The 121,896-nt window shown below is 40.8% G+C and overlaps 1 protein-coding gene, 1 long non-coding RNA gene and 2 other non-coding genes across 5 annotated transcripts; all 4 read right to left on the bottom strand.

Moving 5' to 3' along the window:
* Positions 1-3,153: 3,153 nt before the first annotated feature.
* LOC113174062 lies at positions 3,154-7,144 on the bottom strand. Its single transcript, XR_003299869.1, has 6 exons — positions 7,068-7,144; positions 6,740-6,794; positions 5,601-5,662; positions 4,941-5,008; positions 4,352-4,411; positions 3,154-3,674 (listed from the first exon to the last, which is right to left on the bottom strand). It is a non-coding gene; the product is annotated as an uncharacterized LOC113174062 (long non-coding RNA).
* On the bottom strand, positions 5,078-5,190 carry LOC113147662. The gene has a single exon (XR_003297381.1). It is a non-coding gene; the product is annotated as a small nucleolar RNA SNORD67 (small nucleolar RNA).
* Positions 6,556-6,669, bottom strand: LOC113147660. Its single transcript, XR_003297380.1, has one exon. It is a non-coding gene; the product is annotated as a small nucleolar RNA SNORD67 (small nucleolar RNA).
* A 1,309-nt stretch (positions 7,145-8,453) lies between the features above and the next one.
* Positions 8,454-95,217, bottom strand: lrp4 (low density lipoprotein receptor-related protein 4). Of its 2 annotated transcripts, none has more exons than XM_026378252.1 (38): positions 94,905-95,217; positions 55,408-55,554; positions 41,568-41,684; positions 36,889-37,002; positions 36,654-36,770; positions 35,832-35,960; positions 32,345-32,464; positions 31,991-32,116; positions 30,774-30,899; positions 29,972-30,106; positions 29,296-29,421; positions 28,589-28,819; positions 27,710-27,866; positions 27,206-27,423; positions 23,087-23,263; positions 20,758-20,883; positions 19,870-20,078; positions 19,543-19,624; positions 19,337-19,442; positions 19,052-19,253; positions 18,635-18,824; positions 18,213-18,344; positions 17,670-17,810; positions 17,488-17,574; positions 17,232-17,403; positions 16,843-17,005; positions 16,215-16,440; positions 15,793-16,096; positions 15,121-15,339; positions 14,816-14,950; positions 14,443-14,551; positions 13,946-14,138; positions 13,407-13,520; positions 13,081-13,192; positions 12,569-12,630; positions 11,939-12,026; positions 11,685-11,826; positions 8,454-10,669 (listed from the first exon to the last, which is right to left on the bottom strand). In XM_026378252.1, exons 1-38 carry the CDS (start codon positions 94,963-94,965, stop codon positions 10,331-10,333), a joined length of 5,754 nt encoding a protein of 1,917 aa, XP_026234037.1. In that variant the 5' UTR covers positions 94,966-95,217; the 3' UTR covers positions 8,454-10,330. The 2 variants fall into 2 exon arrangements, with proteins under 2 accessions (XP_026234037.1, XP_026234038.1); XM_026378253.1 differs by having other exon boundaries at positions 13,946-14,090.
* Between the last annotated feature and the right edge of the window lie 26,679 nt (positions 95,218-121,896).

Below are 121,896 nucleotides of genomic sequence, written 5' to 3'. Positions count from 1 at the left end.
ATTCAATATACATATTGCCACAGAGCATGTACGGTTATTGTTGATGTGCTTCACCTCCACTGAAAATCTGTGCTTTTGGATAACAGGAAAAAGTGGTATTGATACAATGAGACACAGTATAAACCCTGTGTTGGCACGTTGTACTGTAAGAACATACAGCTGCCAATCATTGAAAATAACTTATCCCACCAGTCAAAGCAAAATGAATCATATCCACTCTCTGATGTGCAACTGGAATCCAAACTCACCAGTTGCACAGTAACAAGTTGTTTACAGAGTAAATGTGCAAATGTTTTAGGATCTTACTCGGATGTTCCTCAACACGATCGGAGAGGAGTGAGATCACGATGACAAAAAGCTCACACAGCAAGAGTAAAATAAAAGAAGTCCTAGGAACAGATGTGTGTGGTCCCTGATGTCCATATGATGAGTCAGTGTGGGATTACATGAAGAGAGACAAAACACAGAGACAGACGAAATCCACAGAACTGTGAAACGTTCTCCGGGGTACCTCCAGCCACCTCCCTGCCAGGAACACGAGTCACTGGGAGAGTTGATGCTTTTTAACATGTCAGTTGTCACAAGAATAGTTTTAGTAAAGATCAAGCTCTTGATCAGTTGCGTCAGACAGTGCCTGATTTGTGTGTTTTTGGGGGCATAACTGAATCATTTTGAGCCATTAAAAGTTTGCATCTTGTGCCAAAGCACTTGAAACCTGAGCTGTGCTGAACTAATAAAATTGTACTTGTTGCAAGTTTGTAAATTGGGCCTACATGCACCTAATTTGGAGGTTTAATAGTTTTGAGTGCAACTGTAGTTGTATAGAAAGTGAATTTTTAGTTGCCATTAGTGCACACTCCTGCACACTGTATGTCTTCATTAACAGGGACTGTGACTGTACAATAAATCACTGACACTTAGCAGCCTTTTACCATGATAGCTCTCTGCACTCCTGTCTGTCACAGCACTGAGTCACTTTTCAGTGGGTACAGAGAGAGAAACAGGGAGGACGCACAAGAGACACGAACGACATGTCCTATTTAAATCCTTTGTGGCCATGTTTGAAGTAAATGGTAGTATACTGCAAGAGGTCGACTACAAACTTTAGGTAGATGGTGGCAGCATCAATCAAGATATGGTTACACTGCTGCTGGGTGTTTCTTCCTTTTTTGGTGAGGAGAGACCAGAGAGTTGCATGAGAAGGCTGCAGATGTAAATCTATTGTGTAAAGTCTATGCCATTTTATTTTGTCACTATGAACATGGTTTAGAACTCAAATGAAGCAATCAGTGTGTTGAGTGGAGCACTCTCTGGAAGGCCCTGCATGGTCACTGACTGATTTGGGAAGCATCTTGTAAAGGTAGTTTACCATTTCTGACCCTTTATTGGTTGTACGGATGCACGGCATATATTTATTTTCATATTCAGTTTTGTGTTGGTGGGGGCACAAGACCATGGACATGTATCCAGTTTCTATCTCAGGATCATTAAACCCCTTCTTTATACTGTCCTCCCTCCACTTCTTTCACTTTTCTTTTTAGTTGTCTGATAAATCACCCGTTTAATTCCTCGTAACATCTGAACATGCTCTGGTTTCAGCTTTGTGAACTGAAGTACTTGTTAATATCATAGTTTTAGCTGTATCCATATTTTTACTTTGATACTATCAATTTGTAGTATAATATAACATCACACCAGAGTCCAAATTTGTCTCAGTCGAGTAGCATCACGACCTACATAACGACCACCAGGCCGATGCTCTCTGGTTGAGTGCAGTTCTACTACAGTCTGGTTCAGTCTGACAGGTAAAGGGCATTATCCAGCTCAGTGACACAGCATGACAGCCCACCTCATGTTGACAGGCTCAACTTAGTAAAACACCTGGGCTGATGTTAGCTGGGGTTCGAATGCTAAAATTAGCCCGTTTCTCCACAACCTCCAAATGTATTGAGAGTGGTTCACTAAAAATAAGATTAGGTTTAACAATTATTGATAAAAAATACTCAATTTGTCTCTTGCTCTTTGTTAATTCAACTTCATAACTCTCATGAAAGTATCATCCAGCCCTCTTGACATTATTCCAATTAAGCTCTTATTTGAAGTCTACGTAGGGAGCCATTTGCTCCTTATACTGAACAAATCGCTTTATTAAAATAGAACATAGGAGACAAGTAGATAAAGAACATGCAAACTAAACCTTTTAGCTCAACCTATTATATTACAATAGCTGCAAAACAAAGAGGTTTGAGTCATACATAATGACCTCAAAAGACATGTTTAAGCATTAAAAATACACATATAGGAATATTATAGACAAATCGGATTAAAAATAAGACTTTAGTTTAGGAATTTCAGAATCAATCTTTGAACTTGCCAATCAGACAAAAAGTTTTCCCTGCATGACTTATGATCAGGCACTTGTGGAATAAATCCAGTGAAAGATGTGCTTACAACACACCTGACAGTGTCACTGCATTCATCTGTCCACACGCTGGAGAACACTGATGTTCAGCTGCCATCTGGTGGTTACAGGACGCAGTTATTTCAAACACCACTGAACTGGTTTGTGATCAGTGGTTCATCCAGGAAGAGCAGACTGGATTCCAGAGGGATTCAAGTATCCTCCCAGCATTTAGTGCCCACATGCTGAAGCTGCAGAAATGTGGAACAATCCTTTGTTGGATGTTAACAGGTCCATCTACAGCGAATAGTTCATCAAATAGCTTTGTGCCTCATGTATTTATTACACAAAGGGACACACACACACACACACACAAAAAAATAAATTAAAAAAAAGTCACTTAACAGTATAATCCTAACCCTAAACCAATTATATGCACAAATGTTTAAAAACAAACTATTTGCCACTAGATCAAAGTGGGAACTATAACAGCTGGAGGATTAGTAAGACAAGTTTAATTAAAATGGCAAAAGCACAATCAGTGGTTTAGTTCACTGAATAATGTCAGAATTAGTATATCAAGCTTCAGTAAATAGTTTTACATTTATAATTTAGTACAGTAGATCAGTATGTGAAGGTCTGTGGTCAAGTAATGAATTATGAACCAAGTACTGAATGGTTCTGTGTAGCTGGATCAGCTGTTCTTTACCAGCAGGCTCATCATGGTTCACACTGAAAATAAGTTGCCCATCTTTACTTGTGACCATCAGAAGAAAATTGTTTATTGCCAGGTACATTAAAAGGACACTACAGCACTAAGAATTTGTCTTGACAGGTGTAGACACAGAATCAAATAATTACCTAAAGTGTTATTAAAAAAAAAAAAAAAAATAAGTGACAAGGTAAAAATACTGTAGTGCAAGAGACCATGGTGCAAAATAAACATGCTATATATAAATATCAGATAAGTGAATACATTAAACTAAAAATAGCAGAGGTTATGTACAGAAGAGTGTTTACAGGAGGTAGAAAATGAAATGTCTAAAAATAAGCCTTTGTGAGGGAGCCGATGTTCTGGTCCCACTCGAGCTCCTGGGTGATGGTGGTTCCCAGGATGCGACAGAAGTAAGCAACACACTTCTGTAAGCCGACTCGTCTCCATCAGAGATGATGCCGATGAGGGCGGTGTCATCTGCGACCTTCATGGCAGATTTTATGCCACATTTCTCAGCTTCAGGTTTAACCAAAAGCACACGCCATCAAGCCACAGACCCTGACAAAAACATGCAGATATTTATGAGCTGTGGCCTCTGATGATGCAAAGCAATCACAAAAAATGTAATCCCTTCAGAGGAATCCACAGACACAGTCAACCCATCACCGCCTCGTCAAAACAGACTCAGTGAAAGCAATTACTGTGATGAATGACTGCTCTGATTTAAAGGATTACCGAACAGTTGGATGCCAGGAGAAGCACTGTCAGGAATATGACTAAGTTTGTGCATATTTACTACAGAATGGGTCGTGTTTTCTGTGATAATAGCAAAGTCTAAACTTAACTGAAGATAAATGCAGCAAAGTTAGAATACGTGGCTCAGCAGCAGTAAACTCACAATACAGTTAAAGAGGTCTTCCCATCAACATTCATGCTGCTACAACACTCATGTTGTTCCTTATTTCTACCACGAGTTCTGCTCAAAAATGTCATCATGCTGCTTAATAAAGCAGAAAAAACGACTGGTCTTTTTCAGATCATCATTAAGAACAAATTGAGCAATTTTTCAGTACTGAAAATTACTTTCAGTTAAAAATTTGTTTCAGTCTAATCTTTAAACCAGATGATTTTTCATTTTAAAAATGATAAGTGACTTCTTCAGGCAATAATAACTAATCCAAACATCCAACCAGTAACAATATTTCTCTTCTCACATTTGCATTATCTAATACTACCTTGTTTTTAGAGTCCCAACTCAGCTTTTCCTCTGACTGCACTGGTGGATGTGAAGCTACCTGCAGGGACAAAAAAGTGAAAGGACAGGGGAATTTAAAAACAGTTTATCAAGTTCAGAGGCAAAAGGAAGGCAAAAATGCTGTTGTAAGCAGTTTTCCCCACAACTGCAAGAACTCAGCTTTCAAACGGGTCACTAACCACAGCTTTAAGACCAAGTATTCTCTGGGTCATTAGTGATCAAGAGGACAACTGTTGTCTAATGGAAGCTGTTGAATGATCAATAAGTACCAAGTTATATATGGGCTGAACAGACAGAGCCTGCACTGCCTCAGTGAAAACACTGTATATTACCAAGATAGCACTGATCATCTCTCATCAAGAACATTGCTGATATTGTGCCAAGTTGTCATTTTAATCACAACAGAAACAGTTCAGACTCACTGGAAAACACTCCTGAAAACCCATGGGGTTACCAGCTTTAAACAGAAAAATATTTTACAAAGAGAACCGATTATGCCTCCCATTATCCATTAGAAGAAAAAATAAAATTAAAAAAAAAAAAAAAAAAAAAACAACACACACACTTACCAGGAGGGAAACACTGACATCTTCACAATTACTTTATATTGACCATGTCCTTGAACGCCATCTTCAAGCTGAAGAACAGAACAAAGTTATAGATCAGGTAATGACAAGAAAACTCAGGGAGTGGGGAGGTTGGAGGAAGTGACTCAGATGGCCCCTGTGCACATTGGGTGTCACCACAGGTAGTCAGGACAGGTCTGCTTTGCCACTGCAATCAGCAGCCTGACTAATAGTGCAACTCATCACCGTCACATCCCTGTGTTTTTCTAAAACTAGAGTATAGTAGAGGCTATGATTTGCAGTGATTAAGGCATTTCAATTTATGTATTCTTGAATCCAAGTGACCATATTCCCCTTTGTTTTTAAAACGATTATTTTGCAAATCAGGCCAATGAACTAAAAGCAGCAACTGTTGAGACCGACAGACAAAAATCATTGTTCTTTGCAAGCTACTGCTGCAGAATTTGATGGACATCCAGTTGAGGAAACACCAAAAAGCACATGTCACTAATACAACACAAACCTAACCTCACCAGTCCATGACTAACCATCAGTAGCTGATGTTAAGTTCCAGACAAACATGGATCCCATCCCAGGACATCAAAAGTACCATGTGAGAATAATTACATTTTGGAAATGTGTACACAATTCTTCTGCACTTACATTTCATAGTGCATCCAGAAACAAATGAAGGAACTAGCCTTCAAGCCAGTGCGCTGAGGATCCTGGTAGGAGACAGGGAGAGAAGCTCATGTAAAATCTTTACCACATCCTCTTTTGCTTACAGTGGCGCTTGAATGTTTGTAAACCCTTTAGAATTTCTGCATAATGTGACTTAATAGGATTTTCACACATCACAAGTCTTAAAACTAAAAGTCAACCAAAGACAGAAAATTATCAGATCTTTGCAGCACAAGTATGCAAACCTCTAGGATTAATAGATCATTTCAGAGGGAAATGCTTCAGTAATGGGATGGCAACTGGGTGTGAATCTGGGAGTCCCTGTCTTCACTATGAAAGTCTCCTTGACAACACAGGTCGATAAAAGTGCATCATGGCTCAAACAAAGAGGGTGTTTAGAAGGCTGTAAATGTTACAAAAAAAATTGTACTGCTAGACAGATCGTGTACAATTGCAGAGCTTGTTGTCAATGGTTACCGCAGAAGAGATGTATTGTTTTGGAGTGGCCAAATCTAAATCCTGACTCTAATCTAATGCAAGTGTTGTGGAGGCTGATGGAGACAGTTCATGTAGAAATCCAACAAACATCCCTGGGTTAAAACCATAAGGGTCAAGGCCTAAATTCATCAATGCAGCAGGGCTAAACAGTTACCAAGAATATTTACCTCAAGTAATTGTTGTAAAAAGGGGTTAAATTAATGAAAGCAAGGGTTAACATACTTTTAAAATGGAATAATTTCCCACAATAAATAAATCAAGGAGTAATTCAAGTGTCATTTTCTTGCCTTATGTGTGTTTATTAACTAGGTTTAGGACTTCTCTGCATTTGAAGTCCCATTTACACGGACACACAAATCAAGGCAGAGTGATAATTAAATTGGTCCATCATTAAAGATAGTTTAGTAGTGTTAAGCTAACAGTTATGGTAGGGGAAAGAGCTGAGTCAGATGGCCCCTGTGCACACTGTGTGTCCCCAGGTTGGGTCGGATTGGGGAGATGATGCCACTGCAGCAAACACCCCAAATGATCAGTGCAACTCATCACTCTCTGACCCTTCACCCCCACGACTTTAACATGTAACGCTGGCTTCACACGTGTTCGCCTGCTTAATGTTAGCTTACCTTGTGCTGAGACCTCTGCTCGACACGTGGCTTCGCCCGCTTCCATCGTCTGCCACTGTTGTAAATAAGGGTGTATAGTGTCGCGTCAATATCACAAATAGAGGTTAAAGAGAGCTTCCTTCAACTTTTACTTTAACAGTTGTTAATGTTACAGTAACGATGGTTAAAGCTAAAGACCGACACCAAGTTAGCATGGCTGTTAGCACGTTAGCGATTAGCATTAGCTACCGTTTCTCATAACGGCCACACTGTCCTTCCCGTGACCCAGTGGCCGACAAAACAAACGTATATTTTAAAATAGATACAGACACACAAAGCAAATATTTACCTTAATCAACATCCTGACTGTGATTTCTGTAACAGCTTCACAACACTGAGCCCGCGTCTTCTCCTCTTAAATAGAACAAACGAGATCACTGATTGGTTCAAACACCGGGACGTAGGTCGGCGTTCATTGGACAGTTTTTTTCATGTTGACGCACCGATGATGACGACACGTAAACCTGTCACGTGGTTAAAATCCCCGACGTTCTTTGGTCGACGGTGTAGAAAGATTTTATATATTAAAATAAAGATTAAGAATAAATAAATTATCTCAATATATCATAAAGATTAAAGATTACTAAATATAATTAAAAGTAAATGTTAGTAAATATAATAATATTACATTTACCCATTTAGCAGATCCTTTTATCCTTTTTATCCAAAAGCTACTTACAAGTGAGGCACACACACACACACACACACACACACACACACACACACACACACACACACACACACACACACACACACACACACACACACACACACACACACACACACACACACACACACACACACACACGAGTTTCGTTGAAATGCAAATGCAATTTTATATTAAAAGATAGCAAAGGGATAATTCACTATATCACACAACACAGCTTGTTAGTACTGCCATGGAAATACATATACAGTCTTTTCATATTTACACATCAAGTGGCAACCAAACAGAACTCATAAATACCTCTTTTTGTTAACTTTACAACAGTTATATGCAACCAGTATTTCAAAAGATAAAGGAGAACTATTAAATAACTGGCATCTTCCCTATCATTTACAAAGCATGGAAACACAGTGGTTAAAATAATACAGCAAAACAACAACAACAACAACAACAAAATGTTCTTCTCCAGTGAGTAAAATTAATACAAGTCTAAAAATTGTCATAAAATCCCTTTGTACAAAAGACTATACAACTTAATTAATGCAATATCTTCAACAGAAATGTTTGTTTATATCCGCATGATAAAATCTGTACAGTTTTAGCATTCCTGCAGCAAAGTTGGAGGGACTGTGAGCCAGGATGATGGGTTACGGTTTCGCTGTGATGCTCTGTAGGCCTGCTGTCAACAAACTGTTCGAGGCCACAGTTATCTAGCTGCCAAGACCCTCTTTCATTGGCCTCAGTGCTTTGTCTAGCAGCAAATCAGCAAGTTGCTGAGCTTGTAGCAGATACTTCAAAATACATGGTTCTATGAAGTCTAACTGATATATTTGTCAATATAACAATATAGTATTTCATTGTACCATATTTCAACAACAGACAATGGCAGTCTAAAGTTAAAGCAATGTATAATATCTTGTATAAAATTCATTTTTCAGTAAGTTGTCAGTGACATATTTCTAAGCTATAACCCTCACCCTCTGATGGGGTCAGACATGCACAGTGTTCCTAAGTTATCCATTTGTTATACTGTACCTGTGGTAGATACTCCAAGTGCACCTTTGCATTTCCAAATTAGAGTTGATGCATCAAACTACAAAAATAACAAATGTTCTCATTTACCTCTGGCAGTGTTCGGCCACACAGATACTTTAGGTTGTGCGTGTATGTACCAAGTTTTTTGATATATGTGCCTCTGAAAGTTGCCACTACCTCAATATGTGAGCCAATAAGAAACTATGGTTATGTTCCAGTACTAAAATATTCTGATTGAAAATCATGGAAATTCATAGTGAAGCTAATGTCTTAAGATCTAATCCACAAGCATAAGACCATTGTGAGTCAAAGTGGAGAACTACGAGAATGAACAAGGAGGCCGAGATTACAGCTAAAACATTACCGACACTAGTGGAGCATGTAGGTGGATGCTATGGAAAAGGGAACACTGGTGACAACGACGTATTCAACACACACTTCTGAAGAAATGTGCTTTTGTAGCAATAAAAATGAATTGTAAAATCAAAAATTAAAGAGCTTCAAATGGTAATAGTAAGTGCTGTAGACAATCATTTTAAACACACTGACAGTAAACCCCAGGAACAGGTTTCACATTTTTTGACCAAAGACCAATGAAAGCAAAACTCAATGAAGTTGCATTGACAAAGTTCCAAGTAAACCCCAGAGACATATATCAACACTTAGGTGAATAAAACCACATCTATCTGCAGGGCTGGATAACAGTAGTGGCAAGTGAGAAGATATGTTGTTTTTGTGATTTGAGTGACCAAACTCATGTAAAAAGAATACCATGTACATTTTAAACCTCTGAGAAAAATAAATATACAGCTGAAGGAGGAAAATGAAGAAAATGTTTGGCACTTAGGCTGTTACTTCATTGCGGCTTCCTCTGCTATGCCCACAGATCAGCAATGGATGAAACACATACGCACATACACACACACAAGCGCACACACACGCACACACACACACACACACACACACACAGATAGCGAGAGAGCTTCTTTTAGGTTACTTTTGCAAAGGGTGAATGGACTTCTGCAACCACCTGAGAGTACCAGCTACAGTTAAGTCCTTGCTTTACCCATTGGAAGCTGTAAAATAGGAATTCAGAAGCAGGTCTCCCACCAGTGAGGGCAAGTCAGTACAGTCAGACAAAACTAATAATCCATAATAAAGATTCAATTCTATTGACTTGTAAATGCAATATGAAGCATGGAGACTCTGTGAAGCTCCACCCTTTGGCACTGTCATAAATACAACTCTTGAATACCCCAGTCCTGCAGCACAAAGTTCACGACAAGACCGTCCTCTGAAAGTCAGCAAATCCACTCTACAAGTACAAAGTGTTCATAAATAGAGTTCATAAAGACATGAGTGGCATTAGAGCGAGCATCGTGGTTATATTGTCCAGGGAGTACGACACTGTAGCTTTGTCCAAAAAAAAAAAAAAAAAAAGATGAAGTTGTACACAGAGAAGCGTCACACTGAAGGTCTGTCTTCTTTAAAAGGCTCCAGATAGCACTTGTGTCTCTCTGTTGAGCTTCTCCCTAGACTCCTTCGCTCTAATTTTCCAGCATGCTCATTAGTTTATTATGTTGCCTAAAAGAAGTAGCACTGAGGCTACTGTTGGAGGACTGTACTGAATGTGTGTGTACAAGTAGGACGGAGTCCTATTTTTAGAGGTCTAGACATGTTTATAGTAGCTTTGTTGTGTCTAACCAGGTTCATACATGTATGTACTGCTATTCTACGTATACACCTGTTAACTGTGCCTGTACCTATTTATCTTTGTGTGTTTGTACCAGCCTGTGTGTGTGTGTTAAGTTCTGGAGGGTGGGATTAAGCACAGAGGACAGGGGGCCTTGTCACACTTCGCTCTCGGTGGAGGGCTTTCGCATGGAGGCCCAGCCTGTGTCAGGCAGGCTGTGCTGGGCGTGACGCTGTGGGGTGATGGCTGAAGGTGTCAGGGTGGTTATGGAAGAGCACTCGGATGCCTCCTCCTGAAGGAGCTGCTCCGTCTCGCCATCGTCTAGTGAGGCACTGCTAGCCTGCAGAGACACAGTGTCTGTACGCATGCAGGTGTGCAGGCCACCTCGGGACGGTTTGATCTGTTTTAGGTCGTCCCAGTAAAGCTCCTCATTGGACAGAAGACACACACCCTCCACAATGCGGATCTTCTCCTTGTAGCCTCCATCCACGCCACCCTGGACAATAAGACACAATTAGTTTAGTCAGAGTGAAGTTTAAAGGGAAAATCCACCCTTAGTCTGTTAAAAATCTTTTTAAAGGATAATACATTAGTGACGTAACACTGGTTTAGCAAACATCGTTAAAATAATAAAAGTTCAACCTGTTAAAGGTGGATTTCCCTTTAAGAATTAATCAGCAACAAACTGCACTACACTCAAGGACAAAATGTAAACCCATGCACAGCAACTTGGTTCCTTTTAGTTCCTCCTGAAATTAGGTTTAGAAGGTCTGAATGAACAAAAACACCAGGTTGCCATTCAATCTAATCTGGAGAGTGGGATTCTTTAAGGCATTTTATTTTTTCTAAAGCAAATAGAGCCATGGTATAGTGCAAAACCATCCCATGTTTAAGGGAAATGTAGATTTGAATTTAAGAAATGTTAAGGTATATCCCAATTCTGACCGCGCACAAATTGCCTGTATTTTTAAATAATTGTAAGGTAACAGTAGTTGTGAATTTGAGATGAATATAATGACCTAAAAGCACCCTTAACAAAGTCTACCTTTAGATTTCTTTTCTGTTAACATGTCAGTTTCACAAAAAAAAAACACAGAGAGAAAAGTTATTTATGGAAAGCAAGTAGCATGCCTTAAAAAAGAGGAAGAAATGAAGAAGAACAAACAAACAGCAGAGGTTAAGATAGAGAAAACAGAAGTGGAAAGGAAACAACTCCTCCATGCTGTGTGCAACTACCTCTCCAGGGAACAAGTGGGTCAAAAGATAAAAGGGGAGAGGGAGTTGTAGGGATGAGAGAGCTGCAGTGAGGGAGATAGAGGCAGATAAGATGAGTGCTGGTGTCTGTAACCTGCTGGTGTCATGTTACAATAGTTGAATACAATCAGTATGATGATAGACAAAAATTAAAGTCTTTTGTCTACTTACACGTACACAATCTGTGATTATTCTATTACATACAGATTCACATACAAAAAATCGTGTGTTGTTGTCACCTCAGTGTCTGCAGTTACCTCTTTCTTATATCGAAGCTGGTTGTATATTGGAGGTTTCTGAGAGGCCTCAATCTTGACCTCTTGTGTGGACGTCCTGTATGAGGGGTTACTGTAGGTCAGGTTGCTCACTCCTGGGTCAGCAAACTTCGACTTTTTATGCCTGTTGATCAAAATCAGGATGAAAACAGCGTGTGTGTCTTTCATTTTTAACTTTTTACTGTGCGCTCTGTTTAAAGCCAGGGAAGAAGCAAAAGGGCAAACAGCAAACTGACCTGTATATAATCAAAGCAGCAATGAGGATCAGAATAGCCAGGATGGTCAGAACTCCACCAATCACATAGCTGATATGAAGTCCTTCTCCTGCAACGAACGGCACAGATCTTAAAGACGGGTATGTTTACAGAGAAAATCCAGTTACTTTGCTTCTAGTAACATGATATACTATTATGGAAAATTATCCAAGTGTTCACTTCTGAATTCTTGTGCCTGGTAATATATTTCAGACATGGCAGAAAAAAAGTGTCCCTGTTGCTTGATGTGAATGATATTTATAAGCTGAAACTATGGAAATCATTGAATTTCATTCATGTTGTAACTGTGGAATTAAAAGAAAATAAACTAGAAGCAGTGAGAAGTGACTTGCCCCAAAAGTACTGTAGAAAATGCAATTGTTAGTTTAGCTAGCGAGATAGAACCAAAGTGCTACAAGCAATGTGTGGGCCAAGTATCCCTGTCCTCTTATTGTACTCAAAATACACGGAATAATAATACATTCCTTTTGCTTCTCTCCTTTTACCATGAGGGAGATGATTAATGTGAATTTCTTAAAGGTGACCTGAACGTCTCTGAATGGTTTCATTCAACAGGCAGTGTGCAAACTGAGTTTCATTGTGTATACTGACCATGAGGAGCCTTCACAACGTTGTTTGAGCAGCCTTCTACATTTAGGTTCTTGTCAGTGCAGCTGTAAAAATGAGATGGAAACAGCTTGAGAAAATAACTAAACAAAAAACTTTGAAGAATTTGACTTGTTTTTTTTTTGTTTTTGTTTTACTTCAGGAAAACACTAGAAGAATTTCTATGTTTATGTAGAATTAAAGCAGTCAACAAGAAAAAAACTCTCCAAAATCCTAGACGCTTGAAAGCAAGTGACTCTTTTCTCATTACTGCCATTTCTTATGAAGTAGCTCTTCTCAAGTAAACCTTCAAAGGTGCCATTTGAAACCATTTTCAAAAAAATAGTTGGTGGTGCAGGATATTTTAAAGCATTGAAACTAACAAGGCTACAACTGTGTTTTTCATAAATGTAATGTGAGAGTATCCTGAGATATGTTAAACATGACTATTACAGTAAGTAAATAAACTCATCACTTATTAATAACACTTATAACCACTGAAACAGACAAAGACGTACTTGACCAGTAAGGGCCCCCTGTCTGGAGTATCTGTTGGAGCTTTGGGGATCTTGTTGGGTACAGGTGTGCTACTCGTTCCTCTGGCAGGAGAGGTGGGGACGTAACCTGAAACTGAAACAACAATGTACATCACAATCTGTGACCAGTACTTTTGTTTTGTTTGGTAATTCACATATGTTGTCATGGTCATTTACAGATTGTCATGAGTTAACTGGTCAGATATATGGGATTTAAACTAAATCATACAAACATGTTGGCCAAAGTGTTTTCGGTTGGACATGCCAACACGTGTTTCTTAAGAGTCAGGTACACAGCAGTTACTTACTGGTAGAGCAGGGTCGCTCATCTGGTTCATCGGGGCATGCACACACAAAACTGTTGGTCTTCGCGAAGCAGAGATGAGTGCAGCCGCCGTTATTTACCCCGCAGAGGTTGGTCCCTAAATTAGAGAAAAAGGAACATTCACAATTCACACAGAGGGATTTCATTTTCCTCCTTTGAGTTAGGTCAGGAACTTTATTGTCTCCACTGTGAAAAAGGATCTTTGGTTTTACAAATTCAAATGCTAATTTCAACAAGGAGACAACGAAACAGAAACATCCACAGTATCATTAAGCAAATCTGTGTGCAGTTTTCAAAAGTTATACATTCTCATTATGTACATGTTTGAACTCACTCAAACAGACCTATAACATAACCACATAGCACTGCCTGGCTCATACTAAATATTTTAGAAAGGGAAAAAAAAACAACTCCACTTGTTCACATGAGCTGATATAGGATATAGTTATCAACTGTAAGATACAATTAAGTCTTTAGTGTCTCCCATGTGAGCTGGAGGCATCAGAAGAAAAGCCTCCTTACCTGTCTGTCTGTGAGGTGACACCACTATTATGTCCATGAGGCCCTCCACGTTTGCCAGCACGGTTTCCTTGTTACGGCCACCGTGTTTGTCCACCCGCTGGATGGACTTAGTCTGCCAGTCCGTCCAGTAAATCCAGCGGTCTTGCTGCGAGAGTCGGGAGAAAGGAGTTAGAGGGGAGGACACCGGCTTCAACTGGGGAAACGTGGGAGAAGAAGAGAGGGGAGGAAAAACACAGACAAGGAGCAGGGGAATGGGAGAAAGAAAGGGAAGAGAAAGGGGAGGGAGAGAGGAGGAAGAAAAATGAGGGTCAGAGTGGAAGAGAAGCAGAAGAAATGGTTAAGTTGAATGGATTCAGTATGAGGACAGAGAAATGAATAGTGAGAACCACACGGTGAGCCCATGAGTGAAAAAGAGCAGGTGAGTGGAGGGAGTGGCCACGAGGAAGGGTCAGCCCAGTGACTGGCAGTGACGAGGGGTGGGGAAGGGTGGGGGTTACCTGTGTGAGGGCGAATGGGTGGGACACTGGGCTGACAAGGACCTGACGGAATTTCCCATTTAAGTCTGAACTCTCGATCCTATCCAAGTGGGCATCGACCCAGTAAATCCTGGAGAAAAAAAAATACACACTTTATGAACACACTTTATGAACACACTGTGCATGCTGTAAAGACAACGTGAGGCTGCGATGCCCGATACACACAAGAAAACTGTCCCTTTATATAATCTTCAGGATTCTCTTCGTGTCTTGTTGATATTGTGATGATCATAATTACCCACAGGAATTATTAGGTTATAATTAGCATCCTAAGATCAAATCCAATTTCCAAGCCACACAGACAGCCTCCCCACAGATATGTTCTCTCTCTGACCTTCTCGTGTCGTAGTCCAGTGTGAGACCATTGGGCCACCCCAGGTCAGTGTTGATCAGGACCTTCCGGTCAGAGCCATCCAGGTGAGATCTCTCAATCTTTGCAATGTGACCCCAGTCAGTCCAGAAGAGGAACCTGCAGAGACAAGGCTGAATTAGTGAGGAGCTCTTCTAAGGAAAAAACTAACTGAGAATACACCTCTGTAACTCATGATGGAGTTTGCCTTCTCACTGCTAATAGAGAAATATCTGTGAATGTGAATCTAATGGTTTGATTCCAGTATGAAGAGCACTCCCTGCTCTTACCCTTTGCTTGGGAACACTGCGATGGCTCTGGGTTCATCCAAGCTGTTGTTAACTAGTACTTTGCGGCTTGTTCCATCCAGGCGGGCCACCTCAATGGTGTTACGCCCAGTGTCAGTCCAGTACATGTTTCTGGCCACCCAGTCCACAGCTAGCCCATCTGTGGTCTTCAGGCCCTGACTGATCACAGTCTCCATGCCACTGCCATCTAGGTTTGCACGTCTAAGTGAAATTTTAACATTTTATGAAGTAGGGTTACTTGTTTAGAGCAAATAAAATAATACTTAAAAGAACAGTCATTGTAATGCTGGTAAATACTGTGTCTTAATGTCATCTAATGTTTCAGCATAATGATTACTTTCTCATACTTTCTGAATGTCTTTTCTTACCCCTAGCATTAACAACTGTTTTCAATGTCACTATCTTATGCCTTATTCTTTTTGTCTTTACACAATTCAGTAACCAAAGTGACATTTATTAATGTGAGCAAGGCAAGAACACAGATGTCATCCACAAACTAATTCTTTCCTTTAACTACTGTATTGTAAAAGTATCTCTACAGACAGACAAACAACTTTAATTAAAATACATACTCATCATACTGCAACAGGTTGTAATTATGTAAAACTTAAAAAGCAAGAGCGAGTTGGCTGCAGACATTGTTTAGGTTTTTACCTTATAACATCCAGGGTGACATCGGTGTAGTAAAGTTTTCCGTCCACACTGTCATAATCAAGTGAAATGACGTTGTGCAGCTCGGGTACGGGTACGTGCATGTCTGTGTGGTCGTTGGTATCCAGGGAGATTCTGCGCACACTGACACGGTTGGAGAAGAGCAGATATGTCTCTGGGGAGTCATCACAAGACCTGCCGTCTCCTTTGAGCAAGATGCCAGTAGGACAGGCGCAGGACGTGCCATTGGGACGAGACAAGCACAGGTGGGTGCAACCTCCATTCCTCTTACCACACTTATTAAAACCTGAAGAGACCAGAGACAAAGACGCACACACAATAAAACAGATGTTCCATAAACATTGGATCCTACATTTCCCATAATGCAACATTGATATCTTTCACAGTTCTACACTTAGACTCACCTAGTGGCCTCTCCCTGTCCACAGCCTGGATATCCATCAGACCTGGCAGGTTGGCCCGCACCGTGATGGTGTTGGCCCCGGTGTTCTTGTCGGCACGCTGGATGCTGCGGCTCTGCCAGTCAGTCCAGTAGATATGAGAACCCAACAAAGTTAAACCATATGGGTGCTGGACTGGAGTGACGAGTGTGCGGCGATTCTGCCCGTTCAAGTCAGACGCCTCAATACGCTGGAGAGGACCAGACAGATGAGAGGAATTACCACCAACAGCACCCTGGTGGCTTTCATCTTAACAAATGTACACTTTTTGATCAATAAGAATCAAGTCATTAATTTTATAAACTTTAAAATCCCTAGCTTTAGTTACCTCCTCTAAGAGTGACTCTAAGAGCATCTTTGTAGATAATCTTGTAACGTTTTTGGACTCTAAAGCACTAAATATAGGTATAGATTATTATTCCTTTTAGATCAAGCAGTTTCCTCTATTCATAGTGGATTGCAATGAGTGTGTTGAGTAGCATACCGCAGTCTTACAAGACCTTATAAACACAGACCAGGGATTTTGTGCTATTAAACTATACGATTACTTATGTTCAAACTGGTATGAGTGTTATGAGGAGCCACTACTGACCTCAGTATGAGCGTCAGCCCACAGCAACTGGGAGCCAGCCATGTCAATGGCCAGGCCATTGGGCCAACCTAGGTTGTTACTGATGAGAACTACACGGTCCGAGCCATCCATTGCTGAGCGCTCCAGCTTGGCGTGCTCCCCCCAGTCTGTCCAATACATATAACTGGAGAGGCAGAGAGAGAAGGAAAGTGAGACAGGACATGCTGGATCATGAGACGTGATCTAGTTTCTATAAGAAACAGAAGTCGAGACGCTGTCGAACCAGTAATGAATGTTGACCAGGACAGAAAATAAAATATTGTTAGTCTAAGATTTATTTTATCTGAACCAGACTAATCAAAGAGTTGATTAGGAAAAAAAAAGAAGCAATCACGTGCTAGATGCCTCACCCCATCTCATTGTAAAGAGCAATAGCTCGGGGGCTGTCCAGGTTCTGCCACACAAGTACTTTCCTCATGGAGCCATCCAGATTGGAAACCTCAATGCGGTTGGTTCCTGTGTCTGTCCAGTAAATCTTCCTGCCAACAGCATCCACTGCTAGACCATCGGTGGTCATCAACCCTACGACGAGAGACACAGAGACCATAATTGAGTCACGATACTACAACTGGATCGAGTTCAACACCACTGAGCCATCGTCCTCACCAGTAGATATGATGTCTTCATGTGCTGTTCCGTTGATGTTGGCTCTGCTGATTTTCTTCAGTGTACTGTCAGACCAATAAACCTTTCCTGCAGGACATACCACAGACACATGTAAAGGCAATTTCTGCAACACATATCCTTCTGAATGAAGCATTCTTAAAACAACGAGAAGACATAGGAACCTTCTTTGGGGTCAACTCCGATGGCAATAGTGTTTTTCATGGAGTTATTGACGGCCAGAACCACATCAGCAAAGTAGGGAATATCCAGAGAAACCATCCTGATGTCTGTCCTCCGTGCAAAGATCAGAAAGCTGCTCATTCCTGTACACACACATACACACACACCATCCATCGACACACATCACAGCCCTTTGAGATCAGAATACAAAGCGGGCTGACATGCTTTTATCTTCTTGCTGGCAAAGGTTTCTGACATTAACCCTTTGAACATTATGCTGTTTTTGCTCCTTTTATCTGGTGGCGCATAAAGGATATTTTTCAAGGCTTTTGTTACTACTATTGTACTGCTAATCCCATCATGCCTTTTGTAATGAAGACTTATAAGTATAAGTATAATGTTGCCATGGATGTCAACACCTTACAGTAGGATTCACCAGAGGCCTTTCTGGTTTTCTTTATATATCAGAGAAACATAGTGGAAACTGCTGTGTGATGACACCTCCATTTGAATTTTCTAGAATTGCAGACAGAGGTTGTCCGTACCAGGAGTGCAGGTCTTTCCATCGGTCTGGAGGTTGATCCCAGTGGGACAGGCACAGCTGGAGCCTTTGGGAGCAGGAGCCAAGAGACAGAGGTGGCTGCAGCCTCCATTATTCACATCACAGGGGTTATGCACTACAGAAGGAGACACATAAACAGAGTCCATTAATCCACCATCATTGTTTCTAGGTCAGTTTAGCGGCAAGTAACTGATGGCACAAATTGAGACAAACAAAACAGAAGTGGACAATGTTGCAGATAAGGACACTGAAAAAAGAATCAGAGCTCTGAGAAATGTAGATTTAAGTCTTTACCTTAACTTTTTCATCAACGTTTAATTAATTTCAGATGCAGTACTGAGACAAAACAATGAAAATTGTACATGTATGCACTAGACTTGACCTAGCATGTGAATGCACACAGACCTATCTCACGGTGTCTGTGAAACATGTGGATGTCCATGAGGTTCTCCAGGTTTTCAGCCAGAGTGTGTCGTCCCAAGCCGGTGAGCTTGTCAGCACTCTGGATGCTCTTGGACTGCCAGTCTGTCCAGTATAGCTTGTCCTCGTGTACAGTTAGACCAAAGGGGTGAGGCAACTGGCTGCCAATCAAAACCTGTGTAGAAAAAATAGAAACAGTGGTCTGATGAGACTTCTAAACCAAAACTAGAAAGCAAAGCTAGAAACAGACAACTGATCAAATTGTTATGAATATAATACCATACCAATATGTTAAAATTCATAAGTAAATATAAAATGTACTACTATAGGTAAAACCTTCTCAAATCAGCATGAAAACTTTGTGAGGAAGTGAAGTCCTGATCTCTTTAAACCAGCCTTTACCTGGCGGTCAGATCCATCAAAGTTGCCGAATTCAATAGTCTTCATGCCAGCGTCAGCCCAGTACAGGCGTTTGGTCTCGTAATCAATGGCGAGCCCATTGGGCCATGTCAGATTAGAAGAGATGATGACGATGCGACTTGAAGCATCCATTCCTGCACGCTCAATCTTTGGGTTGGCACCCCAGTCGGTCCAGTACATGAAACTATGGAGAAATAATTAAATGAATGATAGGCGCCATGGAAGGTTTGAGTTTGTATATTACAGTACATTTTTTAATCACCTTACCCTCCAACTGGGTCGACAACTATGTCCCTGGGCCGGTCCAGGTTCTCCCAGATCAGGACAGTCCGCATGCTTCCATCAGCATTTGAGACTTCAATACGATCCGTACCTGAGAAAAGACAACACAACTGGTTGATATTTTTGCCATCCAAGTGATTGTACAGAATACATCAGAAATATGTAAAATGAAGGGAAATGAGGCTGTTCACCAGCATCAGTCCAGTAGAGCTTGCTGGTCACCCAGTCAATCGCCAAACCTGCTGGGCTCTCCAGACTGGTGTCCACCACCACCTGGAAAAACAGGTTTAACAAAGATCTGAATTCCTCCAATCTGCCAATGAGTTTGTTGAATCTAAAGTAGAAAAAGGACCTATCCTCTACAAAGTATGCATTGCTGTTGCACTTTCAAATTAGCTTCAGTAGATGGCGGTAGTGCATAAGTCCTGTCTTTTGATGCTGCTGCCCTCTGCTAAGATTACGACAGATGAGAAATGATGTTTCAGACAGACTTCAGTCAGGTTGTAGACGTCACTGACCTCCTGCTTGGTACCATTCCATAGTGCCCTGTTTATAGAATCAGTAGTAACATCCGTCCAGTAGACGTAACCGTCTTTGGCATCCCAGTCCAGTGCCACGGCATTGCGCACATCAGCCAGAGGGATGACATCATCTGACATGTCCTCTGTATCGAAGCTGATTCGTCGGATGTCCGTCCTTCGGGCAAAAAGCAGGAACTTGTCAAGACCTGATTAAAGACCAAAGGTCTTCTGTCAGTCTTCTAGGTTTAACAGTGGGGTCAACAATGAACACAGCAAAAACAACACGGCTACACAGACATCCTGCAGCCCTTAAAGGGCAAATCCAACTGATCAGATTTACCATTTCAAGCAGCACAACTGTCACAGCATAGTGAAAAAGCTACAAAAAAAAAAAAAAAAACTTAAGGAAAAGTCTTGTAATCCTCTGCATAATCCTCTAACAGCTTCTTGACTACAAGGCTCCTCATGAAGATTAAATGCACGTTACAAGATTATCTTTTCTCATTTACCTTCTAAACACTAACTGACTATTAAATTGTGTAAAACCTTGCAGCTATCTTTTAAACTACTGCTGAGGATTTGCCTTTAAACTCATGAGCCACAGAAAGAATAAAGTTGCTCTGGCAGACCAAAGATGTTTGTTGATAACCACAATCATCCTATTCCAGATTACAATTAATTGCAGGTTATTAAAAATAAATAAAGTTCCATCACCAGGGCACAAACCAGTTGTTAGACTCTCGTAGTAACTACTACACATGGATTGTAATTGTATATATGAGAGCATGTATTTCAATGTAATCTATAGTTCTATATAATCACTTTTGTATCTATTACTGTTACATACTGTTAATACATATGTAACATACATACAGTTAAACTCACCATTAGCGCAGTTGTAGTGATCCACCTTCTTGAAACCTGTAGGACAGGCACAAGTGTACGTCTTGTTGCTGGGAAGACACAGGTGGCTGCATCCTCCGTTGTTGGTGCCACAGCGGTTCCTGCCACCTACAGGAGACAGAGAGGGGTTCAGTAGGATGCTATTTTATTTATTTATTCATGCTTTGCTTCTAATCAGGAGCCCTGGCTGCATGTCATCTCGTCTCTCCCCCCATGTTTCCTATATGCCTCTCTACTGTGTGCTCTAAAAAATGCCTAAACAAATACTTTGGAGATGTCCCTATTTAAAACATGTGGTGTTGTTTGCATGGTTTTAACCATCATTCATATTTTCATGATCACATTTTACTTCAATTTTAATGTCTCTGAGATACAAGGAAAAACCAAAGAAATCCTCCTCTGATGGCAGCTTCATTTTTAGCATGCAGACATCAGTGGTATTGATTTTCTCTTGGCAAGAAAGCAATAAGGATGATTCCCAAAATGTCAGTAACAGTACAGCATATACAGTGTGCATTTCATTTGGGAAATTCACTCCAGATCTGAATGCTGTTTGCTTTGTTGAACTGATTCTGCATTGAAATCTCAGAAAATGAACTTTCATGAATGAAGTAGAAGTGCCAGAGATCCCACTGCCAACACAGAAGCAGTTTACACTTCACATTCAAGTGTTACAGTATTTTATCAGCATGACAAACACAACCTTAAATTGGACAGAACTCAAGTTCAACATGGTTTGTTACCAAAGAACACAACTCTTTGCTACCATGCTGATAAAACTCCACAAGTGGTTGTTTCAATGCAGGATCGAGCACTAGTGCAACAAATCTTTTTATCATTTCTGGATTTGCCATCATGTGAAAAAGGTTTCATCGTCTGTGTACAATTACACCATAAAAGAAGGTTTGTGTTCTCTTTGTCTGTCCCCAATCAGCTCATCTTTCACCCTATAATGGCACGTTTTTGATGTTTTGTTGTTTAGGACTTTATTCCCTTGACTTGCCTTCAGCGTTTGGTTTAAAACTTGGACTTGGTCTTCAAAAACGACTATTGTTCTTACACAGAGTTGACTTAAAAAAAAAACAAAATAAAACAACACCACATCCTAGAGAGGTTTGAAGGGATGTGGGTAAATAAATAACTGCCTAAGCCACATGAATATATATACATATACATATACACACACATACGCACCCACACTACCACTCAAACGTTTAGATCTCTTATGTTATTATTTTCCAAGGAAACACACATGGGCATTCCAGCTGTCCATTTGATAGCCTTCCCTCCTTAGGGTCCCACTCTGTACCCAGACCATCACACTGCCTCCATCATGCTTGACTGAAGGTATTAAGCACTGTTCTAGCATCTTTTCATTTGTTCTGCATCTCACAAATGCTGAAATGATGTTTGATCTGAAGACCTTAAACTAGGACTCATTTGTAGAAACCTACTTTCAGTCTTCCAGGAAATTGGCAATTTTGCCATGAAGTCCAGCATCCTCAAGCCTCCTCCTCACTGTTGATGCTGACACTGGTGTTTGAAGTGTACTATTTAGTGCAGCTGCCAGTTGAAGACCTGTGAGGCGTCTTTGTCTTAAACTACAAATTCTGAGACATTTGTCTTCTGGCTCAGTTGTGCATCACGGCCTCACACTCCTTTTATCTGTCCCTGTTGGAGCCAGTTTGTGCTGCTCTCTATAGGCAGTAGTTAACAGCATGATAGGTTTTTCTCGCAATTTCTAGCATTGGGTAGATTTCCTTTCTACAGACAATAATAGACTGATGGGTCTCTAATCAAGTTTTTTTCTTCCTGGCTCCTGGGTACGCATTTGTTCAGATACTAAACTAACCTAACGAATACCATTCTCCCTTGTTTGCCTCATTAGTAAAACTGTTCTCAGCTGAGCAACACAATTGTAAACAAGTTTTCTCATAATCAATTAGCCTTAAAAAATGATTAACTTGCCTTACTAGGAGATTGATGCAGACGACTGACAATTGCTAATAATAGGCCTCTAATCAAAAATGTAGATCATTCTGTAAAGATCTTATGAATAGTTTGAATTGGTTGTGAAATGGATAAAATTGTTAACCCTAACCCATAAAAATGTGTTTTTCTTTGAAAACCAAGAAAATTGTGATCCCAAACTTTTGAGCAGTAGTGTGTATATATGTGCACTATGTTCATGTAGTTCATGGTATGTGATTGTCCAAACTTTTTGATAACATTCAATTATTAGTGACTTCAACAAAACAGGCAAAGTGTAGTTTTGCTCAGCGTTGAATTTTTGGTCCAACTCTTTACCGACCTGAGGGTTGCCTCTGAGGGTGCAGGGTGTGGATGTCCATAGGGAAGTGCAGCTTGTTGCGGATGATCTCCTGGTTCTTGCCGGTAAATTTGTTGGCGCTGTTGATGCTCTTGGTGTGCCAGTCAGTCCAGTACAGGCTGTCCTCAAACACTGTGATGGCAAATGGGTGGGGCAGGCCTAAAGACATCAAAAAGTTTAGAATGGGAGATTGTAACTGAGTCCTGGACCAGCTCAGAGACATTTTTTTAATAGAAGAAACCTCTCTGAGTGAAATTGATGGTCAAATTAAGAAAACACAGCACATTAAGTCTGAAAAAAATACTAATTTTGTGTGGTTCATGTGCAGATTTGAAGCCTCTTTCCAAACACAAAAATCATAAAAGAACAAATGCTGCTTGGTTTGTTCCACCAGCACTCTCCAAACATCCTCCCATTCAGTGCTGCGGGCTTGGCTGATGTCATATCGTCCTTGTTTAAAGCTGCTTTCAATTACTCTGCCTCTCATCGGCCTGTAGCTATTTTAGTTGTGGCCATAGCGCTCCTTCAGTTTGCTTGAGTTATGCGAGTTTTCCGTCCAGAATCTAAATGCAAGTTCAACCCGCAAACCAGGTCAGACTGATACTGAAAGCATTCGTCAAAGCACTTCTTAGTCTACAACAAAACTTTATTGACTTTGTAGATTTAAAGAATTTTAATGGGATTGGAGATTGAGTTGATGTGCTCGAACTCAAAACCAGTCCCATAACTTTAGGTTTAAATGCAGAGGTTTAGGGTCTGCTGACAGTTTAAACCATCTATAAGACATTTCTTTTTGTTTAACAAAACAAAAAACTAAATATTTTGGATCTTTAATTGGATGGTGTCTCTTTTCTATATCTTGCAATTATCACAAAAGGAACAATCTAACTTTGCTTAGGTAAATAAGTATCAGGGCCTTTAAAAGAATTCAAAGAGTTCAAAGCCAATATCAGTCAACTCATGTCCTAAATGCTAACATGTGTAACAGGGAACATCTGATCAGGGTGACTCCTCCACACTCGTCCAAATTAACAATTTCATTCTCTCCGTTCCTTAATCGTCCTGAAGAGAAGTAGCTCCACAAGCAGTTGGATCAGAGTGCTGAATGGATGGAAAAAGTGATTTCTGCTGCTACGCAGAGCACTGGTGGCGGCGGTAGTGGTGCGGTGAGCACGCTGGCGCAGGCCTTTTAAAAACAGCAGTACTCATTTAATGACAGTGTTTTACAGCACAGCGTAAATGTCAAGTGGTAAATGGCTAAAACTGGAGACAGACTAGAATGATAATGAGCCACCGGGATCAGAGAAATTGTGTGTGCGCACTTGACTGGAAGCTCAATAAGAGAGAAGTTCTAATCATTTTAATCCACTGATTTGTTTGTGGCCAAGAAACTATTAGTTTAATGGCTCTGTGGTCTGGGTGAAAAAAACAAAACCTGCATTCACTCTGCCTCAAAAAATAGTTCCTAATACTCAAATCTCTGCTACAAATTAGGATTGGATTGTATCTTTATTAGAGGAGTATCAGTATCACAAAATGTTGGAAATAAGCAGACACTGTGATGAAATTAAATTGTTTCTCCACCAGAGAGCACTGACTCAACTAAAAAATGTCCCGCTCAGTCTAATTTTAGATGACATAGGAAACACTTCACAACCTGGCCGTTTAGCTTGTATGTAGTTTTATTGTATGTTGTTTATATTGAGCATGTATCAAGTACTACAGAGACGGCAGAAACAAAACACCCATATGGTTCCTGACAACCCGAATGTGTACATTTATGTGAGTTATCATTGAATCATTACTTAACTTTTTTTTTTGCAATATTTCATATTTCTACAGTTTTCTATGTATTTGAACCTTGCAGACTACAAACATGAATGAATGATTTTTCATGTTCTCATGTTTCTTAAGCATAATATATTTTTAGAATTCAAAACAAAATGGGTGAATTTCCAATGAAAAATCAGTCAACCAAGAAATGAAATGGTGCCTCTACAATTTTCCTTATCCCCGGCCTCAGACAGGTCCAGGTGTGTGAGGTGATACTGGCTGACTGTATGTTTTTTGATCTTATCCTACCATGAGGGAGACAACAGTACGCCCTCTTCCCCACCCTCTGAAACATCAACAGCTAGACAGGCGCCTGGTTTTGATACGGTCACCTTCTTCCTTTTCGTCTTCACAGCCCCATCCCCCAACCCAAGCTCATTCTTTCTGGGACAGCTGGTGAAGCAGCTGCAGGCAGACAGGGCATCAAACGTCCCACCCAGCTATCACAGAAATGTCCTCTTTAACCTGCATGGGGCACCTTCCGGTCGTTTCACACCTCAACTATCTACGAGTCATCAGCAACACAGCATTCCATCCTGCTGGACAGGACACTGCTTTGATTACAGTTTGACAACTTTAAATTAAGGAAAGTTTAGTGGTCCCCTGCTTTATGTTGTTTACTAAAAGATGCAGTGATTGTGGCTGATACAGTTTTGGATAGAGGTGACCATTTTTAAGTATGTTTAAAAAAAAAAGATCCAGGAAGCACTCTGTACTGAGCACAGTGCTGCTCTCCAGAGGATGAGCACATTATATTTTTATGATTCCACTGCTTAGTTCACTTATTTTTGTAAAGGCCATACATTTGAACACTAAGCTGTTGTCCACAAGGGGGCATTGTTTCATCGGTCTAATGTCAGAACAGCCTGGAGGACATCTAGTGTATCATCATGCAGCAGACAGCTCTTTGTGAATGAGGTGTCACTGCAGTATATGACATTAGTCCTTAGGCAGATGTACTGGCTATCATCATCCTATATGCACACACATACACACACACAGGTGCACGCCAAATCACACTACACCTCCTCTCCTCCTGTCGCACACCTGTAGGGCACACAGGTGTTCTGAATGGATAGCAGCATTATCCATGACACGCACCTGCCATCCAGCTGGAGTGACAGTGCACCTGTGCACCTCTTTCTCTCTGTCGCTCTCTCTCTCTCACACACACAGACACACACACAAAAAGATCTATAGGTATAGAGACACACACTTGTTAACATTCCTGGGGACAGAGGCTTAGAATGTAACCATGAAAATACACACGTCCCATTTGTCCTGTGTGTTGTCTGAGCAAACAGAGGCTGTGCAGGAAGGACAGGACCAATTACAGCCTTTTTATCCTGAGAGCACACATCATTAAGGAGAGCTCACAGCGCTCATGGTGCACACTCGCACACAAATGCACATGCTCGACAAACACTTCCTCTGTTCTCTCTCTTTTCACATTCTTAAACACTCTTGGTCACTACCGATATGCCTCTGTACTCTGTTTCTACTTGATCAGACAATAAAAAAAATCCTAATTTGGGTGTCACTCTGTCAGCTGAAACTTGCTCACACTGATCTTTGATTCTATTACTCTTACTCCCTTTTACTGCATTACTTCCTTTTTGACCACTGTAAACTCGCTGCTTGGCCTTTAAATTAAATCTTAATTCAGTCTTTACCAGACTGTACAGATTTTGACAGAACAGTCTCCTGTATTTCAGTGTAGGAAGGAAAAATATAAATAGAGACATGCACAGCTTTAATTCTTTCATTTATAGACTCTAGGTTTGTGTGTGCATTTAAGTCTTAGGCACATGAATGTGGTTTTTAAAGCAAATAGGGCACTGATTAGGACCATATGTTATAATGATGTTGCCTAAGTCTGCTGCGTCCTACATGTATCCAATTATGTATGTGTTTCTTTGTGTGTGTCTAAAAATGGGAACATCTTTTTTATGGTTGTGTGGATCATTTTTGATTTATACTGGTTGAGGGTCAAGACCTTGTTTTCACAGTTAAGGTTAGAATTAGTGTTATGGTAAGTCTTGAGATTAGCCATTTAGCTGTGATTGCTAAGGTATAGATAACGTACCTGTGTGGGGGGTGGGGGGTTAAATCTATTAAGGGAGTTAAGCTTCAACTTTCTTTAGCTTTTATTGCTGAAATTACCTAAAAACTGCAAAGTCTTTATGTTTATTGATTGATTTTATGTTTAACTCCATGAACTGATTCTCAATACAGAGAAAAGACAGATAGCAGTGGATAACCGTCTACCTTGGCTAATGACAGCCTTGCGGTTTCGTCCATCCAGGTCAGCCCTCTCAATGACATGGTGCTTGGCATCCACCCAGTACATGCGGCGTCCAGCATAGTCAATAGTGAGGCCATTGGGCCAGAACAAGTGTGTGTCTGCGATGACCCGCCTGTTGGAGCCGTCCATGTTGGCATACTCAATGCGAGGCGTGTTGCCCCAGTCTGTCCAGTAGATCTTACTGAGGAAGAAAATCAGACGGTCACGGTTAGCTTCTCTAGGGCGAGATCTAAAACTGGAGAGGAAACTGAAGAGGAAAAACATTTAGCTGCTGCCAGTTTTATGAAATACTTGTTCCACAGATACAGTACTTGCCTATGGGCACTGCTGTGCTGCCAAACCTTAATCCCTGCCCTGCTGCTACATTACAACTGGGACACATCCAGAGGAAGTATGTATACATAAGTATGTGTAAAACCATAGTAGTGAACTAAACTGATTGTGCATGTGAGTGTTTGGACTCATACCCTTCTATGGGGTGCAGTGCAATGGCTCGGGGTTTCTCCATGTTCTGCCACAGCAGCACTTTGCGATGCGTCCCGTTCAGGTTGGCCACCTCGATACGGGACGTCCCGGAGTCCGTCCAGTACAACTTATCATGGATCCAGTCTATGGCCAATCCACCTAAAGAAAGGAAAAAAGTATCTAAATATGAACCTGTTTTAGAATGTGTTATAATAATTTTGCTTTCTTATTGTTTTCCACACTAATCATTTTTTGCTGGTATTTAAAAAATATATATATTTTCTTATCCTTTGAGACTATTGAGAGAAAAGGTTTTATCTATTTTCCTTTTCTGACTGTCAGGAGCAGACATTGACAGTTTGACACTATCAACCACTTTTCATCAAGAAATATTAATGCACAACTCCCCCTAAATTAAAAAAAACATATTCTCTTTATGTACTACTAAACCTGATACATGTGGTCTAGTGAGTGCTAGGGGTGCCAAGTTAACCATTTCCCTCTGCTTCCTGTATTCTTGCTAAGCTAGTTTAGCCAAGACACAACCCCAGCTCTATGCTAAGCACACAGGAATATGATGATATTTATCTTCAGCTTGTAACTTTTAGAGATCAATAAGCAGTGTCTGAAACTACTTGTTTCATTCTCCTCATTACTGGGGTTGTGATAGCAAGAGAGAAACAAAAAGAAAATAAGCTAAGAAAACACTTTTCAGTTTGATGTCATAGTGCTGTGCTCCTATATGAACAAAGTGATGGATGAAGTGAGTGACAGCAGAAGACATCTGGACAGAAACCAGCAGCTTTTAATATATTGGATAAATGATAAATGAGCCTTTTGTCCTACATCTGAACCTGCATGTTACTGGCTGCAGTACCAACCTGGGCTCTCCAGACCAGTGGAGACAACCTCCTCTACATTAGAGCCATTGAGGTTGGCCTTCATGATGCGGTCCAGTGTCACATCTGACCAGAAGACCAGCTCGTGGCTATGGTGAAAGTCCAGTGCAATGGCATTCTCCAGGTTGTTGAGCAGCAGGGTGTACTCTGAGCGATGTGGCAAAACCTGGCGAATGTCAATACGATTGGCAAACAACAGCACCGGCTCTGGACCTAAAGTAGGAGGGAAAGACAGACAGGGATGGAGACAATGTGAATTAAAGTGGAAACGAAAACAGCGGGAAGCCAAACCTGAAGTCAAAGTTGGAAAGTAAAGAGGAAAGCGACAAAAAAAAGGTTCCGTTTGGACAAATGGTCACTTTCAATAAGAGCGAGCATTAATCTCAGTGGAGGTGAAGGTCGGGTCCTGGCTGACAGTCTTGACCTGGGATTCCAGCAGATTGATGGGCTGCTGTACCAGGCCTGTTGCACCTTCATTGCACGTCTAAATCTAGTCCAGACCATAAGCCACACTCATTCTGAGTGCAAGACCCCAAAACAGAGGAATGGATCCAGTTACTGTACTGCAGAGGCAAGTATAAACACTACACAACCATGTTTTTGTTGGAGGTCAAACCCTGGCAACTTTCTGTGGCCTTCTGAGGAAGAAACTGTGTTTCAGAGCTGAAACACATCGGATTGATTTTTACCTAGAGCTTTGCAGCTGCGCTTGTCAGGCCGGAGCTCATAGCCTTGAACACACCAGCACTGGAACCCCCCTTCGGTGTTGGTACAACCCTGGCTGCAATAGCCTTCTTCAGCACACTCGTCCACATCTGGAACAGACCACAGGAGAAGAAGACAAGAAGAGACAAAGATGTTGGTGTCAAATCCTGAAGGATTAACAGTCAATTCAAGATACAAAGTATGCCGAGATGGCTGGAGGGTGAAAACCTTATTCACCCCACATGTTACACACCTTAAATATGGAATTCTTTGATTCTTTGATCTTGCAACTACAAACAAGAATCCAAATAGATTTGATTGCCTCCATTAATCTCAACAATACAGCAGAAATTTGATCCATCGGATTCAATTTAAACTAACCTAACTTTAATTAGGGTCCATTAACTAAATGTGGCTCATTCATGTTGCCTAAATTCCAGTAGTGAACATTTGAAATAAGTGAACACATAATTTTTCAAGTGGAAGGAGTAAGTCGCAGCACATAGTAATGTCATATTTAGAAAGTCAATGAAGCTATCATATATAACACAAGGTAACTGAGCAACGGGCCAATTGTCACACTCTCTAGAGGTCATGAATAGTAACACCCAAAGCCTGCTCACTCACACTATGCACACACAGAGACACACACACACACACCTTGGCAGGTTTTGCTGTCGTCCATCAGTCTGTATCCAGTGTGACAGGTGCACTGGACCAGTCCTCTGACCATCTGACACTTCTGGGCACAGCCTCCGTTATTCTGGTTACAGTTGCCCTTGCTGGAGCGTGGACCTGCACATCGCATGGAAACGTGACAGAAACATAAACACACCATTCTGACTTGAGTATAAATGTAACCACACACTGTAAAAGTATCTGACTCATCTGGTGTTGAGCCTCCAAATATTCTTGGCCCTCAAACAGCGAGGTCCTAAGAATGGTAATGTGGGTCAGTCTAGTACAGGCTAAGAAATCTAAGACCTAAATCTCACATTGACCAACACTTGGGGTGTAGTAGCTTCCATTTTCTGTGGATTGTCATGGCCTAAAAGAATATGAACCCTCATATTTGTGGTGACTTCCTAACTTATCCATTCAAGATTTAAATGCCACTATTTCTACAAACATTTTACAAAACAGTTTAAGTATAATGTGTATGAGTGTAATGACGTTTTCAGTAAACATACATAACAATCTAATGTAAAAACAATCCTTTTCCATAAACATAACAAATTAATAGCAATGTAACAGATCTAAAAAAAAATTGCGTGTAAATAATGTACACATGAATAAATTTGATAAGAAACGTCATTATATTGAACCTCTTTAAAAAGATATAACGTCAAATCATCAGCAAGTTTCTCAAGCTGTGTCAAATCTGAAATTAAGGAGAAATAAATAACCAAATGCCGTTCTTTGACTATGAAGTCTTCTTTTCAATGTAAGCATATGAACTCACGGCAGTCGTGGTGTGGGTGTTCATCAGTCCCGTCTCCACAGTCGTTGACCTCATTACACACTTTCCTGTGGCCGATGCAGCGTCCATTCCCACACTGGAACTGATCAGGAGCACATGGAGGACTCTCTGCAGAGATTCATAATAACATATCCTGTGTGACTAAGATCTGCCAATCAGTAGGGATTTTTCTACAGTGTATTTGCTGCAGGATCTACTCCTCTAGTTACCCTTAGTTCTTGTCCAGATCCTCCTGGACAATGTTGTCGTGTTCAAGTGGCATAAATATTCCTTCTATGGTCAACTGAGCTCAAACTATTTCTTTGTTTGATAAATGAGTACTATATTTTTATATTTATACTAATAATGTATAATTTATTTTAGACCCTGTACATGTTCAAAGCCCTAACTTAACCCTTTATACAATCATACAGACAATGGTAAGAACTGGTCCATAATCCTGCATCAACATTCACATCCTCTTTTGTCCCACACACAGACACTATGATGATAACAACCACTCTGTGTCTCCAACTCTGCCCTTTACTTAACAAAATGCTGTTACTCCTACATGATGTGGTATGAAAAAGTAGTTTTAGCTTTAATCATACGGCCAACATTTATTAAGAGAGCTAAAGTGTTTTATTTTGGATTTCCATTAACCTCTCTTACAACAGTGGACCCAACACTGTAGTGTCCAACACTACATATGACTGTAGATTAGCAGCTTGTGTAAAAGTCTCTTGGAGATCTCAGTGTATGCAGAGTCCTCTAACAGCTGAGGCTAAACTACAGGGAAACATACAAATAATCCAAAAGACATCCTGTTTCGATGCCATAAAAGCCATAAAAACAACTTTTAAAAATTGAATGTATTATTAATTAATAATGTAGTGCTGCAGAAGGAAATCTTTGAACTTATCTAAGAGGAAAAATTAAGTGGTTTGTGCAGAATTATCTGTAATTTCTTTGTCATCAACGCTCAGTATTCAGATGAAGTCGTCACCTTTCCTCTGCATCTATGCACCAATTTACAGGTTCATTTCTACTGTTTGTCCACAGGTTGGTGGAATCTTTCCATCAATGAAGGAAAAGCTCAGTAAATACTTTGAACGAACAAAAAGTGAGTTTGTCAGCAGAGGGCTGTTCTGAGCTGTTGTCATGACTACAACTGAAGCATGCGTTATATTTAGCTTCTGAAAACAAGATAACAGTCTTACCAGTTTTCTCACAGCCCTCTTCATCGCTGTGATCCGAGCAGTCTTCCTCACCATCGCATCTCCATGACAACCGGACGCAGCGTCCAGTTCCACAGCGGAACTGATCGGCCGTGCACATGGACGTGGCTAAACGGACATCGCAGAAACAAACATCTTGTTTTTTTTATCCTTTTCACAGGATAACAGACATATTCTGAGTGCCTGCTGTGTTTTACCATCACAAGCATGAAATCAGATAAAAGACTGAAACTGACAAAAATCAGCAAGGATTAAAAAAGTAAAAGTGCTGCAGGTGCATATTTTTAGATATACACAACAAAATGTTGAGTAATTCTCTTGGGGACAGCAACTCACTGCAGTTCTTCTCGTCTGATTGGTCGTCACAGTCAAACTCGCCGTCACACCTCCAGCTGGCGTTGATGCACATCCCACTGCTGCACATGAACTCAACTGATCTGCACGGCTGATGGGAAGCTAAACACCAACAGGCACACAGTTACATTAGAAAAACAACATCTTGGGTAAAAAGAATTAAAATAAAAATCTTTATAATTTAAATGTTAGTTAGTTCATCAACAGTTTTCAACCTGGCCAATCAAAAAGATGTCACAAAGTTACTTTTTTGGTTCAAAGCCGTCTAAAAGTAAAGCTATCGTATCTCCTATGATTGTTTTCCTGCAGAATTCAGAATGAGTTTAAGACTCGGTTGGTTGGTCTGTGCCTTCACAGTGGAGCTTCCATGATTGGTCACGCCAGAGGGCACCCACAGTGAGATACCAAGAAAGGTTTAAAAGAGAACTTCAAAGAATCCCCTCTACAAAACAAATACTATTTACTACTTTTTTAAGCTTGAAGACTTTGCAACTATGTGCTTCTTCAATCAGCACAGATACCATTCCATACTGAAGAGGACTGCCAGGGCAACGACAGTCTGGGTATAACTTCAATTAGAAGGACGATAATGACCACAAGCATGCTTCACAGTTGTGGAAGAAGTGTCCGGAGAAGACAGTAACTACTGGAATACTCTTTACGATAACTTGACCAGCTCAATCCTCACTAGATCTGAACCACATTAAGCTGCTGTGGGAGAAATGGGACAGAAGAATTTGGGAGCACTGCCCAACCAGCACAGCAGACCTCTGAGAAGAGCTGCAGAAGGCCTGGAAGAAATCCCACCTGACTGGTAAGTACAATGCCACAGATTTGTCAGGTACTTTTGTGATGAGAGCTATTAGACTATTACTCTGATCAAATATGCTTATGTTTTGTGATCCACTTACAACCATTTGATGGAATAAAACCAACAAAAGATGGTGTAGGAAAGAAAGTTTGTAAGGCTTTCCGGTTACTTCTAATTCAGGACTCAAAGTGAATAACACTGCACAACTCTCAGCGTGCTGTCCTCTTATGAATGATTTCCATAAGAGAAATACAAACATACACTGCTTCATGCCAGTAATATTTCTTTCTCTTTCAACAATATTTTGTTGGGCTTATTTTGGCTGCTCTGTGATCACAACAGATCATAGCTGCCCCATCTTTAAATCTCCCACCACATCTCTACATGTGATCGGATCAAAGTGAAGCTCAAACTGGCAGCAGATGAGGATGGAGGTGGTCGAGAAGATTAAAGTGGAATCAAACATAAGCATGTTAAATCCTGAGTGTGTGTGTATTCCTTTGACATGTTTCTCCTGACAGCACAAGCCGGCACCCATTGAAGCTGAAGTGGGCGTGAGATAAGGGGAAAACGAATGACAAGTGAGGGAATGCAGGGGAGGAAAGGCCAGAAAAAAAAAAATTGTGAGATGTTGCAGTGCTTCAAGCATCTCTGTACAGGCTTATCAGCTGGGCGAGGGAAGAGAGAGGTGATCAAAACAGCAGGTGGCTCTCCCACAGAGACAGAGTCTTAAAGGGCACAAGAACCAACAAGCACACACACATTCATCTCCACCTTATCTCTCTCTCTCTCTCACACACACACTTTCTTTACTTTTCACTCTCCCTCTTTCTCTTTCAAAACACACCAACTACTTTCTTTCATTTACTCAGTAATGCAGGTGAATGCACTGCTCACAAGTAATGTGCTTCTGGAGGTGTGTGTGTGCATGTGTGAGTCTATGTCTGTGTGTGCGTGTACATAGAGGGAGAAAGAGAGAGAGAGTGAGAGAGAGAGAGAGAGAAAGAGAGAGAAAGAGAGAGAGAGAGAGAGAGAGACTTCTCTAACAAAGCGCCCTTCATGTGTCTGAAGAGTCAATGCCAAGGAATGCTGTCTGAGGATGGGCTCTCTTATGCCTCTGAGGAATGTCTCCTGTGTGTGTTTGTGTCTGTCAACGTTCTCAGATTTTTTATTTCATAAAAAGAAATTATAAACAAATCCTGATTAAAAAAATATATAAAATAAACAGGAGACATGACATCCAGCCGAAATAAGGAAATCAGACAGAACAATGTGTTTAGCTGAAATATCATTAATAAACAAAAACAAACCAAGAAGTGTAACTACGGTAATATTTCTCTCTCTCTCTCACAGTATTTAAAAACCCGATATGGACGGAAATAAGAGTGAAAATGCACAAGAAGCTCAGGCAACTAACATGACCTCAGAGATGATCAGACTGTTACAAAACCTTGAGGCTTGAAGAGAAAGAGAGAGAGAAAGAGATGAGGGGTGGGCTGTTATAGACAATGAGCTAATGAAACGAACATGTTAGAATTCAGAGGAGAGCACAAAGAGGGTGATGCTGAGAGATTTGTCAGCAGCAAGCAGTGTCTCCAGAGTGAGAAAAACGAAACATGATAGTTTGTGTTAATCAGGACCATAGCTTCAGTCTCGGCGTGTGTGTGTGTGTGTGTGTGTGTGTGTGTGTGTGTGTGTGTGTGTGTGTGTGAGATAAAGTGACAGAGAAGATGTAACAGAGTGTTTTACAGTTCTGACAGACGCCGAGCTGTGGCATGCAAACAGCAGCTGTTCCTGAGCTCAACCTGCCACCAGTGTATCAAGATTTGAAATCAACATGAAACAAGATTAAATTACAGTATGTTTAACACCTGTGTATGTAATATTTTAGTATGTGGACATGATATTAAATATATCATATTTTACATAATATTACATATTATATAACAATGTCAACTAAAGCTCACAGAGCTTGTGCTTGTCAGCTGAATCTATGAGAAAAGTATTAACTGCAACTCATCATAAAAAATATATTTTTCAAGGACATTTACCACTACAAAATTCAAGTGGTGTCCACAATGGAAGGATTCAGTTTGTTCAATCACCCCCAAAATAACTGATGCCTAAATGTGACTTCCTGTTCAGATTATGTATATGTGACCTATGTACTTTTAAACTGCAGCTGAACTAGTGCAGCAAGCTGTAGAACATGACGATGAGTCACTGTTTTGGGACACATGTGGAGCTAAGCTACTGGGATTCAATTGGGTGAGAGAGTGAAACAGAAGAGAAGAAGTAATGGAGAGGGGAAAAGAAATCTGCCAGAGTGAGAGGAGAAACCTAACTCTTGTTTAACATCATAACAGAGGACTTATCTCCCAGAGGAGCTTCATCTTTGTTTCCTGCACAAGACGCAGTTTAGTGAGAGCCAAGAGAGCTGCCATAGTTTTTAAACGGTGTTTATCTGTGTGAGTGTGTGCGTAAGCATATGACAGAAGCTCACAGTGAGCTTCACACCAACAGGACAGGCTGGATCAGCCTCTGGAACAATTTGTTTTGTTTTGGTCTTTGGTCTTTTCAAAGTAAGGACATTAAGCCTGAAGTCGGCGTTGGCTTTTCATGATGTCAGAAGTGTGTTTGTGTGAGTAATGAGCTTACAGCAGTCCGACTCGTCTGACCAGTCTCCACAGTCATCGTCGCCGTCACAGTGGTAGATGTCCAGGATACAGCGGCCATATGCACACTGGAACTCCTCAACGCTGCAGGTGGCTGTCATCACATCAGCGGCTGCACAAACACGCACAGGGACATGAGCTTGTTAAACAGATGGTGATGTTAAAAATATGGTGCAGCAGTCCCCTGACTGAGCCTCTATGAAACTTCCTCTGTTCTCTGCTGACTCTTTCACGAGAAATAAAATGAAGGTGACGCTCATCTCTCTGTCAAAACTATAAACATTTTAATATCTTCTGTAGGAAACGGGTCACTATACGTTTTGGCCAGCAACAACATTTTTCTCCTTCTTGCAGACATAATTCTGAATCATAACACTGCAGCTTGAAGAGTTTTTGATTGAAGCATCTGGACTTTGAGTTCTCCTTCACAAAGATAGTCTGTCTTACTGGAATTTCTCAAATAATCATTTCAATTTTTGAATTTTACTCCGACTTTGGGTTTCGTCACATTGGAGTTGAGGACAAACCACAGCTATGAGTAATGACTTCTCTTTTCATCTTGCCATTCTGCTGCCACAGAGATACATTGCCTCTCAGAAGTCTTTATTGAACACTTGCTGTCTTATAAATACCCTTTCCAAAACCCACTTGGCCTATTTTGTCTTTTGGCTGATATAAAAAATACTTAATCATATCTATGAATTAAACTTGTCAAACTACAAAGTGAGACCAATTCTTTATTTAGTCTGTCATTCAGCCTGTTTCTTACTGTTTTTTTCTTGAACATAAATCCAGAGCAACTTACGGCAATTTTCCTCATCTGAACCATCCTTACAGTCTGTGTCTCCATCACAATACCAGTGCTCAGCGATACAGCTGCCATCTGTGCAGCGGAACTCCTTATCTGAACATTTACGCATGTCTGGTACAGGGAAAAAAAAAACACAGACATACACAAAAGTCATATTTATAAGACAGTGTAAATAAAATGATAAAGCACTCCCATACTAGTTCTCGTGTGTCGTATCGAGTGTACCCACCACAATTTTCATCACTGTTGTCTCCGCAATCATTGTCGCCATCGCAGTGCCAGAGGCTGCGAATACAGTAGCCATTCTGGCAGTGAAACTCATCTTCCTCGCACTCCCTGGGAGCTACAGAGTAAAAGAGAAAGACATGAGGTTTCACAGGACAAATAATAAGGGTACAACAAAAGTAAAGAGCAGATACTGTACAAGAAGATGATAAGAGGAAGCTGTCCCTGAGCTCTGCTGACAATGTATCTAAAACTGCATTGGCATCAGAGAAACTGTGGCCCTTTATGTCAGGCTCAAAGCAAAGAGCTGAGGGGAAGAAACTGAGATTTTTCTCTCGAGGCTGCAGGTCTAGGGCTCAAAGACTTTTGTGGTTCGATCTCAGCACAAAAGACATCCGATCAACAGCTACTGCAACACAGGGAGGAGAAAAGCTGAATAAAGTCACACTGAGTTTGTGTGTGTGTGTGTGTGTGTGTCTGTGTGTGTGATTGTCCTCACAGTCTGACTGATTGGAGTGACAACATTTGCTACAATAATGACTATATTTACACAGCACTTTTCCAGGATGACTAACAGCAACTATGCTTTGCAAAAACTTGTACAACGAGCCAGATTCATGATTGGTTGCAAAAAGAAAAGAAAAAAAAAAAAAAAAAAAGGTGGTGAGTCATCTCTCGGTGAGCGTAGAGGCTGTGGTCAGCTTGAAATAATCTTGGTTACAACAAATGCTTAAAAGATAGGTTGTCTTAAAACAACAGTCGTGCCCATTCTCTGTGGACACTCAAACACATCTCACTTGCTGGAAGTACTCCTGTACTCGGTAATCAGAGACAAGTTATCCACTACCAAAAGCCGGTATGCCAAGAATGTCTCAGAGCTTTTGGCACAAAAGGACAAAACACCTCAAACATAGCTAAACATCTCAAAGAAAACATGCAGAAGCTAAAGTGAGTTATTTATTTTGGAACTATTACAGCAAAACTTTTTTTAAAACTTGAACTTGGCTTCTTTCCACTTTTGTCAAAAACCTCTGTAAATGTTCATAAGTGGACTGGACTATTGTTTTAAGACAGGCATAAAAAAATCCTAAAACTATCCTTTAAGCTGAGTCTTTATCTCCACTGAGCATCCATCAGTGTGTATGACTGTCTTCCCACACGGGGTTAACTACAGCGCATCCAGTCAGTGCTCGGCCTTGTTACCTCTGTGGCTGATTATTATAACTACAACTATCAATGACAGAGAATGCAAGGTGGAATCCATTTTTGCTTTTCCAGGTTGGGATGAATTCTAAGGTGAGTGGTTCAACAAGACATCAAAACCCTGTAGTAGCACTGACATGTACTGTCTGACAGCTTCCAAAAGGGGATCAATGAGGTATCATTATTATTATTACCAATGAATATCCAAGTTTCTTTACATTTTTTAAATCAGGGCCCGTTCAATCAAACCTGATCCCCACTAGCTTTATGTCTTAATTAAACAATGTGTATTGGGTGCCGAAGGTGAGGAAATGGTTCATTAGACAGTTAACCTTCAGACTTCAGATAAAAGACAGATTTGTCAAACATACCAACAGCCCTGAAGACGCAGTTGGAAAGAAGTCACTCCATCCAGTGAACTTTTAACACCGTGACACTGAAAGTGTTTCAGTTTCAGACCCTATCATTTATCCAAACACTCAACCACCTTGCATCTTTAATCATACCACAATTGATAAAAAGACTGAATGGATTTTCAAAACACCACTTTCTACAGTTACCACTGCAATCGATGGTAAAGCCTGAGGCTGAGTAAACAGCTTCGTCAAGGAGAACCAGTGATGGATGGCTCCTGGCAGGAGGTAATCTATAATTTATCACTGCCGCGTGTGAGTGTTCGACAGCTGAGACAAACAGAGAGAGATAAGGAGAGACAGAAACAACAGGACGCCCACAAAAAAGATGGAGTTTCTCTTTATTTCAGTGAGATTTTTCATCTTTTCTCAGGTGCGCTGCATCATGACAACACGAGTAGATAAACTCCATTTGAGAGATGAGTGACATGACCCAAGAGCCTTTGTGTGTATGTTTACGTATTATAGACCTTTGTGGGTAGATCTCTCTGCAGGCAAAAACATGTCAATATACATAATATATTTTATTTTATATAAAGACTGAACTGACTTGACTTTGACTGCAATTTGAAAATAAGTACAGTGTAGAAGAAAGAAACAGTAGTAAACACCATTTATTGTACTATATAACAAAACAACAAAATACTGTCTGATAAATTTCTTCCAGATATCGCTAACAGTATGCATTTTAATCAATTCTGTCATTTAAGAAAAAGTGACCTCATCCTTTAATTGTCCCTCTGAACTAGTAAATAACCGTAGTAGATTAAAATAATGGCATTGCTGTTTACAAATGACCTCAAACAGCAAATACTTGTTACTAACTGGCCAAGATACCGTATATAGTGTCACACAATATATAAGCAATTAGCAAATACTGTCCAATATGTCAACCTGGCAGTTTTATCAGTTTTACACACAACAGCTAAACTTGTATGACAGCACCCACACAGATGTCCCCTCAGCCGAAACACCCTCCCACCTACAATAAAGAAAAGGATCTAAAATCTTAAAAGCAGAATGGGAGGACCAAATGAAACTTTAATTATACCCACACTATTGACAAATACATAAACCAAATCTATTGTTCAACTGAGAAAATAATTGATTCTCTTTCTGTCTCTCCTATGCTCTCTTTCCCATCAGTGTGGTAAACAAAGAGAGGTCAGAGGTCAACAAGCCCTCAATATGCTCATCATTCACACAGCAGTCAAACGTCAAAGGGCAAAGGGCACTGGGTGTCATTACAGGTCTGTCTGTATGTGCACGTGTGGTAAAATTCGTTTGTTTTTTTTTTCCCTGTGAAATGTCTTATAAACTCCAGAATATCTCATGTTCATACACACATAAACACACACACACACACACACACACACAAAGACACACCTTGGTCTCTGTGTATGTCTGAAATCTTGACAACTACTTTAGTTCCAGCCAAGCGTGGAGGATTGTCTCCTCGTCTCTAAATAATGAAATAAAACTACTGCATCGCAGGGAGAAACACAACATATTGGAAAGTGAAAGACTGGCCAGGGTGAAAAAATGAAGAGAAAGCATGAAATAATAAGTAGTTTGAGGAACAGGAGAGGGAGGGACATTTACTGGGCACGGAGATGAAAAATTCATAGCTGGCTTGCAGCAGACGGACCCCCCATCAGAAGTGATTCGTTGTCTGGCTGCAAATACAATATATGGGTCAAGGGAGGATAAGTTACTGGATTATAGAAGTGAAAGAGCTCACCTTTAACTGCACAAGATGTAAGACGAGGTTTTATGGAAAACAATTATTAAACCACATTTAAACATGCAGCTAAGCACACTCATGGCCACAGTCTGTATAACTAGTGAATAGGCACTTCAGGGTTAATGAACACAGACTCTAGAAATGGTCCAGTAAAGAAGTTAAAATGAAGATCTCCTACACTTTCTGACTAAACACACCTTAAAAACACACCTTGACCAATGTCCACCAGTATGTCCTTGGGACAGCACTCCAGCAGACACCAATGACCTTATGGTCACAGTGTGTTGTGATCCACTCGGTCCCAGCTCATTCCCACTACACATTTTGGTTTATTAAGTGGTTTATCAGGCAACCTCTATTGCCACATGACCAAACTCACCATGAGCTGATAAAAGTCCAATAATGTTGATGTTTACAAAAAGAACCAATGTTGAAACGTATGTGTGTGTGTGTGTGCTCAAAATAAGACACACTCTTACTGCCATGTGTTGTCTCCGTCAAGAACGTGTCACCTCTTGTACCTATTTCCATCCCAACATAGTGTTAAGTGCAATTACATTGAATTGCCAAACTGATACCAGGAGGTTGATGGAACGACTGGCCTGCAATGCATGTACACATGGATCAGACTACACATTGAGCCTTCAGAGTCATTATGGGTAAATACAGAGACTAAAATTGGACGACGTGTTCACAGAATGCGACCACTAACTCCACCCTGACTAATAGAGCGACGCACACTTGCACGTCTAGAATTCCTGGCCTCAACCCCAATTCCAGCCTTAAAGGGATATACTTGCAATGAAACATTCAATTTTTTGAGTGTAAAGTCAGAGGACAGGCAGTTGTATAGCACAAGTGTTTTTAGAAAACACGGCCAACAACTATTCTGTTTAGGTTCAACTGTTCCGCTGAACGTCAAGACTTTCGTTTTCTACGTCTCATTGTATTTAAAATTGGCGTGAAGAACTGTCAGGGCTTAATCACCCACTACGAGCTATATGCTCCCTGGTTGGCAGCTGTGGGGTATTTTAGGTGTACACACACACACACACACACACACACTCTTGTGTGGAGACTGTGGGAGTGCTGACCTCTGTCCAGTGTGTGTATGTGTGTGTGTGTGTATGCGTGTGTGTGTGTGTGTGTGTGTGTCTATAAGTGTGATAGCCAAGCAACTTCTTCAAACTCAAAACAAACATGTGACTCCACATGGCTGCCTGAACATCTGTCCTGTTCAACATCTCATCCCGCTGAGCCTGACGGAGCAGGCCGAGTGTGTGTAGTGTGTTTGTGTCTACAAGAGAGAGGAAGTGTTCTTACGACAGTCCTGTTCATCTGAGTCATCCTCGCAGTCGTTGTCTCCATCACACACCCAGGAGCGTCGGATACATTTGCCGTTGTCGCAGTGGAAGTCCAGCGGAGAGCAGGTGGGGAGCACTGCAAACAAATGAGGACAGACGACAAGTGTGTCAGCAGGAACAAGCAAACAGACAAGCAAACTGTGAAGCTGAGAGCAGACAAAACACTGGAGTTTCGATTTTTATCAGTCTACTTCACATGAACTTTCAACATTCAGTGAAACTATACAGTAATGTAAATCATGTTTTTCTCAAAATGAAAATGTTTGTACTCCTTAGTACTTCGGAAGTGACTGCAGTCAGTACTATAAAAGCTTTGAGCTCATAAACAGCTGCCTTTTAACTGTCGATGAAAAGTAATGTTTAACCTGGTGGATTTATTTTATTATCTTATCAATTATCAATCATCCACAGTTTTTTCAAAGTAAAAATACCATCATTCTGTGGTTACACATATGAATGTCTGTCTCATTTCATTATTGTCTGAGATAGTAAGCTGTGTATTTGTGGGCTTTGGACTGTTGCTTGGACCAAAATAATGTCAAGATGTCAACTTGGGCTCTAAGAGCTGTGGGCACTACTCACTATTTTCAGATGACATAGACACACCAAGACATAAATCAATAAACCAGAGCTGCCTCAATAGTAAACCTGGTCACATGGTTTAAAATAAACTACACTAAGTGAATAAATTCAATCAGATGTCAATGGAAGACAGTGATGAAGCTTTTACAGATGTCATCACTCCTGAATGGCTGCTATGTGCAGGAAAGGTCGCTTCCACAAACATGAAGTATGATTTATGCTGTCTCAGGGCTCAGTCCATCCAAAACTGAGCCGGATCTGCACCCACATATCCCTTCTTCCACTTTCTTACCCTGGGACTGAGCTCAGCTCAGCGCATTCCTCCTTAACTTCATATCCGCTCTAAGTGCAGCTACTTGCTATCTAAGCAGAGGCTGAATGACTGGCCCTTTGTCATCCACAGACAGAGCTAATTTAATTACAGGCCAGAGAGGGATGGAGGGAGGGGAGCGAGGTGAGGTGAGGAGAAAGGAGGAGAGGGAGCATGAACTTCTTCCAGTGCAGTTACTCCTGTCTGTCAATACCACATATAAAATATTCACCAAGAAGCACAGACTTTATGAAAAATGTATGACGTCACGCAGCAGGTTAACCAGCGCGGCAGACAGGCAGACAAGTCAGGGCTCAGTGAGTGAATAAAATAAGTATGTATGTGTGCTGGGGTGTGGCACAGGTCTCCAGGGAAGTAAAGCCCCACTGACCCACATACCCCTGCAAGAGTATTACATTATTCAAAGAGCAACACAAAGAGAGGGAGACATAAGTAACTGTGCTGCTTGTCGTATCTCTCTGTTGACCCCTTATTCTCTTCACCTTGTGACGAACTCTTGCTGTCCAAATTACTTGTCCATTATCCACTAGTGGTTTGACTCTATTTCAACTGCAATTTCACAAAAACGATCTAAATTAAACCATTTACTTCTTCATTTCTTCCTTCCAAGACAACCGCTGGATTCAGGTCAAGTCAGTGCAGCGAGACACAAAATGTGCTTCAGATCATTTTCCATCACACAATGAAAATAACCACCCTTTAGATTTTGCAGTATGGTAACTGTCACACATCACAAGAGCTGTGCGCAGACTGTTCTGAAAACATAGGATCAACATTCAGGGGAAAAAAGGTTAGAATGAGTATAACAAAGTTTGAGTTCCGTCAGATTTGCAGCAATAAGCTGTTACTGAATCGCTAGATCCATCAATGAAACATTTTGAGAGTCTGTCAGTAGAATCCTGACACCTGCATCCTGCCTAGAAACACCACTGCCAAACTGCAGCGGTCTGATGCATCCATATCTGACCAGGTGTCAACAGATTTATGGCCTCGAGGAGAAAAATGCTGCTTCTGAACATCTCTCATTTCAGTAAAGACAGAATAAAAGAACAGCGCAGCACTAACTTATTCACATTCACACATGCAAACACACACATGCAGACATAAGCAAACTCCTGCTGCACAGGCAAAACAAAACCTTGTCCGAAGTGCAGAAATATTTAGGAACATAAATTAAGAGAGATGCAAAATATATGCACGTCACACTCAGTCAGCACAACTAAATGCCTAAGCCTAGATTTTATCCTCACCCTAACCCTGACGCTAAATCCGGCTCTTTAAACTGGTGAGGCCAAAAAGTCCTCACAAGAATAGTTTTTGAGAAAACTTTGTCTACACAAGGAAATAAAGACGTGCGCACACACATATGCGCGCAGTAGGTGGGGCCTGCTCTTGATATCAGGTGAATCAGCAGGGAGCATGCTGGGAAGGTTGATGAGGTCTCTGGGCGCTTTGATCTCTCTTATCACACAGATTCTGCTCTGCTCAGCTCAGCGCTGTCGTTCTCACTGCAACTGCATTCCTCTGAGGACACACACACACACACACACACACACTAATTACCACACTCTCAAGAGCCTTTCTAAACTTAACTTTATTCACTGTGTGTTGTTCATTGCACAGCAAGAATCAATTCATGCTCTACCTTTCCGTACACCTACTTTCCTTCCACCTGCATCATTCCCGTTTCCAGGATTGCTTTTCTACCTCACAAGCATTGTGTGCTCAGAATGCTTATGTTGACAACAACATTGATGATGTAGATGATTTTACAAGTTAAGTAAGTAAGAACGCTGACAGAATTATGCAACAGCAAAACGGAATCACTGGTGGTGCTATGGTGTTATATTTCACAAGCACTTACGACAGATGCACAACACATTGCATCCTGGTCCATTTCCTGCTCCTGTGGTGCTCCGTTAATTAACATTGTCACTTACTGTTGTGCACATTCACATAGCAGTAGTAGGTGATACACATGCTACACATGATGCACATGCTATGTTTGTCTCAGTCGCACACACCTTGCCAAGATATTTCTGTTCATTCTATATAAATAAAAAAACTAAAATCTGAAAAATCATCACAGTTAATTTGTAAAGTCTAGGGAAGATGCAGTTCAACCACACTTGTGCCTAGATATCCCTAGAGATAAGTGAGAAAATATCTATTTTGTAAACTGGGTGAGTAAGTGCTTTAAGGCTTGTTATATTTGGTTTAAATGACCTGGATCAGATTGATACAAAGACATTTTCACAGGGCATCATTTGGTCCTGACACACTCAAAAATGTATACTCTCTCTTCTAGCAAGCAACTGCAGTCCTTCATAAATAAAGTCCTCTTCAAAAGTGCATAAAAACTGAGAAAGTTTTCTTTCAAAATAAAATACTAGAATCTTTTGTGATTATGTAAATAAAGGGCACATTGAACTACAGATTTCTATCCAATTATTTGTTGTATTTCTGTGTGACTCTCCATCTTTGTTTTTTTATTGAGTTATGATGGAAAATGATAAGCCCTATTTACTTTCTTTGTGTATTATTACTATGTAATTTATCTAACAGTGAGAATTGCACTTTGTTACAAGTTGAGAAAACTTGCTGGCATGTTTGCTTTAAGAAGATCTATGTGTGCGTCGTCAAGTCGTCTTGAGCAGCAATGTTAATGGCCTCTTCTTTACTGTAGGGAGGTTGAATTAAGTAGCTCTAATGGCACCAATATATCTGCCTAAACACTGGTTCTCACACCAGCTTAACAGATGGGAGCATGGACAGATAAGGTAGATGGAAAGAGAAAGGGATATAGAGCTTGAAGATAGAAAAGACAGACCTAACAAGAATATCTCAAGACTTTCACTTTCAAGATAGGTAGAGTACTTGAAGAAACCAAAAATGATTGAGGACCGTCGGCATGACAGGAAATATTCATTTTTCAGTATTCTGACTCCATGTTTGACTTCAAGATACCATTACAAACAGACAAACACACACCTGCATGGCTGAGCTTGATTGCAGCTGCTGCAAAGAGCACCTTGATGATGCTGCTATAGACAGAAAAACATGTCTCACAAATAAATACACCTTATGAAAGAGAAAAGCTGTAGCTCCGGAATGAATAACATGCACAAATACACTTATTAAAGGTCAAACTAGCCCTCAACATCATGGGCAGAAAAATTGATTTTTGCAAGAAACAAGTAGCTGCAGCTCGTTCTTGATTTACACTATTTTCCATATGAAGAGATCTTCCTCTAAAGCTTCACACATTTGTTTCCCTTTGGGCTCTGGATTTCTGTGTCTCTGCACTGTATCATATTTCTGTTGCAAAGTTTGTGCTGACCTTCTTTCACTTTTCTGAAGGCTACATTCATGCCATTTTACCTTTTACAACAGTTATGAAGAATGGAAAATGAGTATAGTAATTAAAATATATATATTTTTGTAATTTTATTTAAAGATAGCATACATAGTTTTAGTATTTTGCTACACTTGTAAACCCAAATATCTTTTTTTTTTAATGTATTCCATCCATTTATTTGCAATTCACTGTTTCTGGTAGATGATTGTTACTGTACAGTACTGTACACAGTAAGCAAGGGTCAAGTGGAGAAAGATATAGAAATTGTCACAAGTTAGTGACTATACAGCATGTATTTAACTGATGTTAATGTAGGGGTTGGTTTGGGTCAGTTCTGGATTTGGTACTTGGAGATGATGTATGTGCAGGTAATGGGTCCAGCTTGGTACCAAGCTTAAAGTGTGCAGGTTTGCACAATTGGAACCAAGACTCATCTGCACTGACAACTTCCAGTCCAATCACTTTTACCTCCCACAAATACAACCAAGAGTCCAATAAGTCAGTCTTAAAAGTTAAAAGTCAAGTTTCACAACTCAAACCCATTATGTGTAAACACAAATATGGGTTTAGTTTCAACGCGTAGTATTACTGCAAATTATAATGTTTCATTATAATGTTGCCTAAAATATATTAGCTAAAATCTTTTTTGAAAGGAGTTTGTGGAGGTTTGACAGAAATGTTCATTTCACTTATAACAAAACTAAAATCTTCAGATCACTAAATAAAGATGAAATGTCTAAAGTGATTTTATCATAATATGTATTGTTTTCATCTCCTTGGTCCTGCCTATCCAACTCAAACTAATCCCGTCTCTCCCTCTGATTCATCTCGGCCTCTCCTTCTCAACTTGCTCTTCATTTTCCTCTCATAAGCAATCTCGACAGAGGCAGCTTATCTGATTTTAGGCAGCTCTGGTTGCTAGCCAGCACATATTTCAGTCCATCAGAGTAGAGTGGCGCTGCCAGCAGAGTTTTTCTTGGCAGCGTGTCTGGCAGCGGCCTATGTGATGGTCTTTCTCCGTCTTCTTCCACCTCTACAGTACACATCTCTCCTCCCTCGCTCTGGCGACATTGGTGTGCTACTTTTAAAACTCATTGGAAAGTTATTCTAGCTCTCTGAGGCTTCCCAGTCTTTATTACTTGATTTCAAGTATCAAATGTATCAAACAAAAACAAAAAACTTTTTGCTCATGTCTAGCGCTAGTTCCAGTGTTCCAGAGTTTTTCACACTTTGTTTACTTTTCCTAAAGAGATAATCATTACAGGTCAGCAGCAGACTTTAACCAGTGTTTTTATTTGTTCACAGCCCTTAAGGCAGGATACTTGGCTAAGTTGTTGCTGAAGGACAATGCTGTTTCAACTAGTAGCAGTTTGGCCCACAGGAGGACCTCCACAAGCTGGCCAATCAGAATAGAGTGGGACACGGGAAGACGTGCCTTAAAGAGACATGAGCTCAAATGAGTCTTTTTAGTCTCAAGTCCAGCGAAGGCGAGAGTATTTGCTCTTTCCCAATTTAAAAATCATATAATTTTATATCGATGAAGCCGCAATTAAGCATAATATCACCACTTTAAGGATCAGCACTCACTATGCACTGCTGCGTGGTTACAGTATAATTACACGTATTACATATTTTATGATTGCAGCATCATCATATGATAATGCAAATAGAAAATATGTACTGTCAACTCTAAAAAAAGAAAAAAAACTGAAACTTCTAAATTATGTTTTGTATAACTTTATTGGAGAAAATTATATTTTCAAATGAAGTGTAGATGTTATAGTTACATAAAAAAGAAATACTTACGTAAAGTACAAATATATCAGAACTGTACAGGATGTGCAAACATAAGTAAATGTACGGTTTTCAATGGCAACTTACACATTCCAAAGACATTTTACTTTACTCTACAAGGAAGGTTAATGCAAAAACATTTGTTTGTCGCCAAGACAAATCTCCACAGAGTGCTTAACACCAGTGAGTAACACTCCTATGGTGTCATCCAGTCAACCCACATATTTTCACACTAAGAGGACAGGAACGACAGGAAATCTTCTGATGTGGTCTGCTGATGACATGATTATCATTCACTGACAGTATACATTTCTCTAATGTTACCCTGCCTGTCCTGGGACAGCTACCTAGAGCTAGTAATTCATTTCTTTGTATTATACACTCTTGCAGGTCTGGGTTTTGCTTGTCTAAATCAGAATAGGTGGATATAGGTGAAGTTGCATCAAAAACACCAGCAACTATAGGAAATTGTTTCAAAAGAAGCAGACAGGCCAGACAAGACAATACTGACATTTCAAATTTGCAAAAGGTTTGCTCGTTAAAGAAGTTCTTAAGATAATCAAAATGAGCAGCTGTCAATATATATGAACTAAGAGCTCAGGTAGGTGGTAGACATGTACACGTGCACACTGGTACACAAAACAGATTCAAGCAAAGCAAACACAGCTGCGGTCGTCTGTCAGGTTATGTGACATTAGATGAATGCATTTACTTACTTCAGACAGAAGCAATGTCAACACAAAACCTTCACTCTCATTGTGAAGTCCCAGAAGTTCAATGATTCCTACATTCAAAGCTCAAAAGATGAAAAACCAGGGATACTAGAATATGTGCAAGCACAAAAACAACCACGTTGGCTAAGATAACAAAGTCTAATCTTTTTTTTTTTTTCCTCTTATCCTTTCTTGCCTGGTAAGTGTCTCTATCAACCTTCAATTGAGTTTTTCTTGCCCTTTTATGAGGTGCCATCATGCCTTGGGCTGCAACTAACAAATTATGAATCATTATTTTCAATTACTCCATTAATTATTTAGCCTGTAAAATGTCAAACCCAACTAGTGTACACCACAAGTTCTCAGAGCCTGAGGTGATGTCTGCAAATTATTTATTTTTTCTGGCTGTCAAATAGTCCAAATGACTTTCTTTTAGTTATGTAATTATAAACTAAGCTACTATGAAATAAAGAGAAGCAGAGCAAAGGTACTTGACACAGTCATCCTCACAGCAGTTAGTGTGATTGATTGAAAAAAATAAAGAGCAGCACCAACTGAATTATCCAGGTTAAATGTAAAACATACTTGTTCAAAATCTTTTACAGAATATTTCGCAAACGTAAATCTGCCATTTCTCATTAATAGAACATATAAAGCCTACTCAGACAGGTTTGAACAAGATTTACAAGAAAGGTGAAGTCCAATCAATCAGTCCAACACACTCTTTGTCTATGCCTTTCTCTGGCCTCAATCAGCCTCTAATCGTGTCCTCTTCTGTGTGAACAAGTGTGCTCGCCTTCTTTACTGAGCAGGAAGTAAATATTTAGGAAGGAGGCGGAGGAGAGGACATTGGGTAGGGTGGGTGCTAAGGAGGCAAGCAGAGGATGAAGAAAAAGAGGAGGAGGATTATGCTAATGTTTCCAAACAACTATGGTCAAATCCTGAGTCAGAAAGAGACAGAAAAAAAAAACAAGAAAAAAGAAAGACAGGCACACAGTGAGAAATAAATGAGAAAGTCTTGGGTCAGAAGAAAAGTGAGATGTTTGTACGTATCCTGTGGTCTGAGGGCAGAGAGAAGAAGGATGCAGGAACAGAGGGGGGTATAGTGGGAGGTAAAGATAAAGGCACGGAGAGCGAAATTGACACAGAGAAGGAGGGAATGGGGTCCTAATCTTCTCCGCTCCTGCTTTTCAGATCAGCTGAACTCCTGTGGTCACAGCTGCTCCCGGATTGGCTGAGAACAGTGAATTAAACGACGGAGGGGGCATTTCTCTTTTTTTTTTTAGCATTTATTTGTGTCTCCGAGTTTCTGTCAATGCCCTTGCGAGAACCAGTTTGAGTTTTGGGTATTTGGAGTAAGAGACTCTTTCCTCGCTCATTTTGTTCAGAGAACTTGATTGCTAAGATATGTTACTGTACAACTAAACTACAATCACAAATATGTTTTTGGAGGGAACATAGTTACAACCTGCTTATGTTTTCTGTTAACATAATAATCTTATACTCACAAACGTGCGTCGATACTTAACACATCAATAAAACATACACTAGGTAGCACTTTTTTTCCATCCTGTTTTTTCTTCCACAAAAATATCCAGTTTTGCAGTTTGACATCTTCATATGTGACATATGTGGCATCACAGCACTGAATTAGGATTGTCAAGATTGTCAACTTCGTTTATTAGACCAAAAATCAATCTGAAGACTTTCCAGTGCCCAACTTAAAAGACTAATCTATTAGTTTCAGGGCACAAAAAAATATGGAATCTACAGGTTTAAGAAATGTTTGAACTTTGCATCAAGTGCATCAAGAAATAATAGACTTTCTGGAGCTCTATATCACTTATACCTAACATATTTTGTGAGTTATCATTTGGTCACAGTTTTCTATGTTGTTGTGTTTCTTTCTTATTTAGTTAACATGTCATTCGGTTTGATGATGGCATTTCATGTAATAAGGGTGTGTGTTTTGGGGAAAATACCTAATTGCAATTTCTTTGACAGAAATTGCAATTTGATTTGCGATTTTAATTTTCTAAAGTCTAGCTTAAGCACAATATTTTCAATATTGTGCAGCACACACTCTAAAATTAGGGAATGCAACATGCCTTTAACTAGCTTTTCTATTCAGTAGACGATTATTCTGCTTCTTCCTGCTAAAATGAGGTCAGTGCTGCATATAGAATGTATTCTGATGCAAGATAAAGAACTGAAAAGATATTAACTTCTTCCAACGTGTATATTATGTATTTAGTTCTGAATACCCAGTAATTAAACAGAGTCGCTTTTTCTCTAGTGCAAACAATTTCTAGTAAGGACAAAATACGAACATTTCTGTAAACAAACAGAACTGTATATTTCTGATGAGGTTTTAAACCCCTCTCTGCTCACTGCCTTAAAAGTAACCATATCTTTAGTGTGGTAGTGTGTTGTGGCGTTACTTTCTTCCTGGTGACTGATGAAAGGTACACTAATCTGGTATATTATGAGTGCACACACTGTTCAGTGCTTCTGTGAAGCCTTTTCATGTGAAATAATGAGTCTGCTTGCTTTGTCATATGACGTAACAGCCGCAAACAACTCTGAAATAGTACTTTGCCATTGCTTGCTACTAGAGTAAGTGTTATTGTCATTGTCATTGTCTTGCTCGCAACACACTCCTCAAATAACCGCCTATAGTGAAGGCAGACGTGCTATATTCTAATATGTTGTGGCAATAATTTGACAACAGCTCTTTCAAATTTCATTTTTCGATTGCTTCAGTAGTTTTTCTATGGTATATATTCTCTTAATGATCCCTCTGACTCGACAGATGCAATCACAGTCCTGTTTGGTTTTTTTTAACAGTGGGTATTTACGCAGGTGGTTGGGGCACTGCAGACATTACTGGGTCACATGATTCATGTCACTTGACATAGTTCCAAGAGGGTGATTGAAACTGTTTTATATTGAGAAAAGCAGGATTTAGGATTTACTTAAGTGCAGAGAGAAATAAATAAAAGGATGATCTTAAACGCTAGGGGAGATGGAGGTGTGAGAAGATGAATGGTGAAATAACAGAATATGCATATGTTTTCCAAGATTATCAGGTCTTATCTGTTGTGGTTACTGTTGTTAAGATATCAGTGTGTGTTTATAAATTGTATTGACTTAACTGGGAGGCAAGATCAGAGAAACTAAGAGCCACATAAGGCATGAGACAAGGCAGAAATATAAATCCACTCTGTTTATACTATAGGCCTTTCCCTCTATGAAAGTATCTGCAAAGTTCAAAAGGTAAATAATATTGTGGTTCCACTGTCCATAGACACATAACGTTTCAAATGGGTCTTTAAAAGCTTATAGTAGGAAGCGATGGAGAGAACTTGAGAGACTTGGGAGTAGAACATGTAATAATTAAACTTTGTTTATAGTTTGCCTGATCATTTCAATAAAGTCAGACCTTTAATGATTCACCACAGGTTTACAGCATAAAAGCTCATTAAAAGTGTTATTGTATAACTGTATGAAGGGCAGCCAAAACTATAAACACAACATGCAGGATATAAAAAAAAAAAAAAAAAGCTTTTGTATACAAACACAAATATCAAAAACAAAGCAAGACAAAGAATAATCAAATTCAACAAAAGTGATGACTCGATAAATCACAATAAGGTGGCAAAGGTTCAAGAATGACGCAATACTATGAAGACCAGAGGTATTTCTAAGCATTTTGGGGTAAATCCAAAATTCACCTCCTTAATTAACAAGACAAGACATTTAAACTTTTTTATGTTAAAGCTTCATTTTGCATTTCCAAAAAGTTTAATGCATAGCCTAATAATTACGTACACACACGTGTGTGTGTGTGTTTATGTGACATAGAAATTTCTTAAAGGTGTCTGGCTGTTTTGCCTGTCTGGGAATCAATAAAATGTATACTAGGTAGCACTTTTTGTTCTCCATCCTGTTTTTTTCTTCCACAAAGATATCTAATGTTGCAGTTCAACATCTACATATGTGACTCCAGCATTATTAAAGTTTTTTATGGTTGGGTTCAGGCATCACAGCACTGGATTAAGATCTGGGAAACAGAGCCTGCTACTTTACAAAAATGTAATAGTAACTGCACACACAATGTCAAGGTCAATCTGCTCTAAATGTTGTAACATTGACAGCAATGGCCACCCTGAATAGTAGAAATTATGCAAAGTCAGTAAAAATGGGGAGAATATGTGATTTATAGTTAAGGGACTGAACCTTTGGAAGGCACTGGGATGAATTTTTAAACCAAATGTTTTTCCCCAGAATGGCAGATTTATGATTGGCCTGCAAAGACCTGTACCCATCCACACAGTGGGGTCCACTATAAACAGGCAGATGTTAAAGGTGGGGTGAAGAGAATAACCCGTGGCAATGAAATATATTTCCTCCCCACCTTTACCCGCAAGCAACTCCTTTCATTCCTCTATCAACATTTATAGCCCCACGTTTCATTCTACTGCCACACAAAGTGAATTCATTCATGCTTTTCTTAGTCACTCCCTCTGTGCAACTATGAAACTTTATCTGGAGGAATACCGTCATACATACACAAGCACACACAAAAGAACTACGTCTGCCGTATACCATTTCCACATGATTCCCACATCATAATTAGATCTGAAGTTTACACAGACAGCTTCATAGACACAGTTTTTCACTTAGCTCTCTGCTCTCTTTCCAGCACACACAGTCACACACGCACACACACATTTCTCAAGACGAGGAATCTCAAAACAATTCTGCTTTATATTTCAATTGTTTAATAGGTATACATGATAAATACATTAGCTTTCAAACCATGTCTGGATGCCAAGAAACTACAACTCCGCAATTGTGAAAGGAGGCATTCATTCGGTGTTTGTCTGTGTGTTTATTATGATTCTATGATCTCACAGTCACACACACACACACACACACACACACACACACACACACACACACACACACACACACACACACACACACACACACACACACACACACACACACACACACACACACACACACACACACATCTGTTATTCCTACTGAACTGAGGAAACCACTTTCTGTGCCTCCATAAATTCTGTTCTTACCCGCATCTAGAAAATATTGTTAAAACCATAAATTGCCACTCCTCAGTTTTTACGATCTGACTCTCTTAATTCAATCAGTCTAATAGAAGCAGAGTCATGTGTGCCTCAACTGGCTTATGTCCCCTTGAAACAAATCCATTTCCATTTGCAAACCCTTATCACTGCAAAAAGATTGTTTGCAGTGTAGAGCTATGAGTGATTTTCCTTTACAGAGGCTAAAGTCCTGATCAGGTAAAAGTATTCATTTTCCAACCAGACCTCAGACTTAAAAGAATGACGTCTGTTCTTCTCACATTTGTGCAACTAAATAGATAGAAATCTATTTATCTAGATACTTCTTTGTTTGAGCTGGAATTTGTGAATGAAAAATGTTTGAATCAGTTGTAGGACAGTATCAGCAGGACACTATATTTGTGTGGGAATAAATACTGAAAAGCTAGGAGTCATAGTATTTGAATGTTGGCCACTACAACAACACGAAACTGTAATATAAGCCTTGTGATTAGGGGACTGACTGGAGAGAGTCCAGGAGGACAATTGCCCAACTGCCGAGCAATGGAGAAGAGGATCGATCAGAGAGTAATAATGGATTACAAAGGTCCAGCTAGATGCTCTGATATCTGTCAGCTCCTTCAATGTGTCTCCTTGAATAAGTGACGTACCGTAGATCAATATGTGGAGATCAGACTCACTGAACATTCAACTGGCCCAAACAAAAAAAGAAAAAGAAAAAAAAAAAAATCAATAACACTTAGCATCCTCTCTCCCAACCTCTAACTAGTTTAATGTGACAGTGGAAGACTGATGGAAAAATGATAACAACACACACAAACCAACCACACACCTCTCAAAAAGACTTAGGAAGTGTCAAACAAAAGGGCAGCATCTGCTCCTCTGCTCCATGAACAATGGGGAAAAGGGAAAAAGAGAACACACTCGCACTGACATTTCACATCAATACACAAAAGTGTAAAAGAGGAGTAGTGAAGATCTCCCCCACTTGACAAACCGACATGCTCTGCAGGAAAATACTCCTGTCTGGATCTGCTGCCAAGACTTCCCTCCAGCCAAACACTGTCTGGTGCCAAAAGTCACTCAAGCATTTTTCTGCACGGGGCATACACCATGCAGAGCGCCTCGTTCTGTTTCTGCATCAGAAATACTAGCCTGCCTGGACCAGTGACCCATTCACTGTTTCACTGGGTGATGATGGGATCCATATGGGCCCAATTATATATTTTTGTCTTACTATTCTGGGATGCCTTTGTTGGAAAATTCTGCCTGAGCACAGTTGCACCTTTAGAGTAAAATTCAGAAGTCATGCAGTGACACAAATTTGCACCAGGGAGCTGCCAAGCAAAACCAGTCTTGGTTGTGTGGTGAGAGTTTAATGCTTTGTTCACGGCAGCTGTGATAATAGCAGACAACAGATAATCAATGATCTACTCTTATTGCACTTATGTTACAACAATTATCCCACAAAATCAAATGTCTCTGTAGGACTCCATATCAAAAGAGACAGATAGATAGATGTTTGTTAACTTGACTTTTAATTTTTTTTTAATCAACTTTAGTCAAATTGAGCAAACATAAATTTCAACTGGATCACACAGAGCAAGTAAACCCAAAGTGAGACTCGAAAAAACAGGAAACAGCATAAGCAGGTTTGTGTAATCCAGTATTTTGGCCTCATTACCTCCTTTATTGAAAGCCATAGTGGTTAAAGTGGTCATGGTCACCAAATGGCAGGGAAAAGGAGACGAATTACGACCACTTTGGCTCCCTGATGTTTACAACTGTAGTTGGTCATCAGGGTGAAATTTCCATTTTAAAGTGTTTTAGCTGATACTTTCTACTGATTTGTTTAAGGTGGACCGGTAATAGAGAGAGAACACATTTTTAAAAAAATTTTGTTTACTCACTGCATCCGTCCTCGTCGCTATGGTCTCCACAGTCGTTATCTCCGTCACACTGCCACTGGGCCGGGATGCAGGTACACTCTCCGAACGCACTGACCGCACATGTGAAGTGATTTCTCCCACACGAACACTCAGTGTTGCTCTCAACTCCTGCACACACAGAAAGAGAAAGTTGGTCCTGTCAGTCTGCTCCAATTCCCAACCACAGCACAGCAAAACACCAGGGTCACCACATCTTCAGACACACCACACCAAATAATGTTCAGGAGCAGAAATAAATAAATGCTAGCCATTTGCCCTCACTTTAAAGCCTATTAATGGCCATCTGTGTGTGTGTTTGTCTATTTTGCAGAAGCTGGCCTGCTGCAACAAACCCAGTTTCTTGGAACGCGCATGTGCGCGTGTGTGTGGTTCCTGGCCTCTTCACAAAGGCATCAGTCAACCCAGGAGGGCCTGGCAGAGAGAGCTCAGTAACCTTCAGATCCCTCCCACAGCACTAAATTAATGGCCTCTTTCTTTTCATTTCCCTTTTTCCTCTCTCCTTCTCCTCATTCTTCCTTTTCTACCATTGCCTCTTCATACTTCCCCTTCAGCTGCCTCCCTTCGTTTCCCCACTTTTTCCTCCCTTCTCCTCTTGTTTCCAGAACTCTTGCTAACAAGAGGGAAATAGGGGTAGCGTCATCCAAATCTTCCTGTCTTTAAAGTTGTCTCTCTAATTTTCCTGCCCAGTCTGTAGTTCCTGTAGTCATTAGACTCTGGGGGTGTGCCATTTATCCTTGGAGATGCAGACAGGACAATCACAGCCAGACAGGTACAGACAAGGGCCTGAAAATCCCCAACTAAGACTAATTTTCCACAATACAACAGAGGTAGCTTATACCGCAGTATTGTGAGATATGCTGGATTTGTAACTTTAAGCATATTATGTGAGTTTGTTCAGATGTGTGTCTGTGTGTTTGGGGGGGGGGGGTGTTGCATTGAGCTAAATTAGAGTATGTGAGCTGGAGCAGAAGCAGTGAAGCCACATCACAGGATGTGCATTTGTCAAACGTACTTTAAAAAGAAGAGGCCACTGGTTCCAACCAGCGTCAAAGTAATTTTTGCTGGAAACCATTATACATAGTATGTTGTACATGCATGAACAAGAACTGGGAATATATTTAGAGGCTATAACAGCATATTGTGTGCAGCAGCATGACAGCAATGGATTTGTCAAGGAGTAGAAATTATGAGGCTGTTTGTATCCCTAGTATTTCTGATTGTATTGGACCAAGTACTATTTCACTTTTTTCTTTAATTTAGCAACAACACAAAAACATATTTAGACATTCACATGACAAATGATTTTATCCTTTCTGAATCACACCTACACAGACATCACTGTATGACTAAAGTTGATCAAATCAGCAGACAGACATATAAACACACCTGTTAACATGTAAACACACCCAAAAAATATTATAAAGGTATTATAAAGGTCAACACAGAGATTATTTTGAGCTGTAAGTGCAAGTATAGCAACAATCCATCATCAGTCTATTAAAGGAAGCTAAAGTGGAACAGGAACAATACAATGACCTGAACTTTTAATTGACCATAAGCAAAATTTCTATTCCTGCAAAAAGAAAATCCAAAATTTTTGTATGTTTTGTGTTGTTAAGGTGCCACAGGAGCTGCCAGTGTTGGAAGCTCAGCACAGGTTAGTGTTAATCTACCTGTGATATCTACTAAATCCACAGTGGATCACACTGACACAGTAAACAGGTCAGGTGACGAGCAGCAGACACCTGTAATATGGGTGAAATAGGGTGTTTGTTAGTGCTTGTGCTGTTACCATGACTGTGAGTAAAGGATGACTCAACAGCATCACACACTACAGATAACAGACAGACACTTTACCAGCACAACTTAAGGAACAAAGACAAAATAAAAATAGACCCTGACCCTTGGGTCTTTATTCAGCACCTCACATGAACAGCCCCTGTTTGTTTTTTCTGTTTAATAGGCTGAAACATGATCTCAAACATGACTAAACTTCCAGATGATCTCAAGAGTTTTGCACATAAGTCAATAACCGGCACCACATCAAAGACACAAATAAGCTGGGTGATCAACCAGGTTCATACCCACTGAGAAAGGAGCAAAGCTCCTCTTTCTATCCTTTTAATGGGTGATGTAGTCTGACATGTTGAACCTGCTCTTCAGGCCAATGGTGAGACAGACCCGACAGCTAAAATCTCACTTCACCTGCTGCTACACGCCAGCTATAAGTCAGGAAGGAACCACCAGCACAGAAAAAGAAAACAAAGACCACCAAAGATCCTCCTCTGCTGGTTACTTCAGCCTAAAACGAGCATGGTGTGCAACAAGACAGGTGGTCCCCTCAGAGGTAAACACAGATGAGCCCACAAACCCATTCTGACACCACAACTGACACAATGACCTACCTACCTACAGCAGCAGACAGCCACCAAAGGTCTGTGTTCACCAACCAACTCGAGCCAGAAGCTGGCACGTTGTATGAGTCTCAGATCTAACCAGGTGGCTTTCAAACTCTACTTCAACATTTCACAGTTTGCGGTTGTTAAATAGTTAAAGGATGATTGTGAGTTGAGGAAAGAGCAGTTGGGCCAAAATGCACAATGGTAACCCAGCCCAGAGAGTAGGGTGGCCACACGCTTTGAACGATGTCAAAAGGCTGCCAGTTAATTAGGCGTGGACCTCCCTGGAGACTACCTGGAGGGTCGGAGCGGTGTCTTTCTTTGACTGTGTGAGTGTACCGCTATAAAAAGTGATAAGCGGGAAATTGAGGGGAAAAACGAACCGTGTGACAATATGGAGGGTAACACAGGAGAGAGGAGGGAATGAGTCAGGCCTTTTGTCCACAGTGTGTCTTCCTGTCACCCTTCCGCTGCTGGTGTGGAACTGTAAAAGTGTCGCTTCAAAAAGACAGCTGTGTCTCAGCATGTCAGCAACTGTTCAGCATGAACAGTCCCACACCAGCTGCATTCAGCGGCACTGCACGGCATCATGCAGCACTGCACAGTGAGAATGGACACAACTGGTGTCCCACCTCGCTGTCAGGCAACAGTGTTCATTCATCGTCACTTCACATTGACACGCAACTGATCATGCATGAAGCCACCCTGGCTGTTCACCTGCAAGAGCTATAATTTCTATTTTAAAACGAATGAAGAGAACGTGTTGTGGCTTTCTCAATATTAAGGCAATGCTGAGTGGTGAAAATACAGCTAGATAAAAATCTAGAGATTGAAAACTACAGTAGTTTTATAGAGTTTGTATAACCAGCAGGTTTATTGGCTTGTCAATGTTATTTTGCAGAAAAAAAAAGTGAAATTGTTATGCAACATCACCTCACACAGCCGATTTTGTCACCGTTGATCTATTCTGTAACATTCAAATTGGCCTGACATCGTAAGCTGTGAAACCTGCTGCTCCTGGAATACATGTTTCTTGTTAACCTTCTCTGAAACAATGATACTAGGTTACTGTCTGAAAGACTCAAAGACTGAAATCTTTAACACAAGCAAATAACAGCCTATTTAATCATAGAGCACACACAAACCAAGTATAATTTGCGTCTGTTTCCACTTGATGAGTATATATCCAATATTTGTGTGTGTACAGCTGCATGCGGCTGGAGATGAGGTTGATGAGAGCAGCTAGACAAAACCACAGTTAAAGTTCCATAACAGCAGAAAGAATTATTAAAAGAAGCACTACCATGAAGAGTTCAGTCTAAATAGGTTCATCACGTTTCACTTTATACAGTCATTGTTTTACAGCATAAAGAAAATTACTGGCGGAGTATTAATAGCTCAATTTCCATGGCTCCTGCTCCTTCTTTAAATCCATATTTCTCTCCATTGAAACATATGGAACCTATAAAGTAGTAAAACACATTCACTGAATTCCCTGTGGTTATGATGGCTCTGCGTTACCCTGCAAGATGCCAAACAGATCATCCTCCCTGCCCGTTCCCTCTCTCCATCAGCTCATCCCCACCTACTAATTTGCCCACTGTAGCTCAGGCTGGCCTGATGCGGTGAACTGGTAACCACAGCAGCACATGTTGAACTGAGCTGAGAAAAATACAGAACTGCAGAGGAACAGCTTGTATGAACACACATGAATAACACTCACCACTTGTCAGCCAGAGGGAAATTCTTAAAACGTTCAAAATATCCGGTTTGCCGGTCCAACAATGTAAACAAAGCACCACACAAACAAGTGCAGCGTTTATGGCATGTCTTCAAAGCATTGCTAAAAATCTTCCTGGACAGGCCTGTCATCACAAGCTCATCCCCAGTGACACCCAAAACACACAAAGAGGGGTCTGAAATGTCCAGCAGTTGGACAGCAGCAGGGCACCTCATCATACACCTGCTCATCTCAGATTTTCATTAAAACTCCAGTCTTATCACATTACAGCACTCAGTCATTTTCTCATAACGCATCTCAGCAGGAGGGTGTGTGTTTGAGCATGAGTGCGAGTATGTTTATGTCTGTGTGAGCTATTGGTTTGCCTTTAAAGCCTTTATTCTCTTGAATTGAGGGAAAACAACATAATTGCATGCTTGGTGTTTTATCGTCATCCTGCTGCCGAGGGTTAAAAATAAAGTAATCCAAGATCAAACAGGGTTGGGGCAGAGGGTTGGTGGGTGAATGGATAGTTCTGCTATGGAGCTGTATACAGTACAACAGTACAAACACACACACACACACTCATACACACTCATACACACAGTCATCATCCACGGCCGACCAGCAGTCGCTCTGAAGTCAGTTCAAAGATAACACTGACTTGGAGTGGGATGAGTGCATGGCTGCTGGATGCACATGCGGGCTAGCACTGGGTGGGGGCACACAAGGTAGAAATATCTGTGCTGTCAAAAAATGCAAATGTTAAATGTTCGAGAGTATTCGCATGTTATTAAATCAATCTGCCCATATCTCAAGAGAATCCAACATAATCGCACACATGTCTTTTTGTCTAGCTAAAGTGTCAGGATCTCAAAAAACATAACCTGGACGCTCTAAGGCCAGAGCTAGACTGTAGTTGCCATTTACCAGAATGCAGGCCTCACATAACGGCAGCGCCATCTGCAACACTTCCTTCCAAACTTAGTGTATGTTTGAAGAGTATAAAAGGTTAACCATGTGGGGACTGAGTTGAGCCTTATCAGTCAGCAGAATTTCCTCCCTGTGAATTTCCACCATTGAAATTCACATATCCACCTTTGAATTCGCTCATATACAGAAGGCTTGGCGACAAAGATCAATTTTGAGATGGCAGCAGAGAAAACAGCAACAACAGCGATTTTTGTGAGATTTTTCATTGATTTTTAACTGGTTTAAACTGGGGTAAATATATTTCTTTTCAGCTTGGGAGTCTTTTTACTTCTTTAAAATAAAGATTTTTTTAAAAGGTCTATACCAGCTGAAGTCAGTGACTGTATCTAGTTGTGAGTTATGCTGTGTAGCTTGTCTGGTCACAGGGCCATGAAGGGGTTAAGGCGGGAGAGGGGCCAGCCTGTTGTACTACATTTCATTTTCCACTACTGTCAGCCCTTTGTAATGACTCTGGCCTCCAAATGCTGTACTTATGTGGCTTTGGGACTCTATATGTGTGTATGTTAACGTGAGCTTGCACTGTAAACAGTATGCACACAAGGGCAGGACTCTGTGTCGTGATCAAAGTAAAAACATGTTAAAAATTCATCTTTATTACTTCCACTTGCACCGTTTTCTGTGTTGGACCCAAGTTTTAAGTATTTATTGAATGAAAAACTAATGCACATGAAATGTCAGTGCTCATGATGAAGTTTTATTGGAAGGTGTCTGCTTATGGAAAGGACAATATAACAAGTGCAAGATAAGGGCAGAGCTGCAGGAGGGGTGGAGTGGTGTTCAGCTACTTGTTCATTGGCTCCTGAAACTGCAGCAGGAACGCCATAACGCTGAGGAACAGACCGTTTCTACAAGGGATACTTTTCAAACCACAAATGTCTCATCCTTCAGAAACACCTGGTCAAATTCATTGCTTTGGTCACTTGATCAATACACACTTCCAAATACAAACCAAGATACTGCCACTGTAAAGCGGAGGTCTATTAGGCAAGTGTCTTGTTTGGCTTCTTGTGTCAGGGCATTTAACACCTGAGACCTTTGATTTGTTCTATTGAATGAAACAGTAAGAAATAAAAGTTCAGTGTTTCCTCTGCATCTGAAGTTTAAACAAAGAGTAACTTTAGTACTAATATGATTTTGTTTCTGAGTTTGTATGTATATACTTGTTATTGGGACACATTTTTTTTACACTAGGAGAATAAAGATTTACTAATATCTATCCCTGTCATAGGGAGGCTTAGGTGCAACAAGTACTTTTTATGGAGCGCCGTTAAATAAATATATTAGTATCTGAGTATACTTAAAAGTACACTGCCAAAAGCATCAAGAACATGCATCTACATCATAGTGAAACATTTCCCTCTAAATTAAAGTTGACAAAAAAAAAAATACTCCATTATAAACTGTAGTACTGAGTGAATGTAATTAGTTCCATTACTGCAAAACACAAAGACTTCATTTTGTAGCCGTCCAGGATGGAAATTTTAGAGTTAAGACAAGGTAATGTCCTCTGATGCTTTAAAAAAATACTACTGTGTGTGTGTGTGTGTGTGTGTGTGTGTGTGTGTGTGTGTGTGTGTCAGGCCTCGCAGTGTAAACACAGCAGAGCTGTGAGCGCTGCCTCTGGCTGTGAACACTAGAGTCGCTGGGTATTGTGCTGAGTGAGCACTTGATGTCCAAGCGCACCCTAATCTAGAGATTGTCTCTTTGGACAGCTGACCACACACACACACACACACACACACACACACACACACACACACACACACACACACACACACACACACACACCCCCCAAATCCCTCAACAGGGGCCTCTACTGGGAATACATGGGTCAGAGCTTCAACTGAGTCCAGAGCTTGGTGCTCTGTTCTGGGGAGAATTCCTTTTTTCAATTATAGATAATTCTTCTTTATCTGAATGATGTTATATCAACGATTAAAACTCCAAAATACATCTTCCAGTCTGTGCCTTTTCTCACTGAATGTGTGGTTTTACATTGCACTAAAAGTTTTAATTAATTAATCATAAACATTGACAAATGAAACAAGTCAATTAATTTTCTAAGTATTTTGATAACTGATGTTTAACTCTAAATTTAATTTAATTTATTCCAGATCCACTTATTCTCCATCTGCTGTACTCGGCCCAAAACTGATTAGATAAACAGAGGTTTTCAGTCAATCAAGTCTCGGTGCCTTCCAGCACTTGATTAGTTCAAGAGTTGAGTACCACTGGCTTTAGTCCTTGCAGCTTCTAGCTGTTACCATTTTATATCTTTGTAAACAAAATATGTTTTGTCTGATAAAACAAGCCCTCTGAAGACAACACCTTCGACTCTGAGAACTTGGGTAGGTTTCACTAATTTTACTGATGAAAAACAGTAGTTTGGCTCGCATCAGGTTGTTCAATTACAGAAAATCTACACAATGAAACACTTGTGTTGTATGTAAACAATGTTGGTACTGAATCAGTCATTTTAATGCAACTGTTACACTCTTCTGAATTTAACTGATATGACCCTAAGTGTAGTTTTAAGGATTAAATAAAATCAGAATATCATAAATTAACATAGATTATTAACATAATCTGGACATTAGCACCAACGTCTGGCCCTAAGAGTGTGTCCATTGTTCATACATTATTATTCTAAACTGAGCTATAAAAAGTGAGAAATAGCAGATTCCTACATTCACACCATGGGATGCAAACCTCAAAAATGTACAATAGAGCCCAAACCAAGTTACCCGTCCCCACTGCATACATCTATTGTTCTGCAGAGGCAAATCAAAGCCATGTTTCTGGGCTGTAAAAGCAGCAGACCTCACTCAGCTCAAACTGAAGTAGCTGAACCAACAGGAATGTTCACATTGCTGTGCCTAAATCAGGGTCCAGTTATTTTCTAAAAAAAAAAAAAAAACAACAGAGAGAGGTGCAAGGAATGTGAATTTACTGTCCACTGGAGTATAAAAGCTCTTCGTGTGGGACAGTTTTACTAAAAGGACGTCTTTGCAACACATGTTAAGTGCTTTTGATGTTTGAATTTCTGTGCATTGTGTGTGTATATATCGTCTGGATCAGGTCCAGTCCAGTGGAGTTTGTTAAGCCCCACTACCCCCTAGAGATCAGCGCCTCTCCCTGGGATTTATCGATCACCTGCTCTGGAGCTGCATGCTGACAGACTGAAATCTATCTGAAATACAAATCAAACTCAAACTGAAGGAGCAAGAGGAAAAACTACAGCAAACCTCACTAAAAGCATGAACAGTGACTCAAATTATATTAGTTTGGACTACATGATTGGTAGGAATGGGCCTCATTCGAGAAGCATTCTTAAAAAGTAATTTCTTCTTAAACCCCATTTACGCTGCATTCACCAATCTTTTCTTAATTGGGATTTCTTCCTAAGTAAGAAATTTCTTTTTTTTTTTTTTTATCCAAAACGCTCGCAAAAATAACCGGTTATTGCATTTTGTTATCATTATCTTACAAAACCAATCAACACCACGCTAGCACTAGTACAATGTCACCATAAAACATGATGTTCCACTTCAACTTCAGCCACCACTATAGCTGATCTGAATAAACAGGGTGTCGTCCTTGAGTGAATTACTGCTGCTATTGGTCACAAGTAGCTGAACAACAATATACCTAATAAAAGTCTGTATCAGTACTGGCATCAGCATATAGTGAATTGTACATTCATATTCAAATTGTAGACAATTGCAACACCTGAACTAACCATAAATGTAACCAGTGCAAACTATGTTTTCCATTATTCATCTGAGATCTGTTGCACCAAAACCAGAACGGTAAAATTCTGAACATGATCAAGTACACCGTTTCTGAATAAGCCTTGTTCCAGATCAGTATTAGCAGCTCCATTTGGCCCATGTCTATGACTATGAACTCATAGTAAAGGGATAAGTGTAATAAGAGAAGATTATTCCAGACGGGCAAGCTGTAACTCACTTTATGGGCTTTGGCTGGATGAGGAGAGCAGGCACTGAGGTCCAGCTCTATAATATCCAGTTAAAAACTGACGCAGCATGAAGGGTTCTCCTCCACAGCTTTATGCTGGCACCAGACGCTCTATGATGTTAACATTTGGGATTTGGGGCAAAAACTGGGCTTGTGAAATTTTTTTTACATTAGTCTAACACTCATCCATTAAACTGAGACACTAACTGTGTTGAGGGCTCACAAAAGTCCAGACACAGACACATTTATACAAGTTCTTATATCTAAAAATCATACATGCTAATATGTATGTGGTAATTCAGCATTGACCAGTCATATCAGTCATCGGACATCCTGCACTGAAAAAATTTAAGGTTTCTCTGATTAAGAAAAAAATACAGCTCCACCATATTATTTACATAGATGTCAATCATCCAGTCTTTATTGGAAAATAATTCCTTAAACAGAAGTTAACTGCCAAATGTGACTGTCACATTCTTATTATTTGGGGCATTTTTATCAGCTAGAATAGCAAGTACTTAAAAGCTGGGAGTGACAATGTGAAGTGAAATAGCAAGTGTTGGTATGTTAATCAAGAATGTTGCCAAATCATTTTTGGATGCCATTTATATTTCTTTCCTCTGTAAGAATACATACTCATCTTAAAGTTATGAAATCTCATCAGACACACATACCCTCATCCCCCCATGACAACAAAACCCCAGAGCATTCCACAGAAGGTGGGAGTGGAAAGTTTGGAGGCCGATGGGGGTGGAAGGATGTTAAATTGGTGACTTGGAAGACAGCCTTAGCAGAAGTGAAGCGGACAACCTGTGGTTGGGGTTGAATTCTTTCCATCTCTGGCTCCTTTAAAAAAAAAAAAAAAAAAAAAAAAAGAGAGGAGAAAACACCAAATACAGACCCCTCCATTCAGAGTAATTTATCCCTATGGCCAGGCCTTCTTTACCAGCTGCAATAGCCCCCTTCCGGGGCTACCCAGCAGGATGCCTGCGAGTGGCGTGTGAAACTCTCCTGTCTCCTTCAGCTCAAAAGGAAAGGCTGAACAATGGCCCTCGCCAGGCGCTGGCCCTGAACAATCCCTCTCTCTGCACTGCTCTATGCCTTACTTTCTCCGTCTCTAAAAGCAACCACAAGCTATTCCCGCAAAAATCATGTTCCGTTATCCATCCAATATCATCCACCATCAGCCACTTCCTTCAACATAGTGTTAACTCTGTTCTTCCATTCATTCTCTTTGCTTATCGCTCCTTTCTTGCCTTGAAATTTGTGCTTGGTTTCCCATCTATTCCTCTTTGCATCAGCTCTTCTTGTCATCCCCTTTGGTGACACTAAAACAAATGCTCTCAATCAAGGCGAAGTGGAGCACGATGCCCCCCACATTTTTCTGGGTTCTGGATTCTCAGGACCTTGTTTGACCCTCCCCTTGCCCCATCATCAAAATGTGGGAGACTCACCCTGCAACACCATGTCTCACCCTAACCATCTTTCCATCTTTGAAAAGGCCCTGATGGATTTTTACTGCCTGAAGGGGCTTGGACCAAACCCAGGGACTGGGTGAACAAAGCAATTATTGCTCTAATTAATAGCATACTGTATTTGTCACAGACCAAATTACAGCTGACTTTGATTTGACATACCCATTGTGAGATTTTCACAACACATGGAACAGTTCAAACAATAAAAATAAGTGTGGACAACATGACAGCTTTGTGCCATTACAACAAACTCTTTCCCTGGGTACAGGATGGTAGAGCGTGAACTGTGCTTGGAACATGTGGTCCATCAGTTCGCATGGCGACTCTCCAACTGGTTCAGGTTGAGAAACAGGCAAAGTGCATAAGTCTATCTGATCAATCAATGACAAAAAAACAGTTTCTGCGCCCCTCTGTGGGAGTCAGCTGTTGGGGAATAGAAACATGGACAGTTTACCCACAGAGGGAGCCCCAGCAACAATATGCACAGCTTTTGCGTGAAGCCATTTCCCCCCCCAGCACTCAACCATTCACCAATGGCTCCAACAGAGCTATTGAGCATTCACTAGGCACCTCCACATCCCCGACAAGCGCAACAAAAAGCATTTTAAAGCAACACTCCCTGCAGTTCCCACACTATTTCACCTGTCAAATGCATACAAAACGGTCGAGGAAGGCCAAATGCTCCTCAGGGGCACCACAGCACACCTCTTGCCAGCCTCAACCCCACTAAAGATGTTGTTATTCCTCTTAAGAAAAGAATCTACTAAAAATCTTTCACATCTACTATCACAAGAAACTATTCTGAGCCTCAAGGCCCAGACAGGACCTTCCACCTTGACAAGAATCACCTAAAGTAGAGCAGGAAACCTGAAGAAAGTGTTTCCTCACAGAGCCAGACTCCCAGAGCGAGAAGATGAGTCATCTTGGAACGACGCTCAGGAAATCAATACAAACCAATTGTCTATTTGGGGAAGGAGGCAACAGAAAAAGCAAGAAGGGTAATGGAAGATCTGTTGTGCTGCAGGAAATTATAAGCCTTTGTTGAGTCAGAACCTTGGTCAGCTGATTGATCATTAAAAAAAAAAAATCTTCAGTACTTCAACTCTGAGGTGAAAAATGTTAATGTCTGATGAGAAGCAACTTTAATAACTAATTCGAAGAGGCAAGGCAAAACTCTTATTAAACATACTTTTTTCAATTTTACACTCCGTGTGTAGGATGGCGAGGTACAGCTTCACTTAGGCTAATTATAGGCCGTTTCTAACCAGTTTTGTTGCTATGGTGCTCATAATACACTGGGTAGCAAGGATGTCAAATTATAAAACTGGCTGAGTGTTAATTTTTATGTGTATAGTCTAGAAATTCTGCAAATATCTGTTAACACAAATTTAAGTCAAACACTCATACTCAAAGGTATACTAGGTTTTGAGGTGTTTCCATTGATTTAGCGCTTAAGACAAGGGCTCATTTGAGCTTCTGTCCCAAATCTTGCAGCCATTCTTTAGCATTGCAGCTCAGGTTAACTCAAAGGAAGAAGTTAAAAATGACAGTAAGGCTTTTACATGTCTGTAAGTATTTGTTGTGTCAGCCTGTAGTGCTAAATGTGCAGCAGCTTTCAGATCAAGTTCGACTGTAGATGCAGTTATGTGTCCCTTTTGGCTGCAGAACAATACTGCTCTAGTGTTATGACAATTGTTATTGCATCATCAACAGCCATAAAGAGGTGGAAACTTAGAACTCAAAGTTTAATTTGGATGTGCTGCAGTCACTGAATCACAATATTATTGTATTCTAAATATCCCACCTTGATCTACAATAAAAGCTAAAACAATCAAGAGTAAGTGTTTGTGTGCTTCTCAGATCCGAGCTATGGGATGTCAATGTTTAATATCTGCCTTGAACGATGTGCGGTATCCTGTTTTAGACCTTCATGAAAGGAAAATCAGGATGTAACTCAATAAACGGTAATTTGGCCCAAGGCATTTCGAATATGAAGACATCAATCTTACTGCCCCCCCTTCATCCCCCCCATCAGCTTTTGACAGCTGCTTCAGCAGAACAAGTCATCAACGAAAACAGCATTATTAAAATGAAGGAGAACAAAGCAAAAGGAGAGGATATTTAAAAGAGGATATATATATCCTCTTTTAAATATTATCCTCTCTAAATTATATATATATGTAAGTATGTGAACCCTTGTCATTCATAGCTGGTTGACTATCTTTACGAAGCCATTCTGTTTTGTGTTTTGAGTCATTGTCACTGTTGCGTCATACAACTTCTACAGTTGTGAGTTCTGTGACATTCTCACAACAGAACTTTTTGATACAATTAGGAATTCATCTTCCCACCCAATCACTGCAAGCTGGCCAGGCCATGAAGCATCAAAGTAGACTGAAATTATGATGAAGACTGGGATGATGTGTTTATGATAATATGCAGTGCCCTGTCTACATCAAATGTAGTACTGCGTGTTCTTTTAAATTGTTCAATCTTAGTTTTGTCAGTCCACAAAACATTTAGCAAATACTGTTGTGGAGTGTCAATGTGCTCTTTGGCAAACTTCAGGTGTGCAGCAATGTTCTTTAAAAAGCAGCAGCTTCCTTTGTGGTGTCCTGACATATGCACAGTACATTTACATACATACATACATACATACATACACACACACACACACACACACACACACACACATACACACACACACACACAGTGTGATCAGGACCCTACAGAAGAACAAGGAGAACATGAGAACATTTTGTTTGTGTACAACCAAAAAAGTTGGGATGCTCTTCAAAATCTAATCAAAACAGAACGCAAAGATTTACAACTCTTGTAAACCCGTATTATATTCCCAGTAGAATTTAGAAAACACATCAAATATTTAAAAAATATACCATTTTAAGAAGAAATGAACAAAGTGCTATCCAAAAATGCAAGTTAAAGCTCTATCATGCAAAAATAACGCCATATATGAACAGGATCCAGAAAGTCTGCCATCATATATGCAGCTAGGAATGTGGTATGTGCAGCCTGCACATCTCGAAACTTTGCATTAATACTGAAAGATATATCCAGGTTTTAGAGCAGCATATGCTCCCATTCAGACAATGTCTTTTTAAAGGAAGGCCTTGTATATTTCAATACAGATGGCATACTGATGCAGAAGCATAAATTTGCCTTAAGTATGAACATCTGACATGGACAATTTCCTGTATGCTAAAATTGTGAAAGGGCAACTCCTGACAATGTCTAGACCTGATTCCATGAGTTAATATGAGAAAGCAGCCACAGTAGTAGAGAAAAACCCAACTAATCAAAATTTGCATTTCCATACTGCTAATACACTAATATATTCATAAAATGCACTTAAGAAAATTATAGAAAAAACATATTTTCCCACAAACTTTAGCGGCTGAATTCAGTTCTGCCTATTTTGAGCCATGAGGGACAATGACATGTCATTCTTCAACATACTATTGTTGACAATGCATTAACATTGTGAGCATGACATGTCTGTCTTGCAGTCAATCACATCTTTCATTCAGGTAAATTTGTTTCAGGCTCAGCCATAACAAACAGTGCCTGTGAGACCCTCTACCTCCGGACGCACGGAATTACAGTGTAATATTTTACTGTTAGAGTAAATTGGTCTCCTGACACACACACACACACACACACACACACACACACACACACACACACGCCTCAATTATCTGTTCTGCTCTGTCCTCTCCACACCTCCATCTTGCTGTCCTAAATCTGTCTTTATTTATGTCTCTAATCCCTGGTTCCCTTTCTCTTTTTCCTCTCTCTCTGCTTCTTTTTTGTCTTTTCTCTTATGTCTCCTCACAAAGTTGACAGACTGCTCCAACCTCGGCAAGCATGATGTTAATATCGCACCTGTTTGTCTTCAGTCACCTTTGATTAAAAGAATAGGCCACACACACCATGCGTACCTATACTGGAGAAGACAGAGATTCTACCTGAGGTCTGCATGCTGCTGACCAACTCAGAACAAAAACATCACAAACACACACTTCAGTCAGTTGAACATGCATGTGATGCAACTTCACATATTTTCTAAATAGAAATGGCTGCAACATTCAATGAATCGTTAATTCATAAAAAAAAAAAACAAAGAAAAAATACTTTTACCAACATTTTTGGGATTTTTGTTAAACAAAGATCAGAATCAACAGAATGAAATCTTTCATAAAAACTTTTAACAATGCCAACAGTCTCAAAACGGCAGCGGCCACACTGTGTTGCTTTCTTTTTTTTTTTTTCCTCTTACAAACTTATAATATATATTCACTTGTCTTCACAGGAACATCTTTGTATCGTCATTGTATCGTCAGTGCCACCAATACGAAATTATTCACCACATATTCTGTATATGAATAATTACATAGGCTAGTGAATACATTTCATTTAAAATATAACAGGGAAAGCATGAAAGGGGAAGCTTCAGTTATGCAGAGAAATGCACAAAGGTAATTTATTATTCTTAGTTTCTTTTTCTATTTCAAACTACACTTTCCTTCAGTGCCCTCCATCCTCCTGACTAGCTGGCACACATCTTTCTGTGGTCTTTCTCCCTCCTTCTGCAACATCTGAAGCTCTTTAACTTCACACACAACAGATGCAGTCTACTATATCTTAAAAGTAAAAGGGGGAAAAAAAACAACTCACAAGATAAGTGTATAAAGAGCTACAAACTGGAGTGCTTAAGAAGAGTGGAGTGCGGAGGAGGAACACTGGCAGCACCAAAGAAATGCTGATGTAATATTCTAGACTTTGATTAAAGACTGATCAGAGCAGAACCACCATCGTCCTCTTCTTGTTCTCCATCTGTTCTACCCCTGACCGCCTCGTCCCACATCCCAGTTTTTTCAAACTTTTTTATGAAGTTGAAGAAGTGAATGAAGCAAATGATGAGGGGATTGGCCTGTATGAGATGCAAATAGAAGCGTTATACTACTTGACAATGAGCCGAGACCCTCGACGTGTGTGCTGGAAGCAGCGATGGTGTATTTAGTTTGAAAGCATCTGGGGCAGATGAACAGAGGATGATGACGTTGGCCATAAAGATGAGAGGAGAACTGAGACGTAAACAAAATAGCTTTCTTTCAAAACTAATGTTTCCTCTCCTACGAGGTTTGCTGAGATTTGAGTGACCTGCCGATTCTTATCAGACCTACAAGATAAGTTAAGATTATTCGACTCTCGTCCCTTTCTTTGCTGTCAACAACCTAACAACAAACAAAGCTCCTTTTGTGTAAAAATGGGACAAATATTGACCTCCAGACTGTGTGCAGGAATAAAACCTGTAATGATTAAAGGACCTTTTAGTAAATCATTGGCTGCTTTGCATGGCAGAACCCTCTGAAGTCACCAGAAAGACTGGAAGTGGAGTAACTAAAAAGCAGTGCGAGTGTGGGGTATTTTTCTTTCGTAAGTGCAACAGCCAGTGAAATGAGATGTGCTTGAGGCTCATTAAGAAGAGAGGGGCTGAATTCATTTAACTTTTCCTTCCCCATGAACACACACACACACACACACACACACACACACCTGCGGATCAGACCTGATAAGCAGGGCCAGTTGTTTCCTCTCCTTCTGCAGGTACAGATCTGGGCCCACTGTTCAGAGCCACTACAGACTCCTCAAAGAGATGCTTTTTACCTTTTGTTTGGTTACATTTCACCTGCTGCATTTTCCAAACATCTACTCACATCCCTGACCTTAGCATATCCAATTTCCTTGCAAGTGTATTTGTTTTCTAACTTCAGTTAAGTGCATTCGCTATGGCCCTTCAAGTCAGTCATGACAATAGGAAGACATATACACTCCAACACACACATGATTCTCATTAGCTTAACAGAACTGTCATGTTGGTTGTTCTAGTTTAGCAAAAGACAGCCGGCCATCTGATGTGTGTCACATTTCAGCTTTGAGATGAGGATTTAGATATGCTCTCCCTCCTTCATTTCATTTGCCTGCCTGACATCATGCTCCATCACTTCTGATCCGATTAGGATGTTTGGAGGTGCACGCCATCACCACTTTTAGATTTGGATTAGTAGCAGCTGAGGATTCAGATTGGGAAATAAAAAACGCTGCACAGAATAAAAAGGTTACAGGAAAGGTAGTTGGGTTTCATCAAGGAAGCAGATGTGTGCCAGGTAACAAACCTATAGAAAAAGGTTCATCTCCGGTGAACAAATGTGTTTTGAGGGTGCAGGAACATACTGTGTCTGCAACAGTCCAAGTCCAAAAGGGCAGGAAATGAGTGGTCAAAAGATCACGTTTACAATCTTGTAAACAGAGCAGAAGTTTTACTAAACCCTTTTAAAAGCAAACTGCTCACTTGCATGACGCAACACATCAAAGCAATTAAAGTGATGAAGAAAACATCATCAGAACTGATGGGACTGATGGGACCTGAATATAATTGCAACATCTTTGGTTCAAATCCAGATGGGCATTTTTGTGCAAATTTTAAACAGAAGCCAACGTCAGGCTAAGTGAGCACAAACACATGCATACAACCACAGGCATACACACTCACATGGGGTGCTCAGGTGTTTAAGAGGTATTTCAGCATAATCTAGTTCATAGTAACCCTGTGGATTAAGTAAATGAAGCTGAGGCTTCTTTGTCCATCTGCACACTTCACTACTGAGCTGGGAGCAATTAGCCATTAGCTGCACTTGTGGTGGAACACACACACACACACACACACACACACACACACACACACACACACACACACACACACACACACACACACACAGAGAATAAGAAACACGTTCTCTCTCTTCCTCATTTTGTATATTTACACACACACTCTCACTCACTCACTCACTCACTCACACACACACACACACACACACACACACACACACACACACACAAACACACACCTCATGTCTATCCCATTACAGGAGCCCCCAGGCCCAGCTAGAAGGCTGAAAAGCCCAATTTGTTTATTCCTGTGGGGATTATAGGGAGGGGTAAGGGGGTGAAACACATCTAACAGAGCAGAGGGGCCCCTCTCTCAAAGCTCTTTAATTACTGCTCCTCCTCACCCGCCGAACACCCTCCAACACCACCTCCTCCCGGAACTTAACCACAATGAACTTGAGCTAGAGTTAACCGCACAGGCATTCTCAATGTGTGTGTGAGAGATATAGACAGAAAGGGAGGAATGAAGCAATCACCAGCCAAACTCCCATCCCCCATAATACTGCCTTCACCTCCTCCTTTCAAGGCATTCCAGCTTCACAAGAGGCAAACACAGAGCAGTGGACTGGTACTAAACAAACACCATCCCATCAGCATCACCACAGCACACACCTGTGCGAATGAGAAGTTCAGGATCTGCAATGTGCCCAAAAGATAAAGCTTCTTCGTCCTCTTCATTAGACGACTAGCTGCAATCACAACACAGAAGCCTCAGCAAGGTTGTCTGCAAAACCTTGAACCTGGCAATTTGTTTTTTGCAGTAACACAATTCAACATCGTTGTTCACTAACAGATGTTGTGCATTCCTAGTAAATTACTCTGAAATCTTGATGACGTTCCAGCTAGTTGCATTCTGCAGGATAATTTCAATGCTAAGGTTGCTTAATCGTTGTGATTTAAATGAAATAATTTATCAAAAATACATCACAGAAAATTAAAACTAGTTTTGTAAACTCCCAAAACTTGTTTGTAGATAGAAATACATGTATAAAACCAACCAGTGGTACATTCAGTATACGATACAGTAAAGAGGTTAAACAGGAACAAGATGAATGCATTAGCTGAGTTAATTTGTAGCCGGACATCTTTTGGCCAGTTTAAATGCACAAAGCAGGTCTGTCGTTAGTGACGAAAATTGTGAACATTTTCTCTTGAAATGAGCTTTAGAGTAAACATTGGACTTCTTCATGCAGGTAGGAGCATGAAATCATACGAGCATTAAAATATTTTCAGTATGAGGATGATGGTGATGACAGTGCCAGGTAGAGATCATATTATATTCCATTTTACTTGTTCTCACAATCTTGTTCTCACAATCACCTGCCAGGTTCAGTCTGCTCCCACAAGGCCCAGTGAGGAAACACAGGTCCTAAACAAAAGCCCCAGGCAGCTTGAAACACAGTTAAACATATTAAAGAAACACTTGAGGAACACCGTCTTCTTTATCTCTTTATTTCACTCTCTCCCTACTTCTTTCTTTTCAAGTCCACCACCATCCCAGCTCCCCCATCACCACCACAACCTAAGTCCTCTTACTTCATAAGAGGAACAGAGAGGGGAAAACAAGAGACTCTTATTCTGCAGACATGCAAGGACGAAAAACAGCGAAGGCAGAGAGGGTGAGGGGCTCAGTGATTGATTAGAGGCTGAGAGGAAAAATGGTGGAGTCTCACATGAAACACAGAAGCAGCTAGAGTTGACTCTATTCTACTCATTAAGGAAAACTCTGCACAAGCTTTCTCTCTCTCCACACACACAAACACACACACACACACACACATTATAAATGGTTTTAAAGGCACTTTGTCATGGTGAAGGTTTTCATCCCAGACACAAACATCTGTCTGAGCCCTGCCAAAAAGCAAAAAGCTAAATCCAGCTGACTTTTCAGTTGCAGGCAAATTCTAAATATAGATTTTGCTTTCATAATATGTGTAGTATCGGAAACAAATACCACTACTGTAATACTACTGCACATGACACAATATGTCCCATGAGCTTTAGTTGGATCCTCACAGTTTGAAACTTAACACTAATTTATCTCTTGTTTTGCATGTGCACAAGCAAAAGCAAAACTATTAGTAGAGGCTGTGAAAATGCGCTATTACACACAAGCCATTCATGTCTCATGGGATTTTGGCCCTGCTCTCAAGCATAGTCATTAAGAACTGGTATAAATGCTTTTACCTTTAGATGTAAAGGTAGTGTAGTGTCTTTTTTGAGCTTTTACTTTTTCCTCAACTCGGTGACTGGTGTGCACTAACTTTTATACACATTTTAACCCCTTTTCCCTCCTCATACTCCTTTCCATCATCTACCCTGATATTTTAACTATATTTAAAAATAACGGTGGCATTCGTTTCTCTGGTGTTTTATGTGCTATAGAAATACTAACAATAACATCTGTGCATCTAGACGGCATTTTGCCATTTATAACATGTTATGATATTGCAAGATCAGATGAGACGGATGTCTTACTGTGTGATACTGTGCAAGTTCATATGGCTAATGGACTGTAAAACACCAAAACAGTGGTAACCTCATGTCCCAATCTATCCCAGGCCAGACTCCCTGTCTGTTGTTGATGAAGGAATGAAAACAGGTGGACCAGTGGCTCCAGACGCATGGACATGCATGTAATCATTATGACAGAGGGATTTGAATGTGCAGCAAACAATGTCTAACCCTAGGACATACGATATCTTCTGACATCATGCTGGACAAAGACTCTTTCTGTGTACAACAAGTATATGCACATAAATGTGTGATCCCTGCTAAACTTAAAAGAAATTATATTTGATTATGTACTTTTTAACTTGCATAAAGTCAGAATAAAATTGATTTAAACAGTATCTGGAATATTTTGCAGGACCTGCATGCAAGTCCTACACGTGCTACAATGGAATAGAAAAATAAATTTGTGCCACTTTTGGAAAGTTACATTTTATGTAGGCAAACTTTAAAGAAGATGGTCTTCCTTCCTGTCCCAAGTAATTTATGAGAAGTCACCACCACAGCGAGCACTACTGAGGCCCTCAGTTGAGGAAAAGTGGAAACAGCTAACTTTAAGCTTCTTTCTATTTGGGTAAGGGCTCAGACATCTTTAAGCATAGTCAACTGAGCTGCCAGTAATTTAGTTTAATCTAGTTTGTTGCTAAAACTCAGTTTACCCTCACTTAATCCACCTGTCAATGTCTTGCCTTAATGACATGTTTCAGTCCTCTTTGCTGCCCCTTGGCCTTTCCACGCTTTATGATGGCTTATCCTGATTTTTATTCCTTTGGATCCATAGAACCTTTAACCTTAGTTTATTTGTTATTCAGCCAAACTTATCACTTTCTCGTTATTCCTTCCTTCTTTCTCAATCTGTTGTCAAAATGGAGAGACCATGGTTTTACAGGTTTTATAGGTTTGGTCCCCCCCATAAATATACATATATATATATAGAGAGAGAAAATGGATTTAAAAGAAAAACATTCTTTTTAACATGTATCGCACTGTAAAAATCATGTGATGTGAACATGCAGTGTTGCCAATGAGCACTGACTCTCTTGAGCTACTTACCTAATTAATTTAGTAACTGTTTCATATTACGTACTTTCATATCACTTTTGTCTTTGAGCAACCTGCTACAATTGTGTACATCTATATGTTCCATGTAGCAGACCTGGCATCAGAGCAACTGCAGAGCTGGTCAACGTTCTGGGAGGAGCTTTGTGATCGATAGGCCTGCCAAGAAACATTAGTCCTTCTGGTCCTCTCTGGACACAAGAGCACAGGGACTTAAACTCTGATCTTATTTATGAGCACACAAAGGGCAGCACAAGGGGTCTTTTGGTGGGGCCTGTTCAAACAGAAGGCCAATGTGGATAGATCTTTGAGGGGGCCGGGCTGCATTGACTCTGGGGAAGAGAGTGGCTGACAGGTCAGTCCCAAAGCCTTAAAAAATGGGTCCAGGATCAGGGGGTACCAAGGGAGGGCAGAGCAAGGGAGCCTCAGCCTTCTTCCTCTGTTCCCCAGAGACAAGCAGGGACTTACAGACAATGAGCCTGCGCTGTAGAGCTAAGGGAAGCCAAGAATGAGCACTTGCTAGGGTGAAGTAAAGGCAGGGAGGCAAGAGGGTGGGGCACAGGAGGAAGCCAATCTAGGGTTTCCACATTGTCCCAGCTGCCACACAGTCCCAAACTAGTCTGTACCTTACCTCTCCAACACTTGAGCCTCTGTCCCCATGGACAGGAAAATAGTGCTAAATCAAGGAGTGAATCAGCCCCCTCTCCAGGCTGGCAGGGCAGGCACTGATCTGGGGGGATGAAGGGCAAAGGATCAAAGCCCTCAGGAGAGGAACACAATGGTTTCCTCCAGCTGGACGCTTCCCTCCTGTCACCTCAGTGAGGGGTGCTGAGCAGGGAACTGCTTTAAGGGGTGGGTTCCAATATCATAAACCACAAAGCAGTAAGAGCAATTGGTAGTGTAGCATGTATGTGTTTATGTGGGAGGGGGTTGGCTAAAGTCAGATGTGACACTGTGTGAGCCAAAGCACAGATCTGTCACGGCTGTCATTGTTGCTTAGCAATGAGGCGAATAGAGGGAGAGAGTGAGAAAAAAGTGAGCAGGAGAAAAGCTAACAGTGAGAAGTGCAGTGGCTAGTAAAGGAGAGAAAACCGTGTAAGAAATCAGCAAAAAACCAAAAGGTAGAAATCGACGCACATGTTCTCATCTCTGCAAGCTAGCAAACCCATATTTACATATTCTCATGCATGTGCTATGCACATTTATGCATGTGTTTTTGTGTGAGCTGACAATGAAAGCTTTGCAAATGTATCAAGCAACAGAAAAAAGTTTCCCTGTCATCCAATTTATGGCTGCCTTAACCCAACCACAACCCTTCACCCTACGTCCACTGACCTGGAAGTTGCGTCTATTCAGAGCAGCCATTTCTTGAATCTATAAAGGAGGCAGCGGAACTGAAGGGGACTGCGGGTAAAATGGAGGGGCAGAATCATTAACTACCAGCACAATGACCACAACTGTGTCTGTGTCCTGCCCAGTGTTTTGGAGAGGTCAACCTCTAAAGATCTGAGCCTCACAGCCAGCAGCACACAGGGTCTTCACAGCTGAGGGAAAAAACAGGCCTCTGACAGGACTACAGACAGAGGCAAAGTCTATAAACAGCTGGTCATGTTCACAAACAACAAAGGAAGAAAGTGCCAGCGGCAGTTCTTGGTTTTCCAACAACAAAAAAATTGGAGCCAAATTGGACAAGGCACTGCTGTGAGAAGTGTGAATGATCATTCTATTGCATCAAATGCCCAGATCTGAAAAAAATATGAAAAACAAAATATGTTGGATGCATATCAAGTTTTTCATCCTAAGCTACCATCAGCAGAATATATCCCCGCCCCTGCTATTAGTCTCCACCTTTCCATGGCTCAGCACCTAGCCTCAGGGGCCATGAGGTAAGGCTAGACTGGAGACGGAGGATCTAGTCTGGGCATAAAAGTCTGGAGTGGAACTGAAACATGACGTTCGTTTGTGGAACAATCACCATTGCAGTCAAGGTTACATCAAGGACCACACAGCAGACTTCACTGAGGAAAGGAACATTTGGCAAGCCTCCAGTCATCTTCCTTCCTAAGCCAATGGTTCCTAAAATCTGGACCATGTTAAATCCAAAGTCCAGCATAGTAGATAACATTCATGCTCCTCTATCAATGACGCTGTCCCAATGTCCCTGGAAGGGCTATAGACAAAGGACTGGTGTTTGGCAACAGTTCAGATAAGCCTTTGGCAAAGTCAACTGTTATACAGAGATGGGTGTGTGATGGATAAGAAAGTAATGAAGTGGTTCAGTGGAAGATAAGCAAATGGGAGAGAAAGATAGTAAGTGAATAAGTGTATAGATTTATGGGTCAGCCAGGATTACGCTACACCTTTTACTGTGCTCGTGCCTTCTGGGGTTGCTGTCCATCGTCTCTTCACAGCAGCCACTATTAAACCGCATGGTCGTCATTGAGAAACAGTTATAATGATATGACATCCAAGTTTAAGGCTAATAACAGCATAGCAACAAGACCCTGTACTCTTGGTCTTCAAAGTACTGTTGGGGGGTACGCCAGATGTTACATGCACCTCCTCAAAAAACAGTAGACATGGAAACACAAATCGGATCAGTCATTTCTCTACAACAGGAGAGCAGAACACGGCTGTAGAAGGGTGACAATCCAGAAGCTCACTGCGAGAGCCCTACAAAATCACCTCCAGATCAAGCATGACCAAGCATGCCAGAGGTGGATCAGTGACAGTCTGGAGGGGCATATCCCATTAGGCATATGACCACATGCCATAGTCAATGGTACTCTCACTGCTCTGAGGTAGCATGATGAAATCCTCAGAGCGACCATCAGACTTTATGCTGGTGCGGTGGGCCCTGGGCTCCTCCTGGTGCAGGACAATACACGGCCTCATGTTACAAAAATGTAGGCAGTCCCTGGATGATAGCCCCTATTCTATTGAGCACCTCTAGTAAGATGTTATCAATTTAACTATAATTGTGCAGTTAAGGTGGAAACACTATAAACTATAATGAAAAGCTAAGTGCCAGATATGCCATTAGAAATTGGTCTACCATAGTGGGACAACTAGCATGAATGGACATGGAAAGGTATTTGACAAACGGGACAAAAGTCCACTCTGGCCCACTTGCATGGTGGAATTAAAACAGCAGCCATAACCCTAAATACTGATTTTGCGCACTGGTGTTATCCAGCTGCATTTTTTTTTCCAAAAGCTGCTACAATAAACAGGGCAAAGGTTTGCTTTTACCACTGAATGTGGACAAACAACTCTTCCTCACACACAACATGAAGAGTGTAGCGGGTAGGTTTAAGGGTTAGGATGAGTTTTTGTGTCAAAATGCATGTGCTGCTTTTATAACTATGCCAACTATGCTACCAAGCTTACTCAGTTTATTGAGATGCGCTCAAGGCCCATTAATGTACACATTCTGCTTGCATCATGGTTGTGCTAACAGCCGGTTGAAGGTGACAGTGAATTACAAATCAAAGGCGTCTTACATTGCCTTTGGTATTGCAAATGCCAAACTTCTCTACGTTGAGAACCTCTCAGTAGAGTGAATCAGTGACACATTGCACTGGTGGTTCAGCTTCTACTCATAAAGCCCACACAGCAAGATACAGATGCATGTGTAAAGCCAAAAATGGGATGAGTATATTTAGCATCTCTTTCCTTTGATGTTCTTCCCCTCTCCTCTGTCAGCCTGCATCTCTTTCTCTATCTCTCGCTCTCTCTCACTCTCTTTCCCTTTCTAGTGCCATCACTTTGCAGATAAGAAGTGCCTTGCTCTCTCAGAGAAATGGGAATCTCTGCAAGGACACTGTAAACACAGTAAACAGGGCACAATAACACCATTAAGTTGTCAATGATTCAGCATTGGCACAGAGATACTGACCTTCAGCTTTTAACAGGACCGGTTTTATGGAAAAAGCCATTTCAATACTGAATATGAAGCACATACAGTGATGGAGTAGCTTTCATGTGAAAATCAGTCGAATCAAGCTTAGTTACAATGAACAACTTTAACACTCTTTTTTCTTCTTGCTCATCCAAGTCCTATCTGTGTCCTACTGCACCATGGTTAAATTGTAGCTTACCATCTGAAAAATACACTGTTTAAAAGGTCAAACTAAGGCACACACACTTACACGGCTTCAAATAAAAATCCACTTTGACAAACTTAAACATCACTGAAAATCATCATCATCACCAGCTTCTTTGCTCACATTTAAATTCAAATAGATCAGACAAAACAGAACACGGCACATTTTAAGAAAGGATGGGACCAGTATCTCTTACTACACAACCATAAATCATTACTCATGTTGTTTTCACTGAGAAGACAAAAAAAGCTTTTCTGGATGCAACATGTTAAAGCCACTTGTTGGGGAGTTTCAGGAAAATTGTTGCTCTTTTAATCAGCTGGTGCCACTGGTTAGGTGTCATTGGTTGTTACGATGGAAACAGAGTTTATATTCTACGCTAATTCAGATTAAAACTATTCTTAGGTGTGTTTTAACATCATTCACTTGCACCTCTCATCAAACAGAAAAAGTCTATATCTGTCAGTTCACTATGAAACATGTGAGAGGTCCATTGGGGCAAGTCTATGATCTCCGAAGACAGCTGTTTAAATGACACAAAACTCCAGTTATTTATGTGTTTCAAATTATTTGCTGGTATCTGTAATAACTGATCAGGGTCCCGGTGTCACTGTTTTTAATTTCGCCTGCCCTTTGAAGTGGGCAGGGGAAATCAATACAATCAATCAATCCATACATTTAAACACTGCTGATTTCCTTCCCCCGAGGCGACCATTTTTTAATAACAGTTGGTGTGCATTGGATGGAATGACACTTAAGTAGCACTTATGCACCACCACTCATGTCTCACTTTCAATTCCCAGCAACAGCATGGACCAGCCTAAAATGCCTCTGTCAAATCAGCCCCTAAATTGCATGACGTTCTTCTTAGAGCAGTATCAGCAGCATTTGGGTCTGGGAGTGACCGGGTTAGCTGGTCTGTCCCTGCAGTGAATGGTTGCTCTGTTTCAGAACAAGGAGCTGTGAGCCATCTGACTGATCAGGAACACGAGCTCAGCACTCGATGTTCCCCTGGACATTGTCTCAGTTTTATCTCAGAGCATCCTCTCTATCATGTGACTCACCACTAAAGGCTAACATCTTTTAGGGGTCACCAGTGTAAAGGCATTATATAAACACAGTTTATCATCATGTGACTTGCTACTGAAATGGTTTGGATGTTTAAAAAGATCTATGTGCATGTCTGCACAGTAAGCAAAAGGAGATTTTTATTTAAAGGCCAGGTGCTGTTTTCGAAGCCTCACAGTCACAGCTATTTTTTTGTGAAAGACTAAACTAAGGTAATATTGTATTCATCTTTCAATCTATGAGCATTAGTAATAAACAAAAGATAAAATCAGTAGAAGTGTAGTTACAATGTGCTAAAATTTAAAAAGGCCAGTTCAGCATATTTTCACAATACTGAGAATACTGAAAAGCCACAGCTTACCTGTTCCTGCTCAACAAACCCTCCCTATTCCAGTCTCACTGTCCTATCAGGGGCAGTTCAAGGGCAATGGGAGCATTTGTTTACATTCCAGAGATGCATCTATGTGGCATAAGTAGTCAGACAGCCAGTGTTTGTCAGTCTTGGAAGCACATGACTTCTGTGTCCTTCTTTGAAGGGTAAAAGGTCATCCCATGTGGGAAAATGGTAAGGGAGTGCAGTAGTGAATGAGCACACTCCTCCACCAAGAATAGCTATCACCCAAAACCCCAGGCAGGAGGAGGAGGAGGAGGTAGGGGTGACACCCTACACTTGAGAAAGACCGTTTTTGCGTGTGTGTGGTTGTGTGGATAGGAGGCGGTGGAGGTAGGGGGGTTACGGTAACTTGAGGGCAAATAAGAGCCGCTCTGCCATCCAGTCTCCTACTAGACCCCGGAATGGTGGGGAGGGTTGGGTTCGGAAAGCTGGCTCCAAGTTGATTCAAATAAATGAATCTGCCCACCATATAGAAACCTTATACAACTCATTTTAGGTTGACACATTGTTTCTTATACTTGTAATGCACAAAACATTCAGGTAGCAATGTATCTAAGGACCAAAAACGCAACATCTGTAAATGAGCATCAGTTTGTAAACTTTTGTTTTTGTACGGTTGCTGGAAGCTAATTGAGATTTGAAAGATTTGACAACCAGGTTTTGATACAGGCTGCACACAGTTCCCAATTTATTACTTGGCTGTTTGAAACAACAATAACAATAATATGTTTATTATTACAGTTTATCAGATAAAGAGAAATAATAAAATGATATCACACACTAATCTAAATTAGTAGTAAGTGTCTTTCAAGATATTCACAGCACCACTCAGCAGAATGACAGAGGTGAACCTAGCTGTGATGCTTTTTGGACTTGGTCACATATAGTGTCCCAGGCCGACCTCATAAATCAATGCTATCCAATAGGAGGAACGGAAGAGTGCAAGCACGAAATCCAATTATAAAACAGGCTGGCACCACTCAGCCTGATGATGGTGTCTACCTGAAACTCTGGTGGTGGCAGCAAAGTCAGTTGCTCCAGCTTCAACTGGGCAGCAGAGAGTTAGAAAATGAACAGAAAAAGATGTGTGCCTGATTGTTACGGAGTGCATGTGTGTATTTTTTACAATCAACAGAGTTAGTTGAGTGGTTTCTGGATAGTGTGTGTGAGTATGTTTGTGTATGTGGCACACCGCCAGAGGCACATATCTGAGTAAAGCACTATGGGCGCCAGGCGCCAGCTGAATCTTTTTATTTCAGCCTGCTGCTGCAACTGCCCAGCAGCTTGACTGCACCCTGGCACCTGTCTGACATACATATACACACCCAAAACATGAAAACACACGATAACAGAGACAAATAAATTGCAGAGACTCACATTTAAGCTCTTGCACCTGTCATGGATTTATAATGAAATCACATGTGAAAGGAGTGAAATGCTTCTAATAGCCTAAAGTCACAATCATGACCTGGCCTAAAACTCATGCTTCTACTTAGACATGAGTGGTGAAGTACAACACAGCTCCAAACAACTAACCTCCAATTGGATTTATAGCAAGCAGACCAGTTCTCTCAAAACAATAAGCTTGGCAAAAAAACAAGCCATTTCTGAGCCTAACCATTTACTCCGAAAGACTAACAGACAGAAAATGAATGATTCACTGCTGAGCAGGGGGACAAGAGGGAGACTAAAAAAAACTTTTAAATGTGATTTTAGATCCTTATGCATTGCTCTCTTAAGCAAACAAGAACCCACACAGCATGCTAATAAATGTGCAATTTCAGAAGCATCTATGTTTTATGAACACTGCTCTAGAGTGTGTCCCTGTCCCCATGCTGGCTGCAAGGGTTACAGTGACCAATCCAAGTAGCCTGTTGGAGGACAGGTAGTTGGAGAGGCCAATGACAGACATTGCCAGGAGGAATTTGGAAGTATGTCCTAACTGTGCACATTGAAGGGGTGCCTGTGTTAATCAAGGTGCACAGGGCAGGCAATATACTTTATATTGTACTGTAAGTATAGGAAGTATTTACTATGTTCTCTAATGTTATACCATTCTCTCCCTGTTTTTGATCACACAATTGGCCCTGTTTCAATGCTCTTTAAACAAAACACTGCGTTTTCTGCCGAGTACTTTTTATGTCATGTCCTGCCTCCTGCATGTTCACAGACTACTTCCCCAGGTGGTATTGCGTCTAACACACAGTCTCCTGTTGTGCGTTACATGTGTGAAAGAGAGACTCCTGAAGCACGCCCAGGCGTAATTCTCATTAGCACTCTGCAAATGCTACAGGAAAATGAGCTGCTCTTTCCTACCAGTTTAGTTCAAGTTTACAAGTTTACACAAGTTTAGTTCTTATGAAATTACACTAGACATGAATAAACTGAAAACATCAAAGTAGCAAAGAGTGAAAATAACAAGCCCATTTTAGACACTGACCAGAGTTTTTCAAGCCCTATCCAAATGCCAGCAAGCTGCTGCAGCTTATAGGGCTGTGTCCAAGGCTGGCTCTGATGTTGTGCCCCAGATTTCCTCTCCCTCCCAGGCTAACACCTGGACAGGATCTGTAAGCAGCAGCAGTCTTTCAGTGCTGGATGAAAACATCCCTTCCCACTTTATCTACAATTACCTCATAACTTAGGAGCAATTAACACACTCGGCATCTGCCACCAATGTTAAGGTATGTGGGAGACTTTGAGCGTCCTGCTGCGAAGGATTTCTGACCTAATCCAATCTAAAAACAAGGGGGAAAAAAAACAATATATTAAAATTTTCTGTGACAAGATTGTTGTTGCTAAGGAAGCAACAACCATATTGTCAGGAGCATTTAACGTGCCCCATATGAGTTTCAAGTCATTTAGCATGTATGACTAGATGTCTCCAATAACAGACAGAAATGCTGACATGTTGTATGGATTTAATTAAAAGAAAAGTCACATGTCTGTTAACAACTGGCCCACAATCCAAAGGGGCCAATCTTGGTCCTATAAATAAATAAAAAGCCCTCATATCACCTTATGAGTTTTGTGGGGTCCCTGCCAATCATAGACAGAGGACACTTCTAGTATAGAACAAGCCTAAGTGACAACCCACTTTGGGCCACGACTGTGATTTGGAGCGAGCTCTCTAAAATAAATGTGGGCTAAATCAAAAGGAGGACAATGTGCGTCGATGGACCCTGCTGAACATTGGTGGATTTGTCTCTTGATGGCCGATACTATAACGTAAGTAGGCTCTTCTCAGAATAGAAGCCCCATAGATCAACCACCTAGCAACAAAAGTAGAAACTCATGCTGACCCAATTAGTGATAACTCTCAGCAGAATATTGTTGTGGCCCGCTTCAGTTTGCTTCAGTCCAGATGGTTCTCCTGGTTCTGATGGAGAGTCTTGTTTTTGTTATAACTTTGCCTCAAGACTAACTCTGCCCCTGGGAATAACTAATACTCAGGCAAAGTCATTTTAACACTGTATCACTCATTATTCATAGACTCTTTTCCTTGCTATTTTCCAACTCAAAACAAGTCTACTGCTGCATATTTTAAATAATTAGTGCAGTCATCTAAAGCTGTATGTATGATATTCAACAGTTTGTCCCAAAACACTAAAAAGTAGAAGGCATCAAAAGACTACCAATTTTACATTTTGTTAAACCTTAGCCTTCACCGTTTCTAATTTGTTTGGGTTGTAGGGTTTTATTATCCAGCACTGTAACAAATCAATGCAATATTCATAAACAGATGATATGTGGCCATTTCTTTCAGCACTGAAAACAAGATTTAAAATTTTGGTACACACACACACACACACACACAAAAAAAATAAATAAATAAATGATCTAATCAAAAGTTTAGTCATGCATATCTTTTACACTGACACTATACTGCAGCGGTATATGTGTAGACACATGCAGTACCACAGATGCTGTTGCTGCTTGGTTTTAGATTTGTCTGGTCTAGTCAAATGAGTGATGCTTACTTTGATACTGACTGAGCTACCCTTACAGCTGCTTACCTTGTCAACCATGTCAAAAAAATAAGCAATTTAAAATGTTGACCTGCCATCTATATGAGGAGATCGATTGGTTCCTGTGCTACACCTTGATCCCTGAATTGATCTCTTATTCGTTGCGTTTTCCAGTTCTCTGTTCTATTTGTCAATTTAATGCAAATAAATAAACACTGTCAACTCTGCTTATTATAAAGTCACAATTGTGGCCCCAATGCTTGATCACTGCAGTGTAAACGGTGGATTTAGTCAGCCATGGGCCCTTATCAGGCACTGCTGAGCTCAGTTCTATTCTGAAGGTGCAGTTATGAAACACTGAGTGGGAGTTGTAGTATTATACATAGCTGGCTGTGTAGGCCAAGTCTTTAATCAGTCACTGTAATTGCCGGGATGGACTTTGAACCACAGACATATTTCTCTCTGCTTTTCATCCATGGCTAAACAACTATGGGGAGGGAAGTAGCAAGCACTCAGGCCGCAGTGGTGCGCAGCTCTTGCCCTGGCCCCACGAGCAGCCAAGCATAGAGGAGCAACGGACGGGTCACAAACAGAAGAAAGAGTTTTGGCTGAGGGTGGGACGAAGAGGGAGAGATGAGGTATAGTGGGGGTGGCGTGGTTCAGAAAGAGGGAAGAAGGGAAAGTAGAGGCAGTGAACAGAGGGACATGATGGCATACAAGTCCCCAGTGGCAGATTGAATGCTTTGAGGAGCACAAACAGGCCTCTCCTCTGAATACTAAGACCTTTCATAGAGGCAACACTGCTACAGAGACACTCTCCTTTGAGGCCCCTACGATATATATGGGGCTTTCAACCGCCTGCGCAAGAGTAGGTCTAATTAGAAGTCGAGGCGATACAAGGGGGTTGGGGAAGTGGGAGAAGAGGAGCTGAGGAGAAGAAGAGAGGCAAGGAGGGGTGCTTGATTTAAGAGGCCATTGTTTTAACAAGTACATTCTGCCTCCCTCTTCTTTCTCCTCATGGCCTCCCCTTCAGATGCCCACACTCCACAGAGTCAAAAGGCGGCGTTTAGCCCCTGTGAACGAAGAGGGGCTGGGCTTGTTTTGACACTTTGTCCTCCTTGGCTTCTGTGAAAAGGCCTCGCTTATATGGGCCACTTGAGTTCATTAGGGAGAGCGGTGCTTTCAGCCGCGTCCCCATTCCAGATCCAGGCCTCAATGGGGCCTCCAAAGCCCTTCACTGTTTGTTTAATAAAGACCCTCACCACCTCCACAACTACCACCTCCACTTCCCTCATCACAGGCCAGGCTCAGCTACTGCCTGCAGGGTAAGGGTCCATTGAAATAGTGAAGAAGAAAGAGTAGGGGGGAAGCATGTAAAGACAAAGCATAAGCACAAAGACATATGGCAGAGAAGAAAAAAAAAGAGAAACATTTTTTAACTCCACGAAGTATGAATTACACAGGTACAGTTCTTCACCTGCATCAACGATTAGTTGTGAAGTCAGCGCACTCTCTCAGGTCAAGCACTGTGTAGGTGTGTCTTGAGTCAGGTTTCAGCTCTAACACTTTCAGATGACATCACTGTGCATCAGTATCGAGCGCACAACAGTAGAGAGATGTTACACTAGAAGGGCAAAGGCACTCTGAGATCATACAAACCCTGAGGAAGTCTCAACCGCCTGTGTGTGTGTGTGTGTGTGTGTGTGTGAGAGAGAGAGAACAGGACATGAGCAATACTTGAAGATAATTACTGTGAGAAATAAAAGTGGGGTGAATGTACATCTCAGTTTTCTGCTTACAGTTAGCTGCCTGTGCTATGGTACAGCATGACCCAAAGCACAGAAGAATCTGTTGTCATCATGAACTTGGTACTACTATGAAAATAGGTTATGCTATGCATGCTCCAATTTACTGCACAGCTGGCATTTAGGGAAGGTATGAAGATGACAACATACAATAAATGCTGTGGAGGATGCTGAGATTCAGTGTTACAGTTCACTTTTCCTTTTAAAAATGAAACTCATTTTGATAACTTGAGAACCAATTACCAAAGCAGAATAATTAGGATGTTATTAAAGTTCATACTGCGGCAGCACTAAAGTTACACCCTGCCACAGCTGCAGAGCATTGTGCTGCAGCATGGCATATGTTACAGTATCATATCTTCTATTAAAAAAACAGATATCTGAAGACCACCTTGAGCTCTTAGAAACAGTCTCAAACCTAGCCTTTGGATGTTGGTGATACACAAATCTACTTTTTGTTTCAATGGGAAACACATATCAACAGACAGAAGGACATTAGATACATGGCAGGTGTTTGCCTGCAGTTGAGGAGTGTCAGCTAGGAGTGGGAGGGAAAGGCAACAATGACGCATGTGCTCATTCTGTATGCAGTGTGATCAAAAAGTCATTCAGAAACGCCTTTCAGCTGTTTGTCTACAGAGCTGAGTAACACCACTGTCAGCTGGTACATGAACAGTAGCTAAACACTGGCTGATAACTAAACCTAATGACAGTCATCATCCATTAAGAGCTGATCACATTGCAGTGATTCAATTCACTAACACAGTTCTGCTGCTTATGCACAAAAAGGAAGGGAAGTTGACTTGTTCTACTCCAAGTTCCACTTTCCTCTCTTAATTTATTCCATTGACACTGGGGTTGAGTTATTTGTATTAACAATCAATTCATACAAGTATACATCATTAAAACAAGTCACTATTCAGCTCCAGTATATTAGACCATAAGGAAAAGCACAGGACAGACTTATTTTTCACTACATATAAACATACAACACTGCATTTCTGACTCTCTAGTGTGTGTTGGGGAGAAAGTGTGCCGAGTTAAGTGTGCAGGGGGTCTCATCATCAAGTCCAATCATATAATACTCTTATCTTATCTGAAACTTCAGATGGAAGCTGTGTGTTCTCCGACATATGCCTGAACAGTCTGTTTGGAGCTTTTATTCAAACACCTTTTAGATGTGTTCTATAACTCAGCTGCAGATCCACATCTTTAGGCTCCCCTATGGTGAACACACTTGAACCATACAAGCAGTGGGTGTTTAAGACTTAGTCTCAACTAAGATTTGCAATGGTTTTAAATGTCTTTAAAAAGTGAGAAAACATGTCAAACAGCAACAGAAAGGAAACCTGTGTGTGTGAGTTGGAGAGCTGAAGAAAAATCCCGTAGAGAAAAACAAGTCGCAACTCTGACACCAATTAATAAAAAAGGCCTCATCTCTCTCCTTCCATGAGGCTGCATAGATGACAAGCTGTTAGCGAGCTGCAGTGGAAAGCATCTATGCACGCGCACACACAAAGTCCATGACCTCGGCATAGTGAATGGGGCCATGTACAGTTACTAAAGAAGTCTGTCTGTCTCAGCAGTTATTTATATCCTGAACCCTCACCCTATCTGTCCACATGGTGCTGACAGCTTGTGTTTATCAGTATTTTTCGCAAAATTATAAAACAAAAAGACCAAAAGCTTTGACAATAAAATGATGTTTAGTACAATATTACCATATTTCCACTTTTTTTTTTTTTTTTTTTTTTTTAAATCTTTCCTTAGTGCGTTTACTCACAGTGTTGACAATAGCAAACATATCATGCAGAAATTTTGATAATCAATTTCATGATGTAACTACTGCAATAAAAAAAGGAACTTTAATTGGTTGTTGAGCAAGGATCTTCCTACAGAGGGATATACGATTCCCTGTTGTCAATTAAAAGCTTCTCAACTGGCAGAACCTCACCCCAAAAACAACAAGAGAACAATTGTTCAGATGTTTCTGCTACCCAGAGAAAGAAAGTCATCTCCAAACCATATGTTTGTGTGTGTGGCCCGCTGTGCAGTTTAACCCATTAGACACGCTGGAAAAATGGCTGCACAAATTCCCTGTCGCCCTTCAACAAACACTGAACCCATACAGACACTGGCATAAGACAAGTGTATTCTTTTTGCCTGTAAAGAGGATCCCATGATGTATTGGTTACCAAGACAATAGACAAGAATAAGGGGGGTTTTTTTTTTTTTTAATGCATGGCTGAAACCATATTCGGAGATGGTATGGCCTTGATCATTTCACACTAATGTTTTCCTCTATATTTTCAAGAATTTAATTAACGTCCCTGCAAATCCTTTTCCTTTAAGTCATAGTGGGAGAGGAATGAAGCCACTGAAGAATTAAGTTACTATAGATCTGTACATGTGTGTCCTTCAAAATGTCTTTGTGTCCCTGCCCCCTCCTCTGGTTGTGCTCAGACACCGAGTCTCCAGCCCTGCTTATCTTTGTGTCCTCTACAGCAGACCCCCACTGAGACAGAGAACCAGAGTTTATTACAGTCTCCAATAATCCGCAACCCCCAAGGAACTCACATTCAAAAAAACACTGAATATCCCCTTCGATACAGACTTCTGGAGTGACGTGGTCTGCATTCCATGTCTTAAAGACACCTGACAGTAACAGTATCATGTAACATTTGGCATACTGGTGATGTAGGGACATTTGACATGCAGCATACCTATCATATTATCTGGAGTTTCAGAAACCGCTGCGTAAAAAAATGTTTAAAACGTGATGGAAGTCTGTCTTTCAGACTCAAATGTTCCATTAAAGTGAAACCCTGCTACAAATCCCTGTAGTCTGACAAAGTAGCAGCATAATCAGTATCCTTTAAAACCTTAACACAGATTTCTACCAGTGGATCATTTTTGTTGTTTCTCTGCCAAACACTGCTCCCTGCACTAAGGGCTGCCAGCAGCCAACTTTGTTTGACTTTGTTTGCTTGGTCCTGTGCTCTCGAAGCTGTTATCTTTGACATGTATCAGTGCTGTGAGCATTATTGAAAAGAGCCCCTGAGCAGCGGCATCATGTTCCGAAATCAGAAACGACCCCAAAGACGAGAGCTCGGGGGTCTCTCGCAGAGGAGCCCGGCCGTGCAGGGAGAGAACCAGGTGATTTATAGGAAGGTAGAGGAATATGAGGAGAGGAGTAGAGGGGGTGGGGGGAGCGCAATTCCAATCCCTAAGCAGAGACACACAAAGCACAGTGGGGGTATCATGTGGCCCACTCTGGCTTTCCCCCGTAAAAGCAAAAGCCTGTCTAACACTAACCTAAACCTGCTAGACCAGGAGAACGTGTGCGCACTCTCTCTCTATTTAACACAGCAGATCTAGTCTCAGAACCATTAATGAAAGTATCACCCTCCTTTCCTCCTGCAGCCACTGAAATACTTCAGTCTCTGCAAGAAACTCAGCAGAGTGAAAGGTGAATGTGCATATATGCCAAAACAATCAAACCTTGCAGGGGTAAAGACAAAGGAGACCTGTTCCATAGACCTGAGCGACATCCTCAAACAACAACTCCCTCGCTTCTGAGAAAAGTATTGTCGCCTTCAGAGTGGAATCTGTACCAAAAAAACACTCATGGCCAGGAATAAATCTGTCTGTGGGCTGAGTTATTTGGAAATATTAACATTGCAACACCATTTATACCGACACAATTACTCTGAGGACACTAAATCAAATGTGGTGTAGGGACTTTTAGAGACAGAGAGAGAGACAGAGACTCATTCTAATGCAGGGTATGCAAAACCATGCCTGCGGGTCCTGGGAAAAACGTCCATTATTGAGAGTGTGTTGGTCCTGGATGAGGACAATGTCAAGGGACTAATCAATCCAATGAGGAAATACAAGCAGCAAGGAAGAGCCAAGAAGCAGGCAGCGACCTGAACCATAAAGCAAAGCAGCAGAGCGAACACAAGGCCAAACTGCCCACCCCCTATTTTCAACCTGCTTTCTCCTCACCTCCCTCTCTTTCTTTCACACCGCTGCTCTTGCATCTCTTCTTTTGTTCTTCTTCTAAGTAGCAGTAGTGTTGAAATGATGAGTTAGTAACCTGATCAGACAATGAGAATAAAGTTTCAACATCTTCAATAAAACATGAAAACATGAAGTTGCAGAGATGTGAAATCTGATAGATCCTGACACACCTCAACTTTAGGGCTTCATTAGGTCTGAATGTTTCTATTCTAGTCTCGATATCATTCTTGAGTCTCGGTGCTGAAAACAAAACCACAATTATACATTTTCAATACGCTGCTATAATTTAATCATCTTCTACTGCTGTTTTAATAAACAAACTAAGCCTGATTTCTCTAATCTTTTGTTGTGTCCTGCAAAACTGCCTTCTAAATAAATTCATACAAAAAGTAAAGTAGACAAACCTGATCTGACATTTGTTGCAACTCTCCTTACTTTGGAGAATTTTCAATTGTCTGTGCTGTCCATTATCAAACAAGAGATGTTTAAAATCACAAAAATCACACTTTCCTCTTACTAACAGTTTCCTCTTAGCTTATTTCTACATGACAGTGTAGACAACAGCAATCAGTTCAACTCGAATCTAGTAAAATACAAAACCTCTGCCGCTTCAGCATCTCAGATGTGAGGACATGCTGTTTTATGTCATTTTAAATTTAATTCTTCGAGTTTGGTGGCTTTTAGTTGAACAATACAAGCAGTTTTAAGATGCAGTCTGCAGTGGACATTTTTTATGACATAAATAATAATATGTTGAAGCCCACCAAGCACATAAAACCAACCAACCCCACTCAACGAAGGAGGTTTTTGGACTGCTGCCCAGCTGTCAGCAGCACTGTCTCAGTTTAGTTCCTTTCCAGTTCTGCAGGAGAAATATCACACAGGCTGAAAATTGTATCCCCTTCAGATTATGGATTTATCTGTCAAAATTTGTTTTCTTTGTGATATAATGCGTCTCATTGCCATAAATGGAACACCAGAGGTTTTGAGCGAACCTACGAGTCAAATCAATAGTTGATTAGTAAATGAGAAGAGTCCAGCAGGAATGGGTGGGGGTTCACGCTGTCCCACAGCACATCATTAAACTGTATGAAACACTCTCCAACACACCATTAGGCCAACTCAGCCTAGAACTACAAGGCCACTAGAATTAGTGGAGAAGGCATCTTGACCTCACACTCGCACTCGCACTCACACACCAAACTAATACATCATAGCCCTGGGTCGTGTACTGTCAGCTAAGACTGACAGCTGGCCTTTATAATGCCATTTACTGTATACAATTTAGAATTTATAGCCCTCAACGCTCATTATTTCTATAAATCCCTAAAGTATAACTTAATCTAAAATACAGGAGTCTGGAACATCAGAGTTAGACACAGATATCTGTGGTCAATATGAACCACTGGAATTTAATTTTTGCCTTGAACATTTCATTTACTCAATTAATTCCTTAAAGCTATATTTATCTAGTTGTTTTTTTTCCATGTATCCTGGAGTTTCCTGACTACTGGATAGCTGTGGTATGAGATCCTGTCTTTTAAGAGCCACAAGCAGCAAAATAATGTCATTAGTGTGAGCCTGACTGTCAATGTCCCGTGTTTAAATACAATTTCAGAGGCTTTTCCATCCTGCCAAAGATAAACCTTCGAGAGAAAATGTTAGATTTCATATTTCTGGCATGAAAATAATTAAGTTTACAGACCCTGAATAGAAAATAGGAATGTTAAATGTTGTGTGCTACAGTGTAAAATGCCAAGAACAGCAGCTCATATTTATGCACAACAGAGTAAGACATGATACAGGCCCAGCAGACAGAACAAGTCCATAATGAAACGAGTGTGACTCTGGTCCAGATAAAAAGTGGAAGCAGGGGAAAATGTTGATAACTGCTGAAAGGATAAAAGACCTCAACTGTAAATAGGATGAGGATCATCCACGGGGGGCTTTTGTTTTCAGTTTGATATTGAATCTTATCTGGCTGACATTTTGGAGACGGTCTCCTGGTGACATTTAGGATATGCTACAATCACAGCAACCACCTTTAGGAGGTCCAACCAGCCAATTACAGGTGTCATTTTGTTTTTCCTATGGTGCCGAGTAAATCTTTTCTTGTCATGTCACAGGGCACGGCACCAGTGTGTGTGTGTGTGTGTGTGTGTAAACCCAGTGGGAGTGTGTTTAGAAAGTGCTTCAGAAGGGTCCTTGCATTCCAGCGGCTGTTCTAACATGTTGTAAATACAAGGTGTTAGAGAAAACATAGCAAGGGGGTGGTGGAAATCACTCAGACCAAGTGCTGCTGGAGGGGGGGGGGGACACAGGATGTAGGTTATCAAGGATAAACAACCCGGTTCACCTGCAATCACAGCACAGAGCAGGGTGCTTGGCTTTGTTTTCACAGAAACAAGGCCATCCACACGCATAGCTGTCATACTGCAGTGAATCTGATTTAAGTCAGCGGATTATCTGCATAACAGAGACATGAAAGTACATTTTTAAGTAACAGTACAGAACTTTGCAGCAGCTATGAAACCAGTTCATCACATATTCTCTTTCATAGATTTTTTTATTTCTCACTCCCAGCTTCTGGGCATCTGAGACAAGCCGGACGTAAAGCAACATTTTGACTGATTTACCCACAAGGTTTAATTATAAGCCAGGAGTGATGACAACACGGGTCAAGGTGGAGATGTATCAGGACATCAGGCATATGCATACACCTCTCATAATGTACTGCACAGCCACACAAATCAAAACACTCTATATGCCCCTGTACACAGAATAAAACCCATTCAGGCTGCAGTCAGCTGTGAAAATATTAAATCAAAGGCAGCAACTTATATCAATAAAACACAATGTGCTGCAAACGTGAAAGCCTGCACGCAAATGTTGTCAAACAAGATTTAAAAAAAAAAAAAAACAAAAAAAAAGAAAAAGCCCCATGGCCACTCATACTTTCCACTACACTTTCTATTTTAACCACCTTAAATTGAGCTCTCTAATAAGGGGAAACTTGGCCGCGGCGTGCGGATGATGCCTGAATGTGCGAGTCAAAGCAATTCACTGCGCTGATAAGGAGGGAATTAAAAATACTACCACACAGCAGCGGTGCACGGATACCTGCTCCAAAACAAAACACTCTCACATGTGGTTGAAAGTCCACTTTTTAAAAAAAAAACAACAACAAAAAAAAAACACACACGTTTCCTTACCTGGACTCTGGCCGAGCAGCAAAGTTATCAGGGCGCCCCACAGCACCGCGGCCAGCTGCATCTTGTACCCCGCTTCTCGCTCGCTTCTCCGGGCTTCCCTGTTCCCTCTTCCCTCGTCTTCTCCGCACGGTTAAACAGCAAGGCACTTCTGTTCCTAGAAGACGCTCCGGCTCTCACACCAACCTCATAACATGACTGACTTTTTAGCCCCTTTTCTCTCCCCAGCCTCCTCCGGCAGCTCCTCATGGATGACGCGACGAACCCTGGGGTTTACAAAGTTAACTTTGCGGGGGGAGACGGCGGCCGCTCGCCCTCCAACATGTTGTGCTCCAGTTACCGACGCCGGAGCCACCAAAAGGAGCTGTGGGCCGTACCAAAAGCAAGCCGAGGGGGGGGAGGCTGTCTGTGTCCGCCGCGGTGTTTCGACACTAAGTTGGTCGTAAATGCGCCATAACGGCGCAAGCCCATCGTTTTAATCCTCCATAAATGCGAACCAACGTGGAAAGTGCGCAAATGTGTTGTTTCCACCGCGACTTATTTTTCCACCACGTCTCCACAGCTTCCCCCGCCGTTCATGAAATAGTCTGGTCCAAAAATCTCAGCTCTCGTTGTGTCATTTCTTAAATTACAGCGTCTTCTTCAAAAAGGGGGGGGGGGGCTGCTGCTGGAGGTGGAGGTGGAGGAGATGGAGGTGGTCAGCTGTTCACATGATAAACTCCACACAGCATCTGGATCCACCTATATGAGAGGCTGTCCTCACACACAGGGAAAAGAAAAACCTCTCCCCCCTCCTCCTCCTCCTCCTCCTCCTCCTCTCATTCCCCCTTTCTTTCTTAAACAATGTAGGATAAAGTCGAGCAGAAGTGGGATAATGTTTCCCTGTTGTCACTTAAGTCAATGGAAGCACATGACAAAGCATTTCCACAGTGGGATGTAATGAGGTTATTACACAGTCATTATTCAGATTTACTGCAAGTTACTGAAACGGGTTCAATTCAAATGCCATTAGGACCAAATGCATCACTGTTTTATTATAGGAAGGTATTAAAGGCTACAATGGCACCATAAAAGTACAGTTAATTCCACAAGTCAAGAGAAACCAGCTGTAGCTAGTTGTCCTTTAGTAATAGAGCTCATATTAAATTCACTTATGAACAACAGAGAAATGCTGGTTCCCACTGAAATATTACGTTAACACCAGGAGCAAGAATGAAAGCGCTACATCAAAGTAACCATCATTTCAGCATTATGGATTTAAGACATTTAAGTCACTGTTTCCTATAGGATTAGTGCAGAGTAACAGCGCAACAGTGGGTTCAATACGCTATAGCCTATTTTAATCTCACAGATCATAACACATTAAGTACTGTATACCATACGTCTATATGCACACATTCGATCCATTTAAATCACAGTTCAAGGCTTTCCAGGGGTCATCAAAGCATTTCCAACTGTTTAATTGATGAAATGAGATCCTGCTTAAATGAATGGTTAATTATAACATAATACAATCTTAAGGATAACTCCTGTGTTTTAGTCCTGGTCCATATAAAGCGACTGAACGACGAGCATGTGCACAACGTACACATTCATCACGTTCATGTCTGTTCTCTTTCCCTGGAAAGGAGGCTTTAGACCTCAGTTTCTAATTATGAGACAGCTTTAGTTGGGATGCGAGCTCCCTCATCTCTGAACAGGACATCATTATTCAGCACACGCCTCCCCTCAACTCTCCTGTGGAGCATCCATCAGAGTATTGCCTTTCATCCCAATAAAAGTGGTCCATGACTTATTTGTGATTTGATACACAGCATTTTAATGAACAATGCTTTGGACAAAGATTTGTATCAGTGCTACAAAAAAAAAATCTTAAAGACTCAATCATAATCATCAACTTATTAAATTAGTTTCACTGTGATTTTGCATTATGATGCTGCATATAAGATCCCATGTTGGTTTCAATAATTCGTCCGTGTCTACAACCAAGTACAGTCCCGTGAATCAGAGGAGAAACTGATTGAAAGGTCCATCACTATTCTCATTTGGACACTGAAGATACACAGAGATTGCATTACCCTCTTAGAGACTGGCACTATATAGTCTCAGAGTTACAGAGATTATTAAGATGCACTGAGAATATTTATATTATATATTGAATTAGATATTATTTAATTACATACCTATTCAAAGTCTAAACTTGTGGCTCCTGGAGAATGTGGAGAATGAAAAAAAAAGTCGAGATTGGATGGTTTTCACATTTCTCCCCTCTGTACAATATGCTGCCAGTTGCAGTGACTGAGCAGTGAGCTGATCCAGGATCAGGACCTGGACATGTCGTACTCTGGGCAGCCGGCCCGGCTGCAGTGTGAGCGGATAGCAGCTGTGGCCCCTTTCAGCTCTCATCCTGTCTCTGGGTGAAGAGATGGAGGCATTTAATTATAACCTGTGATTAATGTGTCCACAGCAGGCCGTGGAGTCTGTTTGCACAGCACCAAGGGCTTTCGTTCAGGTCTCTGACTTGTCTCACACACACACACACACACACACACACTGAGAATGACTTTATATGCTCTGGTACACATTGTTTCACATCAAACCAATAACCTTATCTCTTAAAGTGCCAAAAAGTCACACCACTGCTCCTCTGACTTTTGTATTCTTTGCTGTCTCCCACTAAGACACCACTAGGCATCTGACACCTTTTGGCCAGTAGAACTCATCTGAATTTGTATGTGTGTGTGTGTGTGTGTGTGTGTGTGGTGTTGGGAGAACAGCTGTGGGCTTATCACGTCAGCCTCCACTGATAAATAAAGAAGTATTCTGGGAGATGAGGAGAGTGCCACATGGAGAAAATCAGGCAGGTGTTGGAAGCTTATTTAATTTATATGTAGTACATGTTTGCGTGCATCATACGTGTGAGCGTGTATGTAGAATGCAAATACGACCTCCACCACTTACTTATACAAACTTTCTCCTCTCATTCTTCTCCTCACAATAACACAGGAACAGGAATTTACTAAACACCCCAATAGAGAGTGAAATTTAAAGCCCCAACAACATCAACACGGCTGCAGTAATAAACCACTGACAATAAACAGATAAACAGATCAATCCTGTACTACTGCATTTGAAACTTATCATTTACAGTAGCACTAAAGATGGTTTATGCAGTTACAAATGGAGAATTGCATCAAATCGTTTAAACCTTTAAACTTTTATAAGTTGTTTTATTTATTTTAAAGTCCTTATATATTATTCTGGCACTTTTGGTGTGCCAGAAAGCAAATGTCACGAATAAGATCAGTGATGTTAATTAATATTTTCATTGTACTAGAAATCAAACCTTTAATTAGTAACTGATAATTAAGAATTATTTATTAATATTTCTATTACATGATCACGTGAAACAAATCCCTCAGAAACCCACAGAGAATCATCATCAACACTGTGGCTCCAGATTCAATCAGTTAGTTGCCTTTGCTTTTACGGTACATCAGATTTACAGTACTGTTTGACTGTCAGCATAACTGCACCCTTGTTTCCAGGCACAGCAGTCGATTCTTTACTGCAGACAAGCAAAAAAGAATTTGCATGGCGCTGGAGAAGAAAGTGCATGAGTTAACAACTAAAATGCCAAAGCTATTTTTAGCCATATCTTTTCAAGAACTGGTGAGAACCAAAACAGAGCTAAAAGGAGCATGGACGGTGGTGGTGGTGATGGTTCTCCTGTGCCTTGGAGATATGGCTGTTAGCCTGCCATGGAGAGTTTCTGCCCCCTAGGAGGCCAACAGATGAATGCAGCCTGTGTTTCCTTGGTTAACTGGCTGATACGCTAAACCACCTGAATGGTTGTGAATATTATAATGCTGACGGCATGTTTTCTGTTTCCTGTCTCCGTCTCTACCCTCTTTCTCTGTTTCTCCCGGCTATGATGTAACCAGAGACACCCTTATTAAATTTAGAAGGGGAACCCAATCACACCGCAGTCCACATGGCCATGACTGTTCGGCCACAGTCATGCCCACCACACACACACACACACACACACACACACTCACACACACTCATGTAGTGTGTCCTACTGTGGTGTGGATAGAAGCCCTGCAGCCTGTTCTGTGGCCCGTCTAACTACAGGGCTTTTCTGTGTGAGGTTTATTTTCGTGGATGCTCCGCTCTCTCCATGTTCTGCTCATACAATGGGCTCGTTTACATGTGGCCAAACTCAAACACACACACACCGACTTGATCGCAAGCTTTCGCTTCGCTTCGCTTCGTTGTTGGCCCTTCGATGCATGGAGACTCTGGTTTTGACCGCAGGTTCGTCTTTGCTTGCAATGAGAAGGGCCTTTATATTCAAACGCAAAACTGATGTTATTTTGGATCCCATCACATCTTAAAAGAGAATATCATGTTTTTTTTTTAGAGCTCACAGTATCTTACATTTTACTCGTAAGTAAATTTGGAGATGCTTCTTGTAGTTCTCTCTGTTTCCTCAAAGGTCACATGTCAGGTCACCAAACTTGTCTGTGCAAGTGAATTTACCAATTCTGTAGATTAAAATAGAGTGGACTATCAGAAGACGCTGGGGTGGGTGGGTGACTTCTACTTTTAACTTGGGATTTACACAAACCCACCAGCATTAAATACATTTCACAGTAATCAGATTTCCCTTGACATCTCAACACAAATGATCCTCATTTAACATCTGCAGCAGGCGCAAGAGAGATTTAGACATGAGTGTACTTAATCAGCACCTACACAAGCAAACACACTTGTTGCTGCAGGTGTACATAATTTGAATGAATCTGCGCATTCACTCACAGGTAAACACACGCGCATTCCTCCCCAGCACAAAGTACACACACTGCAAAAGCGGCCTATACAGAATCACACACCTGGCCTGTTGGCATCAGGTCTTAAAACCTCATTAGAAAGCCATCAGTTCTTTTATGAGTCACAGCGCTGGGGGCGCCGCTGCTACCAAAGAGGCCCCAGCACTGAGGCTCTATACCCAGAGGGAGTGCACCAAGCGCTGGGTTGAGGAGAGGTGAAACTGGTACAGTTCTGGAGGCTCTAGATGGGGCTTTCTTCTAAAGCTGCTGAAATGGAAACAGAGGCCAAGAGCTTTGATATGGCTTTGTGGGCAGAATTATCTCTTAGGAAGAGATTAAGATTTGAAAAAGGATAAATTGCTGCTAATCATGCTGTGTCATTCTGCACGCATACGTCTCATGCACAGACACAGTGCTGTTTCTGAAATGAGGAGTGTTCAGTGGTCCTATGGGGATCCTGGATATTGATCAGAAATTAGGTTAAAATGTACCAGAGGGACTTTTCTAATTTGCTTAAATGTATAATTTAAGACGTGATCTTACAGACAACTGTGTGATTTGTAACCACCAAAAGATGTCTGAGTAAAAACTGAACTACATTTGGTTGAAAAGTTGGTCATATTTACCATTGTTGTACTAGCTACTGTATAAAATATATATATAATATATAATATATATATTATATATATATAACTATTTACAAAAATAATGCTAGTCACTATTAAACTCACTGAGTTTGTGTTGTTTGCTTTGTTTTTTACACATTGAACAGATTTACTGAGACTTTATTGTGAGATTTAACAACAAAAGAGAATTTGAAGAGAGAATTATCAGGTGTTTTTTATGTGTTTATTTATTTTGCTTTAGCTCAAAGAGTTATTCCTGGTACAGTGTTGTTCATAACGGCTTGTGGCTTGGGGCAAAAATAGAATATGGCATTGTGTTTGCTATTGGATGGAAGTATGTGGCTAATGTAGAGCAGCATGTTTGTTCCTTGCTGCCTGGACAGCCTGTGGAGGACTGTAATAGAAATCCACCTCTGTCTGAATGCGTCACAGCCTCGACCACAAGGAATGGAACCAAATATTGACATCCAGCTCTGAAAGCCAGAGCTACTGTAACGCTCACATGTTTACCTTAGGACTGCTGGTGATTTACTATTCTTGCATCCACTGGGTTCCACGCAAGGGAGCCACTCACCCTGACTTCCCAGCAGCCTCAGCTGTATTTCAGCCTGCGTCACAGTTCATTCCATCAGCACTGCAGCACTACACCAAATCTGCAGCTGATCAACTTGATGTTAAGTAAACAGAGACAAAGTCTTAAAATGTTGGAGTTTTTGTACATTCTTAGAAAATCCCCCCTGTACATATATTCCTCTCCAATCCATGATGTTCCACATTCCAGGAGTTATTTTGTGGAGCTGTAATTACAGTTCTTGCAAGTCCATGTTGCTTTTGACTTCAGTTGTTGATTTCCTACATTTCAGAGCACTATTCAGCAATAGTCACAGAAGACTTCATGACTCTATTCAGCTGGAACAAAAGAACTTTACCAAACCACACCAAGGACACAGGGACGTATTTCAAAACATTTCAGATGCTTTTCTTGCAATCTTGTTTTTGATTGTACATTGGGGCCATTTAGAGTTGGAAAGTAGTCTGAACGATCTGCATGTGAAAAATATTTTTCAGGGATTTTTTTTTTTTTAATCACACAGGCTTAACTTGTATGCAGACAGGAAAAATGACACATGTTCCTGGAAATACATTCCCTTAGATCCTCTGATCTACAAGTGGCAGTAATGCAATGAGAAGACTGATCCACTTTCATCAGAAAGTATTTTGACCCTTTTAGCTGTGTCATGTTAAATGTGTTCTTGAGCTGTGTCTAGAAGTCCATCTGCATCAGTTGTATGGTGACACTGTATAGATGAGGGCATGGATGGTCATTGTTGTTTCACCACCATACTTGTTTTTATGGCCTTATGCCTTCTGCCAGAATGATGCTGTTTCAGCTTATGTGATCATTTGGTTTGAAGAACTTGTCATGTGGTGACACACTGTGTCAGCTACTCAGGAAGCCCACATCCTCGGTAGATTACTTCCTAATGTGAACAGTCCGCATTTATGCAAAACATTGCGAGTGAGGATAAAAAGATTGTTGCTGTGATAATTTTCTGCTCTTTTAGAGTATTACAACCTGCTCGGTAAAGTCTGAAAAATCTTTAAACTCATGGATCTCACGTGCAAACTTGACATGAACCAACCCAAATATAATGATAAAATCTCCGCTCTTGCTTTCCACACTCCAGTGTGGGACTGTCGCGGTAAGTGTACAAGCCAAAAGTTCAGCTTTCATCCCTTGTCAAAGAAGGCCGGCCAAAAGACATGTTCTGAAGCGTTTCCACATCAGTGTGGACATAGTGTGTCTCTGTGTTGGTAAAAGCGGAGTCAAGGTCACTGAACCCTCACACATTTTCTTTGCATTTAAAAATCAATGTCTGATGTGCAATACTCCAGTGTGTGTGTGTGTGTGTGTGTCCTTCAAATCACTTGATCAAACCCTCTTTTTTCTGCCTATTCAAATTTCCCTGCCGTCGTTAATAACAAAGCTCCAGCAGAATCGTTCCTTTCACATTTCAACAAAATGATAGGTCAGACTCTTAACAGGGTGTAATTACATGACAATTTCCCTCATCCACATGTTCCATCACAAACACAAAGCTGGCCGTCTGCTGTAAAATGCCCAAGAGTCACTATAAATAGGTGTCTTTTCTATCGGCCTGTTCACCGCTGCCTTCTCTTTGTGCTCCTGGAGAATGGAACTTGTATAATTGCACGCCGTTCCTTTTTCGAGGCAACTGCACTTTCCCCGCAACAGCTGGAGAATGACAGTGCTCACAGAGATCACATACAAATAATCAAAAACACACACACACACGCATAACAGCATACACCAGTATGTATGCATGTGAATGTACGTGTGCGGGCATGCTTGTGTGCTCAGAGAATCCTAATGTTGTGCTCACAAAAGCTTTGAATCCTCTGGGGTTTATAAAGGCTTGTTGGCGTTTTGTCTGGCTTCTTCAGCATGTCTTCTACCCACTTGGATATTCTTTTCACCTTCAGAATAGCAGATTGCGTTGCATGTAATCTTCTATGTAATCTTCTTTTCTTTAGGCGATATGGGCAGAAGGTGGGGCCTGCAGCTGTGTCAATAGGCTACTGCAGCCTCAAAACTCTGCAAACTGCCTTTTATGTTGGCCTTCTGGCTAAAGGACAGGCATGTTTACACTTTGCTCTTTATAAAAAAAATCTTACACCTGCGTTTGGGGGAGGGCGAAAGTGTACACCTTAATGTTAAGATATCAGCACGTACCTGTTGAATGATGAGCAGCACCTGTTGTTTAAAAGCACCCGGTGAACTGCGATGTCTTGAAGCCCTATCTCTGGCACACATCTTTACAATGGAAGAAAAAAAATATTCTCATTACTGTTTGTTCAACTTAGATTTATTTTGTAAATCTTTACAAATGTATTTTGTAACTCTAACCAGCATGATCTTCCATATTGTGATAAAACAATATTACAATTTCTATTAACAGTTGAAAAAGTTTTTTTAATTTCAAAACTTTGCTTCCTCATTTAATAAATTATTATCTTATATTTTTATTATATCTAATTAATCTAGATACACTTTCAAAGTAATAGTGTCCTCTCCCCGACCATTGATATGTCCATTAATTCTTAGCTTCCTGCTCTGCTGTGATTTTATTTGTTCATAGTTACTCCAAATTCTTTCTCTCCTGCCTTTGCAGCAGTTTTGTTTTCTTGTGTTACTAGTTGGTGTCTCGTTGTTAGTTTTTCTTGCCTATGCAGTGGCCTTTAGTCCTTTTCTCTGTTTTATAGTGTTGTGCCAGCTCTAGCTGTGACTTTGTGTTGTATATCTTTTGGTAATAAACATCCTTGCACTTGACTCATACTGTGTCTCCTCATGCTTCCACATGTTTCCTCTCTGTTACTCGCTTGCTAGCCTGTAACAGATTTATGTACTTACAAATATTACCGTTTCAACCTAGACATTGATTAATATCAAGATTGTTTTTCTGCCCTGGCAGCCAAATGGTAATAGTGCAGACCGTGTAAGTGCAATATCGAAGGGTCATCATCATCATTCTGACTGGGGTCCTTCACTGTTTGCACACTCTCTGCTTCTCTCTGTCTTCCTATTTTTTTTCTGTTGGTCTCTCTGCAACACACTGTTAATAACAGTAAAGTGCCCAAACAATCCACCACGACAAACCACCACACAAACAATTCGTTTTCTAGGTGGTAGAAAACACCAAAACAACCAAACAACCATGAACCTTTGAAAAATAAAATGCAGACATTTAGAGGGTTAAAGCCCGAGGACATGATAACCTGAAGTTTAAGCTGACAGTACTCATTAAACACCAAGAGAAACAACTTCATAGCAAAAGCAAATAAGTATCCTGGCACTGGCCCCAGCCATTGTGTTGGCACAGTTGAAATCCAGCTGACCCGGCCGCTGGCCACAGAATTCATTTCATGCTTCATCTCTTGGCCTAAAGAGCCGAGACAGAGAAGGCCACAGTGATAATTGTACTGCTGAATCCGGCGTGAACAAAACATATTTTTTTACAAGGAGGACACCGGAGGGGGAAGATGGGCAAGCATGCTGACATATAGCGACATACTCAGACACACAAAAAAAAGATCTGAGAGACTTTTAATCAACAGTGACTCTTTGACATTTCTCTGGCTGCAGTGTAATAGCAGTGCCCTTCTCATTACTTCCACAGGCACATTTACAACAAACACACAGCCACACTGGGGCAGAGCTGCCGAGGGTTCAACATCCAAGCTGTTGAACCACACACATTCTATCAGGAAATTCACCTACGTTGCATAGCTGCCAATATGTACTGTAATCATCCTGTGGATCCCCACTGACCAACACACAAACACACTGTTAACAACTGAATAATAACTTCCACTGATGTCCGTATGCTGTTTAATAAAAAAAAAAAAGTGTGTGCGCGTGAACAGCGACAGCCACAAGCTTCACAAACCTCATTTAACTGGTCTTAAAGGAAAACATGCTGGAACAGAAATGGTCATTTACTGTCAACTGTTTGCAAGGAACACAATGTGCACACTGAAACATCGAAACAATCCCCGGGATGAAGATGAGCATCAGCTTAATGAAACATGAAGAAGCTCTTCCTGCTACGGCGCTGCTGCTTCTCTCTAGATTCTGAGGTCTCTCGGAGGAATATTTCAAGTAATTACACTCTGCCTGTACTGTGTAATAGAGCGACCGGGTGCTCCAAATTCTTGAAATATCCACGAACATGCACTCTGGCCCAGAGCATTTGTTTAGACAATTTGCTTTCATACAGTATTACTCAAGCTGCCATGTGTCGAAGACTTCTGACCGAAACAATTCTGCTTTTGAATTCTAAGTGCGGCAGGGGTCTACTGAGCTGTCTGGCGCCACTGTCCTCCTAAACATGTTATTACTGTAACCACAAGGTCAGCGCAACACAACCCCTCACACACACACACCCTATGAAGTTCAAATCAGCCCTGCTGCTGTATTAAAACATAGAAATGTGGCAATGAAACATCTCACAAATAAACCCCAACACTTCTATTGAATCTAGCAGACTGCATCCCATCGAGCTATGATGAAGCCGCGATGATGGTTTTGAATAATGACTCCTATTAATAACATTCCTCTGGCAAAAACTGTTCATGACTGTCATTTCAATGTGAACACATACAGTATCTCACATCATAGGGAAAAGCTAATCAATGTATTAATAATAATAATAATAACAATTTAATGATCTCTGTCCTAATATCAACTAATGAGTGATTTTAAAACAGTACAGATGATGACTCTGAAGCTGGAAATTGAAGGTGTGATGTTCAATGTTGTTATGTTGTTGTTGGTAAAAGTTTGTAAGTTTGGTATTTTTAGGTAAACAAATGAATTAATTATTCAGATTTAATGACAAAAGCATCCATTGAATGCTCAACATGAATGTTGTCTCACTGCATTGTTGCCGGCTTGTACTGAAAATCAGTCAAGAACCTCACAGCTCATGCAGTTAGATGGCGTTAACGTTGCCAACATAAACAATCATTTCTCAGTAGCAGAGTAGGGAGAAGGACTCCAACCTAGGTAAGTGTTCCACCATTAGTGTGTCATGACACTCCACTGTATAAATGGGTATGACATAATGATTACGGCATTTTGCGGATTTCAGCTTCAAAGCACTTTTCAGCCGTTCATATTTTTCTTTCTGTATACCAGGCATCGATTCAAAGTAACACCCTCTGTGTTTGTACCAATGGTTCAATACTCTCAACAATGTCTTGTGGGTGACTGTGTGTGAGCAAGAAGACAACAAGATCCGTTTTGCTTACAGGGGTGAAAGTTTACCCTGCTGATTATAAGGGCTCCTTCAGCAGCGCTTGTATACATCCCTGCTTCGCGAGCATGGTGGCAATGAGAGCGTGAAGCGGTTATTTTATTGTGGAGACTGGAGCCATGAATGTGTAGGAGAACCTCAGGATCCCAGTGTTGAAGGAGAGAGGGGATACAGCTAGCTGCTCTGTGGTCTCCAATCCCCCGGAGTCTCATTTGGCCTTATTTCTCCTCACTACTCCCCCTATCCTGTCCACTCCTGCTGCCCCTGCTCCAACCGCCCATCCTGACAGATTGGAGGAAATGAACGTCTGCAAATTGGCCTCAGTGGTGAGGTGAGCATGACTCCAAGACCATGGCTCCACTTTCCACCCAGCTTGTGGTCTTTCACCCAGCTCCTCTGACTCTGTCCCCTGGATTAAATTAGCAGCAGAAAGCAGGCTATTTGGGCGTAGAGCTGATTATGGTCTTTGGGCTTTGTGTTTATATTGGACCATGGAGGAGTGCCTATTAGCGGGTAATAATAATGCAAAACCATGTGAAAGGCTGCAGTGTTAACTATTTCACGACTTAAACAGCTTGAGCCAGTGTGTGTGTGCACTTCAGACAATACTTTCTTCTGTGAATTAGGGTTTGTAAGGTTTTAAACAGTGTGTTAGACTCTGAAGTTCAGCAAATGACAAATAAACACTCTGATGATCACGACGCCTCCCCGCAACTCAATAGATCACAATGTGCTTTTATCTGAGGGCTGGGATCATTATTTCTTGCCCCTCTTTTCATCTTGTTTCGCCCTTTGTTATATTTATCCACTGCTGTCTATCTTTTACCAATTCAAACTAAACTTTACAAAGATTTGCGACTAATTAGTGGGTTAGTCATTCAACCCCCATCTTGTCCCAGGTTCACATTTCAGAGATTCCTTGGGCGGGAACTCCAAGTTGCTCCTGGTGGGTCAGGCCAGCACCTTGCATAACCTGACCTGCCATTGGTGTGACAATGAATTTCATAATTTTTTACCAGGTATTATTTACAATGATCTCAATTTCTGTCACCTCAGACACAACAATACATGGCTTCAAAACATTAGTTCACTTGTCAAATGACACTAAATCCCACACTATCTGTGAGCCTCAGTTGATATAACTGTGGAATAGATACACTCCTATTCACACTCCACATGAGATAAGATACAGTATTTAGCAATAATGCTTGATATGGGGGTGTGTGGTTTTCTTTTCTTCTGTCTAGATGTCTGGGGACTGGCCTGAAAAATAAACCTAACATTAATTAATACATATAATTAAATGAAATGATCATTCTAGCATCTAGAATTATTGATCCAAAATGTGAAGATTAATTAGTTTCATTACTAATTCACTCACTAATTCATTTCACTTAATAGTTCTCTCTGGGACCCACTGTGGTTTTTCACTATAGTTAGATTTTTATTCAGGTTTTAGTTTTGTACTATTTTTTTTATGCAGTTTGTCTTTATGTTGGACTATCAGAATAGATTTCCAGGTGGTGGAAATGCTTGGACAGACAGTTGCCTCACATAGTGAAAATAGAAATGGTACCATAAGAACATGTCCCACTCACTTCTCTTCTCTGATGATTAAAAGTAATGACCCAGACGTGGGATTTCATGCTTTGAAGGTGTGTTCATGCATTCCCGCTATTTTTGTTTAAAATAATTATCATTATCTGCTTTAGAATCATACAGTAATCAAGCATAGAGAAATCAAAGATGAGAAGAGATGCAATTAAATGTCTGCGCTCATATCGGTTCTCTCTCAACAAAAACACTACTTACACTAAAATTAAACAGTACCATCTCCGACAGCTGTTAGATACATGCAGGTTTTTAAAATTAGTCCCAAGATGAACCGATTGCAGATCACTGTCACCATAAACATATGTTTAAACGACAATCTCTCATCATTTAATTCATAATCAACATATATCCATGTCATATCAGTGTCAGATAGGAAATCTGAAAACTGTCTCCAGGGCTCAGTTAGTGGAGAGTAAGAGTGTGAGGCCGAGCTTGAAGCTTTGAATAAAATGAACAATGTTTTGTGTCGTAGATGTTGAGATTTTTCACAGAATACATTTAGTCAAGTGACTTACAAGTGAGGTAGTCATTGATAAGTCAAATGTTTGAACAGTTGATGGTGCTGAAGGTAAGGGAATCACCAAAGTCATGTGAATTTGCTGTCTGCGGACCATGAATGTGTGTTTAAAATATCATGCCAATCCAGACAAAGATTGTTGCAATATTTCAGTTTGGGCCAAAGTAGCGATCAGCTAACCTACAAACAGACCGGCAGACCATGAGCCTTGCTGCTAGCATTGCTATAAACATATAGAAAACAATGCATGGAGGCTTTTCCTCTTACAAAGTGTTTTCTTTTACAGTCTAAATGTCAGTGCTTGCTTTGATCCGAAACACAAAACGAGAGTGGCAAGGGGAAAAACCAGAGTGCACTTTGATCATGTGTGATAGTTGATTTGTTAAGCTCTGTATTCCTGAAAGCAGAAGCCCTGGCATCAGAAATTCTCACTTTCTCTCTCGCTGTGTTCTTCTCCCTCCTCCTGTCTCACGTTCTTCTTGGCTGGGCCTCTTCTTGCCCTGTAGGAGTAGGATTAAGTTTACTGCTGCCAATTTTTTTTTTTTTTTTTTCTGAAGGTGGAAACTCACAAAAGCCTCAAAAGCCCTGCAGGCACGTTTTCTCCCACTGCTGATAGATTTCATGTTGCAACTTTCTCTACAACACACACACACACACACACACACACGCACACACAAATGATCACACACTCTCTTGCAAACCGTCCTCTAAGTGATTGTCCCACACACAGGGGACAACTCAGCTAGAAGCTTCACAAGCTCCGAGTCTGAACCTGTCTCAACGGAGCCATTTGTTGTGAAAGAGAAATAGACAGAAAGAGAGAAAGAGATATTAAGCGCTCCCTCCCAGTATTCACCATTCATCAGTCCACATTGTGAGCTGAGCTGCAAAGGCACATCAAAGAAACAAATATAATCGTCCCTTGATCTGTTCAATTATACACTTTTTATGCACTTTAAAGGTGAAGAAATCACATTAAATTGACTTCTATCTTTTCTTATTATCTTTGATAAAACAAATTCTGGCTGTCAGCCTGCTGTATCTGTATATATATATATATATATATATATATATATATATATATATATATATATATATATATATATATATATATATATATATATATAATTTAATAATATATATCAAAACAGATGAGGGCTTTTTACAGATGTTCCAGCAAATAGCAATTTTTAGCCTGGATCATTTACTCCCTCTGCCATGCTGCTATTTCTATACAGGAAGATGACACCCACTCTATGAATCCTGAATACAAACATCTAATTTGTCATCTGCCTCTCCAACTGGCTGCAATGCCATCCACAAATCTGGAATCCAGCTATCCAGCCTTTTTAAAACATATTTAAAGTTCACAGTTTTTCAAGTGTGTTTTAAAAGAATAGTAAAGTGTCCATGTCTATGAAACTGGTTTCATTTCCTGTAATTATTCTGTCCTTTAAAAGAGTTGAAATGAAGTGTGTATCTAATGTGTGTATATTTAATAAATTGAGTGTTGTTCATGTTCATTTTACACCGGTACTGGCACCGCAGTATTAGCAGTGTGGCATTTAATGGAACGTCCATAGCTACATGTAACATATACATCAGATATATAGTGGCAAGAAAAAGTATGTAATCCTTTTAATGGTTTTCTGCTATAATTTGTCATAAAATGTGGTCTGAAGTATGTGAACACTTTGAATAATGACCTCAAAAAAAGTCTTGTGTTAGCATAAGTTAGGAAAATTAGTTTAGAGGTGTGAACTAGCGCTACTTTGACATGATGATAAAAAACAACATGTGTACTCCACACAAAAAGAATGTGAGCCATGTCTGCGACAAAATAAGTTTTCAGGGGATCCATGATAAATAATTGTTGATTTACATAAAGCTGGAAAGGGTTACACAGTGATGTCAAAGACTTCAGAAATTCACCAGTCTACAGTTAAGTAAACAACTCAACAAATCGAGACACTTTGGGACTGTGGCTTCTCCACCAAGGAATGGGCGGCCAGTCAAAAGTTTGTCAAAGACCACGTTGACACTCTACAGCAGTATTTGCAAAACTATTTGTAAAGAACACACAACACCACATCTGACATTAAAAGGTCACTGCATATCATCATGAAGATATCATCACAATTTTAAAGTATAGTGGAGGAAACATCATGATTTGGGTCTGCTTTGCGGCATCAGGGCCTGGTCAACTTGAGCCCAGACCCTCTCTAAAAGAGATGCTATAGAACAACTTGAAGAGAGCCACACACGAGACGTCTAAAAATAAGACAGAGCTAAAGCAGTTCTGCAGGAAGAATGGGCTGAACAATGAGCAGGTCTGATCCACAGCTATAGGAAGAGCCTGGTTGAGGTTAATTCCAAGGGTTCACATACTTCATTCACTATCACTTGTTCTCAATAAAGACATAAAAGATCAGAATTAGTTTGTGTCATTATTTTAGGCACATTAAAAAAGTTGTTTCAAGACAAACTTGAAAGATTGTGGATCTATCCTTTAAGGCAGGATGTCTGCCTTTGGAAAAGCTGTGTGTTGTTTGTGAGTGTGTATGTGTGAATGTGTGCATGAGGGCGGGATCAAAGTGTTGGCACTTTTATCATAAGTTGGAGAAAAGCAGTTATTATGTAAACAGAAATATTCGACAAATGCCTTTGTTCTTATTATAGCTGTGCAATGTAGCAGCAACCACATCCAGCTCACTGCTGCTGTTTGAACAAGGACGGTCATTCATTACTTCATCACTTTTGCCAGTATTCCACCCAAACGTACATACACACTATATACAGCATGCACACCACACGGCCTCTTGTGTTCACATTGCTAACTCTGTTCTTGTTACACAAACGGGCCACAACTTTAATTTTTTTTTTTTTTATAATCACAGACTTTTATTGGAGATCTTTTGGTTTCCTATTAATGGAACACTTACTTTCAAAAATGCCAGCAGGAGTAATGTGAGTGAAATTACCTACAAAGATTCTATCTCATGGGAACAATACAGTTTTTTGAGTGTGTATTCCTAACACACATTGTGATGCATTTTAAATTATACCACAGCACACGCTACAGTTCAGCTGCTCAGTTTCTTAACTCACCTTATTGGCTCATTGTCGGTGCTGTTGCTAAACTACATTTTCAGTGAAGTATTTTTTGCAACATTTAGCCGACCAGTAAACATTACGCAGAACCAGTATTTAAGACCATGGTTTAAGCTTCATAACGCACACAGGACATTATTATCCCCTGAAAAAACTCCTGGTCATTACCCAATAGTTAAATTTATATTATTATGAGAAAAGACTGATTTCATAATCATGAGATCTTTATCATGTTACTTATAAAATTACTTTCACCAAAAGCCAGATCCTAATTACAGGATACAAAACTCATTATTCATAAGTCATTATGTAAATGTTTTTCTTTGGTGGATGCAATGTGCTTCTGGGCTGGGCGTCATGTTTTCAGGGTTTCGGTGGCTACGTTTTGAGTATGAAGTGGTTTGTTGTGCTGAAATGCACCCTGTCATCGAGCATAAAGTCGGCTCTATAGCGAAATACCACCAATTTGGTCAGAACTGATCAGGAGAACAGGACACAGTGTTCATGTGATAAGTGGCTCCAGTTCTTCTTAAAAATAGGAAAAGCCTTCTATTTGAATGTATCCCAACGCATTCACATCCCCCCTGTGACAACCCCCTCCCACGCAGTCGTACACACAGCCCCCTCCCTGTGTGATTTGTGTGGGTTTTCAGGTCTTGCACATGTTCAGCAGCGAGGGTGTTAATGGACGGGGAAACCCTCTTTGTGGATTATAGATGACGGTTTGTGACCTGCTCCCGTGACTGAACCTGTGATGAGGCGATAAAGCAGCATCAGGCTGTTTATAGTCTAAATTATTCGTGAAGCACGTCTGGCGACCACATGGTCGCGTTTACTCCACATTTTGATTGAGTAAGAACCCGCGAACAAATTTCATGATAGCAAAATATTTTCAGGTTAATTTTACACAACAGCAGGCAAACCACTGGTGTATATAACTATAAGTGCTGGTGGAAATAGGAATCCAATTTCACCCCATCAAATTAATACAGTCTAATCGGATGATTTCAAGATGTTGAATGCATTTCAAAAGGTGCTTTCTTCTGATGAGAGTGTGGTAATTTATATTTTTGGTGCTCACCATTTCTACTCTAGTTGGTGATTTAGGTTTCCATTGAACAGCTAAGAGTGGTGAACAGTGAGGAGTACAAACCGGTCCAGTTTATACTAATGGTGCATACAGTTTGGCTGTAAGTCCATATGAATAACGACATAGACTGAACCAACTGGAGTCTGGAGATCCCATTATTTACATAATGTTGTGGCTTTTAATTGATCTGTTTCATGTGTCACATTTGAATATGACTGATGACCACCGAGTATGTTAATATGATGTGGTTGAACCACGTGACTGTCTCATATGTTCGATTATTTAGTTTGTATTAACCTACATTTTAATTCTACCTGTACAAATTAATGTTTTTATTTGTATTATTGTTGATCTGTTAACAAACTCACTGACGTCACTGCACACACTGTCACTGTTAGACTGTTTGTTAATTGTGTGTTTAGGTCAGAGCTCTCATTCAGTTGCAGTGATGTTTCAACCTTAAATATTCAAACACAGTGAACAGAGTGCATGCTGCTCTCAGACTTATCTGTAGCTACGACTGCTGCTTTGTGTGTTTTACCGCTGATTTTCCACTGCAGAGGCCAGTCAAACCTCTATCACTGTATTGTGTGAGTGATGAAAGAGGATTACAGGTGAAAGCGCCAAAGAGCCAAGCTCCAAAGGGAGGTGGAGAAGAAGGAGGCACTAAAAGATGTTGACAGGGCAAAGATTAAGCATCTCTTTCTCTCCAGTATATTTGTCATCACTGTTACTGCTGTCGTGTTCAGTCCAGGCATGCTGTGATCTGTTTGTGATGTCCCACAGATTAAAATGCTGCACATACAGTATGTGTGATTGTAAATGTACAGTAGGTTGCTGTGTGTGTGTGTGTGTGTGCCATAATTGACAGGTTCTTACATGAAATTCCTTTTAATCTGCACTTCATTATTTCTGTACTCCAGCGTCAGGTGTGTTTATGTGAATAATGTGTGTGTGTGTGTGTGTGTGAGAGAGAGAGAGGGAGTGTGTGTTTGTGAGTGTAACCTGTGGCTGTTAAGTGCTGTGAGCCTTAGGAAAACATTTCCACTTCTCCACCAGCTATGACTGCTCACACTAAATCATCACTAAATCTCCCACGCGCTACGCCTTCAGTAGTCCATGAGCTACATGCTCTCTCGCACTCGTTCACACACACACACACACACACACACACACACACACACACACACACACACACACACACACACACACACACACACACAAACACACAAAAGCCTGTAAAAACTAGAATATCGTTTTGCTGCCACACTTAATCTGTATTAAGTGTTTAATTACCACCAAAGGTACTCAAAGCGCCTCAGTAGCTGTCATAGCGACAGGAGAAAGGTCGGCATAAAAACTCTACAACACGTGAGATGATGCAGGTGTGGCAAGATGTGACCTGTACGAAAAACACACACACACACACACACCAATTGGTAGTAATGGATAACAACTACTACTGACAGTCATTTTTCCTCTCCTCTTTCTCTTTATTTACATATTTTTATTGGTTTTTATTTCCCATTGGCTTAAATGGCCTGTCTTAAATAATCGGGGGCCTAATCCACCCCAGCACTTCCCTAAATCCAGCCCAGGACAAGTCTCAGCACAGACTACCTCCTGACAAAACATAATCACTGTCAACTTTCTTTTAAAAGCACATGAAATCCTAAACAATTTGACAATATAGTTAAACAAACCACACAAGATGAGTTGACTTTTTTTGTAAGCAACACCTTCAAGAAGATTCCTAAATGAAACTGGGATTCCTAGTCTCCTTATGAAGCCCAGCTCCATCTCTCTCTCTAGTCCTCGGAAACAAAGAGCATTAAAAAGTTGAACAGCCAGGTTTGAGACAGATGTTTCTTTAAGCCTTTGAAGTGATTACTCACCTGTCACATGCCGTGTTCAAAGACAGAGCAGGTTTTACACTGCAGCTAATGTGAGTTGTTCAGAACCGGCTGTTTTTTCCCCCAACAATCATTTATTGGCTGTGAACTGTAACCAATCACAACTAATAGACTCTAGCTGTCAGAGTTAGAGATGAGTGGAGAAATAGAATGAGATGAGGGGGGGAGAGATGAGGTCTGTGGGGGGAAAATCAGACATGAAGGCAAGGGGAGAGCGAGGGAGAGAGCTAAGGAGATAAAATTAGAGAGCGGCAGCAGCTGAGATTGGCTCAGCGTGGCTGTTTGCTGTGAAATTACAAAGTCATTATTTGACGGAGGCTTAAACGTCTTATGCCTCCTCTGCTCGCCTGTCCGCCTGCCTGTGAGCCTGTCGCGAACCCTCACGCTGAGGGAACTATTTCCAGGTGTGAAATGGATCCACCGTGGCACTGCTTTATGGATTTCAGAGGGGTAGGGAAATGGAAACTTCAATTTGATGAAGACTTGATGAAGACAGCTCAGACAGACGTTCTCTACCTTTGCTGGCCATCTGTGGCTAATCTATGAAATGTTGTGACCTGCTTTGTCTGAGTGGATGGTGGGAAAATCCTGAATTAGTCAATAATAGCAATACAGATATCCACCCATCCAACTCAATATCAACCACCTGAATCCCTTGATATACGAACACCTTAAACACAGTATCAACCAACTTTCGACTTACCATTTACACTAATTGTCACCACATCCTCGTTATGTTAACACAGACGTAATCCGGTTGTAATGTTCTCCACATAATCCTTTTAGCGTTCGCAGTTGTATGTTAACATTTATCAGTGTGCCTCACTGAGGTTCTGTTAAATGAATGTAAATGAATGTTTGGCTAACAAGGTGTTTAAGATGCTGAACTATCCATCACCTGTTGTTCGTCAGCTTTAGTAACAGAATGCTTTATAAGCAGCGCAGCAGCTTCAGCCGCCTCACAGCATCCATATTCATCACGGCTGCAATATGTCCACCCTCACAACAGTTTGCTCTTTGTCCTCCTCACTCAAGTGGCTTCACCTTGGATGCGGCCGTCATACCTCGATGCTCTGCCCCCACCTGCACAGTGTATGCATTAGCCTTGAGTTGAGGGGCGGGAACACTGGCTGTGGGACAGCAGGAGACAGCAAGGACAGCAAAACGACTTAACTGAGTAAACCACGCACGATCACAGTCTACTTTGTGTATTGAAGGGTCCAGTGTGGGATTTTAGCAACGGTATTTTCATCTACTCCTAACAAAACATTCATTTAATTAAGTTGGAGTTTCTTTTGCACCACCGATGAGTCAACAGGATGATGTTGTGTTACTTTGGTATTAATAAGGAATTCTGGCATCCTTCACAGTGGACAGGCCTGAGCAGCACAGTTCACGGTGGTCCGTTAATGACAGAAACATTACATTTCACAATAGACAGAGGTCGACTGGCTAACTAGAGCGGAGCTCCAACAGAAACAGGATGAACAGAAAACTAAAACAGTACCATACTTGATGATAAAACAACACAACCGCTTTGGCTTTTGGGTTTTTATTCCAACATGGATTTTGAGGCAGAGAGTTCCTTATGAGAGCCAGAAATGTCAAAGCCACCGAAAAACCCTCTGCAGATTTGTTTTGGTTATTTTCAACAAAATAGTTCTTGATTCTCCTTTAATCTCCCACCAGCCTCTTGCAGATCCACGTATGACGAGTCGCTGCATCTCTGACATTTTCAAGCATGCACACCACTCTTTGTGACATTTCAAGATATTGTAAAGTCACAAGAACGAACAGGAGGGAGGATTGTGCTCCTTCTACTACAGATAGGCATCAAAAGCCTCGGGCCTGCTGCTCTACTGATGGATGAAAGCTGCAGAATATTTAGTTATATCACTGTTAGTCTCATTAAAACTCACCCTTGGGTGCTGTAAACAGATAAAGGATGATTGGTCTGTTCAGGGAGTTGCTGCAGACAGATACCGTACCCCTTTAGTGTGACCTGGATCACAGCGTCACTGAATTAGTGTAAACCTTTCCAGACAAAGACAGTGAGCACTGAGTGGCAGAGCAATGACTGAATGTTTGTGAGCTAAGGTCAACAAAGGTCAACAAATGCCATGAAATTGAATAAATTTTATGAGGCAGTTAGTGCTGCAGTGATTGATGGGCTTACGAACACGATGGAGCACTGTGTCTGACATCCTGCAATGACAAAAATCAATTTCTTTGTCGGCTTCCATCATGTGCCTGACAAGTATGAGTACTCCTTGGATCTCCATCGTCACAGTCATAGTAAGTGTTAGCCCTGTTCTCCCTGTTACACTATCCTAACCAACTTTCCTCAGACTGAACAAGCTATTTGGATGAATAGTGAAATGTTCCGAGCTAACAGGAGAGAAGTCCGGTTGCCATCACAGTTAAATATCACACTTCCTTCCCCGGAGTATTTGACAAACTTGGTCTCTATAGCAACAGCAAGGGCAACTTAATCATACCGCATGATGGTGTATGATTAAGCAGTTGATGGCACTGTGTCACTTTTGCTCTACGTACTTGCTTTACCATTCGTTTCTTGCCTTCTTAGGGTTCAGGGACATAAAGCATGCAGTTTCACTTAGTTGTTTAAGACGTAATTGTAGCATATGTCCAAAGTTCAAATGGTCTTTTACATCATGTGAATGGCACCTTTGAACTTTCTCTGCATGGCTGCTCACTGACTGATGTCATATCAGCCAGGCTGAAAAGGAGCATATCTCTGTCCTCTCTAGTTGAATGTTTCACAGTTGGGTGTGGTCAGCTGCTCTAAGCCCGCTCTGTTGCACCTGGAACCAAACCCAACCTGTGATGACAAGTTGAGTACACGTCTATGTCACTGTAGAGAGTATGGATGTTTTAAAATACGCTGCTGAATTTGTATGCAACACACACTTAGCCTACATTTTTAAAGCACACAGCACCTTCGAGAGATATTTCTGGCAGGGAGACAACCAGCGGTGGTGATAACACTCATAAACAAGTCTAAATACTAAGTTAGCTCCGCAGCACATCAGGTGAATTTACTACAATTAAAACAGAAGTCTTTCAGAAATATTTGATTTAAAGAGGGCATTAACTCCGGGCAGAAGATACGACCTCTGCTGAAGTCTGTGGTCGAGCACATAGAGGGAGACATCAGGGGACATGAGCCGGCATGAGTGGTTGTTGTGAATGTCAAGTGTGATGTGACGTTGATCGAAGTGTGGGCAGCAAGAGACGGAGGGAGAAAACTTCTTTAGGAGTCCCGTCACTTCCCCAGTTTCTGCCCTCGTGCCAAAGTCAATGTTGTCTTAACATCCAGGGTCCAATTTCAGAAGCTGAAAAAAAAAAGCCTTTCCATGCTGAAAGGTTCCACAGGAAAAAAAATGAGGTTGAAGCCCAGAGCTCAAATTAAAATATCACTTGGGTAAACAGACTGGGTTTCCTCCTGTGGTTACACACCCGCCTCACCCTTGTCACCTTTTTCTGCCTGTCACTTCTCACCCCTCGCCTTTTGATCGCCCTCATACCTCCTAGCAGTCAGCTGTTGTTGGTGGTACAAGGCCGTTTACAGCGAGCGATGGCCACATTAGGCTCTGTTACATGGATTTAAAGTTACAAGTGCCATATGCAGCATATGACCTCATGAAACATAACTTTTATATTTCACAACTACTGCCATTTGGGCTCCTTCACATTTAATTTGGTCACTTGTAAACACTGTAAATTGATCACAAGGTGTTTTTACAGTGTATGATTGCTCCTGAGGATATGAAGTGGTCTCTCTGGTTCTCCTTACTGTCCAGATCTGAACTGATAGAAATGCTGATGTTCTCCTCTCAGTTATTATAGTAGGATGATCACAGAGCTACAGGTTAGTGTCAGATGTACTACGGTGCTGTTGGGAGAAATGAATGATTTCTTGTTCAAGAGAAAAACTGTTCCATTGGACAAGAGACATAAAAAGATACGGTAGGATTTATAGCTGTGTGGCTTGGAGATCTATTTTGCAGAAGATCACTGCTGATGAATGTTTTCCAAGAAGTAACGTATTTAAAGGAAATTCAGAAGACTTAGTTTGATCTTCCCCATCGATGACACAAAAGCAGATTTTTATCACTTTTATCATGAACACCGGGGCCACGAGTTTCCACGGTTTGACTTTTAACACACACACACACACACACACACACACACACACACACACACACACACACACACACACACACACACACACACACACACACACACACACACACACACACACACAAAAGCAACAAAAGCTTTGTGCTGTCACACGAAGTAAATAAAAGGCATTAATATATGTATGAGTGTTCTCATTTCCATACAGTCACCTCTGCACTTTGATGTCCAGCTGGTAATCAGTTTCTTGCATTGGAAGTATTCTTTTGGAGTTTTTAGTGTATTCCCACTTCTGTCTGTTTCCTTTCAAAACTTTTAATATTGTGGGTGTGCAGTGTTTGCAGTATTCTGTATGTGTTTAACCTGAGGCTAAGTATATTGACTGACAGGATTGATTAGAATTTAGATTGATCTGTGTTGTAGGAATTGAGGGGTGGTGAGTTTTTTTCATGCTTACCTGTTTATGTTGGAATACTTTATGTGAATATGGCAGATCAGGGTTTCTCTATGTGTCCTGGACTGTTTCATACTCGCACCACAGAGACACATGGACTGCTGTGGATGTGTATGTGGACATGTTCCAAAAGTGTGAATTACAAAACCTGCTGAAGAAGAAGAGCTGCTTTGTTATGTTTGGCGGAAAAACAAGCAAAAATATCAAGACATATAAGCATATAGACGCTTAACAACATCAAACATTCTGAAATAAACAGTTCGTGCATTCGGTGCATGAAACAAGCATCCAGTTTACTTGTCTGGCACATGTGCAGTCAGTGTTGCCAGCCTGTGCAGACACAATTTTGAACTGGGCACAGATGTCTGCACAAAATCTGCCCAGACCATCACAGACTTGGGCAAATGGCAACATTTACATCATGCGTACCCTAGCAGAGGACTGGATAAAGAAAACAGGAACTGGCCTTAACTTGATTGACCTGTTCTTTGTCATGTTACTTCATTCAACTTCACTTCTGCTGTAATGTGGTCTTCAAAAGGCCCAAAGACAGATGTCTCCATGAGGACTGTATCCTTGAACTAATCTGCCTCTTGTGCAATAAAAATAAAAGTGCAAACTTTGCGACAACCCCAGGGAACAATAAAACATGTTGCAAGAGATGGGCGTAAACCTTGTGTGTTGGACCACAGAAAAAAAGACTTGCAGACATTAAGTTTTTGGAACAAACTGGCATGAGATAATACAAAAGAAAGAGTTGTCAGATTTAGGGACACATGCAACAAAACCAAAAACAGTGACGGTGCTTTTGTTTGCCAGGACCAAGATGATTTTGAATCATGAAAGTGATAAAAACAAAGCCCGTGTTCATGTGTCACGGCTCTGGTTAATATTTACATGAGTTGAAATAACCTCTCTTCTGTTTAAATTGCACCTGCACGTTTAGGATGGATGGGATGTGCTTCAATTGTGTTTTTACAAATGTCATTTATAGCATCATTCGATCACTTCATGCAGCTCCACATGCCTTACAATAAATCGTTCACACACCAGGAAGCAATGAACAATGGAAATAAGGCAGGAACTGTAAGAGCTTTCATGAAAATAGAAGGAAAAAACAAAAACAAAAAACAACTAACAACTATTTAAATGCAAAGAAAAAAGGGGAAAGGGCATTAAGTGCAACACCAGGAAAGCCATGAATGAATTGACTGTTAGGTGGATCTGTGAGCTTTTCTACTATTTTTTTTTTAAATGTACCAAACAACAAAGGGAACTCTTGTTAGGCATTTAAAGAACACGGTGCAGGAAGTTAAAAGCTGTTGTTAAAGAAAAAGGCGCTGTTAGGCGGCCAAGACAGGTGTGATGTGTTCATTGTCTTTTGTCCCAGTCTGCAATTTGGCAGAGGCATTCAGAACAAGCTCTGCTCTGTCTATTGTGTTCTTTTAGTAAACCAGTGAAAACTGCATTAGAAAAGAAAAGAAAAGCATAGGTCAGCTTTGTTTTTTGTTTTTAAACTTACATCATGGAAATGAAATGTGATAAAAAAAAAAGAATTAGATGTTCAATCAGGATTAATCAAAAAACATTTTGGCCTGTTATGAAAATAGTATATTCTATTGTGCTGTGTGGATTAACCACACATACTATACATAAGTTATGAAGAGGTTATTGTATCAGGACTTTGAGTCTGAGTCTGGAGTTTGTGGCCTGCGTGTGGTTAGCTTTCTAAAACACTGGCTCCAAAAACACAGTTATGTCGTTCAATAGTCAGACAAAACATGTCTTGTCTTGTGTCGTTGTAATTTATCTATAATCTTGTGCTAGTGCCTAGTTGCCTAAAATATGAAATCATGTTTTGGTTTTCGATATAAAAACATTTGGGGGAACATTTTGTGACATTGGTTTAAAAAACTCACACACTCTAATATTTTGCTCGACCACCTTTAACTTTGATTACAGCACACATTCACTGTGGCATCGTTTTGATGAGCTTCTGCAAAGTCACAACATTTACTTGCATTTCTTGCCAGGATGTTGATGATGGGAGAGTCGGACCATTGCGCAAAGTCTTCTCAAGCACATCCCAAAGATTCTCTGTGGGGTTAAGGTCTGGACACTGTGGAGGTCAATCCATGTGTATAAATGATGTGTCATGCTCTCTGAACCACTCAATTTGAGCCCCATGAATACTGGTATTATCATCTTGGAATATGTCCGTGCCATCAGGGAAGAAAAAAAACCCACTGATGGATATTCAAGTAGTCAGCTGACCTCATTTTATGGGCACATTACGTTGCTGAACCTAGACCTGACCAACTGCAGCAACCCCAGATCATAGCACTGCCCCCTCCGGCTTATACAGTAGACACTAAGCATGATGGGTGAATCACTTCACCCTCCTCTCTTCTTACCCTGATGCTCCCATCACTCTGGAACAGGGTAAATCTGGACTCATCAGACCACATAACCTTCTTCCATTGGACAGTTCTTAACCCAGTTTTAGTAGTTTCATTATTCTCCTTAGCTGTTTTATTTGCTTGATTCATGCCAATAATCTGACCCTTATGATATACATGAACATATTTTCTATGACCACAGGATGTGTCTTCAGACATGGTTGTTTAAGAAATGAGAAGCTACTCACTACATCAGTTCGGGTTAAATAACTTGTTTGTTTCTGAAACATAATCATCTATGCAATAATTATCCACTAGGATACTCTTACCTATTTGCTTAGTTAAATCCATGTAGTAACCTTTTTTTGAATGGGCAGTATATGTCCTCATGCTGATAAATAATAAATATAAAAATAATTTACGTATAAGCATCAAAGT

Source organism: Anabas testudineus, chromosome 3 (assembly GCF_900324465.2).
Source record: "Anabas testudineus chromosome 3, fAnaTes1.2, whole genome shotgun sequence".
Classification (NCBI taxonomy): domain Eukaryota; kingdom Metazoa; phylum Chordata; class Actinopteri; order Anabantiformes; family Anabantidae; genus Anabas; species Anabas testudineus.
The sequence above is the reverse complement of the archived record's forward strand: the minus strand, read 5'-3'. Positions and strand labels throughout refer to the sequence as shown.

What these genes read in the sequence shown, in the direction of transcription:
- lrp4 (XM_026378252.1), bottom strand. Translation starts at nt 94,965, where the DNA reads ATGCAGCTGGCCGCGGTGCTGTGGGGCGCCCTGATAACTTTGCTGCTC. An exon ending in CAACAGTGATGAAAATTGTG is followed by an intron (nt 36,771 to 36,888) that starts GTGGGTACACTC and finishes TCCCTGTACCAG; the next exon opens with ACATGCGTAAATGTTCAGAT. An exon ending in CACTGGTCTGGAGAGCCCAG is followed by an intron (nt 27,867 to 28,588) that starts GTTGGTACTGCA and finishes TCCTTTCTTTAG; the next exon opens with GTGGATTGGCCATAGACTGG.